This window comes from Ricinus communis, chromosome 5 (genome assembly GCF_019578655.1).
Source record: "Ricinus communis isolate WT05 ecotype wild-type chromosome 5, ASM1957865v1, whole genome shotgun sequence".
NCBI classification, from domain to species: domain Eukaryota; kingdom Viridiplantae; phylum Streptophyta; class Magnoliopsida; order Malpighiales; family Euphorbiaceae; genus Ricinus; species Ricinus communis.
Window position 1 is genome coordinate 11,343,510 of NC_063260.1, and position 139,624 is coordinate 11,483,133.

General features: G+C 31.0%; 17 protein-coding genes, 1 long non-coding RNA gene and 1 other non-coding gene across 29 annotated transcripts; 10 read left to right on the top strand and 9 right to left on the bottom strand.

The window, feature by feature from the left end:
* Positions 1–2,908: 2,908 nt before the first annotated feature.
* LOC8272305 (protein OBERON 3) lies at positions 2,909–7,854 on the top strand. 2 transcript variants are annotated; one of them, XM_015724407.3, is made up of 2 exons: positions 2,909–5,039; positions 7,029–7,854. In XM_015724407.3, the coding sequence occupies exons 1-2, from the start codon at positions 3,185–3,187 to the stop codon at positions 7,610–7,612; spliced, it is 2,439 nt and encodes an 812-aa protein (XP_015579893.2). In that variant the 5' UTR covers positions 2,909–3,184; the 3' UTR covers positions 7,613–7,854. The 2 variants fall into 2 exon arrangements, with proteins under 2 accessions (XP_015579893.2, XP_002527544.2); XM_002527498.4 differs by having other exon boundaries at positions 2,923–5,039; positions 7,023–7,854.
* An 823-nt stretch (positions 7,855–8,677) lies between these two features.
* On the bottom strand, positions 8,678–10,358 carry LOC8272306 (probable ascorbate-specific transmembrane electron transporter 1). Its single transcript, XM_002527499.4, has 4 exons — positions 9,923–10,358; positions 9,758–9,806; positions 9,430–9,629; positions 8,678–9,023 (listed from the first exon to the last, which is right to left on the bottom strand). The coding sequence occupies exons 1-4, from the start codon at positions 10,079–10,081 to the stop codon at positions 8,775–8,777; spliced, it is 657 nt and encodes a 218-aa protein (XP_002527545.1). The 5' UTR covers positions 10,082–10,358; the 3' UTR covers positions 8,678–8,774.
* Positions 10,359–16,491: 6,133 nt separating this feature from the next.
* On the bottom strand, positions 16,492–17,694 carry LOC8272307 (probable transmembrane ascorbate ferrireductase 3). The gene is made up of 4 exons (XM_002527500.4): positions 17,453–17,694; positions 17,281–17,329; positions 16,938–17,137; positions 16,492–16,858 (listed from the first exon to the last, which is right to left on the bottom strand). Exons 1-4 carry the CDS (start codon positions 17,609–17,611, stop codon positions 16,601–16,603), a joined length of 666 nt encoding a protein of 221 aa, XP_002527546.1. The 5' UTR covers positions 17,612–17,694; the 3' UTR covers positions 16,492–16,600.
* Positions 17,695–19,407: 1,713 nt separating this feature from the next.
* LOC125370171 lies at positions 19,408–20,652 on the top strand. Its single transcript, XR_007216069.1, has 3 exons — positions 19,408–19,578; positions 19,740–19,881; positions 20,098–20,652. It is a non-coding gene; the product is annotated as an uncharacterized LOC125370171 (long non-coding RNA).
* Positions 20,653–32,201: 11,549 nt separating this feature from the next.
* LOC8272308 (probable xyloglucan endotransglucosylase/hydrolase protein 28) lies at positions 32,202–35,803 on the top strand. The gene is made up of 4 exons (XM_002527501.3): positions 32,202–32,692; positions 32,791–32,891; positions 33,397–33,605; positions 34,937–35,803. Exons 1-4 carry the CDS (start codon positions 32,488–32,490, stop codon positions 35,436–35,438), a joined length of 1,017 nt encoding a protein of 338 aa, XP_002527547.1. The 5' UTR covers positions 32,202–32,487; the 3' UTR covers positions 35,439–35,803.
* A 1,945-nt stretch (positions 35,804–37,748) lies between these two features.
* LOC8272309 (anthranilate synthase beta subunit 1, chloroplastic) lies at positions 37,749–41,267 on the bottom strand. Of its 2 annotated transcripts, none has more exons than XM_002527502.4 (8): positions 40,907–41,263; positions 40,623–40,786; positions 39,533–39,603; positions 39,321–39,358; positions 39,115–39,225; positions 38,838–38,937; positions 38,249–38,384; positions 37,749–38,053 (listed from the first exon to the last, which is right to left on the bottom strand). In XM_002527502.4, exons 1-8 carry the CDS (start codon positions 41,034–41,036, stop codon positions 37,949–37,951), a joined length of 855 nt encoding a protein of 284 aa, XP_002527548.2. In that variant the 5' UTR covers positions 41,037–41,263; the 3' UTR covers positions 37,749–37,948. The 2 variants fall into 2 exon arrangements, with proteins under 2 accessions (XP_002527548.2, XP_015579882.1); XM_015724396.3 differs by having other exon boundaries at positions 37,912–38,053; positions 38,161–38,384; positions 40,907–41,267.
* A 10,594-nt stretch (positions 41,268–51,861) lies between these two features.
* Positions 51,862–57,937, top strand: LOC8272310 (RNA demethylase ALKBH10B). Its single transcript, XM_002527503.4, has 8 exons — positions 51,862–53,351; positions 54,174–54,290; positions 54,506–54,603; positions 54,732–54,849; positions 56,050–56,169; positions 56,290–56,402; positions 56,489–56,643; positions 56,878–57,937. The coding sequence occupies exons 1-8, from the start codon at positions 52,697–52,699 to the stop codon at positions 57,593–57,595; spliced, it is 2,094 nt and encodes a 697-aa protein (XP_002527549.1). The 5' UTR covers positions 51,862–52,696; the 3' UTR covers positions 57,596–57,937.
* A 1,902-nt stretch (positions 57,938–59,839) lies between these two features.
* Positions 59,840–62,877, top strand: LOC8272312. The gene is made up of 7 exons (XM_002527505.4): positions 59,840–60,101; positions 60,189–60,264; positions 60,420–60,492; positions 60,632–60,727; positions 61,002–61,052; positions 61,373–61,741; positions 62,317–62,877. The coding sequence occupies exons 1-7, from the start codon at positions 59,906–59,908 to the stop codon at positions 62,647–62,649; spliced, it is 1,194 nt and encodes a 397-aa protein (XP_002527551.2). The 5' UTR covers positions 59,840–59,905; the 3' UTR covers positions 62,650–62,877.
* Positions 62,878–62,998: 121 nt separating this feature from the next.
* On the bottom strand, positions 62,999–66,289 carry LOC8289529 (purple acid phosphatase 8). The gene is made up of 7 exons (XM_002527506.4): positions 65,811–66,289; positions 64,601–64,757; positions 64,322–64,429; positions 64,006–64,130; positions 63,759–63,887; positions 63,594–63,661; positions 62,999–63,490 (listed from the first exon to the last, which is right to left on the bottom strand). The coding sequence occupies exons 1-7, from the start codon at positions 66,003–66,005 to the stop codon at positions 63,277–63,279; spliced, it is 996 nt and encodes a 331-aa protein (XP_002527552.2). The 5' UTR covers positions 66,006–66,289; the 3' UTR covers positions 62,999–63,276.
* Positions 66,290–75,361: 9,072 nt separating this feature from the next.
* LOC125370002 lies at positions 75,362–76,581 on the bottom strand. The gene is made up of 2 exons (XM_048373557.1): positions 76,179–76,581; positions 75,362–76,086 (listed from the first exon to the last, which is right to left on the bottom strand). Exons 1-2 carry the CDS (start codon positions 76,579–76,581, stop codon positions 75,362–75,364), a joined length of 1,128 nt encoding a protein of 375 aa, XP_048229514.1.
* Positions 76,582–77,221: 640 nt separating this feature from the next.
* LOC125370239 lies at positions 77,222–77,329 on the top strand. The gene has a single exon (XR_007216211.1). It is a non-coding gene; the product is annotated as a small nucleolar RNA R71 (small nucleolar RNA).
* Positions 77,330–81,747: 4,418 nt separating this feature from the next.
* Positions 81,748–85,040, bottom strand: LOC8289530 (purple acid phosphatase 3). Its single transcript, XM_002527507.4, has 7 exons — positions 84,747–85,040; positions 83,105–83,261; positions 82,898–83,005; positions 82,672–82,799; positions 82,458–82,586; positions 82,303–82,370; positions 81,748–82,195 (listed from the first exon to the last, which is right to left on the bottom strand). The coding sequence occupies exons 1-7, from the start codon at positions 84,927–84,929 to the stop codon at positions 81,982–81,984; spliced, it is 987 nt and encodes a 328-aa protein (XP_002527553.2). The 5' UTR covers positions 84,930–85,040; the 3' UTR covers positions 81,748–81,981.
* A 5,159-nt stretch (positions 85,041–90,199) lies between these two features.
* On the bottom strand, positions 90,200–93,544 carry LOC8289531 (annexin D5). Of its 2 annotated transcripts, none has more exons than XM_048374653.1 (6): positions 93,244–93,544; positions 91,652–91,797; positions 91,342–91,560; positions 91,011–91,226; positions 90,843–90,932; positions 90,200–90,760 (listed from the first exon to the last, which is right to left on the bottom strand). In XM_048374653.1, the coding sequence occupies exons 1-6, from the start codon at positions 93,314–93,316 to the stop codon at positions 90,554–90,556; spliced, it is 951 nt and encodes a 316-aa protein (XP_048230610.1). In that variant the 5' UTR covers positions 93,317–93,544; the 3' UTR covers positions 90,200–90,553. The 2 variants fall into 2 exon arrangements, with proteins under 2 accessions (XP_048230610.1, XP_048230611.1); XM_048374654.1 differs by having other exon boundaries at positions 90,608–90,774.
* A 6,696-nt stretch (positions 93,545–100,240) lies between these two features.
* On the top strand, positions 100,241–103,621 carry LOC8268156 (type IV inositol polyphosphate 5-phosphatase 9). Of its 2 annotated transcripts, none has more exons than XM_015720972.3 (8): positions 100,241–100,369; positions 100,685–100,875; positions 101,019–101,123; positions 101,206–101,506; positions 101,839–102,023; positions 102,661–102,769; positions 102,896–103,047; positions 103,129–103,621. In XM_015720972.3, the coding sequence occupies exons 2-8, from the start codon at positions 100,688–100,690 to the stop codon at positions 103,370–103,372; spliced, it is 1,284 nt and encodes a 427-aa protein (XP_015576458.1). In that variant the 5' UTR covers positions 100,241–100,369; positions 100,685–100,687; the 3' UTR covers positions 103,373–103,621. The 2 variants fall into 2 exon arrangements, with proteins under 2 accessions (XP_015576458.1, XP_025013604.2); XM_025157836.2 differs by lacking the exon at positions 100,241–100,369 and adding an exon at positions 100,408–100,567.
* A 42-nt stretch (positions 103,622–103,663) lies between these two features.
* Positions 103,664–111,069, top strand: LOC8268155 (cyclin-J18). 4 transcript variants are annotated; one of them, XR_007215698.1, is made up of 11 exons: positions 103,664–104,381; positions 104,477–104,556; positions 105,231–105,330; positions 105,431–105,529; positions 105,609–105,626; positions 105,709–105,779; positions 106,006–106,132; positions 106,243–106,303; positions 109,550–109,672; positions 109,797–110,101; positions 110,687–111,069. XR_007215698.1 is itself a non-coding variant. In XM_015720973.3 (10 exons), the coding sequence occupies exons 1-9, from the start codon at positions 104,310–104,312 to the stop codon at positions 109,669–109,671; spliced, it is 750 nt and encodes a 249-aa protein (XP_015576459.1). In that variant the 5' UTR covers positions 103,664–104,309; the 3' UTR covers position 109,672; positions 110,687–111,069. The 4 variants fall into 4 exon arrangements, 1 of the variants encoding a protein (XP_015576459.1); XR_007215697.1 differs by having other exon boundaries at positions 109,550–110,101; XM_015720973.3 differs by lacking the exon at positions 109,797–110,101.
* Positions 111,070–116,030: 4,961 nt separating this feature from the next.
* On the top strand, positions 116,031–122,176 carry LOC8268154 (65-kDa microtubule-associated protein 6). Of its 2 annotated transcripts, none has more exons than XM_002521867.4 (12): positions 116,031–116,877; positions 117,819–118,022; positions 118,506–118,772; positions 119,169–119,384; positions 119,457–119,612; positions 119,688–119,847; positions 119,955–120,106; positions 120,481–120,568; positions 120,642–120,715; positions 120,808–120,882; positions 121,102–121,457; positions 121,728–122,176. In XM_002521867.4, the coding sequence occupies exons 1-11, from the start codon at positions 116,803–116,805 to the stop codon at positions 121,435–121,437; spliced, it is 1,803 nt and encodes a 600-aa protein (XP_002521913.1). In that variant the 5' UTR covers positions 116,031–116,802; the 3' UTR covers positions 121,438–121,457; positions 121,728–122,176. The 2 variants fall into 2 exon arrangements, with proteins under 2 accessions (XP_002521913.1, XP_048230397.1); XM_048374440.1 differs by lacking the exon at positions 116,031–116,877 and adding an exon at positions 117,569–117,717.
* A 131-nt stretch (positions 122,177–122,307) lies between these two features.
* LOC8268153 (PHD finger protein MALE STERILITY 1) lies at positions 122,308–125,299 on the bottom strand. The gene is made up of 3 exons (XM_002521866.4): positions 124,894–125,299; positions 124,163–124,445; positions 122,308–123,926 (listed from the first exon to the last, which is right to left on the bottom strand). Exons 1-3 carry the CDS (start codon positions 125,189–125,191, stop codon positions 122,549–122,551), a joined length of 1,959 nt encoding a protein of 652 aa, XP_002521912.1. The 5' UTR covers positions 125,192–125,299; the 3' UTR covers positions 122,308–122,548.
* Positions 125,300–126,484: 1,185 nt separating this feature from the next.
* Positions 126,485–132,440, top strand: LOC8268152 (IAA-alanine resistance protein 1). Of its 2 annotated transcripts, XR_007215958.1 has the most exons (12): positions 126,485–127,097; positions 127,826–127,909; positions 128,104–128,153; positions 128,544–128,595; positions 128,997–129,116; positions 130,150–130,409; positions 130,818–130,967; positions 131,108–131,215; positions 131,441–131,492; positions 131,740–131,841; positions 131,942–131,986; positions 132,067–132,440. XR_007215958.1 is itself a non-coding variant. In XM_002521865.4 (11 exons), exons 1-11 carry the CDS (start codon positions 126,767–126,769, stop codon positions 132,217–132,219), a joined length of 1,455 nt encoding a protein of 484 aa, XP_002521911.2. In that variant the 5' UTR covers positions 126,495–126,766; the 3' UTR covers positions 132,220–132,440. The 2 variants fall into 2 exon arrangements, 1 of the variants encoding a protein (XP_002521911.2); XM_002521865.4 differs by lacking the exon at positions 131,441–131,492 and having other exon boundaries at positions 126,495–127,097.
* A 713-nt stretch (positions 132,441–133,153) lies between these two features.
* On the bottom strand, positions 133,154–136,001 carry LOC8268151. Of its 2 annotated transcripts, none has more exons than XM_048374481.1 (3): positions 134,683–136,001; positions 134,154–134,369; positions 133,154–133,688 (listed from the first exon to the last, which is right to left on the bottom strand). In XM_048374481.1, the coding sequence occupies exons 2-3, from the start codon at positions 134,298–134,300 to the stop codon at positions 133,428–133,430; spliced, it is 408 nt and encodes a 135-aa protein (XP_048230438.1). In that variant the 5' UTR covers positions 134,301–134,369; positions 134,683–136,001; the 3' UTR covers positions 133,154–133,427. The 2 variants fall into 2 exon arrangements, with proteins under 2 accessions (XP_048230438.1, XP_002521910.2); XM_002521864.4 differs by lacking the exon at positions 134,683–136,001 and adding an exon at positions 134,492–134,643.
* Between the last annotated feature and the right edge of the window lie 3,623 nt (positions 136,002–139,624).

Here is a 139,624-nt window from a genome sequence, read left to right on the forward strand (position 1 = left end):
AATCAATTTAATTTAATTTTTTTTAAGGATAAGAGTTAGCTTTTGCCTGACATTTTTTTAATAATAATTAGATATGGAAATTCCGATTTTGATCAAGTAATTATTACATATTAAATATTTTATTTTTAAATGAGTGTAATTACAGGAACATTAATAAAAAAAATTATATTATAAATGTTTTATATTATTTGAATTTTATGCATAAAAAGCTTAAATATTATCATCACCTTCATAAAATAAAAATTAAATATTCTATGAGAAATTCTAATAATGATATACAAAATTAATATATTTGAAAAATATGACTTATTGAATTAAATAGAATAATATAAAATTAAAAATTTAATTTATTATTAGATATAATATTAAAAATATCATTTAAGATATTATTTTTTAAAATTAAAATTTTATATAATTATAAAACTAATTTATTAGTTAATATAATATTAAAATATACTTAATATGATATTTTTTATAATAGAATTAATATTATTATCTAATTAAAAAATTATTGATTAGTGAATATGTTATTAAAATATAATTAATATGTTATTTTTGAATATTAGAATTATGTTTAATTATAAATGTAACTTTTGAATTAAATTAATAGAGAAAGTAAAATAAAATTAATAAAATTAAAATAGATATTTTAGTGTTATAATTGACAAACTAAATTCTAATAATCTATGTAAAATTCTTAAATAAATTCTCATTAGTAAATCAATATACTCCGTAATATTAGAATATCTCTTTCAGTTTTGTTATTTTTATTTTCTTTTTTTTAAAATTTTTCTAATATTTTTTAAAATAAAATAAATTCTTTAATAAATTACAATCAAACACAGTATTATTTTATTCAAAACATATAAGATTCAAATTTACAAGTAAATTTTATAGATTTTATGAATTTTAACTAATTATAGTATAAAAATCAAATTTAATTATATAAAATTTTAATTTAAAATATATAAATTTAGATTCATAAATAAATTTTATAAATTTTAACTAAATTTAAAATAAGTTGTTTCCATTAAAAAGATTCAATATCCAACATTACATTTTCTTAACTTTTTCGTGTCCATACTAAGAAATTATTCAGCATCTTTTTCTTTTTCTTCTTTTTCCGTAAAAAAAGAAAAAGAAAAATTGTTACGCGGGTTACTAATAATCACATTTATTAATCTTACTTAATGAGCCAATCCATGCAGATTTGAACTGGTAAGAATGATAATATCTTTTTAGACCGTGTTTATTTGGATCATTGCCTCAATAAAACCAATTTTATTAACTGGATACCAATTTTTTAAAGCTAAAAAAGAATCAATCAATTTTTAGCATAATTAACGTTAATTATAATTGTAGGATTATCCCATAATTATGAACATCAATCATTATCGTGATATTTGTATATTTAGCTCTCTTTTCTATGCCTAATTCTCCCTTAATTAATAGTTGTCTTTCTTTGTGCAAAATAAACATTGAAATTCAATATTCTTTTCTAATTAATTTTCATACTAATACTTATAGGTTGAGATACAATCAACTCAAAATAAAATAAAATGTTGATCTATGATAGAAGATATGTACCATTAGATTTTTATACTTATTATTTTTTAATTTCAAACTAGGATAAAACAGTCAGGTTTAATTAAATTTTACTATATTTTTATCTATATTTAATTTAACTATTTTTTTTAGTTTTTATTATAGCGTGTCCAACTAACTTTTAAGAAAATAATTAAATATATTTAATAAATATAAAAATTAAATTTACTATAAAAGATAAAAACATCAAAAGAGCCAAACTGTAAAATTTGAAAGCTAAGTTGGATTTTATTTGTAAAATAGTTGGCTTTCTTTGTAGAAAATTCGTATTAAAATTTAATATTTTTTCTACTTAATTTTTCATATCAATTCTTAGATATCCATGTATTAAAAATAATCAGTTCTCACATAAATATTGATTTAATAAAAATCTAAATTAAACAATAAGATAGAAGATATATAACATTAAATTCTAAAATTTTCTTACTCTTAATTTTACATAAGTTTTTAATAATCAATTATTTATTTTTGTTAAACGGGTGAGATACTGATTGAGTATGAGATCGATGGCTCATATTATAAATAGGTACATAATGTTAAAAGACGATGCGTTTATGGAATATAAACTTTATTACACTTGCGAACCATTCAATTTATTTACTTAGCAAAGGTTAGACCTTTTTGATGGTTTTTTTTTTTTTTTTTTTGGAGGGAACCTATTTTTGATGTTGGAGATGGCAGCAACATTGAACAAAGATGGTTATGAATTTTGAACAGGCAACATTTGCTTGGAAGTTGCCTTGGACCAACTAGATAAGGAAAATATTGACTAGGAAGTAGGAACAACAATTTATATATAATTTTAATATTGTTAAGAAAAGACAGATTTTAGTTTCAAGTCATTTTTATTTTTATTAATTATGCTACATTTTTATAATTAATGTAAATAAATGAATTTTCTTATTACACAGTTTACGGTATTGGATGTGCCATAAATAAAATCAATTTATCATGATGGTGATGATTGAGGAGAGAAAAATATATGTCAAGAGAAATGGATGGTGAGATATATAATTATGAACATTCATATGAATGAAATAACTTTCCATTAAAATAAAAAAAATCCAAACAACCCTTTAAAGGAAGTGACCGTTAATTAAGCAGATATAAAGACTCGACCCACTTTATACGGCTTCTAAGAGATGAGCGGTCGCATTTGGTCTAATTTTTGGGCTGAGACTGAAAATTAAGTAAAACAGTGAAAAACTGGAAAAGATCAAAGTGAAGAGTTTTTTGGTTGGATATTACTAACTGTAGGACTCCAAGACCAACAAGAAGGAGGTCAATACTGTAATCTAAAACAAAAGCAAGACAAGAAAAAGTATCGCCGTTTTTTATATTTAGTTATTCGTGTAAACACTTTGAAATTGCAGCTTTGCTGTTGCATAGATAAAAAAAGGAAAAAGAAAATTAAAGGTTTCTCATTTCTTATTTTTGTTTAGTTGCACTATAGAATTGGAATCAACCCCAAAATCAATCCCACACCTTACATATAGTCTATTAGATTCTCTCAGTTTTTCTAGCTTGCCCTCCTTGCTTTCTTTTCGAGTTTTCTCTTTCCTCTCTACTTGTAAAATCCATGGTTGGAGAGAAAGATCATCATGGTGGTGAGGCAGAGAGCCCACAAAATAAAGAACACCCGGAAGTGAAAATTGGTTCATCTCAGAAGGGTCTTCATTTTTTTCGAGAATCAAAGATGGGCTTTGATGGGTTTGCATCAAAACCTCAAGAACTCACTCTTAGTTACCTTTGTGAAAATCCTAAATTGGGTTTTACCAGTACTGAAAAGGGTAAAGAAGTGATCTTTTCTTCTGAAAATTCAAATCAAGATGATGAGAAATGGGTAGAGAGAGATTTTATGAATCTCAGCGAAACCAAATCCTTTTCTTCTTCCAAAAGGGAAATCCATGAAGAAGAAGAAGAAGAAGAGGAGGAGGAGATTGAGAGAGAGAATTGTCCAAGAGAAAAGAAGCCAAAGTTAGAAAGTGCTTTAAATCTTTCTTTAGCTTTACCTGATGTGTCTCTGTCTTTAACTGCTTCAAATGCATTGCAAACTGCTGATCCTGTTATTAAGCCAAAGCCTAGTAGGAGCATGCAATCTTTAGGTGCAGCACCATCAAACAACAACACACAAACAACTTGTTCTAATGATTTCACTGCTGCTTCACTTTCTTACTCTTATTCTCATCCATTCTCACACAATCCTAGTTGCTCTTTGACGCGCAATTCCACTGAAAATTATGAGTATTCTGTAGGTAGGGATGATCAAATTTGGTGTGGAGGAGAAGGGACTAATGGATCTGTTCATAGTAGGTTTAGGCCTATTGGAGATGGGCTTGTTGCTTTGAACAACAACAATAATCATGTTGGTGGTAGTGCTAATGGAGGATTTTCTATGATGCAAAGTCATCGTGTAACAAATAAGGATTCTTGTAATAATAGTCTTTACAGGACTACTAGTTCTGAGAATCTTTCATTTTTTCCATCCGAATTGCCTGCCAGGCCACGTTTAGATGCTTATTCAGGTGATTCTAGGAGAAGGGATTCAGAGAATTTGAGAGGTTTGGAAGGTGTAGATGCAGGAGGAAAGGCAAGAAAACTCTCTAGACCAGAGAGAATTCTTCGTGAGATTGTCTCAGAGTCTATTCCTGTTATTGCTCAGATAATTCAGGAACTGACTGAAGAAACATTAGAATCAACTAAGGAGTACTTGAGAAATCTTATTGTTATGCCTGAAAAGAGAGATGAACTAGCAGGCCTTCAGAACCGACTCGGAAGAAGATCTGATCTTACTAAAGAGACTCTCTTAAAATGCCAAAAGGATCAGTTAGAGATTTTAGTTGCAGTGAAAATGGGATTGGTTAGTTTTATATCTGAGAAAGTTCGGCTTCCTGCAAGTGAATTGGTGGAAACTTTCTTGTATTTAAGGTGTAGGAATGTGAACTGCAATAGCATATTGCCCGTTGAGGATTGCGAGTGTAAGTTTTGCTCTACAAACAAGGGATTTTGCAGCTCGTGTATGTGTCCAGTTTGTATGAATTTTGACTGCGCTAACAATACTTGCAGTTGGGTTGGGTGTGATGTTTGTTCCCATTGGTGTCATGCTGCTTGTGGCATTCAAAAAAATCTCATTAGACCAGGTCCTAGCTTGAAGGGGCCAAAAGGGACTACAGAGATGCAATTTCACTGTATTGGATGTAATCATGCTTCAGAAATGTTTGGATTTGTCAAGGATGTATTTGTATTCTGTGCAAAGGATTGGGGCCTAGAGACACTGATAAAGGAACTTGACTGTGTGAAGAAGATTTTCAAGGGAAGTGAGGATATTAAAGGCAAAGAGTTGCACGTTAAGGCTGAAGAGTTGCTCTCCAGGCTTGATAGTAAAACTATCTCCATTTCCGATTCCTGTAACATCATTTTTCAGTTCTTCAACAGTATGTTTTCTAACTTTGAAATTCTGTTTTTCTTCCATGCAATATTTGTGCTATTATATTTTTCTTGTTGCTAGAGTTGCACTGGCAGTTATGGATTGGTCTATAGAATTATAATTCTTTTTGCTGAAGAAGCAAATTTTGATTTCTGAAGTTAATGTTTTCATGAACTATTTTATGATAGGTGTTTTAGTTTCACATATTATTCTTCTTGTGAAGAGAGCTGTTGCTAAATTTTTGTGTGCTTCTTTTGGTTAATGAAGGCAACTTCGCACTTCAAATATAGCAATTCTCTTTCATATGGTATAGGATAAGCATCCAAACTTGGTCAGCTAGAAAGAGATTGTAACAGTTTTTGGCGGGCATATTACTCAAGTTGCAACTGGCAAAGAAATTTGTAAGATTGATGTGAATGTTGCCTTATTATTCCCAGAATAAACTATGGAATAAATTTCAAAAGAATAACAAAACTAGTGTAAAAATTACAATAAATAAAAGAATTTGAAATGTCTGAAATGTTCAATTTAGGGTCCTTTTGCAATTAGTTCTGCTAGAACAAAAATTTTGAAAATATTCATTAAAAACTTGCATCAGTGCATTAGTTTAGCAATAGTAGCCGCCTGGGACTTTTGATGCCATTCGGTCTAGCCTGATGAGACGGTGCATATCCGAAATTTTGATTTCTTGATGATTTAATGGTTCTTGACTCCCTGTACCAAATTTTCATTCATAACTGAGCTTCATTCTGGCCATAGATTGTACCATACTAGACTAGAAAGATGATGAAAGATAGCTGAAATTTCTCTTTTGTTCATCAAGTAATCTCCTTACCAAAGAAGAAAGATAGTCTTTTGGACATGTAAATGTTGGCAAATTGAGGCCGCGGTTACTTGGAACAATCGAGAACGAAAGATATGTTTACTGCGACTGTCATTCAGTATGCTAGATAGTCATCTGAAGGACAGAACTTTGTTTTTATTTTATTTCTGTCTAATGTGTGAATAAATAGCCAAATTTGATGCCCCTGAACCTTTTCAGATGATAATAGGGACACTCATTTTGTAAAAAGGAGCCTGCGATGGGTTTCAAGTCCTTTCTTATCAATTGGAGGAGTTAGGACATGTCAATATCCCAGAAGTTATTCCAACCCTTTTTTGATATTTAGAATGTCTATAAATAGATACAGATGTAAGTAATTGGTTATGCAGTGCGCTGCTTGTATATACTATGGACCGCAGAATCACAGGCCTTTTTTATGAACACAAGCTCATGATGAGCCAAGCTTGTTTAAGCTCAAGCATAATGTGGTTAGCTTGTTCATATAAGCCTCTGAAGTTTGTGTTAGAACTTTTTCGAGAGGAGTTCAAGCATGTAGCACAATGAACTTAGGTATGATCTTATATATTTATAAAATGAACTAAACCAAAAGATATCTGCTTGGGGCTGGTTAAGAAGAGCCTCATTGTCCTAGCTTATATGGGAAGGCTTTTATGTTTCTCCTAATGGGTTTATATTGAGCTGCCCAGCCATTCTTGAGCCCATTCACAACCCTTAGGAGTTGCATCTCTAGTTTGCTTGATTATTTTCAGATGACAGAAGATAGCAACAACACTCTACGGCAGCTAGGAAATTTAAGCCTGACTGACTGCCCCCCCAGCCACCCAGCGCCAGCCACAAAAATTATATACAGATCCATTTAGAAACCCATAGCAGGTGAAGACCTCGAGGCTCTACTCTAGCAAAATTAACTGGTCTAATGATCATACTTTGGATTTTAGATCAGAGCTGAAATGGTGTGTACCAGTCTTGTCATCTTGCCAAGTTTCCTTGTGTTAGCACATTTTCAATATGTTTGTCATTAGATACATTGTTGCATCAATTTCCTATAGTATTTGTGTTCATCTCTTTGATGAATATTAAAACATTTCAATCACATTGCTTGTGGAGATCTAGTTCTTATTTCTCTTCTTCCTTTAAATTTTTAAGATGCAGACGACATTGCAGATTTGCCTGCTTCTGGTGTATCTGCAAAAGAACTAATGCCAACTGAACCTAGTCTTAGAAAAGATGTGGCCACTATACCACCAGCTACTTCTCTCCCTCCAAAATATGCCATTTACAATACAAGCTCTTCAGGTGGGAAGCGTGATTCACTATCAAATGATCTCCACCGAAATGACCTTAAAGCTGCATTCCTTAGCGACTTAAAAATTGAGGATGAGTTTCAATTTGGGAAGTTATCGAAGAAAGATGGACTTGACAGTTTAGAAAGCATTGTGCGGATTAAAGAAGCAGAAGCCAGAATGTTCCAGAGCAAGGCAGATGACGCACGGAGAGAGGCAGAAGGGTATCGACGGATGATTCGGGCCAAGTCTGAGAAGTTGGAAGAAGAGTATGCAGAAAAGCTAGCCAAACTGTGTTTGCAAGAGACCGAAGAAAGGCGGAGGAAAAAACTGGAAGAACTGAAGGTTTTGGAACATTCACATGGTGATTACTACAACATGAAGCTAAGAATGCAAGCTGAGATTGCTGGTTTGCTGGAGAGAATGGAGGCCACAAAGCAACAATGGGTGTAATCCAATCATATTCTTTTTTTTTAGCTTTTTCGGTGACAGATGCTTACAGTGTGTAATTTGCTTACGTATTTGCCATTTTGTGACTTGAGCTTGTTTCTGCAAATGCAAGAGGCATGGTTTTTCAGTTACAGACTTGAGGTTTTGCAGTTCATAGCTTCGCTGGAAAGAGCAAAAAAAAACCAAAATCTCTTTCTTGTATATTTCAATTTCCTTCAAATTATTGGATTTAAAAGGGCATCAAATATGAGCACAAATCAGTAGTAGGTGCATGATTATGGATGATACTAAAAAGTAGCAACACGCAGCCATATGTGCCATCTTGTCTTCATTCTTGCTGCTTTTGATTCCATTCAGAATCAATTTCTGTGGATTCTTGCCCCTTTGCTCATATTCTTGGACCACCCCATGTCAAAATATTATATCCTGCACTAGTTGTTACTATGAATAAAAAAAATAAAAAAAATGGATATATTCCCTTGTACAGTTTATTCTTTTCTGTTGGTTATGAAATGAAATCAAGAAGTGATAGGCATCATTGCAATTGAAGATTTTCTTCAAAAGAAAATTGTGATGGGAGAATAATAAAGGTGATTGGTGATGCAGCAGCAACTTGGTTTTGACTAGAAATTATGATCCTTAAATGCCTACAAATATAATGGTGGGTTCTTGTACCATCGGTGCTATAATGTCACCTTACTCTTTTGACATTTATGTCCTAGTGGGACTAGTGCATCAAATATTATTAAGTAATCACTTCTTAATTTAATAGAAACGACAATAAAAAAACAACCAATCAGGCCATAATAAAGTGGTTTAGAATTTGGATATGTTCTCCCATTACTCAAACTAAATGATGAGTTGATAGAATTTCAGTCCTCTCACTCTGATTATTCAAAATTTTCATTAATAACTGTATTACTTTTCTTATTAAAAGAATATATATTAGATAAAATTTTGATATTTGCGGTTACCGACCAATTAATACTATTATTAAATTTCAAAACTTTTAAATGCTGTAATTTATAAATAAATTAGTTTTATTAATAAGTAAATTAACATTGAACAAAAATGGTAACAAGAATTTCTGATTCTTCTTTTTGTTCCTAGATCGTAGAAGATATGGAATTTTACTAAAATATGAGTATATTGGACAGGAATATGATCAATAACCTCGGGGAAGAACACCACTTAGGCCAACACCAACAGCAAAAAGGACAAGCAAGAGTCCAGTGAAATTGAGCATGAGGCCTTCTTGGTTTAAGGTTTTGAACCTCTGAATTAAACCAGTCTCCGCAGTGCAAATTGCAAGAAAGAAAATAAACATCCCACCAAAAACATGCCATGGCATGTATGCTGCTCTTGATGACATTTCTGCTCCAGGGAATACGTAAGAGAAGAAACCCAACACCCACTGCAAACCAAATCATACAAATCTTTACTTGGTTACTGTGAAGTTTAACATAAAAAGTTTCTCTTTTTTTAAACAAGAATCTAATTTAATTCGTGGAACTTTCCTCACTATTGTTTAACCAGATGTCTTGATGAATTTTGGTCCATGCAATGGACTAGTCTTTTCCAAACCCTTTAAAAAACTAAAAATCTTAGAGCGATCGTGCATACATTGATTTGGAGCTTTCCATAATTACAACAAATTCAAGTGAAGTGATATATTTAAATGAAGGATGTCGTCAGTATTTAACAATCATAGCAGTTTAGAGACTACTGTCACTTTAATCAATCTATTACAACACTTTACATATAGTGACTTTGTTACAGTAATTGTGCTCAATTATAATAATGGGGTTTACAGAAATTACCTGTAAACCAAATAGGCAGATGGTACACATGCCTAGCCAAGAATGTATGGTGACCATATCTTTAGCTCCAATCTCATGTTTAAACTTAAAAGCTGCATAAACCCCCATAATTCCAGCCCCAAGTGCTGTCATGTGCAATATGAAGTGAACCGCCTTCTGCACCTTCCTGTTTGCCGGAACCGTCTTGTATGCCATTATAGCTGCCGCAGATTAAATTATTCAACAACTTATAGTCAACATTTTGGTAAATAAGAAACACATAAGAAAAGAAAAGTATATCATATATATATATATATATATATATATATATAACTATTATATTCCTTACCTTCTCCTGCTATAAGTATAAATCCTACTATCATCAGAAACGTGTGCACCTAAATTGGAGAAAATAAAAAACAAGAAACGTGAACCCGAATTAGCCAGAAAAAGAGGAGGAAAAAAAGAAGAAGAAAAGGGTGTGCTAAAATCCTTGTTCAAGAAAGTTAATGACATTCAAGATCTTGATTTTGTTGGCAGATGTATAAGAAAATCCCTCTTCGAAGTGTAGAAGCCACACAAGCACAAGGGTGGCCACAGCTATAGCAATCAAATGTGCAAGCATGGTTACTGGAGCAGCAGAGACCTGGTAGCTTCTACTTTTAGGTGGCATAATAGCAAACTCTATAGCTAATTAAACTCTGGAATTAAGAGAAAGATAGGTAGGCAGAGAGAGGACGGTGACAATGAGATAGCTGTAGGTTTACACGAACCTTGAGCTAGTTTAATGATAATTTAAGTTGTCAAGAACAAAGTGATAAAATTTGTTTCTATTAGACGGGTGTAAATAATTAAAATTTTGATCAATGCCTCCCTCCAACATTTTGTCATTGTTTTGCCCTAATGAAGGAAACAAGAAAGAAGCAATCAAAGTAGAATGGAAGAAATGATTAATCCAGCCGGCCAGCAGGCAACATATAGGTGGAGGAGATCTTCGATTTGCTAGGCACAGTTTTGTCAAACTAGTTACAAGTAGAAACTGTGCTATTTAGTATAATTTGATAATGTAATATGGCTCCAAAAGGCATTTTGTAAATGGATGCCATCCTCCCAATTACTTTTCCAATAGTATTAAGGCAATATTAACAGTTTATTATCGCTCAATGAGTTTGTTATCACTCAACGATTTCAGAAGAGTTTGATGTCCCGCTGGTACCAAACCTTGGTCACTTATATCCAATTGATATAAAATCTTTAATTTGTTTCTTTTTGGTACCACTCCTATTATTTCTGTATCTTCCGTCAGTACCAATGAAGAATCCTGCACTTATTTGCTGATGTGGCCGCCGGATTTATGGATGATAACACACCACTTGCCACATCTGTTGCTGACTCAACAAACGGTTATCCAAGTCAGCAATTAACAACATTTCAACCCCAAATAAATAACACTAAATCAGGAAAATTCCCAATTTATGAAACCTAATTTTAATTATTTCGATCGATTTACTTTCTCTAATAATCGATTATGTAGCTTCGTTGTTCTTTATCTTATTGAATAAATGGAGCAAGAAACAACTGAAAGTGTGTTTAGTGTTGGAGTTGAGCCACTGATCTATATGTGCATGTGGAATGGCAAGTGAAGCTTTGCCAAAAATAACTGAAAGTGAAGCTTCGTCTCTCGAAATGGAAGGAAACCTGGGCGCAAGTTTTGGGGATGCTCTCTTAGTTTACATTGATATGTTTTTAGTCGTAATGAAGGTTTCTTCTTGTACAGGTTCTTCATCTGTCATTTTATTAAGTTAAGAATGGACATTGGTGAATCTGACCTTACAACTGAGTTGCTGAATGAGTACAAGAATGGATTAGTTTGCTAAATTCAAAGCTGCAGAAAATGAAAGAAGAAAGAAAGAGCATAAAGTTCTTGTACAGGTTCTTCATCTGTCATTTTATTAAGTTAAGAATGGATATTAGTGAATTTGACCTTACAACTGAGCTGCTGAATGAGTACCAACAATGGATTAGTTTGCTAAATTCAAAGCTGCAGAAAATGAAAGAAGAAAGGAGCATGAAGTGCAGAATGGACCTGTCTAAGCTTGGTTGTTATGGTGTGGCTAGGATTGTTATTTAGAATATATACTTTTGTTAGCTTAACTTAAAGATGTACTTTAGATACAGTAGTATTTATAATTACTGTTACTTATGTAATTTAATGATGAATGAATGAAATGATAAATGAGTATTTGGTTTTTACAGTAATTGATTACTATTACTTCATTTGAATGTTACTGTTATAATAAATATGCACAGACATGTCATATAAAGCAACCCTGGCAATAGACAAATTGAGTGACAATGTAGTAAATAAGTGAGGTTGTAGATTACTTTAAATAATGAAATCTTTAAACAAAAAGTAAAGTGATGTAGAAATTCTGTCGACATGAACCCTACACCCAAGGCTGTCAAAAGCCATTACAAAAAAACATGGATGTGGAAATTTTGTCAAAGGACTACATGTTAGGTCCACACATATATTAACATATTAACAACAAAACAACCAAAATAAATATTATTTTTTAGGGTTTCCAATTATAATTCCTTTGTTCTTTGCATTTCCTGGAGGCACTCAAGCTCTCTTCTTTGTTGAAACACTTCCATCAATCTTTTGTTTTCCTTTGTCTGGTTTTGTTATTATGCTAACTCCTTCAGCCCCGACATCTTTGCTCAACAACCCTGGGGGTTTGAAAGTCTTTTTTCCCTTAGCTTCAGTTCCTCCTTTTTGTGTTTGTGAAAGTCTTCCAATGCCCAGATCTGGTGGCAGCTCACACAATAAATCATTAATGCTTTTAGTCTTCTTACTGGTAGCTTTTGAAGATGATGTAGTAGAGTGTAAATGTGCTTTCCATTGTGAAGCATAATCACCACAATCAACTAAATGAGTTGGTATGCCAAGCTGAACTGCAGGTTTTTCTGCTTTTTTTGCTGATGGTGTTACATTGAATAACTGTATAATAAAGTCTCAAGTTAGTATACAGTTGATATTACTGAATAAATATTAGAGGTGACATATTAGTTACTTATGACAATAGTATTAGTGGTGACAAATTATCAAATGTTGAAGCTGTGCCTGTAGGAGCTACATTATCAGGTTGGTCATCTTCATGTGTTTGAACATTCTGTGCAGTATTTTCAGCATTTGATTCCTTTTCCTCATCACCTAGTATAAGAAGGAAAGAAATTAAAGGGTTAATACCAATTGGATGTACCAGTTGGATATAAGTAACCAATATTTGGTACCAAATAGATATAAGTTACCAATGTTTAGTACCAATTTGATATAAGTGGAGGCAGAATTAAATGAGAGGAATGGCATACTTACAGGCAGTTTTTCTTCCTTTGTTGCCTTGTAGAAGCACCAGCACCATGAAACCTCTTGTTGTGGCCCTTACCACCACAAACTGTGCATGTCATCACAGAGCCCTTCTTGGTCACCTTGCCATTTCTTATCAGACCCTCCATCTCTTCTTCCTCTAACCTTCTCTTTCTAGCAGTTCTGCCTTTTCTAGGTTTGATTGGTTTAGGGGTAAGACTGGTGGGGCAATTGCCTTGGGCCAAAATTCTTTACTGGTGGTTGGGTTAATCAAATGGCTATAGCATTTTAGGTATTGTAGAAGTCATGTATATAATATTCAGGGTTCTCATTATTATACCAAATTGCACATACAACATGACAACAAGGTATTCCAGTTAGATCCCACCTCCTACATGTGCATGTAATTTCTTATTTGTCAACTACAAACTGTCCCTCTGAGCCAACCGCTTGAAATCTCTCACCTCCATACCACTCTGTTGTAAACATCCAGCAAAATTCTTTGGACTTTTCTAGTTTTTTCAAGATCTTAGGGCAGTAAGTAGATGCCACTCTTTTTATAGCATCTCTGTTCTTATATATCCTCTTCATTAATTTTGTTCTTATAACCTCATTCATAGCTATCACACCCTTGCTTCTAGCATCTAAGATAAAATTGTTAAAACACTCATATAAGTTTTTTAACAACATGTCACACTTAGCATCAATCCTAAAATGAGATCTAGACCAGTGATGAGGGGGGATGCTATTCATGTAGTTATGTCATTGATGTGATGCTGATGCAAACTTCTCCATTATCCTTTGAAATATCTAGACATAACTTGCCCTAGCAGCACCCCACACAAGTTCTTTCAACCCTAGACTATTAAATTTCTTTCTAAAATTATTATGCACATGTCTAACATAAAACCTATGTTCAGAATTAGGGAATAGTTCTTTAATGGCAGGAATAAGACCCTATTCCAAAAGAACAACACACAATTAATACCATTATGTCAAAATATATAAAGGAATAGAAAAGGAATTTGTGAAGAGTCTTTACCTTCTGCCTGTCAGTCATAAACACCCACTAATAACTGTTTGTTATCCCCAAATCTTCAGCTAGCAGCTCTAAAAACCATTTCCAGTTCTTTGTGTTTCTTTTTTCACAACACACCATGCCACTAGATAGATGCAGCCATTTGCATCTAAACCAATAGCTGTGAGAAGCTGTCCTCCAAATACTCCTTTCAGCCAACAACCATCCAAAGATGTGAAAGGCCTACAAGACTTAAATCATTCCCTCAGTGCAGCAAAGCACACATACATACTATTAAAAACACCTTCATTCAAACCAAGAACTATTGTGCTTCCTGGATTACTTCTCAAGAGTTCTAGCTTGTAATCATGAAGGCTAGAAAGTTGTTATGTCTCATCACCATTGATAAATCTCAAAGCAGCATTTCTTGCTCTCCATGCTTTCAGTCTGGACACTTTAACACCACAGTCTTCTTTCACAGCTTGTATGATCCCTTGCATTGCCCAACTAGGATCAGCTTTGAACCTTTCAACATAATGTTGAGCTATCCAATTGGCATTAACATGCCTATTGTATGCCTCTCTTGAACAATTGTGAGTGGAATTGGCTGACTTGATTTACACTGTTTGTTTGTCTGAGTTCAACAAGTAAGCTCAAATGAAAAACTGGCATCTTTCCTTGCATTTGGCCTTACATTTCTGCCTTGTATTTGGCCCAAATATAACCTGGTTTTTACTTTTTATTAATGAGCTCTTAACAACATCCTTGAATTGTTTGAAGGAACTGAAGAGCATTCCAATCTTAAAGCTAGGATTTGCCATGTCTGTCTCCTTATTAAACACAAGCCATCTCTGCTTTCTTGAATCTGCATCACTGTCTTCATATGAAGAGCATGACAACAGCTCATCTGATGGACCATATACTGTGACATCTGTTTCTTCAGATAACTCCTCAACAGATTGCCTAGCACTTCTAGAACCAGAAAGTTTGTCCCTCTCAAGCTCCTTATCAACAAACTCAGCAAACATGGCATCATCATCATCATCTTCATCCCTCAGGTCATAATCAAAGTCCACAAACTCACTGTCCTCGGAATTTCCATCACTATTCTCACTATCCTTACAACTGTCATCATCCATATTTTTTACAGCCTCATCCCTAGCTTCTGCCCCAGCTTCAAACTTATCCCTACTAAATATATGCATTAATTTAGAACCCTCTACAACTATTGCCATTTCTAAAGCATCCCTATCAGTTTCAAGGCTTCTCAACCCATCAATCATACTCTTTGTAGGATCCTTCCACAAAATAAGCTTTCTTTCAGGATTCAATCCTAGCTCTCTAGCCATTGAATCTATTTCTATCCTAGAGATCTTATCTGAACTACAAAAATCCACAGCTCATATATCCCATAGCTTAGGTTTACCTCTAGCATCAACTCCATAATCATGCCAATACAAACTGAAGTAGTCGGAATTAGGCACTGCAAAAGAAATTAATTAAACAAATATGAAACAACCACACACAAGCAGTTTTAATAAACAAACATCATCAACATTCAACTATTAAAAAGGAATTACAGAAAACCTAGCCCCCTGCATTGTTAACTTCCAAAGAAATGCAGCATGCATTACGCATTGAAAGATGCAAAATAGCTTTCAATAACAACAGAATAACTAGCGGCACGCTTGTATTTACAGTATAGTGGTGGGTCTTCAGCTTTCTCCCTTACTCGCCAGTAGAGTGTCATTATTCCACAATGTCGCAATGTGCAGGTACAAAGCAGAAGGTCAGAGACGAGAAACAAGAGATTCAGAGAGTGTTGACAATGGAGGTGGAATTCGAGCGGTTTACGTTGATTTTTGAGGTTTAGTACCAACAGTTACTTTTGTGTTAGCTTAGAGGATCAAAATAATTTGATCAATGTCTCTCAATTTTGTAGCTCAAATTAAAGATTTTTAGTTAATTGCTGACTAGGATAAAGTGAAGGAGTTAGCAACATATGTGGCAAGTGGTGTGTTATCCTTCATAAATCCGGCAGCCATATCAGCAAATAAGTGTCGAATTCCTCATTGGTACTGGCGAAAGATACATAAATAATAGAAATTATACCAAAAAGAAACAAATTAAAGGTTTGGTACCATTTGAAAAAAAGTGCGAAGGTTTGGTACCATCAGGGCATTTAACCCATTTCAGAAGCACAGATTTATTTATTTTTATGGATATTTTTTATACTCTTTATGATAATACCCTTTATGGGACTTTTGGATTTCTTTTTTCGTGATGAATTTTTAGAATTTAATTGAACTGGAATTTTAATATTGAAAAATTTCTTTTGATGTTTTTTTGCAATCTAACTCATTAAATATATAAAGATTTTAATTTTTAATTAAAAAAACTTCCTGAATGGAGTGCATAAACTGTTCAAAGGTGCAAAATAGAAAATTTCTATTACTGTGATCGCATGACACGAGCATAATTGATCAAGACTTTTCAATCAATCAATAAAGGATCTGTGATTCCATAAAAGAAAAGAAAAAATACACTGAGAGAATAGAAAACTTACTCACATGCTAAAGTTGATATAGTTTGTAAATGTGAATGTAGGGTCAACAAGTAGTCCAAGATGCGGACTCCCAGGGTCCAACTTAATAAATCGTTGCGTTTTGCAAAAAGAAAAAACAAACATCTCTGGTAATACAATATAAAAATCCGATTAGGCAAGCCATAATTCAAGTTACACCAATTAGAAAAAATAATACACAATGATCATAATATATAGAAAGAATTAATATCAAAAATAATCACACGTAACGGGCAAGAACAACGGAGATATCAACAAAAATTGCGAAAAGGAGGACAGATAATCCAGTGAAGTTCACCAAACGACCTTCACTATTACTTGTAAGCTTGAGGAAGGATGATTTGTCCATCAGCCCAGTTAGAGCTGCGCATACAGCCATGTATAGGATTATCCTTCCTCCACATATATGCCATGGTAACATTCTTTGCTTTGTGATTGAAGGTTGTGGAATTATGAATGTGAACATACCAAACAGCAACTGCATGCGAGAATTCATTAATTTGATCAGTAATTACTCGTATCACTTTAGATTATCATTGTTATTACTATTACTGTACCTGCAAGCCAAATAGGCAAATGGTGATTATTCCAATCCAGGCGTGCAGGCTGTAAACATCCTGTGAATATATAATGTCATGGAACTTGAAAGCAGCTGCTATGCCAACAATTCCAAGGCACAGGGCGATTAAGTGGAGTATCATGTGACATAATTTCTGTGCTTGGTGTGATGATGGTACGGTTTTGTACATCATCATTGCTGCATATAACAACAGCTCTTAGTTTAGAAAACTGCGGTTAATAATTCTATTTATTTCACAAGAAAATTAACTAATGATGAATATAGTTTCATTCTTCAGCAAATACTAGCTAGCAATCAAAAAGAACTGAAAAGAAATGTACCTTCACCAAAAACAAAGATGAATCCGCAGAACATCATGAATGGATGAACCTTTTAAAACAGGAAACATTATATAATGTTATATTTTTCACTAGATATAGATGGAAAATTAACTGCAGTATTAGTTGAATTTAAGAAACAAAGAAAGGGAAGGAAAAATGCTGTTATATTTACATTGAAAACACGATTAACGTCATCAGAATCGTACTCGATGCCTCCCCGAAAATGCAATAACCAAACAAGCATGAGAATAAATGCCAAGATGCCAAATAAGTGTGCTGCCACTGTCAGACGAGAGGCGGATCTCTGGTGCCGGTAGTCAACATTGTCCATTGCCGGAGAATTAAAAGGGTTGATAAGTGGTTGTAAAGTGTTCGATGATGATGATGATGATGAGCTCAATTATATGGCATTCATTTAGGTCTTGTCTATATATATATATATATATATATATATTCTTGGAAAGGTAAAAGAGAAGAGAATAAATATGCTTCTTCTTTTTTAGCTTGTTTCTTGGGTTAGGAATATGCATATATCAGTAAACTTTGTTCTTTAGAAAAGCTCACTGACAAACTAATACTAAGTTAATCCAGCTCTCACTGTACTCAGGAATATTTACTTGTGTGAATGAAAAGCAAAGCATTTCTTATGTAATACATATAGTTATAAACAAAATTCTCTGATCTCTGCTTTTCAGTTTTATTTTTGACATTAGCTCAACAATATTTAAATCTAATTCAAAGGGATATGCTCACTATCATTCAATTCAATATGCCACACCATAAACGCCTTTTTTCTAAAAATAAAAAAAAAAATGAATCTGCAAAAATATTATATACTCCTGAATGAAATTAATTTGTCTGTCTATATGGACTTGCGTATTCCCCCAGTTTGGACATACAGTTTCTCTTCTTTTTTTCTCTTAAAAAAAAAATGAAAAAGCCTAAAATTTAATTACGCAAGTGTAAGAATATAACTAAAAAGAGTGAATGATAATTCCATAAAGCTTGATACATTTAACTTTTATGTAAAACAATATATATGTTTTTCCAAGCTGTTAGGCCTGTGGGAAATCTTATTTTGGAAAGAAAGGTAGGATGTTCATGTCTAAGGCTTTGTTATGTAATTCTTTTATTTAAAATGAAGGAGTATATGATTTACTTATAATATTTAATGTACTTGTCTCTAAAACTTAGCATGTCTTCATGACTAATAATCTAACATATGGCGACATATGTAGAGTGAGCTACTAAACAAAAATTTATACGCAGATACTACATATGTTATATACTATGAGATTTCTCTTGCAGAAACAGGAATTATTAGTTCATTAATATTTGTGATAGCATCCCTCCTTCTGTTGTTAAATTCACTTTTGAGGGACGGTAATGAGGTTGCCATTACCCTTTCCAAAATAGCTCTTAATTATTTAAGTAAATCTATTTGGATCGGAAAATCATCATTTTGTTCAGACAATTATTTTTTTAAATTTATATTTTATTTACTTAAAATTTATAAAATTACTTCATATAAGTTATAATTAATTTAAAATTTAAAGTAATAAAATTTATATAAATTAGTTATAATGAAATTAAATCATAATAAAATATTTAGAATTTTCAAATAAATTCCACTTTAGTAAATTATCAAAAAAGAAAAAATTAATTTTATTTTACTTTAATTGTTTATCTATTTTTTTTAAAAATAAAATAGATTCCTCCAACTAAACATAGGATTAATGCTATTCTCTTATAATTTTAGTCCGATAAAAGAATAGACGCCCTTGGTAGCTTATGTCATTACCTCCATTGCAATTTACGCTGCAAATGTCAATGTCCTGTTTACTCTCATGCGATTACGTTTAATTGATGAATTCTCTTCTCATGTGCCACTTCTCTAATGTTAGCCTAAATTGCTGGTAAAAGTATGCTTTAGAATAATAATTGCATTGATAATAACAACAGTGTTTTGTGGTAGTGAAACAGGGTATTCAATATGAGCCCATCTTGAAACAGATTGAAGCGAGAAGCCCAATTAATAGCTAAACATATCCAGCCCAAATCAACGGACATTGTAGCACCTATAAATACAATGGAACAGCGCAAATTGTATTTCCCTTTGCATCTCACCATCGGCATACATATCAGAAAATTTGGAAAGACCATGTCAGCATTTAAATCTCTTCTTATGCTAAAAGACCAAGACATTTGATTACTAGATCATTGACTAAACGACATGCACTCTCTAGATCATATTATGTAGAGAACTTCATTGATAGTCACACAGACATGTTCAACCGAGTAAAAATTCCAATTTCAATAAGTCATCCCCAACATTTCCATTAAATGTCTATTCTTCAATATTTATTTTATATGTTTCTTTTCTACCTGCTCTTAGGATAATCTTACCTTATTACTTGACTGAGGCATGAGCTAATTTTTCTTCTTCTTTTTTTTTTCAGGAAGCCCTTGCAAATTGATGGTAAAAGCGATTGTAACCAACCTAAGAATGCAATGAAATCTTTAGCAAAATTTGTCTTGTGAAAAGCTTTCCACGAAAAGAAGAGCATTAGCATTATTTTTCTTGGCCTCCTCCGCATAAAGGTGAAGTCTTGTGATTGTAGTGATGAGTTTGCATGGAATTGGGTAGACAAAACATGACCCTATTTCTAAAGTAACTCATGTGAATGTAGAAATCTCAACAGTGATATGGATTTTACGTTTTCTGAAATATATAATTATGCCTCTTTTTTATTATTATTATTATTTTTCATATATATGCTATCTCATTTCTTACTTTCTGCATTTCAAATGAAACAGTAAGGAGTGAAGAAAAAAAGGAAGAGGAAGGGCAGGAATGAGGAAGAGAGAAAAGGGGGGTTGGCTTTTGATTGATGCTTTCTCTTGTCTATATAAAAATTATTATTATTGTTATTATTTGTCTCTGTTTTTGGTTTAAAATAAAATCTATTTGATTGTACATTCATGATTGCAAAATTTATAATTATGGGATTAGCATAGGAAATCATCGCATCATATAGTGGTTGTCAGATAAGCATTTCCTTTGTGTGTGCGTCTTTTTTTTTTTTTTTTTTCTTTCTTTTCCAGCTTTTCTAGCATAACTACTTGATGGAGACATTAGCTTCTGTATATCTTTCATATCTATATATTATATTATTTTATCTTTTATTAATACATCAATTTGTATCATTACATCCACCATAAATTTATATGCATGCTTACAGATTGATACTAAAAAAGATACTCAACTATACAGCATCATAAACTTATGCTTCAATTTAATAAACAATAAAGTAAGTTCCCTTTTCATAATCTTTATTTTAAAAAAAATAAATATTTCATTAATAAAAAATAAGAAGTACATATTGAAATAGAAAATAAAATTAAATATTAAACATCAAAAGATACATATAAAATAATTTATTTTTAATAATTTTAATTATATTAATGGAATAATAAATTGCAATTCTATAAAAAAAAAAACGTTCCATTCCTTAATATTAAGTCCCATATTGATTTTGTAGATATTTTTTGATAAATTTAAATATTAAATTGAATATTTGTTTTTTTTCTTATGTAAAGAGAATTTAATACTTCTATACTATAAGACTATAATACTTTTACAAAAAAAGAATTTATTACTCTTATCATAAAGTACCATAAAACTCTTTAATAAATCCATTGATACTTATTTAATAAAATTTATTAATATAAGATAAAATGAGAAATGCCACCCCTCCCATTTAAAAGTGATATAAAAAATAAAATTTAGAGGATTTCCTTTTAAAAGTTATAAACATATGATGCATGTACTGTCTTTTTATATTTGATAATTGTATATAATACTGGTAGCCTACACATTTATAATGGTAAGTGATTTGTGTGCATGGCTTTTCACTTGCATCGGAGTATGGAAACAATTTCCGATGATTTTGTCCACTGCAAACTAAAACTCCACATGTGAGTTACCACCGCCAAACCATTGTATCCCAATCCCATCTCTCGTTCTATATGATCCTACTTTTTTATATGTAAAAGATTTGCTAGAGCTTTGAAATTAACATATGTTGATATTAGAAGAAATCTTAAACTATAATATATGCATTATTTCGAAGTAAAAGCTTAAAAACATGCTTATTAGGTCACTGGGGTCTGGGATTATTACTCATTACCCCGTTTTCTTTTTTCTTTTGAAACATACGTTGCTTTATTGGACTAAAAAGTTTCTCAAATTATGATGCAACATAAATAAAATACAAGGCGAATTTTAATTGATGATTAGCCCTAAGAAAATAATCCAAAGTCTGGTAATTTGTCCAAAAGGTTTCTCTTTTTCAAAAAAGAAGAAAATTTAGTACTAAAGCAGGCTAAATTTGATAAATTTCATTCATCTAAAACTCATGCATGGTTATTGTCTTCATTAAAATAGACAAAATGCTTGAATTCCATTTTTGATTGAACCTCTTTAAATCTTGTATTGAATGTTGATAGGACTTAAGCTTGGATATTAGCCCCATGCCACAACAAATTTCAACCAACTAGTGACCTCTTATCCAAGATAATATCAGTATTCTAGACCCATGCTATGATCTCATCAATCTTAGAAAGTAAATCATTCCCATCATCCCAAATTATTCTCATAATAAAGTCAGTTCCAAGTTGGTGACTTGTTTTGTCACCATACTCATATTTCTATGTCCACTTTACTTCTCAATTTCAATGCCCAACTTGATTAGATTTCCATTCATCATCATTGATTACATATACACCCCCCCTTCTCCTAATTCACGCAACCAAAAAAAAAAAGAGAAAAAGAAAAGATGCCTGTAGTTATGTTGATTTAAATTGTAACTTAGGTACGTTTACATAGCATTAAAGGAAATATATTATATATACATCATATATTCATTTACTAAAAAATAACACATCTAAATTTGAAAAGATGTTTCCTTTCTTGTGATTTTTTTCTTTTTATATTATATTAAAGAGTCCGTTTTATGTATTTTATTTATTTATCCCTCTCCCTTTGATCACTAAATAACTATTAAGACATTTGTTTAAACGATATCGTTTTGATGATACATCAATCTTTATGCATCTAATGGTCCACACCAGATGTTGCTTGATTAATCTTAATCAAATACCAAAAATGAGCTTGACTAGATGATAATAGACCACACCTATATATATTCATTTAATAAAAAAAATTGAAATTAGGACTGGTATAAATATCGGAATCATTTATGGTTTATAAGTTTTTGTAGTTATCTTGAGAATTATTCCATCTGAAAAATCGAAAAATTGACTTTCGAATGAAGTTGACCATTTAATTATTTGAATTTATAGTAATTTTGGAATATTTGTTTGATTATTATTATTATTATTATTATTTTTATGTATGTAATAACATTGTACACCACATGATCATTTGATTGCTAGCCTTGTAACCATATTAATTGTAATTTGTCGTACTTTGGGCAACCTGCCCATACACCGGTTTTAGTTCATGCCAAAGGTTAGAAGAGCTGTACGTGGTTGTACCAGAAAGAGACTTGCATGCTATCCCAACAATATCAGATAACACTTTATATGCCACAAAATTATTTTTGCTATTTTCGAGGCCTTTTGCATTTTAAAATCGGAAATTGTTCTCTTTTCTTCTTCTTTTTTTTTTTTATAATAAAATTCAAATTATCCTCGTGAAAATTATGAGGTTCTTAATTATTTTCACAATGTCTTTCCCAAAATCTCGATGGATGCCATGAATTTTGATTAAGTTCTTATGCTGTTGGACTGCAATTCTCGGCCTATAATTGGAGGGGGGCGAGACCTTCTAATGAGTTTATACTCGCATCACAATCACATGTGGACTGTATATATATACTTCAAATAAGTATATATATATATATATTATTTTCGGTCATATATGGGGCGTGAAAAAAGAAATTAAGAAGAGAAACAATTGAGAATACAGAATGATGGAAAAAGGGGGAGGAGAGGCGGTGGCTATTGCTAAACTGCCTTATAGCTATGAGTGGGAATTGGTGGCCAAATCATCAATGTGCCGAGACCACTAACCAACTTATTTATCATCTCCCTTTCCCAATCACTATATACTCTTTTCTATTTCTAACTCAAATTCCCCGCATTATTATTTTTGTTTCTTTTTCAAAAGCAAAATAATCCATAATTTATCATATGATGTCTTATTGGGTCATTGCCTTTTGCCCTTTCATCGCCACTATTTAACGTGTGGGGTTGGCGGGGCACCCTTTCCTCTGTCTGTCCACGCGGATTATGACCTTCTGTGGACCCCACTTTCTTTGCTGATTCAGCACTGAGGTGTACATATTCACACGAACCAAAGCCCTTCTCCATTCCCCAACTCCTAATTGTTTCAACCATCTTGTCTATTTCTCTGACTGTGTAAAACCAAATTTGAATTTTTTATTTTTTTGCTTCTCAATTAATAGGCCCAGAGTACCCATTATTCACAAAGTGGCTATCGTTTCTTTTTCTATTAATATAGCTACGTATTTCTGTTTTAATAATTAATTCTTATTTCTTGTACCAAAAAAGATGACAAAATTCTATATAGATATTGTTACATAGCCGTTGAGAGACAGCCAAAAATATGAAAATTATAACAGATAAAGAAATATAATAATAATAATCTGCAATAAGTGGCCGTATATGTACATATACATATATAGATAAATTAGATTCCACCGAACCCAGCAGTGAAGCTAGAAATGAAGAACAACAATATAATCTTTAGCTGCAAAGTGGTGGGTTCCATCTTCCTTCTACCAACTCCAATATATGTATCTATAAATGAATATTTATTTGCTTGGAGTATTATTATATAATATATGGTTTGTTCTGGTAGGTCCATCCATATCATTTATTCCCGACATGTCAAATGCATAAGACAATTCTGTGTCATAAGCCTGCTCCTTTCTCTCCCATTCTCAATGCCGCTTACACATGCAAGAGATTATATTAAAATGGAAACTAAAGAGAAAAGAAAAAAAAAAAAAAACTTGCATTATATTATGTGTATTGCTTATGATTCAAGACATACATGAATCCTATTTCCCTAACCTTATAGTAAATGATTATTGGAGGTTAAGCTTGATTTATAAGCAATCGCATGATATTAGAACCTAAGCTTAATTAATTTCAAAATTTCGATTAAAATTAGGCGTGCAACTAAAAATGCATGTGTACTAAGGGGGATTCATTTCAACATGTAAGTAAATATAGGAAATTAGCAATATTCTTAAAGGGTTGTAAATATCAACCTAGCACCTTTTATTGTACAATCACTTGTTAAGATCATTCCACTGTAGGTCACTTGTATGTTTAATTAATGATATTTTATGTTGTGTCAATTTTCTTGCGAATTTAAATATTGATTATTTAAAAGAAATTTGACATATCAAAATTAAAAAGAAGACTGTCGCTAAGAAAATTATAGAATGGATAATGATATATAATTAAGTCGCAGAACACAATTTATTAAAAATGATAATTGAAGTGCACGAATAATTCTTTGGCCACACTAATCTTGTTATATCTATTGCCTGTTGATGACGTAATTCTAAGAATATTGTCATATTTTATTGATAAGCTAAACAACAATGCATATTAATATTCTCTTTTATGAATGAGGCTTACTTAAATTTGATGAATACACTATAAATATATATATATATATATATATATATATATATATATATATATATATATATATATATATATAAGTATTTTATATTTAGTGATAATTGACACATAATCTATTATTTAAAACTAATAAATATTTATCAATTATTTATAATATACAGATGGACGTATATATCATATTTAAATAAAAAAATTATATTAATTAAGTTATTTGCACTGTGATTTTTTTAATTTCCTTTAATCTACAGGCTATAGCTCCTTTGGCATGTGATATTATGGCAATAATTTTGTAATTCGAGTTAGAGTACTAACGAAGGTTTCTTTGCCTAACCTAGCAAAGAAACCTATTGAGGCGGAATTGTTGATACACAATAATACAATCAATATTTTAAGATTGTAGTGGTTATGTCTGGCTAGGCATATATGTTTTTAATTTGTTTATACACATAATGACATAGAAAGTAGAATCTGTCTTCATGCTCAAGTAATCCTGTGACACCGAAAGTTGTTTATTTCATTAAAAAATAATGCTAGGGTTCTGTTTATTTTTCCAAAAAAAAAGAAAGGGCTATCTAGAAATTAACAAGAAACTTTATTTGATACTGAAGTATTTTGATTTAAAAAGAAAAGATTTATATGCTGTTTAAATGTGTTAGCTATCCTGGAATCTCGATCGCTTTACAGTATATAGTAACCACTTTTTGCTAGGAGAAGCATCTATCTCTATCAATTAAGAAACTGATTTCAGTAGAATATTTAATTATTAGGCAACAAACTTAACTAAGAAACAAAAAGATATATAACAGGAAAATCAAAAAAATATATACTGTATGTGCTGTCAAGCATCAAGTGGTTAGGATAATAGCAAGCAACATTTATATTTGTTAAGATTTTCTTTTTTTCTTTCCTGTGAATTTAGAACCACATGAATGAATAATATTTGACTATTCATATACATTTCCGAAAACCATTAAGATTTGTTTCACATTGGTGAATACATAGATAAGAATTTGATAACGAAATTGCCTAATAAAAACTTATATGTATTTTGCACTGTTCTTTTTTATTATTTCTTTTCAAGTATACGGCACATCCTTCCAAACGAAGCACGTCTCATTACATAAATTGGCTAAACTTATGGTCCATTTTGCAGACTTGCCTGTAATACGAGAAGAAGAAATTCAATAGCAACTGTGAATTCCAACAACAAAAACAAGTTTTACCAAACTTTTTTCTTTCTTCCTTTCTGAGAAACGGCCATAAGGATATAATTTTAAGAAATTGATACAATCACGGGACCGTTAAATATTTCTTTTTTGCTTTTATTTATTTATTTATTGGTGTCCTTGTTTTTAGGTAAAAAAGAAAAGGATGATTTTCTTATTGCAAAAAGTCAAATAGCACAAAACTCAGCAGCCTATAGCCAGTGACAGACTAGGATTCACGAGCACTGATTTGACTCTTTGACGTCACACACCCATGTCTTGTTGGCCTCTACAATAAGAATTTAAACAATTTCTTGCTAATTGCATACTTATATAGATAAATAATTGCTTTTATTACGTATTTACTCCTTCTAACAATTGTGAACAATATAATACATAAAATAATATTTAAATGATGTTTTAAATAGTAAGGTAAATTTTAGTTGCTTATTTACCTGTGATATACGCATTTATTGCCTGTTTGAAAAAGAAATAAAATAGGTGGTAAAAGAAAGGAGAGAGAAAAAATTGGCGGGTTCAAGAAATTTTTTGCTTTTCTCGCTTTCCCATATATACAACGAAATATGTTGGTTCCCAATTGTTTTCCTTTTATATTTTTTCTCTATCCAAACAAGCCCTTTTTTTAAAGAGTTAAGTGAATGTTTATGATATTTAGTTTTAAATTTTTTGTATAAATTGATATGGGAAAACATTATAAAACTGAAAGCTCTTTCTTTTGTTGTGATTGGATTCAAAATTGTACGACAACAACTAGAGAATAAAAGGTTATAAAATTCTTTCAAATTAGAAAAGGTGGGGCAGGGCAGGCCACATATGAAGTGGATAGACCTTATTAAATCGCGATGACGCGGCAAAGACATATCTGGTTTACCAAGTCAGCACGCAAAAAATAAAAGAGAAAAAACTGTCATGGAACCTGACCCGCTTTGACGCGTGTTCAAGTATCATTTATTGGACCCCTCCTTTCTCCATTGATTTCTTAGACGGCGGGCAAACATCCCACACAACAAAAGCAAAGTTTTTTATTTTATTTTATTTTTAGTTTCAAGTTTGAAGAGCCAAACAAAGTGCCAAACCTTTTTCTCTTTTTTTTCTTGAAAAATTTGATGAACACTTTTTTCCTTTTATATATACGATTAAAATGCCCCTCCCAGTTTGTCCTTATTACCGTTTTCCCTGTCTCTGTTGATCTAAGTTTTAAAGTGTAGAAATTCTTATGTTCTAATGATTTTCTAAGATATTTATACGTCATTTTTTTAATTATTCAGCATATATAATATAATAATATAATAATTTTAAAGTATATATATATATATATATATATATATATATATATATATATATATTATAGTTTTCTAAATTGTTGATAAATTCATATATTATTGTGATTTTCTAAAATGTTGCTATAATTTTTGATATTGTGAGTAGATATGGATGTAAATGATTACATTAAATAATTACTAGTATTCTCCTAGTTAATTAAAAATAAAAATTATCAAGTTATCTCATCATTTAAATATTTATTTTATTTCAGGATCTTATTGTTGGGAATAAAAATTAAAGAAAATAAGAAGAAGAAGAAGAAGAATAAGTTACTTATTGTTAAAATTAAAAATTAAAATAAATTTATTTATCTTTCTTGAAAAGCTAAACACATAAAATGGAACAATTTTATTATAAGAAATTTACTATTTTGTCTCTGTAATTTATATAAAAAAATCTTAAAATTTCAGAATTTGTGAAAAAGTGCAAATCTTTTTTATATTCTATCGTCTATTTTCAATTTTTTCTGAGTAGAAAAAATTAATAGAGACAAGTCTAAACCGTTAACCATTTTAGTACAAAAGAAAAAAGACTTAATTTTTATTGGAAGTTTTATCGTAACAGTATAAACTTGGCACATTAAATAATTTAGTGAAAAAAAGAAAAATAAAATGCATAAAAAGAGTGGATGAATTCCCCAAGTCAAAAGATTTATTTAATGTGCCTTAAATTTTTCTAACTAACCAATCAATTTCCTGACTGCTAAACTACCACCACCTACTTTGATTTCTTGCCTTTTCCAACTATATAATACTACATGCATGCAATTCTTTTCATCTTTTATAAAGTCAACGATTTGAGCTCATGATCTTCTTTGACTGCATTTTAAGCCGTTAGATTATATCCTCTTAACCCACTTCGGTTGATAGGTTGCTCGATGAACGGATATGACTTGTTTAACATTCCTGACGTATCAGCGGATATTCATTTTTGTGTGCAATGCATTGATATTATAGCTATCTCACGTGCATCGTATCAATCTGCATCAGCATCATCCTCAATGAACATAGGGATCCAACGTCAGATCCCATGCACACCACTATTTGTTACACAGTAGCATAAACTTGCATTTATCTTCTAACGTACGCCTAGCATTTTTGTGTCCTTTCCCATGCAGGCTGCGCATTTACCCATAAAAGGGGAAAAAAAGAAAAGAAAAAGGTTAAATCCGGTGACGCCGTTTTCGACGGAAGAAATTGTGAGAGAATGGTTCGAGAGAGAGAGAGCACCGAAATGGGAAGAGAGGGTTCTAAATTAACGGGGATTTACTGAACCCATGATTAACGGCGTCAAGTTCGCGAGCATAGACTGAAACCTGTGATTGCGGTGTACGAGTGGAGTACCTTTTTATGCAAAGGGAGAAAGCAACAGAAACGGGCCCATTGTGCGCCAACGGCTAGTTGGTGATTTATGTATACAGACAGGATGCTGTGTCAGCTCTGTTATTAACCCCTATTCCTTTGGAAAAAGTCATTAATGTTTTCTAAAAACAGTATAAAGAAATATAGATCAATTCTATTTATTTCTATTTTTTATTATATTGATATTTTACAAAATTTATTATTTTATTATTATTTATATGTTTAATTTAATTTAAATAAAATGAAAAAGTTGGTCTTCGTTCTCACCTGCTTCTATTTTTATGATCATTTTTTTCTCCTATGGTATATTGAATAAATTATTAAATTTATATAATCATTTAAAAAAAATCTATAGAGAAAGTACCGTCTGCCACCACATTTAATTAATTCTCAAACTCAGAAATTTTATCTATTCTTCATTTGTGATATCAAATTTCTTCATTTTTTTCTGTCTTAGTTTTTGGAAAAACATGACATGCAATGACACACGTGATAATCAATATTATAACTACAATTTTGTTAGATTCTTAATGACGTGGATTTTATTTCAACCTACAACTTATTTGCTTATTTTTCGTCTTGTTATTTTATTTGTGTGGTTAAAGGTGGATCATATGAGGTACAAAGGACCGGATCTTCCATTTGGTGATTTTTCATTTGTTATTTTGTGTGATTGCTGTGTTTGGGAATTTAGTTTTGGAAAAAGAAAAAGAAGTGAACATGAAGAAGTAGAAAGGAGGAGGCCCACAGTGATAAAAAGATATTCGTGCCATTTACCATGACTTAGGCCGTTGATACTGATTCTCAGAGTATATAAACGGTTCGTATTTTAAGTTTAAAGAAAGTGTTCATACACTAGCAGGGGTAATTCTTTCTTTAACAAACCTGTTAATAATTATATATACAGAATTATTTACTATCTAATTTCATCTGAACTCATTTAAGCTTCCATTAATTTCTCCTGGAGTTTGTGAACAAGCTCCAAATATTCAAATATTTCACCAACTGAAGTGAATTTTAAAAATAAAATTTAGTTAATTTTTTAATTAAAACTATTCAGACGGAATACAGGTGATGACAGTTTTTTCATCTCCATTATGCTCCTACTCCTACCTAGTATTGACTATAATTGATGTAAACATATATTTAATGATAGAATTTAGAAGATCCTGTCGTCATTAAGGAGTGTGATTTGTCAAAAATAAATCTGCGGAAGAAGAAGGGTTTTATTTGGAGGGAGCATTGAACAAAAATTAACGAAAAGAAAAAGCGCCTGTATGAACAGTAGAATGTAGAAGAAGGCGCACCGTTGATTCTGGCCGCCTGCATTCACGTCTTGCTACGTGTCGCATACTTGTCAACTACCTAGGCGCCGAAATATAGACGTTGGCCCACGCGATTCTCGCTGAATTGATGGGAGCGTTTTTTCACTTTTTCTTTCTTTCTTTCTGCCTATTAATTGTCCGTCCCCTTATTCACGATTATGCCACCAGGTGACCCCATTGTGGCAAATCAGTAAAATCGTGCGCTTCTTGAGGCTATATTCGGAAACAAATTATACTTTAGAAATACCTGTTAACGGGACGGCGGTTCGGCCTTTGTCTGACCAGACGGACCCGTTTTCTTTTATTTTAAAACAAAAAAGAAAAAGATTATTTTGAATATTTAACTGGATTTGTTTGTCTTCTAAGGCTAAAAATGAATAAAGAACTTATTAAAGGGGAACCTCTTTTTGGACCCCAAAAGTCTTGATAATCATTATTTTTGCCCTAAAATGATTCATACTTTAATTGTATTGTATTGTGCTTGACATCTTTACTATTGTCCTCTACTTTTTTTTTTCTTTTATAATCTTTAATTTTTTTCATCTGCATAAATATTTTTTCTTTTGCCACTTTATCCCTCTTTCAAGAATTCAAAGTTTTTGGTCTTAGAAAGCTGATGAGTATTTTTTTAATCTTAGAAGAAGTCTTGGAGGAGGGATAAAGTGCCAAAATGATTGTAGGTAGAAAATAATTACTATTATTATTATGGTTAAGACAGCAATTTGTATAATTGGCTATAATTAATATTTTTGCTCTCTTTCAAATTTTTTGGTGGCACTTAGTCATCCTTTTGGATTTGGGTTTACCTATATGGCAATAATACCATAAAGCAAAAGGTAATTAATGGAAGACTCTCAATAAAGTTTAGAAATTTAAATGAAGTTGAGCCTACTTACTATATGTCATCAATGGAAGTTGTCCACTGTAAAATTAATGTAACCAACATTTTCAAGCTCGGCATGATTTTCATGAGAAGAAGTGTTATTATTGCTAGAAACAGCTAAGGAGGGTTATTGTTAATGATATTTTCGTACCCATTAAATATCTATCGACTCTAATGTCATTCTAAAATTAAATAAGAACATATTTTTTACTCCCTCTATCACAAAAATAAGACACTTTTACTATTTTAATAATTATTATTATTAGTTAAACAACTAAAGGTGAAATATGCTTTCATTTATTAATAAGTATTATCATCTGAATTTATATTTTTTAAATTTTCATTTCAAAATTATACATTTTTTTTTGAATTTCAATATAATAACAAAATTCTTTATTTAAATCTTAATAGTTAAAATTTATATAGTAATAATGAATAAGTTGATAAGTCCAGCAAAATTGATTTAAATAGTTAATATTTAAACGGAAGAAAGGGAGGAAAGTGAGGAAGAAACAGATGTAGAAATATACAATGAAGATATTTTAATAGAAAAAATAAAATAAATGGTATTAATTATAAAATAATTATTTTGCTTATCTATATATATTTAATATGAATTATCTTTTTGAGACTTAGGACAATAATTTGTGAATTTGTCTGGGGTTCATATTGTATTTCTCAAGTAAAAAATTGAAGTCTAACCCAACATATCCTTTAGAATCTTAAATTCATACCACTAAAAAATCTTAAAATTATTGTTTATATAACAATTGATTTATAAATTCACAAATTAATTATTTTAAAATATGATTTTTTTTTCATTTTCTATATCCACATATTTTTAAAAATAAATCGGAAAAGATTAATAATGAAATATCTACAAAAGGTCGTAATCTAAAAATTATAACCATTATCGTTGTTTCAAAATTTTCGATGATCACAAAAAAGAAAAAGAAAAAGAGTGTATAATTTAAAAATACAATTATGGAAATTAGTGAGATAATTGAAAATTGGGAAGAATACATTCAAAAAGAGAAAGAAGAAGAAAATTACATTGACAACAGCTCAATACCTCCCACTCTCCAATAAAATGACCTCCTTCTTCTCTTTCTTCCCTCACTACCCTTTTCTTAGCTCTCTCCCTCGCTCTGGCTCTCTCTCTCTCTCTCTCTCTCTCTCTCTCTCTCTCTCCATTTGTCTAGAAGGGAGATTCCTCAATACTCCATTTCTTCTTCATCATCACTCTTCTCCTTTGTTGTTATATATATATATATATCGCGCAAAAAACAGAGAGAGACATATACATATATATTAGCTTATATCAGTCTTCATACTGAAACAAAAAGATTATAAAGAACACACCTTTACATACACACAAAAGGAAAATGGTGGTTTCTTATTTGAATTCTTGTTTATTTCTTCTAAATTCCTCTCTTTTTGTTTTACTTGCTGTGTCTGTTTCTGGGTCTCAAACAACTACTTTACCTATTATACCATTTGATGAAGGGTACGCTCATCTTTTCGGTGATGATAATTTAGTCATTCATAAAGATGGGAAAACTGTCTATTTATTACTAAATGAAAGAACAGGTATATTGTTGTTGTTATTATTATTTGTTTTATAATTATTATTTTTATTACAAAGTATTTATTGTAATAAGCTTCTCGATTGAAAATTTGTGAAACAGGGTCTGGATTTGTTTCTCAGGACCTTTACTTACATGGGTACTTCAGTGCTTCTATTAAGTTGCCTGCTGATTATACTGCTGGAGTTGTTGTTGCTTTCTATGTGAGTAATCTTATTCAATTATTTTTTTTTTTTTGCAAGGTTCATGGTTATATATTAAAATTTAGTACTTTGATTGAATTTGTCAATATTATTTCTTCCCTAATTTGCAAACCCTTTTTGTTCTTTACATACTGATATTCAAAGTTTAAGAAAACAAAAGATGAGTTTGATTTAGGCAATTAGACCTAAAATAAATTTTTTCTTTAGTTTTTCAATTCTTCTTTCCCCTGTTTTAACCATGGCAGCCACCACATATTATATTATATATATATGTATACATATATTGTTCTTTTGCATGTTTGTTAGTTATCAGCTTACTTATAATTCTTGTGTAATTTGTTTATTTTGTATTATTGTTTTAAACTATCTGATAAACAATCCTTTTTCCTATAGATGTTGTCTCTTCTTCAGGGTCACTTGTAAAATCCATACTAGAAAAACAAGTTTCATATTTATTATCTCACTGCCAAGATTATTTTAACTAATAAAAAGATGACCGTAACAGATGTCGAATGGTGATATATTTGAGAAGAACCATGATGAAATTGACTTTGAATTCTTGGGTAATATAAGAGGCAAAGATTGGAGGATTCAGACTAATATTTATGGTAATGGTAGCACCAGCATTGGCAGAGAAGAAAGATACAGTCTCTGGTTTGATCCCTCTGATGATTTCCATCAGTACAGCATCCTCTGGACTGATTCACAAATTATGTAAGTAAAAACCCTCTTCTCACCATCTTTTGGAAATTCTCAATTTGTTTTTTGCGTTTTCCTCTACTTTTTTAAAAGCCTTTCTCTGATGTTATTTTGTTATAAGGACAGCTATTTAGACGCTGTACTTCACCAATTTGTCACTTAATTATCTCATGTTCTACATTATAAGATTTTACTGCTTTTTGATGGCTGATGCATCTGCTGTAGGGTATAGACATACTTTCTTCTTTTAGGTTGATCAGTACAAAAGAGTTCTCTGTTCTTTGCCTATAGTTACATGCCCCTGTTTTATCAAAACCAGTTTTCCTGTTTAAAAGGTGTTGCTATAATTTGGCTAATGCTTTGTTTGATTACTAAGAAAGGGTTGACAGAATTTAAGTTTTAATTACAATATCTTTTCTTAAGTTTTAGAATCTATTCAACAAAAACATTGATGTGATGGAGCCTGAAAAAGTTTTTACATTATTTGTTTTAGCTTCTCATTTATTTGTAAGGTCAAAAACAACAAGATTGAATTTTTCTCTTGTCAAGATTGGTTCATAGTCCTTTTTCCCTCCTTTTCCTATAAGTTCTCTTATGTTTCTTACCAGAGGGTAATGGTTTTGTAACTTACAGTAGTAGTACTTACATGACTACAATATCTATACATGTTTGATGTATTCATTGATATATCACAAATTTGAAAAGGTTATATAAAATTCTCCTTTTATATCTTTCTGACATTCTATAGCAAGAGATATTTCAATTTATCTAGAATTTTTTTAAATATTTTTGGAAATATAATGGTATCTTTAATATGTTGTTATATATCCTTGGATTTATCCACTTATAATATAGTGATAATTATTCTCCAATATGATTCATGTGCTATACACTATAATAATAATAAATACACAAAACCCAGGAAGATAAATATTATATAAACTCTAGAGATCTATAATTTTTTATTTTCATTTGCAATATAGAACTCTACAGTTACCTCAATAAAATGTAACGAACTTCTGACTTATGAAAAATTAAGGAAAAAAAAAACTGTAAAGGGAACAGAAATTAATAGTTAGTCAATACATTTCTTCCCATTAATTTACAGCATCAGTTTTCTTTCATGAAAAAAAATGCTGCAGATGTATTGTGTTTGTGCCCTTAAAAGTTTTCCATCCAAAATGACAATATATGATATGTTTCCATCGATAGAACAATATTTTCTTATTTTTAAGATGTCTACATATATCCTAGTAGTCAGTATCAATGTTAAAGACCTTTGTACTAATATAGATGATGTAGCATTCACTCTAATTCTGTTTTTCTTAATTTCATTTCTTGGCTAGATTTTATGTGGACAATGTTCCTATCAGAGAAGTGAAAAGAACAGTATCTATGGGAGGTGATTTCCCTTCGAAGCCAATGTCATTGTATGCAACGATATGGGATGGGTCTGATTGGGCTACAAATGGAGGAAAATACAGAGTAAATTACAGATACGCCCCTTATGTAACGCAGTTCTCAGACTTTGTGCTGCATGGATGTGCTGTTGATCCAATTGAACAGATCTCAAAATGTGACGCTGCACAGAGCTCTCAAGCAATCCCAACTGGTGTCACACCCTTGCAAAAAATTAAAATGGAGAACTTTAGGACTAAGTACATGACATATTCCTATTGCTACGATCGAGTTCGATACAAGAACCCTCCATCTGAGTGCCTGGTTAATCCCCAAGAGGCTGCACGTCTCAAATCATTTGATCCTGTTACATTTGGCGGAGCCAGACGCCACCGTGGAAAACGCCAACGCCGAAGCCGATCTGGCCATAATGATGCCATTTCCATATGAGAACTTGCAATGCTGCATAAAGGGGGATTATCATTGTTATCTTTGTTAAAAGCATATGCCTGATTTAGCTGGAGTCGGTTATTTTTTGTGAATAGAGAAGTAAAAGGAGCATAGAATTTTGTTAAGAGGGGGTAGTGGGGAGGAACCAAGTCATTAAATGGGTGGGAAGGTCGGTTGGTATGTGTATAGCCTTTTTCTTTTTTCTTGGAGTTGTTGCCTCATTTTTATTATCATTGATGATGTCGTCTTATTTTCTTTCTTGGCTTTTACTAATTGAATTTGGTGATGATTTTCTGTACTTGTTATTAAGCACCCTCGTGGGTTCAATAAATTTTTTTAAAAAAGAAAAGACACTTTCTAGACCAGATGGTTGGAGTTTTTACTCTCTGGGTAGCCGTTGTTTTGCACAAAAGAAATGAATGGGAATCAAGCATCTTTTGTCTTGAATTATGAAATTCATATGTTTCCATTATACTATAGTCCAAGCGGCAGCATAAGCATGCTCAGAATATGTTTCTGAAAGAAAGTCCAGAGTTTGTTTGGGGCCCTGTTAATTTTTTAAAGGTCAGAGTTGTCATGTTCAGAGGACAATTTGTCAAGGGGGGATAGTTGGAATCCAAGGTCGGTTAGATGTGACAAATTGGTGAATGCAAAATACTCGAAACATATATATATATACTGACTCAATGTTGGACTTTGTTTAGTTTACAAGTGATAGTCTGGTCTCACAGGTTCTTGTTTGAAAGTTGGCCTGTGTTTTTCCTAGCCTTGAAGAGGCCTTATGCCCGTGTTTAAACAAAGATTCTCATAGCAGGATAAAAGAAACTACATGTGAGAAATTACACGAGCATTAGTAAGTTAAAGAGGTGCATATTTGGGTCAAGATTTATGTATTAAATTGACCAACTCATTCTCATTTATTGTTTATAATTTGTTATGTCTCAAATTCGTATTCTTTCCTTGACAAGCAGGAGAAAACACAAAATAAAGACACAAAAAGGGGCAATTGGTAATGATTCATTTACACGAAGCCGAAAGAGTCGTAGGATCACTCGTCCAAAACCCAAAAAAGTAGTGCCTCAAAAGAAACTGAGAAGCTTTTACTGATTTCTCAATGCAGCGTGTGGTGGTAAATGTATAGAAATAGTTTGACAAATTTCAGATTGGGGATATGCCAGTGAACATAAAGAAACATCCTATGTGTTTTCAGTGATAATTTGGGGCATAAGTTAGGTCAAAAGTTAGGTCGAGTTGTGAGAAATATCAAAAATAGACAAAAAGCATCATGAATTGCTTTGAATCATTATTCTGAGTAATCTTTCCAATTCAAACTTCGTACCAATCATTGAAGGGAGAACACATGTCTCAAAGTTTGGTGCTTTGCAACTCAAGGATTGGCTATTTTAAAGCACAAAAAGTTGGTTAATATGTCATTCCAGGAATAATGTTCTTCTTATAACCTAACTCAAGATTAATATCAAAGAAAAAAAAAAGAAGGAAAAATATCAAAACAAAATATAAGCACTTGAAAGGAATCCAAAAAGATAGGTTAATCCAGAAAGACTAGGGGAGGGAGTCTAGATCATATTGAAGGCTAACCTGAAGCTTGATTAAGGTAAATAATATTCCTTCTGACTCTTATCAAAATGGCCAACTTCGGGCTGTGAGCGTTGCAAAACTAAATTTTTGGATAGCATTTTACCGTGTATAAGACAGCGAAAAGTATGCATTTTCACACTCTTAGCTCTCAAGAATATATTAATGAGATGTGAAATATAAAACTAGTATGATACCTATCTTGGGTTTAATCCAAGGGTACCAATTGGTTGCCTATGGAGTCTATCAATTACAAAGTACTAATTTTATGAAGCAAAGAATATACAAAGTGAGCAAAGAATACAAGTTATTCGAGAGCGGTATATTATCATAGCAACATTAAGGAATTTGAAAGCATCTCAAGAAACTCATATTCATTTGCATAGGAAAAGAAGGAAAGAAAGAAAAAAAGGGGGCCATAGTTAGCAAGATTGTCAAGAATTGAAGAATATATATACTGACTGGTTTTCTGGCAATTTCACTCTTTGCCTGATTCTAAGATTCTAAGCCTCCAATTCATACACAAAGGCCTAAAAGGCCCATCTCGAATCAATCTGTTTATAATGCAAATATAAATTTCTTCATTATCATCTCTATTAGGTCATCATCTCTGCTGCTAGTACTTCCATTATTTTTTTATATTTGTACTGCTTGACATTGTGCAATAACATTAACACTTTGAGCTAGAATTTTATGGATAAAATAAGCATCTAATGACACATAAAATGAGAACATTTTAGACTGGATAACTGAAGCAACACAGAAATTGGCTAAGGAGCAATTTCCTTGCATGTACATTTTACAAATGTAAAAGCTTTACAAGCTTCTAAAACTGGTCAAGAAAGATAAGTACCAGTTAAAACGCTACCGCTTCTTCCCTCTATCTTTCCTTTTAGTATGACATGATGTGCTTACTAATTCTGAGACTCGGCCTCTTTTCTCTCCACCAGTTTGATGAAATTCTGCACTATAGTCTTGCCCTCTGATGTTATTATGCTTTCTGGATGGAACTGAACCCCCTGCAATTTCTTTACCAATTTCAGTTTGAGCTTATGTGCCATATTTGGTTATATCACACAAGTAACCTTAAAATTTGTATGAAAAGGAGCAACATCTAATGGCTCACCAGTTGGTAATCAAGTCTTCGTAAGCCAAAGGCCATATCCCATTTCTTTCTCCACACAATATAAGTAGTCAAGAAAAGAACATCTCACCTGTAGATGCTTATACTTTTTATGACGAGCAGCCATTATCAGTCCATCTTCTGTCCATGCTGTAATCTCAAGTTCTTCAGTTGGGAAACTATCATTTTCAATCACAAGGCTGTGATATCTCCCAGCAGTGAAAGGGCTGAACAGGTGAAACATGGCAATAATTCCATCATCATATACTGACATAATAAGGTAAGATTTTAATATAAAATTAAGGCTAGTTATATAGAAGACATGTAGTAGCATCTTAAAACTTCACTAAATTGTTAATATTAACTCCTATAAAATGATTGCAGTAAAACTAGCAAGCTAATGGACTACCAGACACTATGTCTACCAATAATAGAAAAAGCTTAACTTTTGTTAAACAAGTGTATTAATAAGCATCAGGGTAAACACCGGCATGCAATCTGTTTTAAATCACTAACTGCTTGAAACTCTCCTCCTTGTATAGCTCTCTGATTTATATAGCTATTTAGTATTTCACATGGGGAAAAAAGATACAATGAACAAGCCATTTAATGCAGAAATTGGAGCATGAAATTTGCAATTTTTGGATAAAGGATTAATTTCTAAATGAAAAGCCACATACTTTGATAACCCAGAGAATAAGCCATCTTCCCCTTTCTCATCATAATATACGGGCGAACTTTTCCCATGCATGACACCATAAGGAGAACGGACAATCTTTCCTGCAATACAGCAAAGTGAATTGAATGAGGAAAGAAAGCACAAGGGCACAACTGACAGCCACCAAATTTTTTCTTAAGGAAAAACACTTGGTGCATTTAAAACTTTTCTTTCATTGTTATATATAGAAGTAACATCACAATGCTTTTGAGAGTTTTAAAATGTCTTCGAAGATTCACCTCCAAAAGCTTCTCCAATACACTGCAATCCCATACACACACCGAACAAAGGCACTAGAGGCCCAAGCTCCAAAACAGTCTCTAAAGATATTCCAGAATCTCGTGGCTCACCTGTAAAATAGAATTTATATATCTTAGTGTTTCCTTTTTTGGTCAGACTAAATGTTGAATTTGCACTATGAGAATAACACAAGCAATAAACTAACCTGGTCCTGGGGATATAAGCACCCCTCTTGGATTTTTCCTATTAAAAGCGAAAAAGAAAAATCACATGTATGATTAGTAAACACAATTGACAGCGCCTCACTTATGATTTTCTAATATAAATCTTAACCACCTAAAATGGCATCATAAGAAATGTGAGAACTAGTAAATTGCAATTGCTGCAAAAGAAGAAAAAAAAATAAATGACTCTTGCCTTTTTAACTCCTCCACAGTTAACTCATCATTCCGATAAACCTCAAAATAGCATCCCAGCTCTCCCATGTACTTCAGAACCAATACAAAATAAACATAAAAGAGTTAAAGAGAAAACACTGCAAAACAGAAGCCAGAGAAATGAGGTATAACTCTTAAATTCAATATGGTGCCGCTGGCTAATCCAGAATCACTTCAACTGTGAATGATTTGGAAAAATGAAATTTAATTCTTGACTGCAAAAGAAAAACATTTTATTCATATCCGTGATTGAAATTTAGAGAGTTTATGTGATAAACAATTTTTGCTCATGTTCAATCTTAAGGTGTCCATGCAATTTACTATGTTAAACAAACAAGTCATGCAACTAGACATGACTTCTTCTGACTTTAAGGAGCTAAAGAGTAAACCAAGCCTGGACAAGTTTTTCTTTCACAATTTGATGTGTACGGTAATAGCAGACAATGTGCTCTGGTGCAAACAAACCATCTCACGTGGTTATAAAATTAATTTTTTCATTTTACATAGTTATGAAATTAAGTTAAAGAACAATTATTACAATAAATCCATCAGCCCCTTTTTCTTGTGGATACCCATATTGTACATCAGAAGTTGTTCTTTAGATGAAATTTCTAACCAAAAACAATTTCTTTTTTAAAGGATTGCTCATGCTCATGCTCTGTGGTTAGAAATTTCATCTAATGCACAACTTCTGGAAAAGAAAACTACAAAATCTTCTTATGACCGTAACAATTTGGAAGAGATCAGGACTCTCCCTAGCTGCTTAAATTTGATCATGGTATACATAATCTGACTGTATCGCCAATGAGTTCCCTCTTCCTTTTCCACCGTTATAGAGGTTTTCAAGACAGTTCCATTAAGCCCAAAAGGCTTAATTCTAATTTGATTGCTATGGTTAATTAAACATTAAAATCTACCATATATGGTCCTAAAAATTCAAGCCACCATCACACGACATGAAAAGCAAGCAAGAACCCATTAATCAAAATAACATAACAACAGCCATTAGGCTAGAAATTTCTCATGAAACAAAATCTAAATCAAACAATGGGGAGAGAAAAGAACCAAACCTGACAAAGATTATAAGTAAAGCTATCATAATTGTCAATGACAATTATGGGATTTTTCATCTCCCTACTATTAGGACCAATAGAGGACGAAAGGATAGATTGTTTAACAGCCATCGGCCATTTTGCAACAATCCTATGTTCCTTCTTGCCCACATAACTCGATTCTTATAGAAAGCAAAGAAAAAGAAGAAACAAAATCATTAATCATATACATGCAAGAACACATCTTTAAACAAAAGAAATTAAGAAAGAAAGAAGAGATAGGTAATAGTAAAAGAGATTACTTGATGGAAGAGATAGTGTATTCGAGAGACATAGGGAAGGGTTTTGCTGGGTTTTGAAAGAAATAAAGGATTTTGATTGAATTAGAGAAGGCTGTGATAGCAGAGTTGAAGTTGCAGCCATTGTTGTCATTGACAAAGAAAGAGATTGCCTTTAGATTCTTTTTATAGTGTAATGAAAGTAGCCATGAGTTTCAGATTCTTACTGGAAAGTAGTGAGAGTTGGTTGGTTGATTTGGCTGCTAGCCTTTTCTGTTCTTCATTGTTGTGTATTTAGGTATTGGCAGCGGAGACAAATTCAGTTTCCATTTCAGTAGTTCAAATTCTTAATATGGAGCGAGTATGCCTTTGTTATTTGCTTTTTTTGGCCTTGGCTTTGCAAATATAACATATAAAAGAAAACAATTGTTTAGTTTCGTCACCCTTAAAGTTTCATTCAATTGAGTTCCTTCAATATTATGTCAATTATTGATATGATTTTATTTCCTTAATAATTTTATTCTTTTTTAGTTAAAAACTCAAAATTGTATAATTATAGACTTCCTATACATTGATCATTGAGTGGGTTTAATTAAATCGAAAGCTTATAAGTTTTAAATTCTTTTTCATACAGGAATACGAATTTTTTACTCATTTTGTTGAAAAATAATAATATCACTTGATAAATAATTAAATAAAAAATAATAATATTAAAAGAAAAAAATAAAAGATCATCACCAATTTAGAAAATATCAATGATAAAATAAGAATCTAAATTAAAATAATTATAAAAGAGAAAAGAAAATATTGCTTATAACAAGTATTATTGATAAGTGAATATAATTGGTTGATTTTACAAATAAAGAAAGTATGGATGTATTTAATATTAACCTAATTGTAAAAAGCCAAACTTTTGGAATTAATTATATAAAATTTGTAATTATCTATAAAAAAAATTTCTTATGTTACTCTTTTTTATAGTTTTATTATAATCATATAATTTAATTAAAATTTTTATTTTTAACTTTAATTGAGATTGTGGCATTATTGTTGTTTCTTTATTTTCAATTATTGTTGGAGGATTATATGTGTAATGAAGAATCTTTAGAAAAGACGTGAACTTAAAATTTCAATCACTTTAGTTAAAATTGAATATATTTAAATTTTATTTTTTATTGTTATAATTCGTTATGTTTGTGGGTGAATGTAAAGAGAATAAAAACTATATATTATCAATATTGTTGAGAAACGTAGCTTCTGATCAACAGTTCAATATATTTGCATTTGCGAAAAATTAGGGAAAATCAACTCCAACAGTTTAAATTATGTTACTTTGCAATATACCTTATTTTGGTATTTTTCATAGGAAGTTATGTATTCGACTTTTATTTAGTTATATTCTAGTAAAATTATATCAGTTTTAGGCTTGATTCTATTTTTTATATTTTATTATTTAAAAAAAAAAGTTAATACTATTAGGTTTCGACAGTTATATGATTTTCAAACATAAAATTTGATTGAATATATTTAGATGTTCAAACAATAAAAGAAATTTCTACTCATTTTGAATTTCATAGCATTATTATAATCACTTATTTTATTCATAATATACTTGATGGCTTAATTTTAAATAATTTGGTTGTTGTTTACTTTATCTTAAATGAGATTGTGATTTTGTTGCTTTTTTTTTTTTTTTTTTATCTTCAGTTATTGTTGGAGGGGTGCATGTGTATATATATAAAAGAAAATATTCTATTTTCTTTAGGTAACTAAAATTCTAATCACTCAACTAATAAATTCGATAACTTTTAAAAGGGAAATAATGATATTTTCTCATTAAATATACATCAGAAATATCACGAACTTTTTCTTTTTTTGAGTGATACGAGAACAAGAATCATAGAAACTTTAAATAAGATTGGTTGTTGAATTATTAGTGTTTTTATGTTGAATATGTATGTTACATCAAAATGATATAGAAATAAATTATATATAGTAAAATCTCATTACAATGATACTTTATATAGGAATAATTTCTAGATAATAATAAAAAATTATGGTCCTAATTTGATATAATTATAAATAAGAATAAATTTTCTATTATAATTAATTATAAATTTTTTAAGTTTAGATTTAAGAAAAGATTTTTGTATATAATAATATTTATATATAACTTTAAAAATATATGTTATGTATATTTTGTTTTGCTGTAATATTGTTTTGTCTTATTAATTTTATTTGTATAATATGATTGATGTGTCTTTTTTAGTACTCGTAAATGCAAGAACCGTTCCTACAGTAAGGGTAAGTTCACCACGAGGTCGATCTCTCAAGGAACTATGAGGTTACTTATTATAAAGGCTAATTATCAACACAAAACATTAAAAGTAAACACTCTAAATCGTATGTTTGAGAGAATAATGGTCATAAAGTAAAGTAACTAAACAATAAATATGCAATGCAAATGCAAATGCTTATGATCTAAAACTATATGCTAAAAATAGTATTTAATCTAGCCATTTACTTAGTAATCTCCTTGTTTTACTTTAAGTCTAGATCTAATGAATGAGACGGTGATGTGCCTTTTCCCTAAATCACTCAAGCTAATGATGCAGCTTAGGTTTCTTATACCAACATAGATTACAGTAAAGATGATGTTTCTAATACTTTTAAACCTAAAGATTTTCATAACAATTACTATTGCTAAATTAATATGATGGTTACCTAACAATAATAACTGAAACTAATAAAAATATGAAGGTAAAGAAATTATTTATTAATAAATAATTAACAAGGTTCATACAAAAGTAAACAGACTAAACTAAACACTTAGGAAAACTAGCCTAACATATTTAACCAAATGATCATGGTATTAAATAGAAAGACAAAAAATAAGAAAGTAAAAAGCTCCCTCAAGATCCAGAATTTTTTCAAGTAGGAAGAAGATTGGTCCTCAGTCTCCACTTTTTGAAAAACTCCTTAGATCCTAAAGAACAATGAAAACTAAAACTAAAGTGTTTATGAAGAACTGTAGAGAATTATGGAGAGAATAATAGTGGCAGGTGTAAAAAGGAGGTAGGAGAAAACTCTCCTCCTTTTTCATTTCCTCCTTTCTCACTCTTCTTTAGGGTTTTGCAGAAATTTATATAGAGGAGAGTCCTCCTCTAAATAAATCTCTATAGAGATGAGTATACTAATATAAGTCTATCTAATAGATAAAACTTTAAGTATCTTAATCTCCACCAAATACTATCTCATACATAACTCTTAATATAAATCCTAATAATTATACAAAATGACTAAAATATCTTCTGGATCTTATAATTAACAGTCCATGCATCTTAATATTAGGCCTTGACACGAATATGTTACATTAAGCTTCTTTTAGCTCCATATTTTCATCTTTTTGCTAATATTTCTGAAAATAGACAATTAAGTTTAAGTGAGGTAAAAATATATATTTTCACCATTTTATATATAGAAATATATTATTAAAGCTTTAAAATACCCTTAAATATCTATATATAATTTGGACCGATCAATGATAAGATATTTATATTTTTTACCCTTAGTTTTTATTGTTTTACTAACAATATTAAGTATTAAGTCTAAAAAAAGTTTAAAAATATTTATATTTTTTACCCTTAGTTTTTTAAAATACCCTTAAATATCTATATATAATTTGGACCGATCAATGATAAGATATTTATATTTTTTACCCTTAGTTTTTATTGTTTTACTAACAATATTAAGTATTAAGTCTAAAAAAAGTTTCAGTACTCAAATCTTTATTAAGTTATAACCTCCTCATAGTCATAAATTTAATTTGATCACAAAGTGTATAACTAAAAAGAAGTGTTACTGTATTCAAATGTCGATGCTAAATCTTATTTAATAAAAATATAAATCATATAAATACAGTCTTAATATTGTGCGTAGTTGACATCGATAAAATTTATAAAAATATATTTTATAAATTTAAAAATTAAGTTTTAATTAAAATAAAAATTAATTTAAAATTCATAAAAAGTTAGGTAAAAAAGGAAGGAAAGAAAACGCTACCATCGATTGTATTTGTATAGAAAAAGCAAAGTGTTTTGCATGTGCGCATGGTCCATCTGTTTTGACAATTAGGAAATGTTCCTACAAAAGAATTCAGTTACATAAATACATGCATGCATTTTTAAAATAATAAAAATACTTCCCCCTTTCCTTTCTATTTGACATCTTTTAAAGGAAATTTCTCACCTTACCATATCAATAAAACTGTAAATTTGTTTTCTAACTCTATCCATATTCTTATTAAATACCATTGTTTTGCATACATTAAGTGATTCAAATATTTCTTTTATGTAATACTAAATAATTTTCAACAAATTTTGTTTTTCAAATATTTTGATTGCAATCATTTCTAAAACAAAGTCGTCAAAATACCATTAAGCAATAAACGACATCAAACATAGATAATGTTTTGGCTGTAGCCAACATGTGGGCAACAAAATCTGCTTGCTGGTCACTTAGTGAAAAAGCAAAAATGAAAACATTAGGCAACTCATTAAGCAAGGCCCTATAATCAGAAATAATTAAGCTAAATAAGAATTGTCTTTTGACAGAACCACGAACAATTTGAATTACTCCTAAACAGTTAGCTTCCACCTCAACAAGATGGCAATTTTATTATGTCTACTCAGTGTGTCTTTTAAGTTATTGAAAAATTCAAACTGAGAATTTCTATTACCATTTCTAAGTTATATAATTTCTTTCAGCAAGTGCTCCAAACCTGATTCTCACTGTAAAACTTGTAACGGACGCTCTATCAAAGAGATAGCCAAAAAACGAATTAAGTTACATCTTCTATCCACTTATTGTTTTGTTTACCAAATACTGAGAAAAATAAGATTCTATTAATTTCTTTTTATTTTCCTATAAAAATATAAAAATAAATTAGGTATCGAAATGTTGATTTAATAAAAAAAAAAATAACTCTAATTATATTCTCGACTGGCTTTGCATCTCATCCTTGGAAGTTTCATCCAATTGAATTCTTACTATATTTTAGTAATATAATTCTTTTTAAGTTATAATTCCTTTCTAAACACCGATATAATTAAATTGAACGTTTACAGCTTTTAGATTCTATAATTACTTGTAGCATTTTCGGTCTTTTAACGTGCGTTAATTTACTGAGACTAGAGGTACATTTTCTCAAATGACTCAATAAATGTGATTTGATTATGGATCTGTTATATTTTGACTTCTAATCTAGGAAATTGTATGAATAGCGAAGCAATCTATGCTATTCTCAATTTTTAACTAAATTGATATAATTTTGTAAAATTACACTCAAAATTAATTAATGAGCTAAAAATTTAAATTAAGAAATTGCAATGAGTTATAAAAGCTATAACTAATGAGTTAAGAAATTAAAATGAGCTTTGAGAATTGAGCAGAAAATAAGAGCTACAGATTAATAAACTAAAGATTATGTGAGCAAAGGAATTGAAAGCATTAAATAAAAGTAATTAATTTGCTAAAAGATAAATATTGACAAAGCTTAAAGCCTTAATTGCACGAAAAGTAAATGCTTACATAAATATAAATAATCTCTAGAGATTTGAAATTAAAAGCTTGACAATTGGTAGAAAAACTCTTATCTGATTTGATTTGTTCTATTGACTTATTGTTCTTTACTCTCCAAGGGATCTTTCTGTATTTATAGAATCTATAATTTGGTGAATAGATTTGACACATTTTCTACTCTCTAATTTGATCCTCAACAAACTCCACAGCTTTGAAAATTTGTATGTGTTTGACTTTACCTTTGGCGCATTAGAATATACATATAAGTTCCACATTCAACTTCTCAACTTGTTATCCACTCTTTGACAACAATATTACATATGACTTTTCAACTGCCACACGCTACTCTTTCTTTTTTTCTCAATCTCCTTAACTTATTCTCACTTACTAAGAATATGATTTAGAAAATGTTTGGTTCAGACACTTAATGCAGCTGATAGTTGTTCTCACTGAATAGTTATATTAAAATATTTAGTAAAAACTTAAGAAATAAAAGTTGATAGCTGATTTAGTTCCAATCAGCTGATAACTGATTTAATTATTTATTTATTTGAACACTATTATCATTATTAGAACTTATTAACAATAACTTACTCTAAATTGATCTCATGTAATTAAATTCTTATATTTTGAAATAAATATTATTATTTTAAATAATTATTCTTGATACTTAAATAATTATAGTATTTAAAATTATGGTACTTGAAATTAGAAATTTTTATTAATTGAATTTAAATTTTTACTTTTAAAATAATTTTTATAAATATTTTTAATAATAAATACAATTGAGTTAAAAAATTAACCATAATTTTTTAAATTATTTTAAATTATTTTTATTAATTTATATCATTAAATATAATATAATAAAATAAAATATATTTAACGATAAATTATACATTCAATGGTTATTTAAAATACTAACAATAGCCGCTAATAAAATTTTACCAAATAGTTTAATTTACTTGCATTGATCACATAAATGAAACAGACCCTTAATATTCAAAGACTTTTGTAACTCTTCTTTTACATCTTTGTACATTTATTTATCATGAGTAATAATCATCAATAGTTATGAAATCAACTCATGGCCTATAGACCGAGAAATTAACATGACTCAAGAACTGAGTCACGAATCTAACATTTCATAAGCTTATTTAAGTTAAATAGACATTTTCATTAAGTTTGAGTAAATGACGAAGTTTAGACCAATATATAATTTAGATGTAAATAACTATTTAATGTCATACTAATAATGGAAAGATCAAACATTTTGAATTGTTTGATGATCTTATTTTATTATGTTATTTTTATAATATTAAAATAATAACATATTTAAATATAATTTTAATCGATACTTTTTGCTGTGATATTATACTTTTTTTTCATCTTTAATTATTATCAGAAGGTTACAAGTTTACAAAAGAAATTTTTTTCATGTCATTTAGACATTCAAAATATTAATCGCTCAATTAAAATTGGATATGTTTAGGTTTAATTATTTTTTCTCTTCTAACTTGATATGTTTAAGAATTTATCAAATTTAAATGTCAGGACAAATTTTCTTTTCTCTAAATATTTCGAGAAATGTGGTTTGGCATTCAGTATTCAATTTCTATATATGCAAACTAGAATTTGTTATTTCATTTTTTCTTAGTTATATAATATTTAGTTAAAATTCATAAAATTTATAAAATTTATTTGTAAAATTTATATGCTTAATGATGTGTCTAAATTAGTACTCGTAAGTGCACAAACCATTTCTATAGTAAAACAGTAAATTTACATCGAGGTCGATCTCTCAAGAGACTACGATGCCACTTATTATATATACTAATGATTGACACAAAACAATAAAAGTAAATTTAAATACTCTAAATCAACATTTTAAGAAAATAGAATATTCATAACATAAATTCAATAAACTATAAATAAATATAAATGCAAGTGCTTATGTTTTAAAACTATATGATAAAGGCAGTATTTAGCTTAGCCAATTACTTAGTAATTCTCTTGTTTTACTTTAAGCCTAGATCTAATGAATGAGGCGATAATATATTTTTTTCATCAGCTATTTAAACTAATGATGCAACTAAAGTTTCTTCTACCAACATAATTGAAACAAAGATAATGCCTCTAATACATTAAATATAAATACTTTCATAATAATTACTCTTATTAAATTAATATGATGATTAACTAACAATAAAAATTGAAACTAATAAATATATGAAGGTAAAAAAATCATTCATCAAATAAATAAATAATAATATTCATACATAAGTAAAAAGGCTAAACTAAACACTTATGGAAACTAACATAGCATATTTAATCCAATGATTATAGTATTAAATTGAAAGACATAAAAACAAGAAAATAGAAGCTCCCTTTAGATTTAGAATTTCTTCAAGATAAAAAGATTATTGGTCCTCACTCTTTACTTCTTGAAAACCTCATTACATCTTAAAAAATCAATGAAAATTAATAACTAAAACGTTTATGGAAAACGAACTATAAAAAAATAATAGCGGACAAATGTAAGTGGGAGATGTAGTAGAGAGCAGATAAGAGAATATGAGAATTTTCTTTTCTTTTTTGAAAGAAATACAATTAGAAAAATGAAATGGTTCTTCGCATGGGAACTTTATATTCTTCTAGTCGGTCTATACTTATTTAAAAATGATAATAAAAATATGATAATAAAAATGAAAATAAATTTTTATTTTTAAACGATACAATAATTCTTTTTAGCAATCAAAATAAGAGTTTATATTCAATACCTTAATTTTTAAAAAAAATAAAAGCTGTTTTATTTAGAATATATTTGAGCAAGTATTCTGATCTTCCTGGAGTTGAACATATCAATATCTTTGCTTCTCCTTGTTAAAGTAAAAGTAAAAGGACATTGCATTATGATTCCAATGGTTTTATTCTTTTATCAAATTTTATTAATTAATAAAGCTAGTCAAATAACTTAATCAATAAAAGAATAAGGATTTGTCTAGTTATTAACCTAAATAATAAGTTTCAAGTTCAGTAAATATTTGATTTTAATAATTTATTTATTAAAATCAGAGTAAGAGATTTCAATATTGGCACAATTAAATTTTAATTTTGAAAAAAATTAATTAATATTTTTAGCTTGTTGGCTCGAATTCTTTTAGCTTGTTTGAAATTTTTTCTATATTTTATTTTGACACTATTCAATCACAATGTTTAAGAATATAAATGAACAATGAAATTGATATTTTACATTGATTTTATTTTAAGTTAATATAATAATATATTTAATAATTAGTAATATTTTTAATAATTTTCCTTTTTAAAAAACATAACATAACAAATCAGTAAAAATTAAAAAATCTGAAACTCATAATTGTTGTGAAATTTTTATAAAAATAATAGATGTTAAAATATATCGAATTCATAATTAATACACAAAAAGATTAGTATGAAATTAATAATGGCAATATAAATATTTTTATGCCAGACATTTTTAATGAAATAGAAGAATATTTAAATTAAATATTGTTATTAGAATCAAAATAATTTAAAATTTCAAAAACTTGCTTTAATTTGAGAGCAAACTTGTTAAATGTGATACCCATTATTAAATTTAAGAATTAAGTTAAATTTTTTATTAATTAAGTGCTTTGACTATAGTATTAATAACGAAATTTAATGAAAGATCAAACTCATCAAGAATCTTTTAGGTTGGTTTTCAAACAAAAGGACAAAAATATCAATATAATCAAAACCCAAAAATAATCACAATAATTTGCTAGAATAGTAACTAAATAACAATATCAAATAGGCTCACAAATATTTTGAAGTACATATTTCCAGGAGGCCATTGCAAAAGAAAATATAACCTGATATCATAGTAGATTTTCTAAAATCTTAACGATAATGAACAGTTCAGTATCAATTCAATATATATATATATATATATATATAATCTTTACACATAAAATTTTTACTTTGATACATGTATTATTTTTAACATGTAGGATTCAAATTTCTGTGTAATTTTATAAATTTTTATTAATTTATTGATTAATTAGTTCCACTCTTAATTAAATACTAAATCTAATTTTAAAAAATAATATATTTATTATATTTTAATATTATATTAACTAATAAATAGTTTTCTAATTAGATAATGATACTAATTCTATTCTAAAAAATAGTATATTAATATTATATTAACTAATAAACTAGATTTTTAATTAGATAATAATTTTGATTATAGAAAATAGTATTTCAAGTTATATTGTTAATATTATATTTAATAATAAATTAATTTTTAAATTATATTATAATTTTTAAATTCTAAAAATAATAATATCAATTATAATATTAAGTTATATAATATTAAAACTAATTAATAGATATTTTAAAGATAATTTTTATATATTGCACGGATAGAATTTTAAAAAGACTTTAAAAGTTAAAAATATTAAAAATAGTTAGTTTGTTATTTTATTTTAAAAAATTATTAATTACTATCAAATAGTAAAAGTTTATTAAAATATATCTATCAACTTAATTTTATAATCGACATAACAATAACGATGGTGCAATGTACGAGTAAACGATTAATTATTACTAAATAATATGATATTAATATATAATATTTCTACTACAAAAGTGAAATTATATGCTTTTAGAAAAATGTAGATTTTGTAGTATCAGAAAGAGGAGCACATTATTAATATGCTTTTAGAAATAGATACTTTTATTTTGTAGTATTAAAAAGAGGAGTACTGGAACAAATTTGAGCAAATAAAAAAGGCCCCAAATTGTACAATAAATTGATACAAAAAAAAAAAAAAAGAGTGTTGGAATAAATAACTTTTAAAAATGTGATGGACACGATGATTTCATGCGAGATGTGAATGTGAATAATATTTATTCTTTAACCAATATTTATTTTATTTTTACCAGAATATCATTGAATGGCCTGAAATTAAAGGATATAATTCCTTGCGGTATCCCTTAGCTTTTAGAGTTCGTCATTTGGGCCTTTTTTCTGGACTAGGCTTTCTGTATGGCCTGTTTGATATATATTTTATTGTTTTTACTCTTCTTTGAAGCACGTAAATCCTTGAGAAAAATCTAATGAACATGAAAAAATAATTATCTGGAAAATAAAATTGATTTGCATATTTTGTTAACATTAATTTTTCCTAAAAATGTGGATTAAATCCAACTTCAATTAATTTCATCTATAATTAGTTAGCTAAACTCGGTTAATTAGAAAAAGAAAATCCTCATTCACTTCGGCTAAAGACTTCACTTAAAAAAAGGCCAAAAAGACATGCTTGTAGCAACTAATAAAACCCTAAACAAGGAAAACTCGTAATAATAAATACAAAACCAGTTCCGAAACAAACTTCTTCATCAGCAAAAATGACCGAAAAACCCTTATCGTCCAAAGAATATTCTCATCATAGTTCTGTTCACACTACCACTCCTACTACTACTAACTAAGCTCTCAGCTCTCAAACACCAGCTCAAAGAGAAACAAATTTACGCAGAGACATTGCAATCAGATTATTTATATATATATTTTTGATTTTTATCTCTTTTAGCCACCATTTAAGACCATTAATACATACACACACACACACACACACACACACATACATACATACATATAATGCGTACTCTATAAGCCATATTTCTCCATTCTTTTCAGGACCTTCTCTGTACACTCACTCAAACCCTAGATCTTTTTGTTTTTACTTATTAGTATTATTTTTTTAACATTACTGTTAAATTTGTACCCTTCTGGAAGATAATACACACTTAACGCTGTTTTATTTTACTTTATATTTGGGTTTTAGATTTAATTCTCTAAACTCTCTTTCCCAGATCTGCTTAATTTACTTCCTATTCACACATTATCAATTTAGTCGCTTCTAATTTCCTTAATTTTGTTGTTGTTTGGGTTGTTGGATCGCTTCAGTATTAAATACCCAGGGTTAAAATTTTACTTCTTTGTTCTTATTTAGTGGGTATTTTATTCAGAATTTTACTGCGCAAATTGTGTGATATTTATCTAAAGTTTTGTTCATTTTTTGGGTATCAATTCCACGTGATCCGGCCAAACTGATTAGGATTTTACATTTCATGTTTGGTGTAAGTGATTTATCTGATTAGATTAGATCTGGGATGTTTATCGTGATGCTTCATATGTGGTAGCTTTGGATTTCTAGTTACTGGGTTATTAAAATGGCAATGCCACCGGGTAATGTGGTCATATCAGACAAAATTCAGTTTCCTGCTGGCGGCGGCGGTGTTGGTGGTGGTAATAATGGTGGAATTGGAAATGAGATCCAGCAGCAGCAGCATCATCATCGCCACCAGTGGTTTCCTGTGGATGAGCGTGATGGGTTTATTTCATGGTTGAGGGGTGAGTTTGCTGCTGCCAATGCTATCATTGACTCACTATGTCACCATTTGCGTGCGGCTGGGGAACCTGGGGAATATGACGTAGTAATAGGGTGCATACAACAGAGGAGGTGTAATTGGAATCCTGTGCTGCATATGCAGCAGTATTTTTCTGTCGGGGAGGTGATTCTTGCATTGCAGCAGGTGGCATTAAGGAAGCAGCAACAGCACCAGCACCAGCACCAGCACCAGCAACATAGGTATTACTATGATCAGCCCAAAGTTGGAGGAAAGGATTTTAAGAGAAATTCTAGTATGGGGTTTAACAAAGGGCACAGAGGCGGTGGCGAGGTAGTGAAAGAAGTTAATTATGGTGCAGAGAGTCATGGTTTGGATGGGAATACTTCAGGGAATGAGAAATTTAATGAGATCAAATCAGGTGGTGATAGTGGGAGATTGGAGAATAAGAGTTTAGCAACTGCTGAGGATAAGAAAGGTAACTAGTTGTTTCATATTTAGTTTGCAATTCTTGCTTTTGTTATGCTTTAATGAATGCTGAACTATTAGTAGCTTGATATTGTAGGAATAAGTTTATTATAATTTGGTTCTTTTAAGAAATTTATGTTCTTATCTTGTTTGCTTTGGATGATTTTTCCATGTGAAGCTTTTGGAAAATCAACAAGTGAAGATGCTTTCTGTGTTGATTGTGAAATTAATCATCTTATGAGGCTGATTGGATAACTGTTTTATTACCTGGGGATCATTATCTTTAGATTGAATCTATCTTTCTGATTCTAACTTTTAATAAGCATTCATATTCCTCGACAGTATCTATTGCTTTTTTTGTTTTTCCAAATGTAAGCGTACCATATTAGTGTAGAAAGGCTAGGATTTATGTAACTAATTTCTTTTTCCTTTTCTTTTATTATTATTTTTGTTTCGGAAGAATATTGCTTTTCCTTATCTTTCAATCCCACCTTTGCAGAACGAAAATTGTGTTGCTGATTTGATTTTACGATGATTGTGCATTTACGCATTTCTTTTTTTACCCATCCCCCTTACTTCTTGCATAGGTAGGGGATGGCCAAGTAGTTGTGAATAGCCTGTATGTGCATGACTTGTTTCCACACATTTGGTTCTGTTTTGCCTCCTGATGAAAATTTTATGTGCTCTACTCTGCCATGTTAACATCATATAAAATGTAATAAGTCAAAAGTTCCAAATTATAAAAGATACACAAATTATCCAAACTACATTTCTTGTTCGTAAATGTCTACCAGAAAACATTGATATTCTCTCTTCATTGTTATGGGAGCAGATGCTGCTTCAAAACCCCATGTAGACAATTTGAAAAGTTCAGGAAATTCAGAAGGAAGCTTGTCTGGGAATCTTGAAACTGAAGCTGAGGCTGTGCATGAGCAATCTAGCCCTAAAGGTTATACACCATCTTTTAAACTCACGTATTTAAATTTCCTGCTGAAGACTGGGTAATTATGCATATCTGAAGTTTATTTTAAATGCCTATTGTTCGAGGATATATGTTTTGCTATAGTTTTTCTTTATACTTAGAAGATCTACCTTTCATGTAAGACTTATTTTTTTTTCTGGCATTTGCTTTTATTACTGAGACATCTTGCTATATTCTACCAGAACATGATTCGCATTTCATTCAAAACCAGATTGTGAAGCTGAACCTTACAACTACCCCGAAAACATTTGTTGGTGCAGAGATGGTTGATGGAAAGTCGGTAATGATTCTGTGGCTTTGTGGCATTTTGTTCCTTTGAATCATTAACGAACTCATAGCCTCTCTTGGAGAACTGCTTCAATCTATCCTTTTTATTCTACCTCTAAGATCTGCTTATCTTTTTCCTAGGTTAATGTGGTTGATGGGCTGAAATTGTATGAACAATTGCTTGATGATGTGGAAGTTTCAAAGCTTGTTTCCTTGGTTAATGATTTGAGAGCTGCTGGGAGAAAAGGACAATTTCAAGGCATGTTAACTATACCCTTCTTTAAATTTATAGTTAGTAAACCCTATTTTCTTTCACTTCCTTCCTTTCATGACAGTTTTTGTTGTCTGATGAAATTTAAGTGTTAGTACTTAAGAGGTGTAGGTGTTTTGTCATAAGCAACTCAAGGTAGCATGTTTCAGAAGTCTTGTATGTCTTAGAAGCTGTTAAAGTTACAGAGTCCTTACTTACTTTATTAGTGGTGCCAACTTTAGTATTACTCTGTTCATACTAATGTAAAATTCCATGTAATGTAACCAACTTATAGTAAAGTTCCGTTATAGAAGTATTAATTTCAAAAAGGAACGTTGATCTCTACTTCTTAAACCTCTACTTCCACAATGGTTGCTTATAAAATGTATACATGTGCGTCTATAATTCATGGGGATCTGTGACTCTATGCTAGTAACAAGCATGGATATTTTGTTGTTCTTTTTCTTCCCAATTTAAGGGAAGAAGTTTAAACCTATTATTTTTTGTTAAAATTGCCAAAGTAGATTCTTAATGCCCCACTTTTATGCCTCTGTGTGCCAATCTGTAATCTAAATTTCTGACTGGAAATATATTTTGGATCTGCTCTATTATTTCTATTTTCTATTTTTATTTTTTTAGCTTCTGTTATGCTAGTAGTCTTGAGTTTTGGAAATACAGCTTTTGTTTCTGTGAGAAGGACGAGAGTCCATGTTTGGTCTGAGCAAGCTGACCATGTCCTAAAGCAAACTTTGGAATTCTAAGAGGTCTGGTGTTTGGTTACTTCCACTCCTAGGAGTACCTGCTCTTCCAACTATGAAGTAGGCCCATAGATGCATAGCCTAAAAGATCAAATAGAAGCTCTTGCAATTGTATAATGATTAATCTCAATTATACTACATGCTCTTTCAATCATATAAGAGTGCTACTAATGCCATTGCCAGCAATACTGATGCTGTCCATCTTGTTACTCCTGTAGTTATTAAAGCAATGTTTCATTGGTTTTAAAAGTTTGAGAAACTTTTATTTATATGTGCTTCATGAATGCAGTGTCATGAAATATGTAATTTACATATTTCAATTAAGATAAAAAAAATTTCTCTGATGTGGTATCATGTCTTGCTTTACTCCTGTGTGTTTCATGATGGTCAAAGGTGTATGCTTTTGATGTAAATGTCAACCTCCGCTAAATTCTTGTAAGTGGAGAAGCAGGTCAGGCATATGTGGTGTCCAAGAGACCAATGAAGGGACATGGAAGAGAGATGATTCAATTGGGTCTGCCAATAGCTGATGCACCTGCTGAAGAAGAAAATGCTGCAGGGACATCTAAAGGCATGTTACACCTTACATAAAACTTCTCATGTTAAGACACAAATATATTATACTCAAAATACTTGAATTTTCTTTTCATTGTTGAAGAAATGTTTATTCTTGACTTATGTATTAATGCAGACCGGAAAATAGAATCCATCCCAACCTTGCTGCAGGAGGTTATTGAACGTTTTGTCAGCATGCAGATTATGACCATGAAGCCAGACTCCTGCATAATTGACATATATAATGAGGTCACTGATTATATTATTCTTTGTATTGGTTCTGACTAACATATATTATGCAAGCTAACCTAATCTTTTGGTGAAAAACTCTACAGGGAGATCACTCACAGCCCCACATGTGGCCTCCATGGTTTGGGAAGCCCATTTCTGTGCTTTTCCTGACAGAATGTGACCTGACTTTTGGTAGAGTAATTACAGCAGACCATCCTGGAGATTACAGAGGTTCTCTCAAGCTACCACTTGCACCTGGGTATTAATCTTTCTCCTTACCCTCCTCTCTGCAGTATTTCCATAATTATCGTTCTCAAAAAATAGCTGTATGCGGTGGTTTGATCACATTAGAACTTATGGTATACATTTTGGGAAGGTGAATTGTCAATTTCTTTTCCTGTCCATTTATATTCTTCTTGTCTTGACCATTGCTTGTGAGTGAACACTTAGAACCTAGTTTCTGATTTTTAGTGTTCCCTTATTGCAACAACAGATCCCTCCTTGTGATGCAAGGCAAAGCCACAGATTTTGCTAAGCATGCAATCCCTGCCATCCGGAAACAACGTGTACTTCTTACCTTCACCAAATCCCAACCCAAGAAATTTGTACAAAGTGATGGCCAGCGGCTAACTTCACCTGCTGCATCTCCATCTTCCCACTGGGGTCCACCACCAAGTAGATCACCAAATCATATTCGCCATCCTGTGTCCAAGCATTATGCACCAATTCCAACCACTGGTGTATTGCCAGCTCCATCGATTCGGCCGCAAATTGCCCCGCCAAATGGTGTCCAACCACTCTTTGTGACTGCCCCAGTTGCAGCTCCAATGCCCTTCCCTGCACCAGTTCCTATGCCGCCTGTTTCAACAGGATGGCCAGCAGCTCCAAGGCATCCTCCTAATCGTCTCCCTGTTCCTGTGCCTGGCACTGGTGTTTTCCTTCCTCCACCAGGTTCTGGTAATGCATCGTCTCCACAGATACCAAATGCAACTGAAATAAACTTTCCTGCAGAGACAGCATCTCTGCAAGATAAGGAAAACGGGCTAGGGAAATCTAATCATGGTACATGTGCTTCTCCAAAAGAAAAGTTGGAAGCAAAAAGTCAAAAACAAGATTGCAATGGAATCACGGATGGAAAAGCTGGGACGAAGGAAGAACATCAGCAAAGTGTTGATCATACAGCAGTGGACAAGTCAGCTGGATCAGTTTAGGGAGGGAGGGGGGAGAGAGAGAGACAGTATTTTGTCAATGGTAGGCTGCAATTGCAATGAGTTCGAAGCAAATGTAAAGAGCGGCGAGATTTGAGAATTCTACACTTGATACTAGTACCGGGGGGACAAAAAGGGAGGAAGAACTTCTCAGTTCTCTCTGCAATTCCTTACGTTTCTCTGTTCCTTTTTGTTGTCTTATCATATGAACTCTTACACTAGGTGAAAACCTCATCTTTGAGTTTAACTTTTGTTCTTACATTTTGTTTACAAGTTTTGTTATACACGTAGTTGACGTCAGCTGTTTTATTATAATCATGAAATGAAAAATAGTATTCTGTGTAAGCTTATTCGTCAAGTCAGCTGATATTATAATTGGATCAGCTGAATTTTCTTTTTCGTTGCCAAAGAAGCTTCTGCATCTAATTTATTCCCAACTATTCTCGGCCTCACTTCTTTTATTTAAAAAAAAAAAAAGGTATCCCAACCAGTATTCTCCCTTCTATTTAGGCATTTATCCAAATAAAATATATAGGCATTGTTTGGTCAACGTATTCTCATTGCTCACATGAATCTACTTCCTCATAAATGGAATTTACTTTAGTAAATTATTAATTTGGGTTTTAATCTTAAACCTCAGTCCGAGTTTATTTTGATAAATTATTAAATGAGTATCTAAGTTTACCCTTATAAATTATTTATGGGTTTTCATTTGGGTTCAAAATAATCGAAAAGTATAAAGATATACTTTGTAGTTTTACATTTGAGGAAGAAAAAGAGTACCGTATAGTTCTTCTTTTCATACTTTAATACCCTACAAATTAATATCATCATTATTTCCAGGGAATATATACTTTTACGTTGTGTTTGTTTGAAATCTATAAAATTTATAAAATTTATTTATAAATTTAAAATTTATATACTTTGAATGAAGTTAAATTTAAAATTCTAAGTAATCAAATTTATGTGGAATTAGTTATAGCTAAACTAAATTCTAATAAAATATATAAATTTTTTAAATTAATTTCATAGTAATAAATCATTGTATTATATAACACCAAAATATTTATTTTAACTTTATTATTTCAATTTTATTTTTTTTATATTTTTTTTTCAAATAAAATAAATTCTTTTATGAATTTCAACCAACCATAGCTTTTAGTAATGACATTTTCCCGTGATTTACTTTCAAACCAACTATAAGATACTCCTAGGACATTATAAATTTATTTTAATAATTACTTTTTGTTCCTAATAAAAATTATAAATAATTTATTAATTTTATTTCACAAAATTATTAGTGTTAATTTATTTATAAATCATGAGATATAAAAGCTTATATATATATAATAACTTTTTTGACATATTATTTTTTACACATAAATATTATGCAAATGTGCAAGGAATCTAAGATATAATTGGTAATGTGTAAGAAAAATAAAATTATATAGTACTGGTATATTACGAAAAGAAATATAACGCTACAAGTGCACAAAGGATTGTTTTATACTTCTGAAGATGTTAATACAGCCCATGGAGAACGATTCTAAAATATTATTACTGTTTGATTAACAAAGGGCTAAAGACCTGTCGTTTGTGTTGATATTGGCCGTTTGGCATTTCTTGAGTAATTACTATTTGCATCCCCTATCTTTTTCATATCATATTAGCTATTCCTAATATTTTAGAAATATATTTTTTAATTTTTTTATTTTATACTTAAAATTTATTCTATTAAAAAATTATTAATTAAATTTAATATTATATTATTTACCTTCTGATTTTTTATATGATATATAATTTTTTCTATTTTTATTTATTCTATTAAAATTTATTATATTTTAAGAATTGATACGACTAAAGAATTTAATTGATAAAAATATAATATAATTTTTAAATTTTTATTAAAATTATAATTTAAATATAATAAAATTAATATCTATCTTATTTTAATAATTTAAAGTTAAATTTTATTAAAATTCAATTATATTAAAAATTAAAATAATTAAAAATATTAATTAATTATTTTTATATAAATAATAAAATTTAATTTTTATATAAAAAATAAAAAATAAATAAACAATAAAAGATAATTTATATATTAGACTAGAAATGAGAAAATAAATTAATGGTTGTTTAAAGATGATTCTATGAAATAAGAATATAAAATAGTAAATTTAAAAGTTATAGTTTTTAGATATTAAAAAATAACTAATATAATATGAAACACCATAATTTTTATTTTATTTTATTGTTTTTAATAGTTTGAGAGTAACAAATCAGTTCGGAGAAAAGGAGGAAAAAGCAACAAAAATGGGCGAAGAGAAGAAGAAGCACCCACGGCTAATACTGCACGATTTCCTTTCACTGGAAGAATGCAAAGAATTAGAATTCGTACACAAAAGTAGCAGCACCGTTGGTTATAGACCAAATGTGTTCTCCACAACTCTTTCTCATCTCATTGCTACCAATTGTCCCCATTTTATTATCCCTTTTGTTCCCATCCGTGGTTCGCCAACTTTCTTTAGCTTAAAATGTTAACTTTCTTTATGTCCTTATGTAATTGGTTTCTGGTTTTCTCTGTTTTTGATGATAGAGAGATTGAAAGAGAAAGTAGAGGAGTTCTTTGGCTGTGAGTTTGAGCTTTTTGTTGAATTCACTGGTTTGATTAGGTACGTCCAATCGCAATGAGGTATTATCTTTATAGGTGTTAGTTTGAATTTTAATTCTAAGTCTAATTTCGGAACTGGGTTGTGCTTTATTAACTCCCAGGATCATACTTTATAAGAAAGTTTATTGTTTGGTCATATATAACCTTTTGAATCAGCTGGACTAGAGGAGCAAGCATTGGATGGCATAGTGACGATAATAGGCCTTATCTCAAACAAAGGGACTTCACGGTAATTAAGTGGTCACCCTTTCCGTTTATTTTATGTGTTTTATGCCTTGATTTATTGTCTCATATTTCTTTGTTATTTAATTTGTGTTATATAATTAGTTACTTCAGCTGATGTTATTTCTTGCTTCTGTTGTTAAAAGGCAGTTTGTTATTTGAATAGTTATGCCAAGGATTTCAAAGGTGGACTCTTTCACTTCCAGGAAGGAGAGCCAAGAACTGTTGTTCCCATGGCCGGGGTAAGTACACTTGCTATATTGGTTCTCGAGTGTATTCTTGTCCAATACATGACTTTGAATGCAAGGATTTGTGAAGAGCCTTTTAGCATTTATATCTAATTTTGGGTGTAATAATCTCAAATATTTTTATTTTATACAAAGTTAGAATGAAAACAAATATCGGTTATTTTACTAATGTAATGGATCAACTCTGGTGCTACTGATGGATTCTTTGTCTGACAATTTTGTTCTTTACAGTGACACTTCTTTAAAATTTGTTTCTGTATTCTATCAGAATGTTGCAATATATACAGCTGACAGCTGCAATGTTCATTCAGTTGATGAGGTAAATTCATTATTTTGGAGTTCATATCCTCTAACCACTTCCAATTTTTTCCTGCAATCATTTATGATATCCATTTTCTTTTTAATTTGCCTGGTATATTGGCATAGCCTGTGTCACTTTCTCCAGTATGTTGTCTGCAATTGAACAATAGGTAGTTTTTTTTAAAAGAAAAATGTAATCATGGTGGTTCTAGTGATCTAGATACTTAATTTCCTCATTTTTGATGGTTACTGTTAATCTAAAGTGCAGTGCTGTGGCTCTAATCATCTGTCTATTTACCCTTTTGTTTTTTGGTACTAACTTGCTAAATGCTTTAATAGATAATTGAAGGAGAAAGACTTACCCTTACGCTATGGTTTAGCCGTGATAGCACCCATGATGAGGACGCTAAACTCATCTCCCTTCTATCAGAAAAGATGTTGTATGTTGCAAACAATATGCCTGTGTTAAAGCTGCCTATTCTGGCATCCAGCAATATGTACTGGTTTTCTTTAGAACCAGCATCTGATCAACAGTCAGGATTTGATATATGCTGTGCAAGAATACACGTGCTTGGACTTGATTTTTATTCTTCTCAAGGAAAGAGCATGTTTTCAGATTTCTCAGAACTACTGATGAAGTCACTACAACTGGCATGGGATAACGAGTTGTTTGAACAGGAATTTGTCAACATTTTGCATTTACTTCAGGTAATTTGGAAAATGCTTCTTAACTTCACCAACTTGTAACATTCAGGAGACTGTATCTTTTTTTCTTGACTCAGAACCCCATAACCTTGATTATAAGATTTTCTCTCAATTATTTTGCCTCATTCTTTCTTAACATAGTAATATTTGTTCATCAACATAAAGAAATAGATACTACCTTGAGGATAAAATAATGGATTCATTCATGAAAAACAAATTTATAAGTAATTCAATATTTACTTTTATATTATGCTTATCATATGAATTGGTGGAAGCTTAGGGGTCTTCATTTGAAGTGGCATAGTACAAGGACTCGAGTATGCCATTCTTGATTTAAATTGTTGTAAAAGAAGATTTTGCCTATTGAGAAACCCTTTCTGAAATGTTGATTGCATTACTGAGGATTAAGTGCATCTACTATTATGTTCTGATCTGTGTTACTGTTTGCCATATGTAATGTTTAGCATGGGTATAAGTCCAAGTTGGAAGTACACTAGTCAAATTTTACAATTCTATTAATATGAGAACTCTAATTTTATTCCCCTGATACTCCAAATTTGTTTTTCCATTTGGAATAGGTGGTGCAATTCTACTGTTGGAAAGCTCTGGAATTGCTAAATTCTGACCTTGAAGTAAAAACTGGCAAAGTAATACAATTATCACAATCACAAAAGGAGAACATGAGTGCCATGAAATCTATCATTTTGGAGGACCATCAACTGGCAGAGATGGTCTTCAGCTGCGCTAATTGCAACAAGGATTGGCGACGATCCTTTAATTGGGCTAAATTTTCTGCTGCAGTCACCGCATGGGAAGAGTATAGACTTAAATTACATAAAGAGTTAGTAATGAGCTTACCATATTGGAGAATACAGGGATTTATATACAGTGTCCCACGTGAAGGTACTTGACAAGGAATTTTGAGCAACTTATTATGTTCATGAAGCCTCTTCAGCTGCAGCATTGGTTGACTTGGTTGCTTGCTAGCCTTTTACCCTTTGCATTTTTATATGTTTGCTCCATGTTGGGTAGAAAATATATATATTTTTTGGTATAGATTTTATGAGAACCTGAAAGTGGGTAAAGTTGCTCTATATTTTAGTGGAAACACAAAGCATCTTTGCTGCAGATTCATATCATGAACCTTTTCGACTAGTGCTCTATGCAATATATACAGCATTGCTTGGAACCCAAACAATAGGTTCATCTTCTGGAAATGGTTCAGCCGAAAGAAATGGTAAATTCATAGACGCCATAATATAATAAAACCCATTTAAACTACCAGTATCATTTTTCTTTTATGTCTGTACATCAACTTAGAAATTTCAAAGATATGGATCCACCTATTTCTTGTACATTATCTCAAATGATCTCATATCTTTTGCAAATCTAGTTGCCATGACATCAATTTGTGACGTTCTGCTCTCATAGAAGCAGTCTTACAATTGCGACAAGGCTTGCTTTGTACACTTATATATATATTATATACATCGACAGAGGCTGTATCCTCCTACTAGCTACAGTTGACTCTTGCGTTCCTACATAGCTGAATGACCCTCTTTGGAGATGCTCCATTGGTGCAAAACATTGCCAAGGACATCATAGAATGCAAAGCGAGCATTGGTGTCAATCATTTCTACTGACATGAAACCTTGGCCGTCATGATATAATTTCAATTCATCTGGATTCCACTTCCTTATATCACCTCTCCAAGCCTTTGAACCACCTCCACTCGTCAGATACTGAATTTTGCTGCATTGGAAAAAATAGTGAATGCCAAAGTTAGTCCAATGTTAAGAAACATAGATTGAACTCTTCAAGTAAGTAAACTCCTTCTATATTTCGTAGATCGTACCCATCGCTGCTACTGATGTGTTGTACGCAGTGATCGTGGCCATTAATGTAAACATCAACATTATGATTCTGAGAAAAGAAATTTTGTCACATCCTCAATTGCGTCGAATTGTTCTTTCTAGTGGAGAAAAATCATTTGTGGGGATAATATTGATTAACTGATTACCTTTAAGATTGGGACTAGGTAGTTTATCAGCTCGTTGGTGTTTCCATGATGTCCTACACTAAAGATGGCATGGTGACCGACAACAAATTTCCATTTCGCACAGGAACTTCCTAGTGCTGAATCCAAATCCTATCGCAAAGTTAAAAACAAAGCCATCATTTAGTAGGTGTGGTCTGTCATAGAGAACATAGGCACATTCTGTCCAAGTCTTTTTTGGCCATGAAACTGAAAAAGAATGATTTGTTACCTTTAGCAGATTCGTGAGGTACTTTTCTCTAGGAGCCACACCTGTCCAGTCATAGGTGTGCTCTGGGTCTATGAAGTAGTCATTCACGAATGGTGATGTGTCCACAAAGAAAAATTCCACAATTTCTACATGAAAGAGAGATAATTATCTGCATTAATGCGCTAACGGATCCCACACACATGCACAAAGAATCCATCCCAAAATCAATTTTCTCCTTCTGGGCTTTAGGGTTCATGAGAAGGTTCAAACGTGCAAGCAATTTAGCTTGATGTATATCTTTTTTTTTTTTTTTGTCTTAAAGGGAATATTAATTTACCTGCATTGACTATAAATGACCTCAAGCAAAGCCATCTGCTATCCTTTTCTGTTAGAAGGGGACTTAACTGCGCTGTAGCATTACCCCTGTAATCATGGTTTCCCAGAACTGCAAGAATCTTAGAAGTTCAAAATCCGAATTTGTTTACGAAAATGATTCAAAAACAACGTGCACATAGCACCATTTAATTACAGATTTAAGACATCAGATTATATGATAATTAGATGAGAAAATATTTGAAGAGTGAAGATTTCATATTTAAGTGGGAGCATAGCGTACCGCTAAACCATTGCTTTTGCAAGCTTGGGGCAGTATAGATATTAGTAAATGACTCATAAAATGCAGGATCATCCACTCCTGTCAAGCCATCATCATAAAAATTATCCCCAGTAGAGATGACAAAGTCTATGTTCAGGTCCTCTCCAATTACTCCCATCTGAAAATCATTTCTACCATATTAAATTTGCCTAATTAAGAAAGAGATAATTTCCTATCAACCAAAACTAAACAAGGTATACATTCGATACACGAGACTCCGACTTTAAAGGGTTAAAAAATGGAGGATTTAAGCTATTAATCTAATCAATAATTTCATTAATTTGTAAACAGAATATCATTAACATAACTATAGACTGGTGGACCTGTAATCATTCTGTTACATCAAGCTACATGTATATTTTATTGCAATACAGCCTCTCTTAATTGTCCTATTCATACTGTCAAAAGTTAAATAATTTCCTAAAAGAGGGTTTTTTAATGTTATTACAAGTTCATGTGATCATGTCGACTAGATAAAGCTTGTGGTGGTTGTAGAAATTGATGAGGATGGATGGTCCTCTTTTAGATCATTAGAACACATCAGAAATATATATGGTAGGCCAAATAGTGACTTGCAAGGAATATCTTATATCAGTTTTACAATTATAAGATCATCAGGAATAAGCAACTCTGCGCTCAATATCAGTTAATATATTAAACGTAAGTTTTTTATGTATGGAATCTTAAATATCAAACATATATAATGGTTTTTTTTTTCTTTATAAATATCAGCACAATTAATTGCCTTGATCCTAGTCAAATAAAACAAACAAAATGATTGTAAATTTGATGATCCCAAGTTCACAGGTTAAGGTTTCAAATATTAAAGCAGCTTATGGCTGCAAAAATTTGTTTTTCTTATTATATATTGATTTTATAACACCCAGAGAATCTAATGGCAGGTCCACATCTTAACTTAATAAAGTCTTATGTATTTTTTTTTATGTAAACTAAAAATGAAAAAACGTATCGAAATATGTTCAACCGTGGTTAGATGTATTCTTGAGTAACGCAAGATTTTCTTTTGCTTGTTTGTTTGTTTTTCTGACATCTATTTTCTTGGACAGCTTAACTCGACAGAAGAGAAAAATCTCAAACAAACAAGAAGGTGCAAGAATGAATATATACTAACAAAGAGGAAAGAAGAAAAAGAAAATAGAAATTCAATTACCTGCAATGCAACTTCAGATTGATTATAAAGTCCTCTTCTTCCCCAGTCTCCAATAACCAAGAAGCTAAGGGAGCCATCAGGTTTCAGCGGCTGCTCGAACCGTTGAAGCTTAGCCAATGAAGGAACTAAGAAGAACCCAAAAATGGGCACAAAAAGAAGAGGAAGAAATCTTGTATTGCTAGGTAGAAAATCCATAGTTTTTACAAAGAGAAAAGAAAAAAGAAAAAAGGAAAGATCTTTTGTATCTTAGAAGAGGAAAAGAAGTATGTGTGAAAGAAGGAGAAAGTGTTATTTTTGGTGAACAACGTTAATGGAGGTGCAAGCACAATAACCCTTTATAGCTTAGTGGTGGTAGAGGATTTGGAATCAATTAACGGCTAGAGTTGGATTGCTGTAATATAAATTGTAAGGGGCTAAAAGCAATGCTAATTTTGAAACTTCTTAGATCTTATATGTTATGCTTATGCTTATGCATTTAAGCTTTAATTATATTTAGCAATTCTGATTTATACTTTACGTTAAGAGTTATGCACATGGAAGTTATGTTTGATAATAAAGAAATTATTAATTTGTAGGAAGAAGAAAGTGACTGTAATTTAAAATTTAAGTTAAATTAATTAAGAATAGAGAGAGAGAGATATAGGAAACATTGTGGAACAAGCAACCCAAAGTTTTTCTCAATGCTATCTTATCTGTTGATGGAAGGAAAAGGAAGGAATATTATGTATAACTCACAATTTTCGGCTCAACGGATAAAAATATTAAAGAAATAATAGAATTTTTAAAATTATTATTAATCGTGATTTGGCTATCATTGATTCATATGAGTGCCATATTAGATTTTTCTTAATATTTATGTGAAAAGAACAATGAAGAGAGTTGTGTATTGAAAATTAGAATTCTGAGTTCTTTACAGGGAGATGATGATATATATACATGATTTGTTGTATTGAGAAAAATATTGTAGTTTAATGACTCTTTCCGCTAAAGGTATGGGTTGAAGTGACCTTCCTCACGCAAAGCAGGAAATGTTGCTCCTTTTACCCGAGTCACATGATGATAGGTCCGCACAAGCAACCTAGCTTGTGCAGCCTCTGAGACCTCAACTTCTTTTCCTATTTCTTCAACACTCCCCCTCAAGGTGGGTTCGAGTAAGTTTATGGAACCCATCTTGCGGAGGATCGTATGATGATTCTGCTTATCAAGAGCTTTTATGAATATGTCTGCCAGCTGGTCTTGACTTTTGATGTAGGGAGTCTCAATCTCTCCCTTTTGAACCTTTTCTCTAATGAAGTGACAATCAACTTCAATGTGCTTGGTTCGTTCGTGAAATACAGGATTTGATGCGATGTGCCGAGCAGCTTGATTATCGCAATGCATTTGCATTGGTCCTTTACTTGCAACTTTCATGTCCTTGAGGACTTGTTTTATCCAAATGAGTTCGCTTGCGGTGGAAGCCATTGCATGATATTCAGCTTCGGCGCTTGATCTGGCCACTACACTTTATTTTTTACTTTTTCATGTTACCAAGTTTCCTCTTACAAAGACACAGTAACCAGTGGTTGATTTCCTATCACAACTTCCAGCCCAATCTGCATCAGAAAAGCCAACTATGTTAGTAGTATTGTTCTTCTTCATCCATATTCCTTGTCTGGGAGTTCCCTTGAGATATCTGAGGATTCGATCTATAGCTTCTAGATGACTGGTGCGAGGGGCATGCATGAACTGGCTCACTACACTAACTGCAAATGAAATGTCAGGTCTAGTGACAGTAAGATAAATCAGTTTTCCTACCAAGCGCTGATAGTGCCATATGTTGGTTAGGAGGTCTCCATCTTCTAAGTTGAGTTTAACTTTGGTTTCCATAGGTGTGAAGGCAGGTTTGGCACCTGTTTTTCCAGTTTCTTTCAAGAGCTCGAGGGTATATTTCCTTTGGGATAGAAATAAGCCCTTGTTGGATTTTGCCATTTCTATGCCTAGAAAGTATGACAGTTGACCAAGATCTTTGATGTCGAATTCTCGTTTTAGACTTTGTTTGACATCCTCTATACTTTGATCATCATTTCCTGTTATTATAATATCATCAACATATACTAAGATAACAATGGTGAGACTAAGAGTGTTTTTGACGAACATAGATGAGTCAGATTCGCATTTGCTGAAATTAATACTTAATAAAAAACGACTGAGTTTAGCATACCATGCCCTCGGGGACTGTTTTAGGCCATAGATAGCCTTCTTTAGTTTACATACCATGGATGTGTCTGAGGTTGACTTATAACCAGGAGGAAGTCTCATGTAAACTTCTTCTTCTAAATTACCTTGTAGGAATGTATTCTTGACATCCATTTGAAATAGGCTCCAGCCCTGATTAATTGCTATTGAGAGAAGGATCCTGACCGTATTCATTTTGGCCATTGGAGCAAATGTCTCTTGATAGTCAACTCCATAAGTTTGAGTGAAGCCTCGGGCTACAAGTCTGGCCTTGTATCTCTCAATAGTTCCATTACTGTTATACTTGATCTTGTATATTCTTTTGCATCCCACAGGTTTTTTTATCTTTTGGAAGATGGACAATACTCCATGTGTCATTTTTCTCTAAGGCATGAAGTTCTTCTTCCATAGCCTTACACCATTTAGGGTCGGTGTTGGCTTCGTAGAAGTTTGTGGGTTCAGTGTGTTTTGAGATCTGACAAAGATAATTGCGATATTGGTTAGATAAGACATTGTAAGAAATGAACTTTTGAATTGGATATGTTACCGTATGAGACACATAGTCTCTAAATTTTACAGGAGGTCTGGATTGACGAGTTGATATTCTCAAGACACTTTCTTCTTCGTGAGGCTGCGTTTCTCCCCCTGAAGGAAGCGGCCTTGAGACAGACGGAGACTCCCCCTGAGGCCGATAACCTTGTTCAGAGCTGCTAAGAGAGAAGTCAGAGTTAAGCGGAAATAAAGACTGACAAGGACTAGTAGGGAAGGGAACATTGGTGGAGGGTGAGTAGTAAGGTTCGGTTTCCACAAAGGTGACATCACGAGAAACATAAGTTTTGTGGTTTAAAGGATCATAGCATTTGTACCCTTTTTGGGTGGAGAAATAGCCTAAAAAGATGGTCTTAACTGAGCTTTTATCGAGTTTGTGTGAGCGCTTGATATGAACATAACAAAGACATCCAAAAACTCGGAGGTGGCCTAGTTCTATTTTTCGATTTTTTAGAACTTCTAGAGGGCTGAAATTTTTTAAGGTGACAGTAGGGAGCCGGTTAATGAGATAGGCTGCAGTTAACAGGGCATCCGACCAAAAAATAGAAGGAACATGATTTTGAAAAAGGAGAGTGTGAGCGACATTGAGAAGATGTCGATTTTTGCGTTCAGACACTCCATTTTGCTCGGGGGCATTAACACAAGTGGTTTAATGTATGATGCCATGATGTTTAAGGAAAGTGGAGAAATTATGATTTACGTACTCCGTACCATTATCGGAGCGAAAATTTTTTAGTTTGGCATTATACTGATTTTTGATGAAATTAAAGAAATCTTGAAAACGAGAAAAAACTTCATTTTTTCCTTTTAATAAATATATCCAGGTGGTGCGAGAGTAATCATCAATAAATGTAACAAAATAACGGAAATGATTATAGGTAGTAACGGGGGCAGGTCCCCAAACATTAGAATGAATTAAATCAAATGCGTTTTCAGACACACTAGATGACAAGGAAAAAGGTAGTCGTGTGTGTTTTGAAAATTTACACACATCACAATTGCTAGAATTTAATTTTAAACACAGTAATTTATTTAAAATAATGTCAGAAGGATGCCCAAGTCTTTGATGCATTAGCATATCTTGGGAAGAATTGGCGGACACAAAATAGGCCTTTGGAGGGTTATGCAGATAATAAAGACCATGTTTTAATTGACCTTCACCAATCGTCTTCCCGAAAATTCGATCCTGAAAAATGACCGAAGATGGTGAGAAAATAACATTACAATTTAAGTCACGAGTAATTTTGCCAACAGATAAGAGATTAGATTTAAAATCGGGCAACAATAAAATATCATGAATATTTGACTGAAGTAAGTTTGTGGTGCCATATCCTTGAATTTTGACTTTGTTGCCATTAGCAATGTCACATGATGAGAATCACTGATGGAATGAATTTTTTGTAATTGGGTGGGATCCCAAGTCATGTGATCAGTGGCTCCAGAGTCAATAATCCAAGTATTATGGCATTTATTTGATGAATTTAATAGTGGTTGGATCTAACCTGACCCATCGGATGGGTTTGAGCCGAACCGGCTGGGCTGCTGGACCAGGGCCTGAAGCTGAGTCAAGATGTTAGCCATTTGGGCCTGAGAAGACTGGTGGGCCGCGTGAGTGGACTAGGCCGAAGTCTGGATGGGCTGATGTTGTCGATTCGGGTCGGGTTTGATTAAAAATACCTGACCCGACATATACACCTAACCCTACATCCCTTCTTTCTCCCATTCTTTCTTTTGTCCAACTCTCCTCTCTTCTGCCGCCGCCCCCTCTTCTTTCTCCTCTTCCCCTCCTGCGCATCGCTACTGCTTCGTCCCATCCCCGCGAAGGCTTCAAGTGCTGGTGTATATGCCAGTAGGTCTCGCGTGAGTGGCCCTGCCTTTGGCAGTGGTCACAGCGTGCGATGCTTGGCCCTCCGCGCTGTCGAGTGCCTTCGCGTCGAGCATTGTAGGCGTGATTGTCCGTGGGTTGCGGGGGGAAGGAGACGCTCATGGTGTTCCTCCACGTTTCTTCGCGCTGAACGCTGGCTATTACTTCGTCTATTTGAGGAAGCTCGGACGTGAGGAGGATCTGTGATCTCAGGCTTTCATAGCTTGAATCCAGTCCTCCAAGGTAAGTGTATACCAGATCTTGTTCGTTCCTTTTTTGGATTTCTAGAGGGTCAATTGAAGGCGGAATATAGTTCTACAACTCTTCCCATCGGGTGAGTATTTCTGTTGCATATTGCGATGAACTTTGTGTTCCCTGAGTGATTTGCGCTAACTCCTGTTTGAGTCTGAATATATGTGCAAAATTGTGTTGGTGGCCATAGAGGCTTTGCATTTTTTCCCAAATTGATTTTGATGATTCCATCAGGATGCAGAATCGGGATATTTGGGGCTCCATAGTATTTGTGAGCCAAGACATGACCAAATGGTCAGATGTCTGCCATTCCTTTATTCTGTCAATTTCTTCTTCGGTTGGGGCTTCTGGCCTTGCTGGTTTTGGCATTTGTTTTGACCCGTTGATAAAACCCAACTTTTTCCTGCCACTAGGGGCAATATACACAGTTTTAGACCATTTGAAATAGTTGGAGTTGCCTTTAAGGATTATATTGGTTAATTTTTCATTTTGAGACATGGCTGGAAGAAGGAAATTTTTTTTTTTGGTAGATGATGTTTACTGGTGGCAACCAGGCTCTGATACCATGTGAAAAGAACAATGAAGAGAGTTGTGTATTGAAAATTAGAATTCTGAGTTCTTTACAGGGAGATAATGATATATATACATGATTTGTTGTATTGAGAAAAATATTGTAACGGTTGCCTAACAACTCTTTCTGCTAAGGGTATTGGTTGAAGTGACCTTTCCTGCAAAGCAGGAAAGGTTGCTCCTTTTTACCCTAAGGTCTGTGATGATAGGTCTGCACAAGCAACCTAGCTTGTGCAGCCTCTGAGACCTCAGCTTCTTTTCCTATTTCTTCAACAATTTCATTTAAGTCTGATATATAAAAGGAAAAGAAAAAAGAAAAGCAGATTTCCATGTTAATAGTAAGAGACTCAAAATAAACAAAAGAAATATATACATATATATATATATATATATATATATATATATCAAACTATGAAAAGTAATTAAATCTCTCGATATATTATTTCAGATTGAAAAGCAATTAAAAAAGTTGTATGAAATGGAAAACTAGCTTCCTTTCTCTCTACAAATCCAAAAATCATGAAGTAAATAAAATAAAATTTTAATTAATTTAATTTAAGTTTAGTATGAAAGACGATACTAAATATTCCTATATCATCAATAACCTCATTAACTAAATAGCCAGCAAAAATTTCATGCACCATTTAGAAAATATCGTCAATTTATAAAAAGCAATTCATGAAGTACCTTATGAATACAAATTGCATAAACTACCTAGAACAAAGTATTTATTCAATAATAGAATTAACAATCTTGTTGGTCGAAATATAAGATTTTGTTGTTTTAATGTTAATTTGCTATAGCTTCGTTGCAACAAAATATAAATGTAAACTGATGTCTTTTTTAGTACTCTCAAGTGCACGAACCGTTCCTATAGTAAAGGTAGGTTCACCACGAGGTCGATCTCTCAAAGAACTATGAGGCCACTTATTATAAAGACTAATTATCAACACAAAACAATAAAAGTAAATCTAAACACTCTAAATCGTATCTTTGAGAGGATAATGGTCATAAAGTAAAGTAACTAAACAATAAATAAATATGCAATGCAAATGCAAATGCTTATGATCTAAAACTACATGCTAAGAATAGTATTTAATCTAGCCATTTACTTAGTAATCTCCTTATTTTATTTTAAGCCTAGATCTAATGAATGAGATGGTGATGTGCATTTTCCTTAAATCACTCAAGCTAATGATGCAACTTAGGTTTCTTATACCAACATATATTAAAGTAAAGATGATATTTCTAATACTTTTAAACCTAAAGATTTTCATAACAATTACTATTGCTAAATTAATATGATGGTTAACTAACAATAATAACTGAAACTAATAAAGATATGAAGGTAAAGAAATTATTCATTAAATAAATAAATAACAAGGTTCATACAAAAGTAGAAAGACTAAACTAAACACTTATGAAAACTAGCCTAACATATTTAACCAAATGATCATGGTATTAAATAGAAAGACAAAAAATAAGAAAGTAAAAAGCTCCCTCAAGATCCAGAATTTCTTCAAGTAGGAAGAAGATTGGTCCTCAGTCTCCACTTCTTGAAAATCTCCTTAGATCCTAAAAGAACAATGAAAACTAAAACTAAAGTGTTTATGAAGAACTGTAGAGAATTATGGAGAGAATAATGGTGGCAGGTGTGGAGAGCAGGTAGGAGAAAACTCTCCTCCCTCTTCCTTGCAGAGATTTATATAGAGGAGAGTCCTCCTCTAAATAAATATCTCTAGAAATGAGTATACTAATATAAGTCTATCTAATAGATAAGACTTTAAATATCTTAATCTCCACCAAATACTATCTCATAAATAACTCTTAATATAAATCCTAATAATTATACAAAATGACTAAAATATCCCTTGGGCTTCATAATTAGCAGTCCATGTATCTTAATCTTGGGCCTTAACACGAATATGTCACATTAAGCTTCTTTTAGCTCTATATTTTCCTCTTTTTGTTAATATTCTTGAAAATAGACAATTAAACTTAAGTGAGGCAAAATCACATATTTTCACCATTTTATATATAGGAATATATCATTAAAGCTTTAAAATATCTTTAAATATCTATACATAATTTGGACCGATCAAATACCCCCACACTTAAACTTTTACTTGTCCTCAAGTAAATAGCAACTGAGAATTAATTTTTGCAAAAATCATAAAAAACATCCCTACTCAGCTTAAAGATATTATTCAAAAGAATCTCACTAATACAAAGATCATGTCAACCCAAGAACATTTGAGTCATAATAATTTTTTTTTAAAATATAAACTCAATCATTGTTAATAAAAAGACTCAAGCATCCAATCCTTCACACTTGTTTCACAACAAATAGTCTAACTCATCTCAAAGGATACAACTATGATGCATAATCCAAATTATCATAACCCTATTCAAAAAGGTAAAACCTTCATTCAAAAACAAGAGATCAATAGGCATTTATTACTTGCTTTTGAAGCTCTTATACCTTTTCTTTTCTTTTCTTTATACCCCTTTTGATACTTGGGTACTTCTTTCTTTCTTGAGATGTTATGCCTTTTTACATAAATACAAACATGGGTAATAAATGCACCTGGTTACTCAACAAAACATACATCAAGATGCTTTGCATACTCATAATCTTAATTATTTTTTTACGCGAAAATCAACATTGGTCATGAAGATCCCCGATTATTAAACAACTAAAATTAGTGGACTAGAGTTATTAAACTTAGAGCTTTAAACTTGCCCATATCATATCTCACAAACTTAGGCAAGCCAATTTAATAACAAGGAAATCATAATCTAAATCATACACTTCTAATCATACCCATGTCGAATGTTACTAAACTATTCATCATGTCCATATACAAAAGATGAACACTTGATCATTTAAGTGCAAATAACTCATGAGTTCATATTTATACATGTTAAAAACTAACTCAAGAGTTCAAGAATCTTAACATAATAGCATTCTTTCATGGACTCTTATATAGAACAATAATAAAAAGCTGAGTGGAAAAATTTAAAATTTTACAAAAGATTAATCAAAGTTGCTAATTCTCATGGCATATGACGTATAAAGTTAATCGAAAAAATATTCTATTTCCCTCCTCCACACTTAAATTTGACATTGCCCTCAATGTCATTGCATATAGAAAAATAAAGAATAAAAAGAGAGGAAAAAGATATAATACTCCCCTAGAATTTTGCAATGCATAGTAAGCCATGAACTTGAATTCCAATCTCCACCATCCAAACCTTAGAAGCACACTTGAACACACATTATTGATAATTATAAAAGAAATAAAAAAATAAAATTTAAAAATAATGAAGAATTAAAAATAATAAACTATACTAGAAAGATTAAATCCTAAGATAATTAAAAGTTAGATCCTAATAAATAAATATAAATTCAAGAATAAAATTTAAAATAAAGTCCTAGATCAATGATATGACTATTTATGTGGAGGAGATAAATAAATATTTAATTTTAAAAGAGGGTATTTTAACTAAAAATAATTCATAACTAATCCTAATTTCTTGGATTTAATTATTTTAATTTTTGCTCAAAAAAAAGATTTTTTTTACACCGCCAGTTGCGTTGTTAATCCATCGTCGCGCCACACGCGGGCCGTTTCGCTGCGTGCCTATGCTGCGGGCCCATTCGTGTGCCGCCGATGTCATGCGGCGTGTTGCGCGCCTGCATGCACGCCGCCTCTCTGGCCCGTCACTCGCAGGCATGTGGCTGCGGCTCGCGGCCCGCGAGGTCGCGGCATGCCGCTGCTGGTATCGGCCTCCTCGTGATAGCACCCATGCTTGGCAAGACGTAGGCTCTGCCACGATCGGCTTCCTGCGGAGTCACTGGCCGCCGTGTGAAAATTCTTTCCGCCAACGTAGCTCGCTCATTTTTTTAAAATTTTTTTTAGCTTTAATTGCTTCTCGTGGAGACATATTACCTTTTGGGGATCAAATACAAGCCTACAAGATAAACATAAAATAAATAAGAAATAGAAAAAAATAAAAATAGAAAAAAAAACTTAAATGCATAAAAACAAAAATACAATTGCTAAGTTTATTGTCTATAGCTAGACATTCCTGATTATGCTTATGGTGGGCGTTCATCAGCGTACTCCACCTTTTCGTCATAAGCCATTCGTTTCAAGTATGGCTTCATACTATTTATGCGAACATCTAAAGTTTCATGAAAACTCTTGTCAATTAAGAATGGAATATCATCATATAATTGTTTATAAACAAGAGAATCTAAATAATTACATGAACACTTATCAATAGTAGACTTAGGAGATAAAGTTAGAGAATCAAACACTTTAAGTTCCACAGTTTCTCCTAAAACTGTCATGGTAAGTTTTCCATCATGCACATCAATCACAGTTCTTGTAGTTGCCATGAAAGGTCTACCAAGGAGTATGGTTTGCTCTTTATCCCTTGTTGGTGTATTTTTCATGTCAAGTACTACAAAATCAACTGAAATTATTAACTTACCTACTTGCACTAGCAAGTCTTCTACTATACCTCTAGGGTATTTTATCGATCTGTCTGCAAATTGTAGAGACATAATGGTAGGCTTCAACTCTCCAAAGCCAAGTAGTTCATACATCGAATACGGCATCAAGTTGATGCTTTCTCCTAAATCTAACATGACTTTTGTATCCTCTTTGGCACCTATTGTAATATTAATGGTGAAGCTACCAGGATCCTTCATCTTAAGGGGAAATTGATGTTGAAACATTATACTTGCTACTTGTACTTTTTCGTTGTTCGCATATCGCCTTTTGTTGGTGTTCAACTCTTCAAAGAATTTTGCATAAGCTGGTTCATTCCTGATAACATTCAACAAAGGCAAGTTAGTATTAACTTTAGAGAGCATCTCAATACTTTTAAAAAAAATTCATCATTTTTGCCCTCTTTGGGTTGGTTTAGAAAAGGAATAGGGGGTCTATAAGGCTGAGCTGCCTTATAAAATTCAGGTCCAGAAAATGCTTCCTTTTCTTTCTTCTCCAGCCTAAGATTAGGCTCTACTTTTTCTTCCTTTTGTATGCTTTCCTCATTGCTTTGTACTAATCCATCATTTTTAGGTGTACTTGCATAAGAAGAAAAATTCCTTTCAGTTTCCATAGCAATATTATCGACAACCTTACCTCTTTTAATAGTAGTAATGGAATTGGCTTGTTCAGGTTGATTTGATAGTTCCTCTTTATTGAGCTTTTCAACAATTTGTTCTATTTGAGCTTCTAAACGTTTTAGTGAAGCCTCAATAGAATCTGTCTTTTTCTTATTCCTCTCCATCCTATCATGAGAAGCCATCATAAATGATTAAAGTGTTTCTTCCAAACTTGCCTTCATTTGTTCATTAGATCGAAGAGTTTGTTCTTGATATTGAAAGAAAGGTTTGGAGTCCCTTTGGAATTGACAATATTGGTCTTGGCAATGAGGTTGATTTTGACTTCTCGATAATTGTGGTGGGTTTTGCTCATTATATTTCCAAGAAAAATTTAGATGGTTTCTCCAACCTGTATTATATGTGTTGGAATAAGGGTCATTCACAGGATGCATGGGTTGGTAAGAATCCATCAAATTTGTTTGGTCATACATATTTCCTCTATAATTATCAAAAGATGAACAAACATTAGCACTATGACCATAAATACCACAAATACCACATACCTCATTATCTGGTGAGTTTTTTGTTGAAGCAAGCATCGTAACTTGCTTAGTCAATTCAGCCAATTGCATGGCCATCTCACTATTAGCTACTACTTCATTTACTTCTACTCTCTTTGTCCTCACACTCTTTTGTTGAGAATTGGCTCCTAACATCTCAAAAATGTCATAAACCTCATCAGGTGTCCTTTCTAACATAGCACCCCCAGCTGCATTATCAAGCATACATGGATATTATTATGTTAACCCATCATAAAATAATTGATTGATCATTGAGAGTGGGAATCCATGGTGTGGGCATTGTAATAAAAGTGATTTGAAGTGATCCCATGCTTCATGAAAATATTCAGCATTCTCTTGATAAAAATTAGAAATCTCACCTCTTAATTCTTTGGTCTTTTGCTGTGAGTAAAATCTACTCATAAACTTTTGATAAATTTCATTCCAATTTCTCAAAGAATTAGGAGGCAAGGTCATTAACCAAGCCTTTGCTCTTTCTTTCAATGAATAAGGGAAACACCTCATTTTTAGTTAATCCTCATTAAGTCCAAATAATGGAAAAGTATGAACTATAGCATAAAATTCTCTAATGAATGTTAATGCATCCTCACTAGGCATACCATAAAATGAAGGAAGCATATTAAAATGAATGCTCTTAAGTTCATAATTCCTAGATGTATCACCTAGAACTATGCATGAAGTAGTGTTACCAATTGTAGGGAGTACATAATCTTTCATAGTCATTCGCCTTTCAGCTCCTACTTCTCTTGGTGGGTTTGCCATGATATCAACTTCTTCTGTTGATTCTTCTTCTAATTGTTTCCTGCTAAGCATATAAAACAAAAGAAAATTTCAGATTAAAAGAAAAAGCTTAAAAATAAAATTTACAAACAAATCACAAAACACAAAACAAACACAAGACACTTTTAATAATCAATCAATATAATAAATTTGGACACAGTTCCTCGGCAACGGCGCCAAAACTTAATATGTCTTTTTTAGTATTCGCAAGTACACAAACCATTCCTATAGTAAGGGTAAGTTCACCACGAGGTCGATCTCTCAAGGAACTATGAGGCCACTTACTATAAAGACTAATTATCAACACAAAACAATAAAAGTAAATCTAAACACTCTAAATCTTATGTTTGAGAGGATAATGGTCATAAAGTAAAGTAACTAAACAATAAATAAATATGCAATGCAAATGCAAATGCTTATGATCTAAAACTACATGCTAAAAATAGTATTTAATCTAGCCATTTACTTAGTAATCTTCTTGTTTTATTTTAAGCCTACATCTAATGAATGAGATGGTGATGTGCTTTTTCCCTAAATCACTCAAGCTAATGATGCAACTTAGGTTTCTTATACCAACATAGATTAAAGTAAAAATGATGTTTCTAATACTTTTAAACCTAAAGATTTTCATAACAATTACTATTGCTAAATTAATATGATGGTTAACTAACAATAATAACTGAAACTAATAAAGATATGAAGGTAAAGAAATCATTCATTAAATAAATAAATAACAAGGTTCATACAAAAGTAGAAAGACTAAACTAAACACTTATGAAAACTAGCCTAACATATTTAACCCAATGATCATGGTATTAAATAGAAAGACAAAAAATAAGAAAGTAAAAAACTCCCTCAAGATCCAGAATTTCTTCAAGTAGGAAGAAGATTGGTTCTCAGTCTCCATTTCTTGAAAAGCTCCTTAGATCCTAAAAGAACAATGAAAATTAAAACTAAAGTGTTTATGAAGAACTATAGAAAATTATGGAGAGAATAATGGTAGCAGGTGTAGAGAGCAGGTAGGAGAAAACTCCCCTCCCTCTTCCTTGTAGAGATTTATATAAAGGAGAGTCATCCTCTAAATAAATATCTCTAGAGATGAGTATACTAATATAAGTTTATCTAATAGATAAGACTTTAAGTATCTTAATCTCCACCAAATACTATCTCATAAATAACTCTTAATATAAATCCTAATAATTATACAAAATGACTAAAATATCCCTTGTGCCTCGTAATTAGCAGTCCATGCATCTTAATCTTGGGCCTTGACACGAATATGTCCCATTAAGCTTCTTTTAGCCCCATATTTTTCTTTTTTTGCTAATATTCCAGAAAATAGACAATTAAGCTTAAGTGAGATAAAATCACATATTTTCACCATTTTTTATATAAAAATATATCCTTAAAGCTTTAAAATACCCTTAAATATCTATACATAATTTGGACCGACCATAAACCTTCATTACAGATGTAAATAGCTTTACATTACTTTCCAAAACTTAGGAAATAACTTCTGTAATCTAAGAAGAGGGAGGACTAAAGTGTAATTTATGCAAATAGGGTTGATTATTTATGTCATTGTTAACTTTATTAAATAGATCTAACTATGAGTTCAATTCTGAATTTTATACTTTTTAATAAATTTATGCTACTGTTTTAAAATTTTAATATAAATATTTATTTTTTATTTTATTTAAAAAAAATTTCTCGATGACAATTTCTAAAATTTCATAATAAAAGAATGATACGAAAAGTTGATTGTGCTTACGAAAAGAATAATAATTATTAATCAACAAAAATAATTTATCCTAAATTTAATCATATAATTATTAAAAATCTCATACATGTGCATTTTTTTACATGTTTTATATTTAAATACAATAAATTTTTTACTGACCGATTAATTTTTATGTTATTAAATAAGAATTAACTTGTCACACTATTTTTCATTGTAAAATTTAAATTTTATTGTCAAATAATATTTTTTAAAATAAACTGAAAGTATATATATTTATTTTAAAATTGTAAAATAATAAAAATAAGTATATAATAGTATGTCTTTTGGAGAGCTATATGGTTGCTTTATTATTTATGAGTATTTAGTTCTTTTTATGGGATTTATAATCCATGTGTTAGAGCTCTCTTTTTATAAAAATAGTAAAGATGACGAAAAGACTAAATTTAAATTTAAATAATTGCATTCATTAAAAGCATTTTCGATGGAGACGCAACATAAAACTGATGGATTATGTGTTAAAATACTTCCCTTTTCCTTCTCTTTTTCTTTTTCTCTTGTTTTCAATGGTAATGTTACATGTATATATTTTTATCTTTTTTCTGAGTTTGATTGAAATTTATTTATGTTTTAAATAAAATTAAAATTAATCTGAAATTTTATATATTTAAATTTGTACAAAATTAGTTATATTTAAACTAAGTTTCTAATAAAATAGATAAATCTTTTAAATAAATTCACATTACATCAAAAAATCTCTTTTTACTTAATTATTTCTATATTTTTTTTAAATAAAATAAATTTTTTATAAATTTCAACTAAATATTATATATTACAAGTATTAATTCTGAAAAAATAAAATTAATTTACCGAACGATATTTTAAAATTAAAATCACTTGATCTTGAATATAATATATTTTTTTTTTAGTATACTAATTATTTTAAATTAATATAATGAAAAACAAAAAAATTAGTTTTATTTTTATACTTAGTTTCAAAACAAGTTCCAACACATTCTGACTAGAAAAAAGAGTTAGTTTATTTTTTTATTATATACTTTATACTCATTAAATCAACAGACATCAAGCAATATGTGTATAATTGACCATTTACCGAATATCCAAGGAATCATGCAAGCGGAATAAGCAGAATATCCAAAGGAATCAATTAAAAGTGAAGAAGCATCTTATTTTATAAATGTGAGACAAAGCTGTCAATATTGACATGGAGATGGAGGGTAAATAATTGGTGTCATAATAATTTTTTTATTAAAAATTTATATAATTGGTAAAATAAGATATAAATAATACTGAACTTTTATACTTATATTATATGTTATCATTAAAAAAGTAATTTATTATTTTATTAATATATTTTTCATCTAACGGCTATGATTAAATTTAACTAATCTAATTATTTAAAATATATATGATACCGGTATCATGCAACACTAAATCAATTGTCGGATATGGATATATGACACAATTTTACAAATAGACTAGGGGGTGACGATGGTGTATGAACTACTTGTTCTATGTTTATAATTTTATAATTTTTGGGACCGATCGGTTTACAGATTAATGACTTTTAGAATCGATTAGTTCTAGTTTATAGTTTCACAATTTGATCAATTTTAAAAAATATAATTAAGAAAATAATTTTTTATAAGAAATTATTTTTTAATTATAATTTTTTAAGAAATAATTTCTTATAAAAATTTATTGTAGATTAGAATCGGAGCCGTCAGTTACGATTCAAAATTCGCTTTGACTTGGTTTACTATAGTTCTAGAACGGTTTGAGCCTGATTTCAAATGTAACTGATTCTATGCCAATTCTGATTGATCTAAATCAAACTGAAACCGGTCCATGGCCACTCCTTAATAAGGTTGAGTAGAGAATTAAAATCTTATAATTCTTTTAAAAAATTATCGATATAAATATATAAATTATTTTGTAGGTCTATTATTGACTATTGATATGACTAATACTGTTAGACTTTTTATTTATCAATCGAGTCTAACTTATAAACAAAAAAGATTTTGAGTTTCAAATAACACGATATTTAAAAGAAATTTGCCATTGAAGTTTTTAGGCTTAGTTGAGGCTGTGGTTTTACCATTGAAGTTTTGAGACTTAGTTGAGATTGTTGTTAAGTATTTGAAAAGTAAGTTTAGACTTTTAAATTATATATTTCTTATATTATTAAGAAAGAGAGATTGTTATATATATATATATATATAATTATTTTTGAATCAATCATAAATGAATTCGTATAAATACCCAATTGAATAAGAATGGTTAATTTTAATAAGTTACAGAATACATTTTCAAAAAGAAAAAGCTACCATTTAATACCACAAAACTACATGCACTATTAGTACTTAAAAGAAATAAAATAAAACTACCATTCCATGCATTTTGCAGCATATAAGAATTATGACATATAAATATATCAATTGCTTCTACGAACCCAATGCGCCACTTCCATCGAATAAACTTGTCTAAACAACAGAGTAAAGGTGTTTAGTTCTGCCCCATTTGTGCAACACTTTGCCAAAAGCATCATAGAACACAACATCCACTTGAGTTTGAGTGATGTGGACAGACATGAAACCTTGTCCATCGTAATAGAACTTCATTTCCATTGGATTCCACCAATCCACGTCACCTCTCCATGCCTTCGACCCACCTCCACTTGTCAAGAATTGTAGTGGGCTGCATTTACACGCATAGTCAATTAGTTAAATACTAACAATACAATCAATCACTCAACTTCTACATATTACTATTGTAGGATTGAACAAGTTTCGAGTTACTTTTACCTTTCATTGCTACTTATTTGCTCCAAGCAATGATCGTGCCCGTTTATATAAAGATCCACATTATTTTCCTAAAATTTACCAAGTTCAATTAATGCTCAGTAACTGTATATAAATAATATATGTCAATTGAAAGATATACACCAGAGAAGAATTACCATAAGAATAGGAAGGATTAGTGAGTTGAGTTCCTGGGTGCTTCCGTGGTGTCCAGCACTTCTGATTGTATGGTGACCCACCACAAGCTTCCACTGAGCTGTGGATTCTTTTAAGGCCAATTCCAAATCCTAAATATAGAATCATCAGTAATTGTGACTCAGTTTTGAGACTAAGCATAATATATTAATCGTGTTAAATCAAAAATTAGGTCACCTTTAGAATATTAGAAAGGTAGCTCTGTCGGTCAGGTAAAAGGCCTCTCCAGTCATAATTATGCTCTTTTTCCACGAAGTATTTGTCAACAAATGGAGTGGTGTCAATGAAGAAAAATTCAGCTATTTCTGCAACAAATAGTAAAATAATAATAATAATTAATTCCTTGAAATTCATTAATTTCTAAACTAAAGATGTAAGTTAAGATTTTTTTTTTTTTCCGCACCACTGTTAACGATAAAAGATCTCAAGCAAAGCCATTTGCTATCCATTTCTCTTAGGACTGGACTCAGCTGTGCCTCAACATCACCCCTATAGTCATGGTTACCCAAAACTGCAGGATAATCCAAACAAAAAAAGAAGAAAAAGGAAATTAAGTAAAAGAAATGTTCTATAACTATCAAATTAAAGGGTTCAGAGAGATATTACGTACCATTATACCATTGCTTTTGCAAGCTGGGAGCAGTGTAGATTCCGGTGAATGATTCGTAAAATGCAGGATCATCTATGCCGGTCAATCCATTATCATAAAAATTATCACCGGTCGAAATTATAAAATCTATATCCAATTTCTCTCCAACTATTCCCATCTGAAAATTTTTATATTTGTATTTATATCAATAACTAAACAAATTATGTGATAATTCGTCTAATTTAATCAGGAAGGTAGAAATTAATCACTTTTCTTACATCTTATATGTTGGTTATGATTTCAGAATTATGGAACAAATAATAGAATCACTTTATACTGTATATTTATAGATAGACTAACATCACAATCAGTACCACATAAAGTGGTGTTCCCTAACATGATTACACTAATATCAAATTAAGGTCTACCACATTCTCCGTGGAGAGTATAAACAGACTTATTATTTAGTTGAATCAAGAGCCATTAACTGAAAAATTGTTGTATAGATAAAATACACACCAAATCAATAAATAATGTTACACTTATGAGATAAAAGAATATAATGCTAAAAAAGAAAAAGATGAAGAAATAGCAGAATATTTTTAAAGGGGATTGGCCATCTCATCTCAAACTAAAGTTATGGATCCACCTCATGTCCAAGCACTACATTTCAAAAATGGTGATGATTGAAAAGAATATAAACAAAAAGAGGGGTCCAATGAATACTTCTCCACTCTAGTGGCAGAAACTGATTGGTTGAAGATAACACAAAGCTGACCTGGCAGTTTCCTTTTTATTATAAGGTAAAGACATTTCCAACTTTGCGTGAATGGACTGGCCTTGAGGCCTAGACATAATTTAACTTGTCCTAATGTCAATAATGTAGTTATGTTTCTTTATCATATATTCCTCTACTAAACTCAACTTGAGAGATGGAATATGGAATCCAAATGGAATTATACCATTATCAAGCATCAATGGGAAGTTTTCTCAAGAAAAAGACTGAAAAGGAATGAAATGGCTGAGGTGGAATTTTTTAAATATTATTGGCACTTGTCCATATTAATCATTGGCTCTAACCTCTAGCAATTTATGTATTTATTTTATTGAAACTGGAACCTTTATTTTGGCTTTGGCCTCGCTGCAGCTGCTGGGAAGTTTCCCCTAGATGGCAATTTATGGGCTAATACCAAAAAAGCATAGCTGGGAGAGTCTCTGGTTCGATTTCATATCCAAATGCATGAGATAGTAGGACTTGAATCAAATATTTTATATTTTGAAACAAGGAACCGAATATTAATTTAATGATACATTATTAGGTAAAAGAACATCTGTCAGTAAGGGTCTATCATTAACTTTCATATTCGTCTGCATATCTCAATATTTCATAGGATAGGATCCAATCTCATTATATAAATTGAAGAAAATATTCAATAAGGTTCCAAGATATGAGCAGTTTTAGCATCTCTGACTAACACATATACCCTTAAGTGCTTTATTCTGGTCTAACAAGGTAATATTATATTATATTTTTCTCCATTAAAGATTAAATAATTATTCTCATTTTAAGAAAACTTTATTTTAATATATCTTTCTTTAAAGCATATGATTGAAGAAAATGAAAAACAATGGCTAACAGTAGATAAAAGTAGGGATTAATGACCTGAAGAGCAACTTCAGATTGGTTATAATCTCCTTTTCTTCCCCAGTCACCAACAACCAAAAGGCTAAGAGACCCATCAGCCTTGGCTGCATGATCAAATCGCTGAAGCTCTGCCGTCGAGAGAATGATGTTAAAGCTTAAAAAAACAGACAGAATAATGGTTAAAAGGATTAGCTTACACATGGCTATATGGAGAGAAGAAAATGGAGTAGACAAGAGCAAATAGTGAGTTGTGGTTATGTTTCTTTTTTCAAAATGAATCTTTTTATAAGGTTTTGGTAGAGAAATGAACAAGAAAGCTACTGGGGATGAATTGTGTAGGGTGGTGGTGAGAATGACGAGGCATTTAACTATTATGAAAAAGAAATTCTTCCCAGGTCATCCTTAGAAAAATAAAAATTAATGTAAATATATAACTTATTTACCAAGTATAATATTAACATTGATTAAAGTATTATATCATTAGTTATTAATAATTAATAATTAAAAATTATAATATAATAATTAAATGTAATTCCTCATAAAAATAACAATTAGTACTCCGAGATTGATTAAAGATATCTATATACACATATATGGCAGTATTTATGTTCTTTTTGGATTAATATTTATTGTTTAATAAAACTAACTTTCTCTTTTTCTTTTCTTTTTTCTCATTAAACAATATAAAGTAGTTATTTTTTGACATTTAATTATAAGATAAAACTCATTTAATGTGAAGAAAATAATTAAAATTTAAGATTTTTTTACTTTCAATAATAAATATTTTTTGTAACTTAATTTAAATTTTGAGTATAAGAAAAACTAATTTTCTTAATATATGAATAAATAAAAAGGGGATTATCTTGTTTGGACCCAGCGAGCATATATAATTAGAAGGGCGTGTAGATTAATCACACAACATAAGTCCTAATATTTTATCGGAAGGTACTTTTCTTCCATAGTTAAATAAACTAAACCATTTTGTGTGCTGTAGAACCGCTTTATTATTTTGATTTTATCTGTTATTATTATTTTGTTAACAAAATCAATTTGATAAATATAATTTATTAAAAATTTTAATATTTAATATTAATTAATTAATTCTAGTATTATATGAATTAGACTATCAATATAATTGATATTACTATTTTTTAAATTAAAAATTTGTTATATAATAAAAAATAATTTATTATTGAATATAATATTAAAAATATTATTTTAGATATTATTTTCTAGAATTAGAATTATTATCCAATTAGAAAACTAATTTATTTGCTAATATAATAATAAAATATAATTAATATGTTATTTCTTAGGATAAAATTAGTATGATTATCTGATTAAAAAATTATTTATTAATTAATATAAAATTAAAATATAATTAATATTTTATTTTTTAGAATTAGAGTCACTATTTAATTAGAAATATAACTAATTAATCAATAAGTTAATAGAAAAAGACTATAAAATCACAGCTTAAATCTCATATGTCAAAAATAAATACACATGTCAAAATAAAAATTATGTATATCAAAAATTAAATACACATGTCAAAAAATTTAGATCTTAGTATATATATATATATATAGATTAGTCATTCGTCCACACGACCAATGGTTGTTACTATTTTATAAATAAATATTTTAATTTAAAAAATTTAAATTAGATTTATTATTTAAAAATTTATATATTTACAATTTGATTATATAAATAATAAAATTTTAATAAAAGCTATAACTGACAAAATATTATATAAAATGAGAAAATATTGTGAATTTATTAATTATATGCTATTTTTGTAGGTTTAGAATTATAATTTAAATAGAAAAATAATATATTAGTTAATGTGCGTATACTAGAGGATTCAATTCAGTGGTTAGTTAATGTGTAAATAGGAGAGGGTTAGTCTCAACTTATCAAAGTTGAGACTTCAAAAAAATGGAGTGATAGATATTAGGTTCAATTCTATTAACTCTAAAAAGAGGATATTCTGTTTCTTTTGTCAACTAAAAGTTTGAATTTCTTACAAGGACTCTGAGAATTTGTTCTTGAATGAACATACATAGTCTCCTTTAACATGCAAAATTGACCCAAATATACCCTTACCATTTGAAGAGAAAAATTAAAAGATTGAATGCAAAAGTAGTTGGAGCAAGTTTAAAAGTTGTAGTCTTAATATTTTAAAATCAAATTTACTGGAGTTAATTATGAAAACAATTCGGGAATCAGAAAAACAAAAGACTAATTTGCCATAATTACCTGAAATAGGAAGGACAGTGAATGCAGCTCTGCATGAAAAAATAGATGACATGAAAACGACCAAGGTGCTTGGAGCCCACAAAAGATTGCTTCCCATCCTATCTTATGACCAACCAGTTTGCTTCTCCACCATTTTCCTATCCAATTGCAACATGACAGTTTTGCACTAGCCATTAAAATAAAATAAAAAAGCATATTCACATCCGTAACAGAAAAAATATATATATATATATGAGTGTTTATATTTTATTTAAAATAATATAATTTATATCAATCATTTATAAATTTAATATATAAATTAACTAAAACTGAAAAATATATCATTCACAAAGAACAATAAATATAATACTAGTAACATGCAAAGGCGATGATTTCTCTACTAGAATATATAAACACTTCACGAGCAATGTCGCCCTTTGAGCAGCCATTAGGATATATGTTTTGCATGATTAACCACTTCTAATTTAAAAATAAAATAAAAGATTCTCTCTGTAAAAGTCGGTGGTGCTGTTTGAGAAATATATTTGTGTTAAATCCTTAAATTAGGCCAACGAAATGTTTCATTATTTTTCTTTTTAAGGCAAGCAGGTTATTCTTCTTTTTTTTTTTTTTTTACATTGGAGAGGCCAACTAATGAAAACTTAAAAAGAAAAATTTATAGGAAAAAGATCACAGCTAGACACAGGAAATTACAATGACACAGAATGGGTGGATTTGACGCTCCTACTTTTATCCTCTTTCTTTTTCATCATTTTCGTGAAAAGAGCAGCAATTTAACACTGCTCTTCATTATTAATGCTTGTAATCTGTGTTGATTTGGGAAAGTTAAGCTAATAATTATCTGTTAAAACTTTGGTTGGTTGAAAAATGATCCGGAGGAATTTGGGTTCAAAATATGCATATGTTTTTAGATTTGCTAATCAAGGATCTTGCCCAACTAGAAGTATATGTTCATTTGTTATCTATTTTGGCCGCACACTTCAAGAGGGAATGGAGAGTACATAAAGGTTATAGCAAGGCAATAAAAGTCAGTTAAATTGGCTGTATAATTCAACTATAACACTGGTTTTCCCACCTCCCTGTGGGCACCTAAATGTTGCATAGCCAAAGCCAGACCATGTATCTTCGAACAAACAAGAAAGGGTAATTATTTTTGGAAACTTCTTGGATTCATACGACTGCCTTTTATTTCTTTTCAATTTGATTTATTGGAACACATTATATATATTGATGAGATTTAAACTGCACTTACAAATCTAACATCAATAAACAAATATATGTTAATTTAAATAAAAATTAAAGTTGGACAATCCTCAATTCTAATCTAACGGAATTAGGTGGATGGTACAGGTTATAAGCTAATATTTTAATAATATAAAATTTAAGTTATAAACTTAAAAAGAAAAAAAATTAAAAAACGCATAAATAAAATGGTAAGAATCTCTTTTTAGATTAACTAAGATTTTGAGTTCGAACACTGGCTATCCAACTGCGTTAAAACTCTATCTTATCATCTATAAGAATTTTAACCGGCATGTTCTAAATTAATTTTAAATATATGTATATAAGAGAAAAAAGACCACCGATGACTCGTACCTTTTTATATAAAATAATCTCAATTCTTCTTATCAGATGACAAGAGAGTCTTGCACCACAAAAATAATGATATAATAATGACTATGCCGGCGGGAGCATGTGTTCTTCAAAGAGATGTGATATAACGAAACTAATAAATTCATGAACACCCCTTTCTATCTAATTATCCATTCTCAGTGGACAAAATTCTCACAAGATTGGCTTCTTCTTTTAAGAGAGATCCCTTTGCCCACCCAAATCGATTATGAATATCCAGTGGACACTCACTATATCCACAAATGAGAGATAGCAAATCGTCACTGCCACATTATGAACTTAGGCCAATAAGCGAAAAAGGTTCAAATAATTGTCCGCCTGGGTTGCCATCTCATTTTCTAAATATTTCCAGATTCCATCATTTGGTGCCACCAAGAAAATTCTACAAGAATGCTTTTGATTACAATTGGAAGAAGACACTACTGCTTATTCTAGTGAATAGGTGGATCCATTTGTTCTTATTCCAAAAGGCCATAGATCCAACATAAGAAAAGAATGCATATTTAAATTTATCAAGAAATAATAAAAATTATTATAAAAATTATAATAAAAAATATAATCAACTTATTGAAGGGTGTGCATGTATGAATATTTTATACTTTGATATTGGATGATTGACACATATTTTATCATTTAAAATTAATAAATATATATCAATCATTTATCGAATTGATATATAGACAGAAACATACACCAGGTCTAAACAATATTTTTTCATATGATGCTTTTACATCTACCATTTTCATTGGAAGTTGAAAAAATAGAAGACAGGTTTGGATGCGATTGTCGAATGTCTTATCCTATGCAGGTACATGTTCAATGAGCAAAGATGTTTCATTGCCATATTTCAGGAACGTAAATTCCAGGAAGTTTCAGAATATATATTGTGTTCTTGTCCAAAGTGGAGTACATTTTGTCCCGTGTTCGATGGCTCTTGTCTCCACGGAGTCTTGATGGGATAAACACAGAAAATCTCGTAATTTCCCTGTCAATTAAAACTCTGTTTAACATAGCTTTTTACGGTAGAGATGATGCTCTTTAAATTTTGTTTTATAATTAGTTGAAAAGAAAAAGTATTTATAATTCTGAAAATGACTTTGAGAAAAAAAAAAAAAACTGGACTTTTGAACGACTTCTAGAAGTTGGATTTAAAAAAGCGATTTATGAAAAACTTTTAGGAAAGCTAAAAGCTCATTTAAAAAAGTTATGTCAAAGTTAGCCTAATAAGAAATTGTCAGGTCGGTGCAAGATTAGTCATTAATTTAGTCTTATACCTTAATATTTTTTGGTCCATCTTTGTATCATTCCCAAATTGTCACGCATTGTCAAATTATTTTTTCGAAAAGCTATGAACTCCATAAGAAAAAAGTCTTGGTTTTATTTAGATACTTCTTTTCTTTTTTCGTAATGTACCTTTTTATGACAAAGAGGAAAAAAATGAAGTAGTTGAGATTAAATGAATAACCAAAAAGTGTTTTAACTTGAGTAGTTATTTAGTAAGAATGTGTGCACACTCGATCAAATTATCGAATATTACTAAATCAGTGTTCTTGAACTTTCTTGCAAGTAAGCTCCAGCAATCACCCAACAACCAAATATTAAATATATCAGCAGAATTTGTTATGATGACAGTACAATTCTCAAAAACAGACATTTGATGCGGTGGTAAATTGCAGCAGGAAAATATCTAAATAGAGGAACATCTCAAACGGTATATCACCATTTGGTTCGGCTTACTTAATGCTGCATTCTGTTGGCATGATCAGCCACAAAGAAAGTTATTGCTGGTTAAGCAAATAGCTTGCCGAGCTTTCAAATCATACTCAACGTACAACAGGCTTGATTCTATTTGCAGTCAGTTCTCAGTGTAAAGAATCTGGTAGTTTATAATAAAATTTATGTTACAAAGGATTTTCCACATTAGATTGCAAAGACTAGTGATCAGTAGAGCCTAAAAGTGAAAGAAGAAAGGTCCTATAATGGCCTGATGTCTCAGAGTGAACAGCATCTGTTAGTGATTTCTTATACAGCTTGTTGTATTCTTCCTTTATTTTCTGCATATCTAGCTCAGCCCTTGTAACTACTATCCTGATTAATGTAGTGTCTTTCGTTCCTAAACCCTTCATCGCCTTCCGCAGTACCTGCGTATCAAGTACTATAAATCACTATCGACTAAAGTTCTTGAACTTCAGATGATTTTATCAGAGAGTCGCAGGACAATACCATAGCGAAATACTTAGCAGGATTATTGGCGCATTGCAAAATTGTTAACAGGGCAAACTTGAAATTTCCTGTTGTTCCTTTCTTGATTGCCTGCAATCAATTTGTGAATCCATAGAAGAACTTCTAAGATAGCTAAAGCAATATAATGTTTTTGAGACATATACGTACCCTTCTCAGTTCCTTCCCATACAATTTTTGATAAGTGGAAGCAAGAGCCACCAAATGTGATCTGCTTCTTTCACTAAAAATCTGTATCAAAATCTTATCATCCATTCCAAATTTTTTCTCTCCAAGTTTATGCATAGTTTTAGCATCATTCTCTACCAGCACTCTATCCATTTCTGGTCCTTCGTACCGGGACACATTTATATATGCCAGCAGTAACTGCCATAACAATAATAATAATGTGATGATCAATGATTAAATCAACCTACTTAAACTACATTTCTTTTTCTATTTTCTTACAGTTGAGCAACATGTGGAAGTAATAAAATCAGACCTCTTTATGATTGCCAGATGTATGAGCTTGAATATCATACTCGAGGTGAGTACCGTGAGCGGAAGTATAAGCCTGTTTAATTTGTCGAATCTGGGATGATGCCCGGGAACATATTATTTCCGTTGCAGCTTTAAGTTCAATAATAGGTCCTGTTAAAGCCTGCCTGAGTGTAGTAACATGTCGGTCCAACGAATTTTGCATCCAGAGCATCACTGCTTTCTGATCATACGAGGAAAAAAAAACTATCAGGAGTGTCGTAAATTTGACTAGCAAGAAAAAAATAGAAAAGGTTCCCGAAGTCTCGATATACCTTAAGATGGCCATGAAGCTCTGAAGATAGCTCTTTCTTAAGGTCATATGAGTACATGGTTTCAAATTCTTGTTGAATGTCATCGCGCTGCGTTGCATCCCTGTGCGCAAGAATGCTGACAACTACTCCAGTATCACATCCTATTCCTGCTTTAATAACGTAACAGAGCTTGAATTACAAGTAACTTTATAATGAAGAACAATAACAGATGATTTTAATTTATTTTATTTTTTAAAATTGAACATGTGCATCACCTCCAATTTCTAGAAGCTAATCACTTTGCTGAAAAATAAACAGACAAGTCAAACAAAATCAGAATCAACTTCTAGTATGCCTATTAAACAAGATGATCCAAATATTGCTACTAAATTTAATGAAGATAGCGTTACATACTCTTTTGTTAAATGAATCCATGTATACTTTTTCTCAATAAATGATGTCATTTGTTTTCCATTTCAAACATTTTCGCACTCTCATAATCCATTGGAGTGTTACATGCAGAATGGTGTCAAATCAAGCCTCTAATAATTTATTTGTATAGGTAGCAGTCAGCCTCTAAAATTTCCAAAATCCCCTTAAGAAGAATTTATATTTTCAATAATGCTCCCCGAGAATTTAAGTTTATGGCCCTTTATTCTTTAAGTCTTTCAAAATTTATCTTGTAATTCCTTACATTTAATTTTGATCCCTAAGAACTTACTTCTATTATTCTTCTAATCATTAAAAAAGAAAAAACTTTAAAATTTTCCTCATATTTACTTCACATTTTAAGTTTAATTAGTTTAGAAATTTTGATTATATATATTTTTCTTACATTCCTCGTGAAGCTTACTCTAGCCCCCTAAACTCAATAGTCCTCAAAATGACATGTTACAGAGCTGCAATTGAATAATTTATGAAATTAGATATTCCAATTATGATTAAAGAAGACATATGCCATCATCCCAACATTGAGTTTTTACAAATAATTTATCGAATTATGTTGTTCCCAAGATATTGATGACAAATTGAGAACTTGTCTAAACAAAAACATAACATTTTTCACAATGTCAATTCCAAGATCTCCATGTCTTTTTGGTGCATCACAAAGTGAATAATTTGGTGACATGAGATTGGGTTAGGAGTCATTTAGCAAATAGTACTAAAAAGAAAAAAAATAATAAAAAAGAGATTCTCACTGCATCTATCATCATTGGTTGAATTCTGAAAACAAACGCATAATAAATGTCTCTGTCTACATTTTAAACGACAGGACATAACTATGCTCAAAATTGGATTTGGTAAGAAGCCAAAATGTTTCTTTTTTATTTCCCAGAAATTGGAACCCACATTAAATCTATTTAAAACAGAATGAAAATGCCTCTACCAACAATCAATATTAGAGCAAGATGGTGATCTCAATCTATATATTTCCCTCCCTTTTTTTTTTTTTTTTTTCGTTTTTGGCTTTATTGCGAGATAAATATCAAGAAATCGTAAATATGACATGAAACGAGATAAAAGTTTTAAAGCAATCAATAAAAGAACATCAAACAGTAATGGCAAAATGAATGCAAAGAGAACCTAAAAGAAAAAAGAGAGAAATCAAGAACCTTTGAAAGCCCGATGTAGTTGGGTAGCATCATCACGAGGAGAAGTTGCTGAAGGTATTGTTAAAGTCGACATATCTATCTATTCATTTATCCATCGCCAGAAGAAATAAATAAAATAAAAAATAAAAACTTTTGATGAATGAAAATACTGTTTCATCAATGAAAATATCAACAGAAAATTTACAAACAAAAGTGAATTAATGAAAATGAGAGGAAGAGAGGGAGAATCTCAAGGACAACAAGTTACCCTCTCACCGCATTTTCTGTCCACCACTAACCCTATTCGCTAAATTTTCACCGTTACAACCAGTTCTTCACTAATTAATTATTTTCTTAAAGATTTTTTAAATCTTTTTTTGGTAGATATTAATAAGAATTAATATTTAAATGGATATTCTTGCAATACAAAAAAAAAAATATAAATGTTTAGTTTTTGTATGTTGAGAAGAACAAATAAAAATATATGGCAGTTGAAAAATCTCCATTTTTAAATTATAACTTTCTAACTATTCAAATTATGTAACTACTTTGATAACATTCCATTAATTAGTCAGTTTAACTAGTTTGATGCTTCTGAATTTATATCGATTAACTAATTTAACATTTTAATTTTCGATTTAATTTAATCAACATTTAAATTTTATTTTTTTAATATCTAAATACCTATAATATCTAAACAAATGCATACCATAATTCTTATTTTTTGATAATATTTAAATATTTATATACAATACATAGTTGATATATTGAACGAAAACTCATGTCAAAAAGTATAAAAATATTATATTTATTAGGTTAAAATAAAAGTTAAAAAATTAGACTGACTAAATATAATATGTATTTGGCTTATACTTAATTTATAATAATAATAATAAAAGAAACAAACGAACCAACATTAATTATTAAAAGAAATGAGCTAATGGTCACCTCCGTGTCGATAGAATGCGTTATAACAGTTACATCTGGCAATGTAAATATATAGCATAGTAAAGGACCATATGTAACATAACTTGTCAAAGTCACATAGATAGATGAATGACCAATGATCTTTAACCGGAGGCAATATTTTTTGATATAGGGATCAACTGATCCATAATAATATGGATCATGATAGGATCTCAAAGTAAATGACCTTACATCCACCATAATAAAATTTTATTCTTACTATTAATGAATTGATCTAATTATCTTTATATTACTTTTAATTTTAATTTTTACTATAATGTAAAATGAATTATAATTTAATTTTTTATTATAAATTATTAATTAATTAGTTCTAGATAAATTTATGTTTAGTGTTGCTTATTATATTATTATTTATTATTATGATATTTTTTTTGAGATGCAAGTCAATGAAATTGATTTCACTCTTTATAAAAAATTGTAAGTTGAAATAAAAAATAATTGTCTAATTAGATTCTTTTCAATTAATATTGCTCATAATGCACGTAAACTATTATTGTAAAAATTATAATATAAATTATTTAATAAACTAATACATAATATAATGTTTATTAAATATATTTAACTATTTTATGAGTATTTTTTTATCATATAGTAGGAAATAATATGTTATCATATATTTTACAAATTTAATGAATAGTTAGACTTCAAAAAATTTATGTATCATAAAACATTTAAATTTTCTCTTTATTTTGATTTAATTACTTATTATTAATACTAAAATTTACATATTTATATTATCCAATTATATTTTTATTAAAATTATTATTTATTAGAAAATAGTTTTTTTAATTGAATAAGTAATTTTATTTATTTTCTTAATATATTATAATTATATTATTCCAATAATTATCTATTCCAAAATATTGACATAAAATCTCTATTTTAATACAAAGAAATAAAAAATAATTGCTGATTTTACAAAGAAAATAAAATAAAAAAATAAGGAACAAACTATGAATTTTATAAAAATATATGATTAAAATGAAAATTTTCTTTTATACCCTCGACAAAGGAACTATATATATATATACATACTAATTTCTAAAATATAATTTTGTTTTGACGTATCTGCTTAATTTTTTATACAATTTTTTTTTATTTTGACATGTGTACTTATTTTTGACACATGAGATTCAAGCTGATGTATGATTTTATAGTTTAATTTATTGATTAATATGTTACATTCCTAATTAAATATCAACTCTAATTCTAAACAATAAAATATTAATTATATTAAAATATAATAGTAATTAATAATTTATTTTCCAATCAGATAATGATGTTAATTCTATCCTAAAAAATAGTATATTAATTATATTTTAATATACATCCTTAATATTCCATCAATATAAAATTATAATATGATTATAGTGGAATTATAATAATTATTAATTAATTCTATTAGTATTATAGAATTAAATTAATTAAAATAAAATTAGTATTATATAAACTAAAAATATATTATATTATATATTTAATATTAATATATTTTTATTCTCTTAAAAGAATGATATTTACAAATATAATAAAGAAAAATATCGTTAAATTTATTATAGAACAATTTTTGTATCATAATTATTTTAGATCAAATTGGTTGCTCAAATTATTATCATTGTTTTCATTTCACTATCATATTTCTCCTTTACGTGGTGTACTTGGTTTTTTCTTCTTTTTCTTTCTTTTATTAACTTCATTAGAGTACTTATAAAAAAATAATTAAAATTTATTTTTACTCGTAAAAATTTATGAATTAATATAAATAATCAATTGTTTAATAATTTTTTTCTATTCTATTTTAATTTAGTTTTAATATATTTTTATTCTTAAGATAATGCCATTTACAAATATAATCAAGGAAAAGTTTATTCAAGTACTCCTCAAAATTGTAAAATAAACTATATCTTAATGAAATTAAACTTATAAAATGGATAATTGTATCAAATTTTACTAAAATATTAAAATCTTTTTATCATACAATAGAAATAAAATAACCTTTTAAAAATATCATTTTTAAATAATTATCGTTACATGCTTAATGCAAGAACATCATAAATCAATAAATGACGTCATTTTGATAGATATCAAGAAATAACACCATGAATGAATTGTTTCGGATATAATGGGAAGGAGCATGAAAATGAACATGCAACCGAAGAAAATGAAAGCACTTGATTTAATTCTCTCCATATAATTGCATTACCTTTCTAAATAGTTTTTCATTCAGAATATTATCAAACTTTTATATTAATATGAAACTAGATTTTTATTCGCTTATTACTTGGGTACATAATTAATATATGATATTTGAAGACTTGAATATTTTTATAGTAACTTTGTTTTTGTTAAAAGTATTATTTTTCTAAAATATTACCATATATATATTAAAATGAATCTATCTATACTAATGAACTTACTTATACATAGTATTAGATCAATAAGTAATGGTAATATAAATTTTGAAAACCCTTCCTTAAATTTCAGGCAGTAGGCGGGTTATTGAAAAAATAATAAAGGGCAATGAGGAGGTGCACTGTGGATGAATAAATTAACTTTATAAGATTTATTTACTGCGAGTTTAATTTGTTAATTGTAGCCATCTAGGTTGATTCCTTTTAATTACTGCGAGTTTAATTTCTTAATCTGCATGGAATCCTCAGTTTGTTAATTAAGGTTCTATTTCTATTTGGAAACCAATAACCACTGTTTCTACTTTTTAGAAAATTTTAAACACTCAATTATTGGATTATTAGTCAAATGATTAAATATATATATCCATTAGTTGGAATTTCTAGTTCACAACAGTATGCCATTTGACATCATAGGAAGACTTCCTTCAGTCACCGTTCGATTGTGTGAGAAATTTAATAAATTTCATGGATTTTTAGTCAAATTTATTATTTGACTAAAACAGGGTCATAAAATCCATGAATTTTAACAAATTCATCCTCCTACTTTTGAAAGTTTTGATTTTCTATCTAGAAGATAAGAAAAGTTAAAAAAATTCGCCATTTCTTAAGGAATAATTAATTGTTTTGATATTTTTTAATTCAGTGTTATTTTATTAATCAATAAATTTTATTTACAATCTAAATAGCGGTGAAATTTTATATTTTATATTCATATAATTTGATTAAGTCTATAAATTTAAAAATCCTTTAGAGAATAAAATTGCCATTATATAACTTCGTCATTTATATGAATCTCTATGCAACTTCAGCTAAGCTAAATATTTTCATCCGAGTTAAATCTGATATTAGATAATTTTTTTTAAAAAGTCATTATTAAACTAGAATGACGGAAGATAATTGTTGATTGCATGAGACTGTTAATATATTATTTTGATTCTATTCAAAGTTTTATGTGAATAAAACTGATAAAGTTTTATGCAATAAAACCCAATTTTTAAATAAAATATTAAAATTCATAATACCTTAATAAGTAAATATTTAATAAATAAAAACTTGACCTCAATAATAAGAAACTTCAGTCCTGAGCCGTGTAATGGAGTAAATTAATGATGTTGCTAGATGTATAGGATAATAATTTTAGAAAAGAAAAAGAAAATATCTTAATGCTTGATAAAAATATAAATTAATAGTCACTCCTACAGTAAGAGTTACCTCCTCGACCTTATCTCTCCCTAATTTCAACTTTCATGATTCATGCAAATGGAATTTATGATATTTAATATTTTTTTAACGTTTTTAAACTTTTTTACACAATTATAGAAAAATTAGCCGGTTATTAAAAAATGGTTGATTGGATAGTTCGTATAAGTTCAGTTGATCACATTCAAATTAATTTGGTTGAATCAATTAATAACCACTCCAATAATATTAATTTATAGAAACTTTACTGTAAATAATAATTAAGAAATGCCGGGTCATTATCCAAAAATTGAGGACCACTCCATTGGTGACTTAATTGCTATTGCTAGAATCAACTATCTTATAAGATAATTCCAAACCCACTTGATTTTAATAAAATTATCGTCCACACAGAAAAGAAATAAATAAACCAACTTGTAGAATTATTTGAATTATTCTTACAGTATATAAAAAAAAAGGGTGAGAATGCACGCGTCCTGTCTGCATTGGATAGTCTCATTAACAATAAAGTACTTGCACTTGTTGATAGCAAATTGAATATTTTTTATATTGCTAGTGTGGGGCAGCATTTATACATATTTGCACATTCAGATATTAAAAATATTAAACAAATTCTTTAATATATTATTATTATTATTTCTCTTTAGGGTTAGGTTAGATACTATTCTAAAGTCACGATACTCTTAATTTTGAGTAAAATAATACAAGAAATGATCATACAAAAATTGCAGCAAATTGATTAATGATTTAATTTTTGTTCTTGTCAAGAGGAACAAATACGAAACACTGCCGGCATCCATGGCTCTATGCTCTCACTCTCAATGCTCTCGTGGATTGCTCCAATTTTTGTAGATAGAATTCTTTTTAAAGATTAAGAAGATTTGGCACACAGCCCACTCCAATTTATGTTTGATTTTTCTAAAAAAGATTCGTGAAAATGTAATAAAATGCGGAATATATAAAAAGAATAATCATTCTTTAATATTTGTCATAAATATAATAATTGACTTAATATTAAAAAAAAAAAAAGAACTTTACAAAATAATGAAAGAAATGAAATGGAAAAGATAGAAAAATAATAAAATCAAAATAAGATGAAAAGGATAATAGATAGAGTCAAAACACTTGGTAAAGAACTAGAATTAGATTGATTATAAAGCATTACGAAGACGTTTAGAGATATTAAATCTCAACTATTTTACAAATTGATTTTAATATGTCACGTGCATAAGCGCAATTGACACTTATGTGTCCATCTTGAAATCCCTTGCATTACAAGAATAAGAAAATAAAAGTAAAAAGTGCAACAAATAAAAATAAAATGCACTACAAGTGAAAAAAAAAAATGTCATAGAGGTTATGAAAATAACTTTTACGAATAAAACTTTCTTTTCTTCATCTTCTTTTTGAGTAATATTAATATTTTCATGATCGATACATAGCTATTAATATTAAAATAATAACGCATGGTAATTATTCTATATTTAAATATAAAATACTTATATTGTATATATCAATAACCTATTTATTAAGGTGTATATATTTAATGTAAATAAATTTTATCTTGTCAAAATGGTGAAATTATAAATTCAAAAGCAAAATAATAAGTAAATATATGAACAATTTGATTAATTAATGGGGGATATATACAGAAAAATTAAATGGTAACAATAAACTGATGGTTAATTAGAAAGGAAAAAGAAAAGGGGAGCATCAATTAATAATTAAATATACACTGCTTGTACATTATAATAATAATAATAATAATGATAAAATAAATTATCTTTGCAATAATTCTGGAGAGTTGCAAGTATTTGCATGGAGTGGTAGATGTAATAGATGCAAGAAGCCAAGAACTGTAGAAGAAGGGAGGCCAAAAAATGCCATTTTGTTATTAGTATTATTTTCTTAAATGAGAAAGTGAAGAGCACGTAGAATGTAGTGGATTCAGCCATCATCATCATTGGATCATCATCTACAGCCTCTATTGCTCTTTTTTTATTATTTCTTTTTGAAGAAACACACGCAAATGAAAATTGAGAAAAAAGAAAGAAAACTAATTTCTTCATGCTGCAATTGCAAGAAACTAATTGGATGGAAATGAATTCTCCAACCAAAAGAAAGGACAAGAAATCAAAATTGTCCATTAAATAGTAATACAACAAACAATATCTAAATACCATGTCAGCATAAGCACCAATTACTTTTCTTTCTTTTTTCCTTCTTCTCCTTTGGGTTTCAACATTTATATGCATATGAAATTGTTGATTTGGCCAGTAGCTATAGCTCTCCCTTTCCCACTTGCATTTTTCTTCCCATCATAAACAAATCTCCAAAATGCTCATGAGATATCCTTCAAATCAAAATCAGCTAGCTCAACAACAATAATCATATAAATTTTATATACCTGCAACCTCCCCCCCAATAAAACTATTATATATATATATATATATATTAGAGACCAAGGTTCTCTGCTCTCTCTTTCTTGGTTTATACATGGTTGCTGTTATAATAAATCAAGAAAACCAAGAAACATCATCATCCACGTCACAGTAAGTGCTTCTTGTTTCCAACTTGCAGAGGTCTCTCTCATTTCTCAGCATGCCATGATCTCTATCTTTCTGCCATTTCTTTCTTTTTATCTCTTTCGGCATTCTCTATCTGACCCCTTTATCTCCTCTCTAATCCTTCCTTTCTCTCCTCTGGCTGTGTCATGTGCATGTCTCATCATGCCAGGAAATGAAGGAGAAGTACTCAGCTTTATGGCCCTTATTTACTTTCTTCTCAGCTAGCAGCTTATATATGTACATATGGTTAATTATGGATTACCAAATTTTGATGCAAGTCTTAATTTCTTGTTATGTAAGGTTATGTGGCCAAGATTGGTAGCAAGCAAGATCTTGAGAAAGAGACTGGGAAGCAACAACTTCGTAGCAGATTTTCCGCACAATGGTACTACAGAAGGTAGTTTGCTCGATATTCCAAACTTCGGTCAACCATCTTTGAGCGCTGACACCATCTTTGATCATCGCCACAAGGTCGACACACACAACTATAAGTAAGCAAGCTAGCAACACCTGTTTGTGTATGTAAATTAATATTTCTTTATTCATGTACCTAAAATATATATATAACATAAAAATTTCTATTTCTTGGTTTTCCAATTTCAATTAATTCCGCCAATCATTCTTCTTGCAAAAGGATTTTTGTTAGTACGTGGAATGTTGGTGGGATTGCACCAAGTGAAGACTTGGATATGGAGGATTGGCTTGACACGCCCAACAATTGCGACATATATGTTCTTGGGTATATTTCATATTTCCCACTTTTACTATAAGTATAAGCTTAAAATTAAAATTTGATTAAAGATATATATAATTCAATACAGATTTCAAGAGATTGTGCCACTTAGAGCATCAAATGTTCTAGGTTCTGAGAAAAGCAGGATTTCCATGAAATGGAATTCTTTGATTAGGCGAGCATTGAACAAGAAGATCAATCACTACTATTCTAATGGCGAAAAGGAAATCGAAAACAGCAATATTCTTCCAGGTTTCAGGTGTGTTATTAGCAAACAGATGGTTGGAATATTGATATCAGTTTGGGTTCGAAGCCATCTTCGTCCTTATATCAGACATCCTAGTGTCTCATGTGTTGGCTGCGGCATCATGAGTTGCCTTGGAAATAAGGTACATGGACTATAAATTTTAGTTTATAAAACTAATAAGCTAAATTGCACTCACAAATCACAACCAAAATCTTTATCATATGTGAGTACATGCATGCTAACGAGATGAATATTTACGTAATTGAAGAAACAAAGATTAACAGTTCTTCTGATAACCACCTTTTCAACTTTATATCTCTATACATATGCATTTATATATGTACTTTTTATCATTTCCAGTACATTAGAGAAAAAAAAGAAAGACAGCATTACTTGATTAATTGTATTCGATAATTAATTTATTATGTCTCCATGTCTGTAAACGGGTAATTACAATTTTGATTTAATTTGCAGGGTTCTGTATCAGTTAGATTTCAGCTGCATGAAACAAGTTTCTGCTTTATATGCAGTCATCTAGCATCAGGAGGTAGAGAAGGAGATGAAAAACACAGAAACTCTGATGTAGCTGAGATCTTGTTGCGAACAAGTTTCCCTAGAGGCCCTTCACTTGATTTGCCAAGAAAGATTCTAGATCACGAGTATGTGAAAATTATTATAACTAATATTGGCAGTATTATTAATTTGTTATTATGAGTAGTAGAATCATATGATTAATTCTGTTGAAAGTTGAAACCGTCCAAAACCAATTTGTTATTATGTTAATATACCTTCTTAATCAATGATTATTCAACACTTAGTCTCGCTACTAACCATGAGTATAAGACATTGCTCAGATAATAAAGTAGGAGCTTAAACACCAATTATTATTGCTAATTTTAACTTTGAAGTTGTCGCTTGAGGCCGTCAAAACAAAAATATATATATAATTATCAAATTATTAAGCAAATGACTTTCTAAAATATTGTATAAAAGAATTATAGGGTGGTTGTTGAAAGAATTGAAAATGAGGTGGGCTCATTGAAATAGTGGGTAGTAGCTAAACCGCCTGAAAGGGATGATTTCTATGCCAGTAAACCATAAAAGTAGAAAATAAATTTAAAATCCTTTTCTTATAGCAACTTGCACTTTATTAAGTTTATTATTTCTGTAAGCTCGTGTCTGTATATATATATATATATATACATGTATGGCATCAATATTTGCATCTTTTTATTTAGAAAGAAAAACAAACAATCACATCTTGGTTATGTCAGCTAATTTCTTGATTTAGTGCAGTCGGGTAATTTTGCTTGGAGATTTGAATTATAGAATTTCACTTCCAGAAGCAACAACTCGATTATTGGTGGATAAAAAAGAATGGAATTCCTTATTAGAAAATGATCAGGTATTTAATTAATTGCAATAAGGAATCATCATCATGTTAATTAATTACAAAACGTTATCATTCATACTATTAATCATCACTTCAATTAATTACTTTTTCCCCTTTTTCTCTGATATGGAAATGAAGCTGAGAATGGAGCTATTGAGCGGTCAAACATTTGAAGGTTGGCATGAAGGAACAATCAAATTTGCTCCAACTTACAAATACTGCCCAAATTCTAATGTATACTTTGGATGCGTTGAAGGCAAAAAAGGCGAAAAATGGCGTGCCCCTGCATGGTAAATGTACTTAGTTTTTAAAATCAGATATAGCTTGGATGCAATATACACTGACCTTTTCACTTGGGTGCTCAAACACAGGTGTGATCGGATTGTTTGGTACGGAGAAGGATTAAAGCAACATTTATACACGAGAGGTGAAGCAAATTTTTCTGATCATAGACCAGTTAAGGCAATATTTTCAGCTGAAGTTGAGGTTCTACAAACACTGAAAGGACTTCAGCAATTCTTCCTATCAGAGAGGTTTGATCAAATAACAGACAAATTTGAGATGCCCCCCTCCGAAAATCTTCTCTGTAATGGCAGATTAAGCTTCAAAATATAACAGCACATAAAGACAGCCTAATTAAATATTCATCAAGTCATGTAATGTATAATACTAAAGAGAGGATAGAGAAATATATATATTATTTCTGAAAAGCTTCTATAGTATATAGTTGCTTGAATATGAGCTGATGAGTGTACAAAATATAGTGTTGGTTTTTCTTGTTCTCCATGTTTTTATTAGGGGAGAGGAAGCTGTCCTACTCATCCTTTCATTTTCAATGAATTATATAATTAAGGTCAATTTTAATTACTGTTTTATATTAAGCTTTATTTCTGGTCTAATCGCTATCTTCCAAAAAACTTAATTGCGTCCAATTAGGGAGTTGTATGCTAACCCCCAAGCATGAATCTGGCTGCCTTCTTTAATTAAGTTCATCATCCAATGATTAGGGCAGTTTAAGAATCAGTTTTGATATTCTAATTAATCTCAACTGTTTGAAGTCTACTTAAGCAAACAAACAATGCTTAACGGTCGGTCATCTAAATCTTTTTTAACGAAAAATTTGTGTTAGATTTTTTTTTTTTTTAACTTATCGCACATCCATTAACAACTCCAAAATGAATTTAATAATTTAGTACCATTTGTTTATGAAGTTGCTTGGTTGTTGAACATGTATCTTATTATTACCACCTGCTTTTTATTCTTTTTCAGATAAATTTAAATATCTCATTTTTTTCATATTGTGAGGCAGAAGTCCATTCATAGGATTCAATTAGAAACTATAGAAAAATATTATTAATTTAAAAATATTTCTAAAAGTTCCCAATAGTTTTTGAGCCCAATAACAAGGTTTTTTGTTTGGCAACGTGGCAGCAAAAGATCATAGAAGATCGCGTTAGAACTTGGAAGTCTTATGTATAACCCGCTTTTGATTTCGGATGGAGCCATTTTCTAAATTCAAAAAACTCCCGCGTAAATCCATACCGAAAAAAGGATGAGGAGAAATTACTGTCTTTCTTCTGATCTCCGTCTTCGAGCTGTGGAGTTCTTAATCGAATCTGCTCATGTAAGTATGTTATATACATTTGGTTAATTATTTTCTTTTATTAGTGCAGTAGGTGTTTTTTTAGAAAATCTTTTGATGGATTACATGAATCATAGGAACTTGAAGAAGTTAGTCCAATCGTGAAATACACTGCGTTGTCTCTCTTTGCTGATCGATTCTATCCTTCTCTGTCCAGGTAAGTGTAGTAATTCCGTCTTTCATAACTTATTTCTTTTAATTTGATTGAACATTGGATATACCTTGGAAATGAAATTGTATATATTCTTTTATAGGAATTCTAGTTTGAAAATTATTTTTGAGGTACACAAATAAAATTTGATCATTTAGCTATAATTTAAGATATATACCAAAAGAATTGAATCTTAATTAAAGAACAAGATTCCTTCGCAATTCCAAAACGTACGAATGTAGTAGGGATCCGTTTGATTTAAAATCTAGAATGAAAATAAAAATAATTTTATTTCATATATTATTTGATTTAGTATGGAATTTATACCAATAATTATAGTTAATTATAATTAAAAATAATAATATATTTAATATATAATTATTATATGTAATAAATATTTATAGACAATGCCTATATAAATAATAAAGTGTTATTTTATTTATTTTATGATTGATTTAACTTCATTTTTACGAAAATAAATCTTTCATTTTTTAAGAAAAAAAAAAGGTGATAATTATTGATTAGATAATCACATTCCTATTTTGGAATGATTTTTGATGAACTAAAGACCGACCATGGGAATCACTCGTTCTCGTTCCCATTTCCATCATATTTCTTCACCAACCAAACGACTGTTAAGAGTGTTTGATGCTTTGTTGTCCGTTTTATTTTTATTAAAGGTTTGTCGGACAACAAAATAAGGGAAGCTGGCTTTTGCAGTCCATGACAGAGAGCAATTTGCAGTTGTTTGCACTTATTTCTCTGTGGGTTTCCAGCAAAGTAAGTTGATCATGATTTAATCCAAGTTGATCATGGTTTAGTTCCATCCTATGACTTTTGAGTCTTGCACATTGGTAACTGTATATATGAATGTGATTAGATACATGATTCTCGTCCGCTATCTGTCAAAAGTTTGAAGATTTTTAGCGATAAGACCATCAAAGAACAGCATTTTACAGCTCGAGATTTCTTGGAAGCAGTAAGCTAATTATCTTATACTAAGCTTTTCAGAAAAATGGTTTGCCATTTACTCTAGCAGTTAACCATACCTTCTATAGGAAGTGGTCTTTTTGCAGGTAAATCTTAAAGAATTATTATTGGGGTTTGGCACGCTACTTTGTTTCAATTCAGATGGTTAAGATATTGATCTTTTTTAAGGTATTGAATTATGAGATCGGTGCCGGAAATATTGCTTTTATTTTCCTTGAAGAGCTTCTGAGTCAGTTCAGGTACAGTAAGAAATTGCGGAAATATTTTATTTATTAACTCATAGCTTTAGATAGTTGTGCAGTGTAAATAATAGTTGGACACCTTAAGTCAGTTGTACTTAGTATAAATATTTTGTAGCCGTTTCTCATTAATATAAGCGATCATTTGCACAACATTACTTTCTGTATTTGATAAAGTTGAGGATTTTAGACCAAGTGTATGGTTTTGCTGTACCTTTGAATTCAGGGAAGTGGCAAAAGTTGGGGACTTCTTGAATTCTGAGGCATGCATGGATATCATGGATCTTCTCTATGAAAAGGAGGAGACATCGGTGCTCTATAGTTCTCCTCGTTCTCTTGCTGCATCCACCTTGGCATGTTCTCCTATCTTGTTGTAACTTTTTTATTTTCTGGTAGAACAAATATCCCATATATGTTTTACTTGTTCCTTTGGCTAGATGTAATAGATTTCAATCTCTTCCAGGTTGCTTCATATGTTATTACAGTCCCGGAACAAAGGTGGAAGTTTCCTGTTCTTTCGTGGGGTAAGATTCATTCATACATTTTTCCTGTGTTTTTAAAATTGAATATGTCAAATTGCAAATTTAGTCCTCAAGTTGTTCCCTTCTCTTCACGGGATATCTTTCTCATTGAAAACTGTCTTTGAAGTGAATGCCTATAGGCAGTATGGCAGCCTCTTGGCATAAGTGCATTGAAAAATGTTTACGATATTGGAATTGGATTGAGAAAGTAGGAGGTGAATAGGGGTAGAATTTAGATATCATTAATAATATAAAAAGAGATTGGAATTTATTAAGTTTGTGTACAACCATAATCAGAATGACTAGAATTGGTGACTTACAATATTTTGTATGCTTTACACATGGGATATTCTAACAAATAGGTTTGGATTCCCATCTTACTAACGTATCAGTTATAATCCTTTCTGTTCTGATATTTAATGATCATTGGTTCTGTGTCTTGCACTAGGAATAGTTTTATTTTTTTAGAATTTGTTTTAATAATTCCTTGGGAATTAATATACTGTTCTAACGTCATGGCACGAGGTCGACTTTGAGTTGGGAATTTAACGATTCACACACGGACAGCAACTACCCTTCCCCGGGCTGGGGCATATTGATTTAAATGAACTATGTTTTCATTATGTTGCTCCCTTTCATTTCTATCTTCCTTTTCCTCGTTTTTTGAATTAGACATGCTGGTCCTTATAGCTCTTTAGATCCTACATAAATCACCTTCAGCGAATTATGTTGCCAAATGAAGTACAGTAATGTGAATAATGTTCAACTATTTTGAAGATGCCTTGGTGCTGGATAATGTCCAACGCTTTTTCCTGATCGGGCTTGAAATGAGTTCTTTTCTTAAGCCTTCATATTGTTAGCCAGGCCCATTATTATATTGTCCGGCGTTTCTTCTACACATGCATCCTTCTTTGTATTTTTTTCTCTCATGGATGATCATAAAATTTGTGCTGCTGTCACTGAACCGCTTGTGGACCTTCGCCGTGTCTTATACTTTCGAAATCTTGCGTGAGAAGTGTAAACCACGTTCTAGTCTCTTTTTCCCCCGGTAAATTGCAGGGTACAATCATTTTTTAGCTTAGAGGCAGCAAAGGTTGACGACTGACCACAGCCTTTCTGGCATATCAGTCATCGATTTGGTGGTCCACCACAGGTTATAACACTTGTGGACTGGACTGTGGTCCATGGCATGTACATGATCCAAAGTATCAATTATCAGACGTCACCGATATAGAAGCTAATTGTCACTATTAAGTTGCAACAGACCAATTCCGTGCCTTTCCTTTTCTTTTTTCTTTTTAGATCCCCAGGTTTGGTTACTCCCACTGTGGATTACAAGCTGTATTTGCAGACCACAATACTTCAACTATGAGCCCCAGTTCTTTTTATTCTTTTATTTGAGTTGGCCTCTCCCCTTCTTTATACTTCAACTATATATCCAATCTTCTATGCCATGAAGTCTGTGGTAACCATATGGCATATAATTCCCATGCAAAGAGTCTTTGACGAGAAAATTACAAAATGGAGGTCTGCACATTTCGCATGTGATTGGGGAGAACTGCGACTAATTATGTCAATAGCCTGTTACTGTGTCATGCTGTAGGGGGTCACTGTCACATTTTAAAAGAACTTATATCCTTGTTGAGATTTTAAATGATCAAATTTTGGATCGTTTATTTGATGTTTTGATCACATTTTAGAAGACAATGTATTCAAGGCTCCAGCCTCATAAGGTTGACCTCTTTCATTTTTGAAGGTTAGTAGAAAACAAATTTAGTGCTTCACTCATGAGCGTTGAACCAGTATATTTTATTTAATTAAATGGATGATATCCATTCACGTGTGAGAATGTATATACAAAGTCATTTAGATCGCTTTATGTGACTTTGAATGTCTTTATCTCTACATCTGTCTCAACCATGCTTCACTAAAGATGAAATATATTTCTTGTCTTCACTGACTTGCATATGATGAGTTCTATATTGCTTAAGATACACTCGCCGAAGGAATTCGTCAATGAGACTATAATTCACTAGTTCTTAGCTAATAATGGTCCCATTTATTTTGGACTAGTCATCTCCTTCCTTACTGGATTTGTCTTTGATTTAATGGGTAGGTAAAATTTTTGGCTGTTTCTGCCAGATGTCCCTTCACTAGTATCCAGTAGTTAACATATGATACAAGAGGTGTCTTGTGTAAAACAGCCAGCCTGTATAAGTTCCATGGAAAAGGAAACCAAAGGGTGGTAAAAGATAACCAAACGAACTATGTCTAATGGAAAAGGGCATGTGTGAAAATACCAAGAATTAGACGGTATAACTTTTATAATTAAGGTGGGTATGGGGATTCCTTCAACAGGCTGTCTATGACTCTTGTGTGTATTGGTTTTTATCCAATGCAAACTTTATATTAGATAATTGATGCTAGCAGAATGATCATGATAGAAGTGGCTCCACTTGGACCCGGTGGCAGCCCATTTTTAGCTATTTTACTTTTAGGGAAATTTGATGCTAATTCTTGCAACAGTTCCTACCCCAGACAGTTGTTGGGTCCTTGTGTATGACTACTTTAAATAATGGTTAATCATTTGTCTGTAATCTCTGGCACTGTTATCATATTTATGTTAATCATGCAACTACTGCCTGGGCTTCTTAGTTCTTTGATCCCTATATAGCTTCTAGCCTTCTGCTACTAATGAGTTGACCAAATTTCTTATTTGACTTGTTAATTTATTCGATTTTGAACCTTTTGCCTCTCTCCAGGTTTACATAGCTACCTATCTATATGCACATGCACAATGCTTATATATATAGATATGCCTGTCGACATTATACTTGAATTAAACAATGATCAGTAATTAGGTCAATCATGGGTTATAATGCCTAACTAATGAACCTGTGTTTACTAGACCTCTATTAAAGAAAAAAAGCTTTCTACTAAGGTATGATTATTCGTGGTCAATCAAGAGGTTACTACTAGATTGAATTAATGTCTTTAACTACATTGGCTGGGTTCCCCCACCATGAAAGTCTTGAACAATTTTTTGCCTCGTCCATCTCTCAACCACAAGAAGTACTTTATGTGCTACCCCCCACATGTAGAAACTTCTATTTATCTGTTAATAGTAGTCACCAAGTATGATAGCATGTGAAGTCCTTTAAATTTGACTGATTTTTGCATAAGACATTTGGCGGATTCTCCAACGGAGATTCCAAACATTAATGCTGAGAATTTTATTGTTGGATGCAGTAAAATTTGCAACCTCATTCAAAGAAGAGGATATTGTTGATATTGTCAGAGACATTCTTAAGCATGTGTTTGAGGCTCTTGATAGCAAATGCAATACCTTGGAGGAAAAGGAATTTCTTTGAGGTACATTTCTCCTACTCTATCAAAAATGGATAAGTTTGTACATCGGTCTTAACCTTTTGCAAGAGTTTATTTGATGAAGCTGGACACTAGCTATCAAAGTTTCCTGATTTGCATTGCTATAAAGGTTTATCTGTATTATAAAAGAAGGACAATAAAGGCTAAATTTGTGGAAAAGATGACGAGACTTTGATGATTAAAGCCGGAATTTACTTTCCAACACATCTGTGATATGTGATCTGTGGCCTTTGGGGGTCTACCACACGGCCAACTATACTCCAGTAGGTGATAAAAAGTATACACATTTTTCCTTGAGCTTTTCTTTGTAGTGGGTTCCATTAGGAAAATGTGAAATACAGATACATAACTTGCCTTTTGGGTTTCAACTTCATGTGCCCCTACCTTTACTTGCAAGCCGGCATTTCTCAACAGGTACTTGTTTTAAAAAATTTATTATCATGTTGGCTAATGTCTATTAGAGCATAGAAAATTCGGGCAAAAATATGCTTTAGAAACTAGTGATTTGACAGATGATGATTCTGTATCTTTGGATAATCTGATTATAGAGGGCCAGATTCATAATTGAGCACACAATGTAACGAAAAAGAGCGTAGTAGAGTCAACTTATGCGAAGCCATCAGACCTGGTTGTATTTCAGCATTATTAGTATATCATTTCTGCAAATGTAAGAAAAGGCATAAGGTGATTGCTAATTTACAATGTTAGAATGATAACATCAACTGTTTGTCCCCTAATAATGCAAGTAGAATTTCAAACTATATTTATTATCTAAACTTAATATACAGAGTTCAATAAATAGGAGAGTGACACTTATATAAAAATATTTTATATTATATTTTAGTATCAGATGATTGACGTATATTCTATAATAAATATGTTTTAATCATCTATCGATATAGTTTATAGGTGAAAATATACAAAAATTTAAATAAAATTTTATTATTATTATTTATTATTATCATTTTTTTTTTAATCAGACTTATTGAATTGGGACAGGATGAGTCACGGCCAGCCGATGGAGATTAGAAACCAACAAGGGCATTCGATGGGGTTCATGATTTGCTCAACCCTGATATTGCAGTAGAAGCTCTCTATTAGTTAAAAGAGTATAATTCTTTTTCGTTTTATGCACACGTATAAAATCGCAGGCACAAATTTCTAAGAACATGTGTGCTTTTACAAGGTCCACTACATTCTTCCCTAATATCATGTAAGATAAAGAAATTTTGTTTCTGTTGCCAAAATTACATAGTCCGAGCTGCCAAAATGGTTTTATTTCAAGTGGGATGTGCAATGCTCATATCAAACACTGCCCAATTGATTTGTCCTGCCTACACCTGCCTGAAATAAAGATCCAAGTCCAATGTCTGAAGATTTTCTTTCCTTTTTTCTTTTTCTTTTTCGCTGTCGAAATTGTCTTTAACAAAATGGTGTGGAAGTGTGTCTATTACTAACTAGGCAATACATGTAGTGATGTACTACTAAACTAAATCCATGGGTCAAAGGTGCTACGGATTTTAAGGTTCTAATATTGAATCCTGCAAACATTCTCTATATTTAAAGGGAATATATTATATACGGAAATCACACAAAAGTTATTTAGAATTATTTTTTTACTTGAGTATTAATTTTACATTAGCAGTATTGCTAATCTATTTTTTTTCTGGATAAGTACTGAGGGTACACTTAACCACCCTAAACAAGTCAATTATCAGATAATCACACATTTGATTGTGTACATATTTAGGTTGCAGTAGCTATGCGTAGGACAACTTAAGTTGGTTACAATGTGATGTTTGCTTGTCTTCCAAATTCACTAATCATCATATTTAAGGTAGGTTAATTAACATTTAAACAAAAACAAGGAAACCTGCCAATGGTTCTTCTTATTAAAGGCCAAATTATCATTATGTCGGCTAATACTTCTTTAATTAATAAAACCAACCCCACATCCACTTGGTGCAAATATATTATCCTGCTTTATCTTCTCCAACCAACGACCCTTGCCCCCTCTTCTTTTAGTGGCAATGGTTGGTGCTTGGGTTATTTACTTACTTCTCGGAGACAATGTATCTGCAGTAGAAATGTTTTGTCAAGTATTATTCTTTCCACATCCCTCTCGCTATTCCTATAATTGAGATGTCTAATTAAGGTGCTTAGACCAATTATTGGTAATTAGGGATCGCTAGCTATATGGAAAATAATCATAACATAACCTCCATTAAATCATCTGTGGGTCTCTATATATTTAATCATATTGGGTAATTCATTAGACAAGTAATCTAATTGTCTGAATGACTATATATTTTAATTAAGGTGTATTTGAAGAATGACTATATGTTGTTATTGATGTACCAAAAACAAAAAAAGAAAAAGTAACTATTGCAAATGTAGGAGAATGTTTTTTTTACTTGCATTTTACTTGAATATAAAGGGAACTATACTCAATGTTCTGTGGCTGGATGCTGGATTTGTACATTTCATGACTTGGGAAACAAAATTGCTCTTTTGGTTTGGTTGATGAATTCTACTGCTACCTACCCAATGATAAAGTACTAAATGGGTTGCATTAAAATTGACAATATGGAGTCTCTGGGCTATATCTATTTAATCCAAAACATTACGATTTAGAAGCATATATCATATATTACTACATTGGCAGTTATGAGTTATGATGTAGGTGGACTGCCCTTGACCTTACGAACCAAACAAAGAAGGCTTTATCTTATTCTCTTTAATTAACATATGATTTACAGGTGATACGTACGTCAAGGAATCAATGCATTTTTGTCATTGATCGTTCTTTAATATTGAGTGCTTTGAAATTACTTTAGATAATAAATATCAACAGTATGTCCATTACCATAAGATTCCTATGTGCCCACATATTGCTTTTCTTCATTCTTTATTAAGTTTTACCATATCTGAAATATAGAAGTAGTTGATTTTATTGCATTGATGCATATCTGCTCTTTTTATTATGTTCTAAGATAAAATTAGGGGGTGAGTATTAAGAATAGTCATCAAGTGTGTTAGCTACTTAATACTGTATTTTCTTTTATTGTTATTATTTTAAAAAAGTTATTCTCTTTCTATAACAGTCATAAATTTAATCAGATTCGAAATTTGTTTATTTATAATTTAAATAGTGATATGGATATAAGAATTGGGGACCATACGAAATTTTACTTGGCAGTGATCTAATCAAATCAAGATAGCATCTTCTTCCCATTTATGATTGTTATGATTAAAATTGATAACATTAATTGTTGGGTCCATTCCATTGCCAACTGTTAATGAACTCTGTCTAGTTCCTTTGTCTTTGTCTTGCCCCGTAGTTACCTATACAACTCTCTCTCCCCATGCAAAATGAATAGTTATCAAGTAAGAATCATACTGCTGAGTTTCTTTTTCAGCATTATTGATCAATAATAAATAATAAATTTGTGACCTAATCCACCTATCCAATCATTATTATCTCATTAATTATATCATTAAGATAATGTTATTGATGCTGGTAGATCATACGTCAATCAGCAATAACATGTGAGATATGGATGTTCTATTTGTTGGTTTCTTTCCTTCTTCTTTTTTTTTTTTCTTTTCTAACTTTTGGATTTGTCTCTGGTAAATTCGAGGGCTGTAAATGCTTGATCGTGCAATATGAGCACTTTTTCAGTGCCATTCTCACCTGAACACATTTAAATTTTGGAATTTTCTTAGATTTATGCTTTGGTAATAGGCCATGCATGGCCATCAACTGACCTTTTTTTATTCCTTTTTAATCAAGTAATATTTTGGAACCGAATAGATATTTGAACCTACAACTATGCAACGTATGATCTATAAGCATTATATTACTGATGTGTAATTTATTAGTTAATTATATTATAATTTAATAATACATGTTGTTTTTCTAATAGTAATTCTAATTCTAATTCTAAAAACAATAAATAATTAGTACGTAAATTAATAATTACTTTACTAATCAAATAATAATACCTGAAAATTAGTATATTTATCATATTTTAGTATTGATTTATAAAAATATAATTAATATTTAATTAAATATTAATAAAAAAATTTATTTTCAATGACGTATTATTAATATCAATTTAATAGTCAAAATTTTATACGTATAAATATTTTTCTTAAATAAAACTTCAATTAAAATTTTATGAATTAAAAATAAGTTATAGTCAAAGTAAAGTTTGCATTTAAATAGAAATATTTTAATTGATTCTTTATAATTTGTCCCCAAATTGATTATTGTTATTTTTAATGGTTGATTGTGGTAGTTATATGTCCTATCTAGATTTAAAAAAGAAAAAGTGAAGCATTAACTTGGAGAATGTTATGCAATTCTTGCTCTCAGTTCCTATTAAAAGAAAAATGATTTTTCAGCTCGGAAAAAGGGAAAAGAAAACCAACAAAAAGAGTATATATTTGAATTGAAGTGAATGTGAAAAAGAATACTAATAGTAAATAATGATTACATCCCATTAACTTGGAGGGGACCTGCACATCCTATTTCACTAGTAAGAGAATTACTCACATTACCCTAATTTCAGGTATCTAATTAATGAATAATGGGGCCTGCCGTTTTCATATTGGCTTTCTCAAAAAATTATGATTACCAGAGCTTCCAGCCTTCTTCTGCTTTGATGGTTGTGATTGCTTAATTACTGGTCACTGTTAATAAAAATAATGACCAATCTTCTGAACACACACACGAGGAATACTACTGTTAACTTGATTTATAAGTTATTTTCTGGCATCATCTTTATTTATCTATTAGTTTTCAGAATAAAAAGTAATAAATTCATATATAAATTTAAAGGTTTTCAATACAGAGGTAAATTCTAATGCGATCAGATAGCTGAATTGGGAAACCAAAATTACTGCAGGTGATAAAAAGAAATTTACTGATATATGTAATAAACAAAAGCAATAAGTGCAACATTTATATTTTGGAGGTATACAAATAAGTGTCTACATTAAATTGAAAAAAAAGAAAGAAAGAAAGAAGAACAATCCTGGGTGAAGATGAAATTAAGGTGGATGAGAGTGAAAGAAGATCTTCCCACAAATATCACTTTGCAATATTAAGAAAACAAATCCTATGTGGAATTGCAGTTGGTCCCACTTTACCAACAATTTGCTTCATCCAGTATTTGATGAATGCAAATGTTAAAGCAAAACCAGTTATTTTCTTTTTCACATAAATAATAAAAGATTTTTTTTTAACTTTTTATATAATTGTGTCAAAATCTTTAAATTAATATTTTATTATCTTATTCAATACATTCTGACTTAGTCAAACTATATATATATATAAATGTTCATTTATCTTATTTGTCATGCAAAATTCCTCCATTCATTGACAAAAAAGAAAATAAAATGAAAGGATATCTATTAAAAGATGAGGGCTTTTTTTTTTTTTTTTTGTGGAATACAGGGCTAATGGGTAAATAGATGCTGACTTTTTGCCTCGTTAATTTTAGTCAAATGCACAAAAAGATATGATTAATTTGATGCAATCATTTTGGCATCAATATCTTTTTCAACTTTTATATTCTTTTATTAATAAATTTGTATTTAAATATATATTCTTAAAGTGAACTCATATTACTACATTACTACTAGACTAAAATACTATATACATTATATCAATTTTTATAATATAATAAAAAAAATTATTTAATATTTTTGACTAATTAGTTATAAGTCAATTATATTAGTCTAATTTGTATAATTTATAGAACATCATATCTCATTCTTTGACTCCTAAGGGTAAAAGTTAAATCGAAAAAAGAATGAGAAAAAAAAAAATATATGTTCATTTCCAAACTACAACCTTTAGTACAACTTACAAGTAGTCATCTATCATCTTAGGATTATAATTTAGCCAATTAAATCTAAAAAGGATAAAAAGAAAGAAAAAAAATATCATAATTACTATGTTATTTTGTTTTACTTATATTTTATCATAAAATCATGATTCTACTTCATTATTCATCATAAGAAAAATGATGAATATTATTAAACTAAAATTAACTCTAAAATTTATCCTCATTATTATATTTAGAGTGAAGCATTTCCCTATTCTCCTCCGACATCAAGACAGCTACTTGAGTCAGTCTATAACCAAAAAAGAGTAACCTTTCACCAGTCTTCAACTCAGGCGTGAAGCAAACACTCACCCGCTATTGGAACGTGTAATCACGTGAAATTAAGATTTGTCTTGTTAAACAATTATACTTAAAAGAAAGAGAGAAACAAATATAATTTTGTATTATTTTACACTGTCTTACTATACTATACTAACTTCACTCTTCACTCTTATTATACAGAGAGAGAAGAAAGAAAAAGAAAAACAGAAAGAGAGAGAAACCCTAGAAAAGAAAGTTTGGATCTTTTTTCATGTGTCAGTTACCAGATAAATTTTGTTTCTTTGGCGCATTTTAGCTTTTATTAACTTGTAGAAGATCAAATTATTACACTTCCTTCCACTTTGTGTTGTGTTTAGAGGGTCCTCTTACTTTCTTTCTTTTTCTTGTGTGCTCTTTTAAAGCTTAAATCAAGAGCCTTTTCTTTTTTATAATTTTAATTGCCAATCATTATCTTTTCTTTTTTGGAATATAACTTTTCCCACTTGAGATCTTTTGAGCTTTTTTCTTTAATCTTTTTGTTTTTTCCTTTAAAATTCTAATTTTAGAAACAAAAACAAAATAAAGAGAGAGAGAGGCGTTGGTTGGTGATATTTGAAGTTCAGATCTGAAGAAGCTAAGGTTGTTTCAAGAAATGTCTCTTAGTTAGTTCTTTAGTTCTTTTTGACTTTTTAGTAACAACCCATTTGCTTCTTTCTCTTCTTCATGTTTCGTCTTCTTTAAAATTTTAAGTTTTTTCTTGGAACTATTATTATTGTCTTTGCTTTGTGGGTTTTGTGCGTTTTTGGGTTCTTGACTCTTGTTGGAGCTTTTGCTTTCAAGAAAAGGTTTAATTTTTCTTGCTTTGAGAGGCAAAAAAGAAAAAGAAAAACTAGCTTTCACTTTGCATTTCTTGCTTAATTTCTTTTCCCTCTTAGAGAGAGAGAGAGAGAGAGTTGGGAGATGCTGGCTATTGGGAGCCCAACAATCAGTGTGCGTACAAGCACCAGCTGCAATGCGTTACTCAGAGAACTTCAGGTATTCGTCTTTTCTCTTTCTTGCTTTTCTTTTTCTTTTTGTTTTTTTTTTCCCTTGCTGCTAGCAAAGTCTGATGTTTGGTGGGAAAGAAAATACGTTGATTTCTTTTTTCTCTTCTTGGAAATTTGCTTTGACACTAGTAATGATGGAATTTTGGGAAAGTTTATTGTTTTGCTCTGTTAAAGATAGAGCATTGATTGTTTCTTTAATATATATCATAGTGGGTCTATAAGAGCTATCAACTAGGTCTATTTTGTTCTCTTTTAGTATTAATAGTGATCTACAAATTAAAACCTCATCTCTTACTGTTCTTAAAAATTTAATTTGTGGAAACAAATTACTGTTTTTTGGGGCTTAATTTTAAAAACAAGCTGCTCAAATTTCTTTCTTTATTTATATATTTGTTGTCAATTTCCAATTTTTTTCTCCTATTGGTTTAGTGTTTTGGGCTGGTGTGCATTTCCTATCTCGTTTGTGGTTTAGTTTGTGTTTGAGTTAGTGGTTTGTTGAAGTGAATTGGTTATATTCTAAATCTGTTGCATATAGGACAATCTGATTGTTTCAGCAATTTTTATGGGTTACAAATGAAAACAAAAGCATTTTGGAGTTGTGGAAGTCTGGATTAATTCTTTCTTCTTTCTTTATGGTTTTATGTATCGTTTTATGCTCCAGATTTTCTTACTTCTTTCTTTTCTGAATTTTTGTTATTCTTTGATTAAGCTACTGCTTAATCTATCTATATGTCTTTTAGGATTCAGCATTAATTGGATCAACTGATTGTCATATTGTAATAAAATCAAATATTTGAGATAACCTTTCCTGTCAGCTTCATTCAAAAAAGTAATAGTTCTCTATATTTAATTAGTTTCCTTATTTCCGTCAATTTAGAGAAGACTTGTAGTTTATCTTTGTAATGGGACCTTTTATTATTCTGAGAGCAGCAAATTTGGAATGACATTGGTGAGACTGAAGCAGAAAAAGACAGAATGCTATTGGAGTTGGAGAGGGAATGCTTGGAGGTTTATCGGAGAAAGGTTGAGGAAGCTGCCAATGCCAAAGCACGACTTCATCAGTCTGTTGCAGCAAAAGAAGCTGAACTCGCGACACTGATGGCTGCACTTGGGGAACTCAGTATTCACTCACCTGTAAGTTTAATAAGCAATTGGTATTATAACACTTTTTTGTTGTGATTTTGTTCCTGTATTTTAATTGTTCTGATTCTTTTTTTTTTTGTTTGATTGCTTTTACCTCACTTAAATCCTTCCTTTTTTGTGTTTAATTCACTTTAATCTCTGCTTAGTTTTATAAACTGGGTGCTGTTAACAAGTGCTAGTCGTGTGCTTGATAATCCTCATCAAATAATAAACATTGAAAATGATAGTTTTCGGTTGTGGGATGCCAAGTGTGCAATAGGATTTTTTTATCTTGTTACTTATCTCATTTTTTCCATATTGACTTGGTTGTCCCTTGGTTATTATAAAGGCTGTCAGTGGCTATACTACACATTAAAACTACGTCTTTTGACACATTCTCTAAGTAGTTGCATATTCAGTTGATTTACTGTTTAGCATGAATCACATTTTTTCTTTTTTTGTTTTCACTTGCTCACCATTGCCATTAATTTTCAGACTCAAACAGAGAAAAGGGCATCATCATTGAAACAAAAACTTGCATCTGTTACACCACTGGTGGAAGATCTGAGGACAAAGAAAGAGGAGCGGATGAAGCAATTTGCTGATATAAAGGCACAGATTGAAAAGATCAGTGGGGAAATTTCTGGATACAACAATCTTAACAGTTCTTTGATAAGTTCCTTCTCTTTGGAGGACCAGGATTTGTCACTAAGAAAGCTTAACGAATATCAAACACATCTTCGCACCCTTCAAAAGGAGAAGGTATGCCAATTTGTGATATAACTTCAAGATGAAGTTCTTAGTGGATGGTAGCAAAAACTAAATTGTATTACATCTTGTACTGTTGGAAATCACAAAATAATCTGTCTAAAAAATTTTGGAAGTGTCATGAAAGCCTCATCACTAATTTGATTGTTTAATTGTATTGTAAATTTAATATCAGTACTGAATGTTTGCATGCATTTGGATATGTATTGGAAATCTTAGATATGTAGGAAATATTTGCATGCACTTGGATAAATGATGATGTCATTTGCATGCGGTTTTTACTGCTTCTTTGGTATCTTAATCTTTGACTTGCTATAAGATACATTTTGAAATTTAATTTCATTAATATTGTGCTCTGACTTATAATGAGCATGCTATTTTGTGATGCAGTCTGATCGCCTACATAAGGTTTTTGAATTTATCAATGAAGTCCATTCTCTTTGTGGTGTGCTTGGGTTGGATTTTGGCCAGACTGTTAGTGATGTACATCCAAGCTTACATGGCGTAAACCAAGAACAATCCACAAATATAAGCAATAGTACTTTGGAAGGTTTAGAACAGGCCATTGTCAAGTTGAAATTGGAAAGAAAAGCTCGAATCCAGAAGGTAATGCATAACCCCTGTGCTTTGGCATTGATTGTCCTTTGCCATGATCACTAACATGAAGTTTGAATCCAGCTGAAAGATATTGTGTCATCATTATTTGAGCTCTGGAATTTGATGGACTCGCCAAAAGAAGACAAAAATAGCTTTTCAAGAATAACATCTATCCTTGGGTCATCGGAATCTGAAATCATTGAACCAGGTGTCCTCTCAATAGAGATAATTGAACAGGTTCGCATGCACCCTGAACGTGTCATCTTTTTGAGGAATTAAATAATAGCTTATGTTTAGTTGTCTTTCTGACAGGCATCAGCAGAAGTGGAGAGGCTTATGAAATTGAAAGCAAGCAGAATGAAAGAACTTGTTATGAAAAGGAGATCAGAGTTGGAGGATATATGCAGAATGACCCATATTGAACCTGATACAAGTACAGCTGCTGAGAAATCCAATGCATTGATAGATTCTGGTACTGCTTTCTTGTTTTTCATTACTCTGTCTCTTGTCAGTTGCTTTTTTTTTTTTGGAAATACTAAAACCAATTATTGAATACTAAATCTTGCCTTTGTTGAGCAGGTTTTGTGGATCCTTCTGAACTTTTGGCAAGCATTGAAGCCCAGATAGTCAGAGCTAAAGAGGAAGCTATGAGCCGAAAAGAAGTCATGGACAGGATTGACCGGTGGCTTTCAGCTTGTGAGGAGGAAAATTGGCTAGAAGAGTACAACCAAGTAAGCTAGAAACTATCTGCTACATGGCCTAGCAACATTTGCCGATAGGATTGGCTGCATTAGGATTTTCAGTTTTTTCTCCCTTCATTCTATTGCTCTCTGTGCATGAGTGTCCAAGTTTTTATGTCAGCATCTGACATGGCTATGTATTTGATGTTAATGCAGATAATGGACTAGTTATTTTGAATCTTGTAGCAAGTTATTTTCAATTGGGTAGTATTGTATTCTATTTCTATTTGGTTAAGTGCTGAGCATAATAAGAAGTTAAATTTATACAATTAATGCACCACAATAAGTAAATTATAATATAAGCCACTGATTATTTCCATAGCATCGAGCTTTTCTTCCTTAAAAGATTTCTTCTTTAATTTCAGGACAGCACCCGGTACAGTGCTGGAAGGGGTGCACACATTAACCTTAAACGTGCAGAAAGAGCTCGAATTACTGTTAGCAAAATTCCAGGTATTTTTACTTCTATGGTGTTATTCTTTAATGTACTCTACGTTTCAAAGCTAATATAATGCACTCCTTCCAGCCATGGTTGACAATCTAATAAGCAAAACTCTTGCATGGGAAGAAGAAAACAAGACATTATTCCTCTATGATGGGGTGAGCTGTTTATTTCAGTGTAGAGTGCTTTGCGGACATAATATCTGTTGCTTTAGTTTTAGCATAAATTTGTATCTTAATATTATTTGCAGGTAAGGTTGGTGACAATTTTGGATGATTACAAACTGGCCAGACACCAGAGAGAAGAGGAGAAAAAGAGATACAGGGTAAATAAGAAGACTAAGTTTCTCTTACGATAATTTTGTAGTTTTGGAATTCATTGGTGTTTCACATGCTAGATGGTCTTGCAAACAGAAAAGACTGAGAACTAGATTTTTCTTTTTTAACTTCAACCTCTCAGACAATAGTGTATTATATTCTTATGTCATCTTGATACAAAAGTGACTGCTGCTGTTTGTTACAGCTAATTTTGTGGTTCTTTGCAGGACCAGAAGAAACTCCAAGATCTGCTGCTTACGGAGAAGGAATTAATGTATGGCTCTAAACCCAGTCCAAGAAAAACTAACAGCTTTAGAAAATCGAACGGTTATCGCGCAAATGGAAATGGTTCCATGACTCCAACACCCCGTCGGAACTCAGTTGGCGGTGCAACTCCTGAGCTTCTCACACCCCGATCTTATTCTGGACGTCAAAATGGATACTTCAAGGAAATGAGAAGGTTGTCTACAGCACCACTAAACTTTGTGGCAATATCAAAAGAAGAAACAATGTCATTTGCTTCTGTTTGTGGTTCTGAGCCAGGCTCTCCTCCACAAGGCTAAGTTTAGAAAAAATATGAATGGTATGTCTGGCTGAATGTTGACTTTCTTTTTATTCCTGTTCTACTGTTCTTCCTCCGTGGCAAGTGATAAAGTAAAACAAAAAGAAAGAACACTATGCATTTTCTTTTTCCAGAAAACATGAAGGATGGCACACGCACAAATATGCTCTCTTGCTTTCAAATATATGCTACGGAATTTCATGTTGGCTCCAATCAAAAACCTTATAAAAGTTTGGTTTTGTTAGACTTCTGATTGTACTAAAAATTGATAATGTCTACGTGCTGCAACAGGTGGCATTATAGAAATTCAGTAACTCAACACTTCAACTTAAAGCAGTGGAAGCTTGTGAATATCAAACAGATGTACACTAATGTATGATTGTGATGTCTTAGAAGAACATGGAGAATAGCTACTGACACATGCAGTTGGGATGCTATTTGCTTTGAAGAATATGAGCTTCTGAAAGGAGGTCAAAACACTGGTAGATAATAGTTTGGAAGTACCTGTTAACCTCAAGTCTTGTTTCCCAGTATAGAGGATACCAATATGGTAGTCTGTAGTAGTAGTACACTGACCATGTCTTTTTGTGGATTTTGCTTGTGTTTTGCCTTTCTTTGTATATAGTGAACTCCAGCGTGTTGGGCTATCATTTGATTTAGAAGCTTGTTATATTTGGAGATGCATATTGTAGGATCTTTGTGATGCCATACTTAACATGAAATAAATGTCTTTCAATCTATGCAGCTAGTGATGGATGAAACTGCTCTTAACAAAAAATTTCCATAGTGCCCATGTCTAAAATTTCTGACTGAAGTTTATTAGGTAATTCTGGTTTTCAATTTTTGAAGCTTGTCGTCTGATTGGCAGTGAATGAGCTCGTGGTACTGGAGTAATGTAATTTGCCAAAAGAAAGGCGCACTATTAAAGAGAAGTTTGTATGTTGTTTGAGTAAAGTAGTTGCTAAAGCAGTGATGTATTATATATCAGCTGCTGGATAAAATTGATGCCTGATTATGCACATTTCTGTTACCACTTCAACTTTCTTTCTAATATGCTTCAACAATATGGTTAAAGAACTAAAAGGAATAGGAAAACGAAAAACTGAGTGTTGCTATGGTAGAGAAGGTGAGATTGTGATTTCGTGTTCACACCGACTGCAGAGAAATATATGAGGGATTTCTTGATGGTTTGGGATCCGAACACATCTGGTATGCTGCCAAACCTCACAAATATCACATGATACCATCCTTTCACCATCATCATCTTTGGTTCCACAAGGGCAATCGAAAATTTTGCTATTAAGACCACTTTCATATATCAACTGATTAATCATCCCTCTCTCATTATTGCTACCTTCGACCACGATTTTCTGACCCATTTCAACTTGTCCAAATACTAGATCGCTGCCATTTGTATTCAGGTTCAGTATCGACTCTGCAATGAAGCTTCTCAATCCCCAGTATAGCTCACTGAAATGCTTTTCCACTTCTTGCTTAAGCTCATCAAAAGTAGCATTAGCTTTCATTGTGATACGTTCAAATGGTGGCATTGCCTTGTTGATACCTTCACTGGTTTCTTCATCGTTTCTTAAAACGACTGTGCAGTAGAGTTTCAGTTTCCCTCCTAGTCCTAAGTCAATTCTAGAAGGCAATTCTATATGATAATCTTTGGCAAGAAATTTAGTGTCAAGAATTATCCTTGCAGCAGCTTGTATTGCAGTAAAAATTCCCAAGTTGAGAGTCTGCTTTTGGTCTTTAAGGATATATTTATAAAAGTAGTAGATATCCCTAATCACTTGAGATTTGGTTATCTTGTATCTACCCTTCACTTTAGAATTGTTAATGCTCAAGCTTTCTTGGGCAGGAAATACATTTGAAACATCTTCCAAGCAGTATTCCAAAACCTTTGTAACTGGATTCAAGCTCCTGCGAACTAAATAGTTTCCCACTATACGATTTCCAAGTGACTTGAGCACAAAGTCTAGTAACCCTGTGTCACCAATATATGCACGAGCAGCATCCCTTACTTCTTGCCTTGAAACCCACCTAAAGTCAGCTCTTTTCAGGGCTTCAATGATTACTCGAGTTGCCATTTCGATTCGCTTGGGAGACCATCTACAAGTAGGTTCCATGGCAATCCCTGTGCTATAGGAATCAATACACTTTTCTTCAGGAAGTCGAGCTTTAAGCTCGAACATGAAGTGGAGAAGGTCACCCAGTGTGGCCAATGAATAGTCTGATAGTGTTTGGTACCTAGACATAATGCCTGGAAGATCATGATTAGAATTGGCAAGATAATGTAGTAGTATAGATAAGTGCATGCCTTGAATAGATTCTATGGCCTTTTGGTAGATTGGTTGAGTGACACCAAAGTTTCCTCGCTCAAATTTGTAACCCCACTGTCCAAACCAAGGCTCCCCATATGCAATGCCATGGAGTAGCCTCAGTTCCATGCTTCTCTTTTGTGAAATATCATTCAAACTCACTTTCCTGCAAATTGAGTGAATAAGCATGATGTTCTTAGCTTCTCATTCATGAAACATTCAAAAGATTCTAAGCAATATTAGCCTAGATACTTGGCATTGAGGTTGAAATATTGCTTTTTGGAAAAGCACTCTTCAGAGTTCTTATAACTAAGACATGTCAAATTTTCCCTTTAAATTACTTTTTAATAGCCTTCCAGTAGACATGATTCATAGGAAGTGATAGAGCTGTGAATGGCTAACCTTGCTTGTAATCCAGTGCATAAACGATCCCAGAATTCCATGATCTGCCGTCCGGCCAAGTTGGAACCAGCTTCCATTCCATTAACACATAGCAAATGTCCAAATCCATTAGAATGAAATACACCGTGCAAGATATGGCCTTGTAAATCCACCATATTGATCTTACTCCTCACTGAAATTGTATCATCAAAGTTGCCTTCACAGTTCAGGAAAGCAATGACTGTGTCCTTGGATGGCAGCACAAAATGATACTTTTTGTTGCAAATCAGATGGTGCCCCCAGCCTGAACTACAAAGACATGTATTAATATATTTTTACGATGAATTGCAATTTAATGAAATTACAGTGCACCAACAGCCTACCTACCAAGTAAGTCTTCAATGCAAAAAAAAAAAAGTTGGATCTAAACGGCAGGAACATATTATGAAATTACGTTTGTGTATACACACATAAATCGTTAAAAGGGCATTAATGGGGAGAATGTCCGCACTACTTATGCCCAAAATCTTTTAGTTGGTGGATGAAAATTTATATCTGCCTAGACCGCATAGACCTCTCTTATAATTCGATCTATGAGTATTATATGAATTTCTTTTAGTTACCATAAGTTCTAGATTGGTATTATAATCCAAAGTATTGTCATCTTTACTCTTATACCTAACGCAGTCAAATTATTCAAGTTTGTTGAAGAAAATGAATGCATGGAAACAAAAAGAAAATCAGGACTTCACCAACATAAAGGCAATGCTTGCAGTGGTGATCAAGAGAAGCATCAATTGGCTCTTCAATGACAAATAACAAGATATGGAAAGGAGGGTGGCAGCTAACTTCAAGCTGAAAAGACCAACTTGGAATTCCACTACAGATATTACTCTCAGAATAACCAAATTCGAGAAGTGCTTGAACATTTTGTCTAAATGATCCATCAAACTCAACTGGATACCCATGTTCACCAAATGTCTTGAATCTGAACACCTTCTCCCCTCGTTTTCTTTTCTTGCAGCTGGTTACAAGTTCCAAATGTGACATAATAGGCCTCTAGAAAATTGAAAGATTTCCAACACAAGGAAAGAAAGGAAGGAAGAAAGAAAGGAAGAGCATGAAGAAATTAATTAGAGAGAGGTGACACTATAGGACATGCAATTGCTTATGGTCTTATACTTAGCATCAGTACTGCTGGATCACACAGTTAGTGCCTAGAAATAAAATTGGAGACGACACAAAAGAGCATATAAGGTTAATCAAATTCAGCTATGGACTGCTCACTATCTGCATGATTTTCTTTAAAATTGAGCTCCATGCAAATCTATCGGGGTGCAGTATCCTTCTTTGAACTAAACAAATCGTAGCATGCTTTTTATCATGCAATTTTCTGACCACTAGAATTGCTTTCTGTTCCGGCAAATTCTTTGGTCAGCTGGGAAATGTTGATCTTATTATCAGTTTCAAAGGGGACAAACATTTATATATAAATAAATGCAACATTTCTTGCTCAACTACTCCTGCAAAGTTGCTTTTATCTACTCCATAAGAGCAGAACTTTCTTCAACATATTATGAAGATAGGAGAAATTAAAATTGAAATTACGTAGTCATGACAATATTATTGGTAAATAACTAAATATAAGGTGCAAGTATACCTCATTTATGGCTTCTAACACTTGTTCTGTTTTACTTGATACATATATTTTTCTTGCTTAGCTCATTCTAATTCTAAAATTAGACCAACTCTGAATTTTATTTAGATCACCTTGAAAATTATGATTCCTTAAAAGTCATCCAGATTAATTAATATATATATATATATATATTATCGTTTAAGTCACCATAAATCCCTCTAAATCAAAACCTTGAATTTAGTTTACTTATAAGAAATTAGGGATCCATAAAAGAAAAGAGGCTCAGCCTAGTGGTTAAGAGTTGAAATTGTGAATTCTTGAGATTGATTTCAGGGATCAAATTGGAAAAAATGATATGAATTTGTCTACTAATATAATTCTAAATTGGACATTAAATATTCTAAAAAAAAAAAAAAGACAAAAGAATTAGATGAAAGTTCATGAAATTATAAGCCCAATTCAGCAAATTATTTCTAAATAACTACACAATATTTAATAAAACAGAATTTCATTTGCCTTTTCAGGTTCCTTTTACCTTAGTGAACAAATATTTTAGTAACCTTATGCGTGAGACTCACAGCACAGCGGTTAATACCACACAGGCTGAAACGACATCGTACTCCGCATCATCGTCAAGCACAACAGAGGTCACGCGCACTTCACAGTTTTCTTTCTTTTGTAATTGTAGTAAGTGCCCACTGCTCAGTGCAGGTACTACTTTTAGGATTTCGAGAAAAAGAAAATAAAAAGAAAAGAAAAAAGAAAAAGGAAAATGTTTTTGATTATTTAAAGGAAAAAAAAAAAAAAAAGAGAAAAAGGATGGATGTATTAACGTTTGGAATCATAATGGGGATAATCGTACTCTTCTTATGTGCGGTTTGTTACATAACCATTGAAGGCACTTGCAAGCGCCGCCATTCTTAATTGTCTTTTTCAAAACCCTAATATTTACCAATTTTTCTTTCTTTTCTTTCTTGTCTTCAAAAATGGAGTTTCGTGAAAAACAGAAACAGATTTTATTTTGTTTTTTATTACTGGTTTTACTCTTTTTTATCGATCTATGTTTTGCTTCTACTGGACAATGTATATCACCGGCGCATCATGATTCCCATGGACACGACCATCATCACCACCACCATCATGATCATGATCATGATAATCACCGGATTGAGTCCAAGCTTCCAGAGGAATTGGCGGAGGAAGAGGATATGAAGCTTTATGGATTTAGTAACTACCATCATCATCACCATGATCATGATCATGATCATGGTCACAGTCACAGTCCTTACCACCATGATTTGAAGCTCACTGGTCTAGGTAATTCTTTTTTGTTTCGTTAACTTGGTTTCTTATTAATAGTAGTTGTTTAGGTGAAGAAATGGTCTTTTTTTTTTAATTGGTCATTTTTAGAGGCCTGCAATTTTAATTTGATCACGTTAAGCGTGTAAAGTTGTGCCAATTCTAAATGATAGGCTCACCAAATGAAACTTTGGTAATTGTTGCATCATGATCCGGCAAAAAGGCTCTGCCTTTTTTAATTGTTAATCTTAGCTACTTCTCTTGGACGACTTTCCGACATAGCTTCTTATCCCTACTCCGTCCAGCAAATTGGAGTCCTTTTCTATTGTTATGTTGAATTCAGATTAACTGAAGAAAATTGGGATCTACTTTTTCATGGGTTTGCGTAGGAGGACCATTTTTTCATACTTGAGAAAATGAAATGAGCTTGTTCAGTTGAAGCAAATGCTAATTGGATGAGAGTTGTTGTTAAAACATAGACTGGTTAATTGAATTTCTTTCGTACGTGAGGCTGAAATTCTTGTATATTAACCAAAAATTTCCTTTTTATCCATAAGAACTCTTGCAATATACTAATCTCCGTTCTCACCGATTACTTTATATAAAAAATTTAACATTTAGTATTTTTAGTCTTTGAATAAAGTAAGTGATCCCAAATGCTTCTCTCTCATCTTTGTTCCTAGCTGAATCCTAATGCATGTTTTGAGTACATGATTTGATAATTCTGATTGGTATTTTCTTCACAGCTCTTTGGTCACATGCATTAGGTTGCTCACTTTTGGTGAGCTTGGCTTCACTTATCTGTCTGATTATCTTGCCAGTCATATTCAGTAAGTAACTTCAATTTGAGTACATACTTATGTTTCAATTTCTGGAGTTCGCTGTGATTCTTATGATATTTTTTCTTTGCAAGTAATTATCTCTCAATTAGGTGTTGGTTTCTTGCACCAATTAAAATTTTTAAGCCTTCAATACTCTAGTTTATGTGGATAATATCTGAACATGTTTTCTACTTCTGTTGCAGTACAAGGAAAACCATCAAAGGCAGTTGTTGATTCATTGGCTTTATTCGGGGTCAGTTTTTTCAGTCACGCTATTTTGGTTTACATACCTTACATTGTTGATATTTATTGAGTTCCTGGACAAATTTGTAGTATAAATATCCTAGATTGAAAAGAAAAGGACTACCATCTTTCTGAGCTGTAATTTTAATTTAGAATTTTGTTCATGTATCTTAGATACCTTTTCATCTTTTAATCTTTTGATGTGATCTCTTTCTCTCTTATCATTGACTATGCTGCTTTTGTCCACCGGTCTCATCAGGGGTGCTTTTTGATTGTATATCATGGATAATTACATAACTTTAATATTGGTTTCTTCAAATATGTGGATGTTCCTTTCTTTTTTAGGGCAATCATATGTGAGACCCTTAATTTTGATCAATTGTTCCTTTTCCATTTACAGGCAGGAGCTATGTTAGGGGATGCTTTCCTTCATCAATTACCACATGCATTTGGTATGTTTTTCATCAAGTGTTGTTCTTTCTTTACTTTGCAATTACCCGTAGCTGTTACTACAACTGATTTTGATTTTCTACTTCTGCCTTGATTTCATTATAAATCCGAACACTTCTGTTATAAACTTAAAACTCCTTGCCATCTGCTAGCAGCTAGACATCTGAAGCTGAAATTTCAATATTTAGTACTTCATGACATTACATCTCTTTTGAAAGTTGGCTTCATAGAAGGAGTTTAAAAATATGGGACAAATGGAGTCTTAGTTTTATTGACTTATATTCTTTAAAGTTGTGTAAACCTTACAGAAATTGACAGGAAAAAGCAATACAACATGTTCCTAGGTGTCAGGGTTCTGTTACATTATTAATTGAGTAATTTCTTACTAAATAAGGTTTTGCAGGTGGTGACCACTCCCACTCTCATGATCACGGTGCAGACCATTCTCATCATGCCCATGCTGAACATGGGCATTCACATGCCCATTCTTTGAAAGATCTCTCTGTTGGATTATCAGTCTTAGGTAAGGATTAGATACTTAAAATGCAATTTTGTTGGCTAGTCCCAGTCTTCTCCTGTTTAAATGCACATGCACACTGACTAATAAATTCAGCATAGAGAAGACACTTTAAATTTCCTGTATCTTAGATTGTAAGCAAACATTCTCCTTCTCATTGTTCTTACCAGTTACCATGTTTTGGGTGACTTGGAAGGAGAGAAATATGAGGGCTTTTGAAGGAGAAGGTTTTTATTGAACATTTAAATAGATGATTCAAAGTCGTGTATCTTTGGTGTAACTTTTCAAAATATTTTTCTGAGAAACTGGGATTAATATGTACATTCACTCTCACATGTCTAATCTTCTTCTGTATGTCTATTGGTTTCCCATTTAATTCTTTTGCAAAAATATTTAAGTTTCACTACCTGGGCCTAGCTAGGATGGTTATACACGGTAAAGGGATACCTAAATGATGTTGCAGCCAAGAATTCAACAATCTGTCGCAATTATTAAATAATTAATATGTGAAGGGGTTTCCATATATTTTGATGATGGAATCAGCCGTGAGCTTAAAAAATGAGGCAGTGGATGGCCTCATCTGAATCTTCAGGGTATGCAGATTTTGTGATCATTCTCTGCTTGTCAAACTCTATTTGTATTGCTGTTTATTTAATTGCCATGAGAGCCAAACTTGCACTGGAATATGATCTTGCAACAGATTATGTTAATGCCTGAGATACTGTTCTTACTCTTGTAAGAAAATTGACTACATTGTGGAATGTGCAACTACTGCATAAAATGCAACATTTGTTTTCTGCTATGTGGTTCCATGGCTTCAATGAAATCGTTGTTTACTGATGAGAACCTTGGTAGCTATCTACTGAAATATGGAACTGTTAATATTTGTATTTTGGAGATTTACAGTCTAATCTTTTCATTTACTGTGATAGCTGTTAGGTTTTGTTGATCCTGTATTTTATTATCATCAGGGCTTTTGCAGATTGGCTTACAAGTTAGAAGATCTTGAATTCTTATTGTGGTATACTGGTTGTTGCAGCTGGCATTGTACTTTTTCTTATTGTGGAGAAGGTGGTTAGATATGTTGAAGGTAACTCTACTGGAGCTTATGCATGGAATCATGGTCATCACCACCACCATCGTAAGAGCAGCAAGAAGTTGAAAGATGATGATGATGCTAATGATGTGATTCCATCTCAACCTCTGAAAGAAATTGAAGGAAAAGGGTCAGATGAAATTTCAGACAACTCCTTGAATGGGGATAGTAATTCAACAGAACAGGAATCTCTTCTTCGGAAGGTAGGCTGAGAATTAACAAATCATTATTTGTTCTGCAACTTTAAGCAGTAGAAGATCAACTCTCTGGTAAAATTGCTGCCAGAAAGAGGCCCACATGCTTTGGTTCAGTTTAAACCCAAAAAGCTTTGAGGCCAGAGAGGGTCAAGAGTTATAATCGGGTCTATGCACAATGCATAAGAGATAAACAGACAAATAAAAGCTCTTGTATTTTATTTGCTTTGCATAATGCAGTAGCCAAAACTTTGACAATGGCTTATCTCAATGTGATAAAAATTACTGATATGGAAAAGAGCATGAATCCTTAAATGATTTATCCTCTCAGAAAATGTTTAACTCCAAATCAAGTAATTCCTGTAATTAACCCAATGCATTTCTGCCGACTTGAATTGATGTATTTATATCCTGCAGAGAAAGACTACCATTGATGGCAAAAAAGATATATCAGATATCGATGGTACAGATGGCTCTACTACTAATAAATCATTGATTGAGAAGGAAACTGCTCAGGCACCATCGAATTTGGTGTTTGGTTATCTAAATCTTTTTTCTGATGGTGTTGTAAGTATGTGTTCCTTTCTTTCTTTGTTGAGCTTTAGTTTACTTGTCCCTGAAAAACTCTGTTTATTTAACCTGTCGTCTCAAAATCACAAAACAATAAATATGCTTTTGAATTTATGTTATGCATGTTGACCTTGCAGCACAACTTTACTGATGGAATGGCTTTAGGAAGTGCATTTCTGCTCTATGGATCTGTTGGTGGATGGTCTAGGACTCTATTTTTGCTTGCGCATGAGCTTCCACAGGAGGTTTGAACTTATTCTTCTTTTCACCAATCAATGTAGTTTTTGAAGGATCCGCCATTTGCAATCTTATTTATATGTGGGCGTCCTTTTCAGGCATGTAACAGTTATATTTTCTTTTTTATTCTTTTTTTCTTCTTTTTTTCTCCATTTTCAAATTTAAATAACTAGAAAGCAGCCTTTATTTAGTGCTATTATTATATTTGAATATGTTTTGCTGTTACTCCTTAGAAACTCATCCAACAAGGGCATAATGGCAGAAATTTTGGTCGTCTTTCAAGAAGTATGTGCCTTTTACCTCTGTAGGAAACCATGTAATTGAGACACTGAACTGTTTATATTTCATCTTTTACAGCAAGTTACAAGAATGTAGCATGAACCTTTATTATCTTACTTGCACCAATAGATTTCAATAGAGCATGAACCTGTATTTGATGAGATTCTGTTTCCACTGGACTCGGCTTATTTCCTCAGTATTCTATACATCTAGGCTTCTGAGATTTTGTAACTGGGTGTATTCTTCTGTGCAGATAGGAGATTTTGGTATTTTGGTTAGGTCTGGTTTTAGCGTGTCTAAAGCCCTCTTTTTCAACTTCCTCTCAGCATTGGTGGCTCTAGCAGGAACTGCATTGGTGAGTACCTTCTTCATAGTACATCTTCTCTGATTTCAAATGAGGAAAATAGGGGAAGAGAAAAAGAAAAGAAAATGAAAAGTTACTTTTGTTGTTATAGGCTTTGCTCTGGGGACAAGATCCAGGACAGTCATCTTTGATTGAGGTGAGGCTCCCTTTATATTGCCTAACTTCATTTTGACTGTAACTATTCAGGCTAATGCAGTTTTTTCATCTTGCCTACAGGGATTTACAGCAGGTGGATTCATATACATTTCTGTTGCTGGAGTGCTTGCAGAAATGAACAATAGCAGCTCAACGTTTAGAAGTTCTGCTGTCCACATAACTTCAATGGTACTAGGCATGGCGGTTGCCCTCTGTATCTCGCTTGCAGAATGAAGCTGTACTTTAGATCTATGCAACGCTAGCCCAAAATTTCAACTAAAAACGTACAGGGATCAGAGGCTCATGTCCGTTTATAACCTTATAGATGATCTCGTTTTCTTTGGTACTAGGAATTCATGGTGTCCCTTGTACAATGAAAGTGCACAGTTAAACTCTGTAATTGTAGGCAAATTGAAATGCAGCAATATAAAAGATCTTGAAATGTCATTTTTCCATATCTATTTTATTTGCAATATGGAAGCTGGCGATGCTGGAAAGTAACAAATTCTTTCAAGGATACAATGTCATGGGGAAGATTTTTGTTTAAACTATAATTCATGAAGGACTATCTCACGTGGGACATACAAATGATGGGATTCATAATCATATGCAACGTCTATCACGACCAATTTCCCTGAAAGATATATTATCATAGGATAGGAATGTAGATAAATGTGATCCTTTTGAAAATGATTCTTATGTTGTATGCTTGTTTCTCCTGTCTATTTTTGGTCTACAATTTCGTTCTCGAAGAAACGAGGTGAAATCATGATGTCTTCCTCTCTAAATACAATCCTTAACTTTTTTTTAAGTGTGAGAAACTGTCTGTGCTACAGATATTACCCAAGTAAATGATTGGTGAGGCTTTCTTTTTCTTCTTTTTATAAAGTGAAAATGCTTTTGGTTCGTGCTGTGTAGATTTTCTTTGAAATATTTGACATCTCTTTCGGCTCATGACAATAACGGCCTGTAGTATTGCACCCGAGTTTGAATATTGCTTCTACCCATAAATGAACTCATAACTGGTCGTTGTTGGATGAACATCAAATGTAAATACACATTCTATTATTTCATTAGTCCAGTGATTTCATATTTGCATGTATCTGGAAATGATTGTCATAGACGAGTTTATCTAAAATTTATGAATTTCTGTTAACTACCAAAAAAATGAAAAGAAAGATAGCTATAACTAGATTGGCTGATTTTATACATAAACATATTCCAAAAGCAAAATGCTAGTACAATATGGAAGTCCTGCTACCTTTAAGATTTTTGTTTCTCTATTGAAGCTACATAACTTTGATCAAGAAAACTTTCTCATCACTCCTAAATGGAGTGAGAATAGCATAAAGTAAGATAGATGAGAAATATGCATGGAATTCAATATTTTATTTCAGTTTATCTTAAATATTATATAAATATATATATATATATATACCTTGCTAGCACTCAAACTCATCTAACTGTTGAAGCATATGGAAGATAGTGACATTCTGGCTTGGTAGAGGAGGAAGGGAAGGCATTCTTGTCAAAGGTGTTATAATATGATCGCCATGAGTAAGAGTATGGTGCCTTTTACGCACCGCTTGAAATGGAGGAGGCCCTGTAGCCACAATCACAATGCCTTCTTCGTTCACTATTGTTGGTAGCTCTGCTCTCTTCCTTAAGCTTTCAGTATATTTTTCCTCGCGCACCCTTCCATCCTGCAATAGTAGTTTCATTAGCTCCAATGCTCAAGTTATTTGATTTTGAGTAAACTGTTGAATGCCGTATGCGGTTCTTTCTTTTTCTCTCTTTTTGTGAAATTTCAGGTATCAAATTCAAACCCCAAAACCACAGTTAACCAAAAAATAAATATATAGCAAAGATCTGGCCATCCATATATAGAAGGAGAAAGTCCTCAGAGAAAGTAAGATCTGAGGCTTGTAGTCTTCTACAATATATATGCAGGGTTATGATATATACGTGTGTGTGTCTTTCTTTAGACGTTTCTTGGTTTGATAATGTAGTTCTCCCATATGGTAGACATTTACAGAGAAAAGGGGAAGTGGAATTAAAAAAAAAAAAAAACAGAAGAAGAATTTTTCAGGCAATCTCTGTTCCAAGTATAAGTATGATCAAATGAACATGATCAAGTTATGCAAACAAAAGCATATTTAAATCCTTACATTGATAACAGAAGAGGTTGGTATTGGACATTTGACAGGGCGATCTTCGTCCTGTGGCTCCATTGGGTGTTCAACTGGCCAGAACTCGACATCGAATTCAACTGCATGATGAGGATGATAGTGGTGGTGATGAGAGTGTATATCCATGTTCAAAGACCTCTGTCTGCTGCTCTCTCTGGTCTCATCTATTAATGGAACTTCACTTTCTCTCTTATCCTGAAAAAGAAAACCTAGACTAATTAGCACAATATTTAGACTCAAATTGCGCTGATCCACTTGGCAGCTCACCAAGTTCATAAAAAAGAGAGAAGAGAAAAGGAGAGAGGAGACAGACTTACGAAATCATGCTCCCCACATGACAAACCCATAGAGAATTGAGAAAATACTCATAAGCTTATGCCAGAAGAAAACACAGAAAATCTAATCTAATCTATATGTGCAAGAAAGAGATAGAGACAGGGAGAGCAAAAAGATCACTAAAATATTTATTCAAGGAAAAAGAAAAAGAGAGCATGAAAAGGAGCAGTACTGAGTCAGAGGTGGCGAGGTGGGATCACCTGTACAGTGAAAGATGAAGAAAAAGATTCCACACCCACACCACCATTTCCTTCTTTCTTTACTTGCTTTATTTTTTTTTCATTAACCTTTTCCTTTCTTTCTTTCTTTCTTTCTTTCTTTCTTTATTGGTTCTCCAATGCCAAAGCCATATCTTTGTTCTCTTCTCTCTATGGAGGAGAGACAAATATATCTTTTTATGCTTTTCTTGCTTTTTTAAAACAGTACTCTATAGCTATATAGCAGTTGTATAGTATAGTTGAAAATCTTAACAATCTCCTCCACTTTTCTTTTTTGCTTTTCTTGGATTTGTAGCAGAAGCTGAGAAATAAATAAATTGAGAACATGCATGAGCTGTTCTTGAGCCAAGATAACTTACTGTTTAAAAGCTTAAAAAGAAAGAAACCTGAGGATATTGCTAGCTAAGAGAACGGAAAGTATATTAGCTATCACCAGCCTGCCTTTGGACACTTTTTACTAGCTGTTTATTTGTTCATTTCAATGTAATGATTTACATTTGCTTTAGAGTATATATTTACAGACATGAATTGGCTTATACCAGCAAGAACCTTGCACCTTTTGATGCATTCTTAGCCTTTTTTTTTCTTTTCTTTTTGCTTGTTTTTTGTAATCTCTCAAAAATTGGTCTGCAAAATCCAAAACATATACTATTTTTTTCTTTCCCCTTTTATATGTGTATGCTCTAATTTGATGCTTATTTAGATACATAAATTCTAGATGACTCGAGTGAAATAAAAATAAAATAATGATAATAATTGCGGACAAAGAAAAATCAACATTACGTTGTGCAGAGTGCAGAGTCCAAACTTCAGAATTATAAAACTTGCATTTGCAGCATCACGGAATCGGTAATTCTTGAAAATGATAAAGCTTATGTTATGGCACTTTAAAGAAAAAAAGAAAAAGGAAAAATTTTACAATTCAATTACTCCAAAACTATTCAAATTTGAATCCTGAAAATATATCTCGCTTTGCATAATATATGTTTATTTTCAGAACCATGGATAACGAGGCTCAAACCAGCGAAAAACATACAAGGTTTCTGATAACAGAATCTGACAACCATGATTTGAACAAGTCAAATAACATGGGATGATAAACGAGCGCCGCCGCATATGGCCCTTCCGGTTGCCTCAGCCACCATGAAACCTCAGGGACAATATGACATTAAGCATGAGGTACAAATGTGTTAATATTATATGAATAAATAATTACACACGAGAAGTATGAATCAATACTCTCGGACCATTTCCTAACAAAGACAAAATGCATGCAAACAAATAGGTGATGTAACGCTGTCTCAGTCTGCTAGAAATTGCCTCACTGGATCTTGACATCTGCTCCAAGAAGCACCAACACTAAGTCAATAATTAAAGCAAAGATTTGATCACTAACCCCAACACGAAAAGCAAAGCATCAGTTTCCAGTGAAAGGAAATTGCTACGAGCACTTATTGCATTTTATGTGTACCTGCTATATATATTATAGATAACAGTCAGAAAAAGGAGCTAGCTTGAGCGCCCAATTCAAAATATACCTCCTTTAATCCTTATCATAATACCATCTCTAATCACATTCCCAGACGAGAGCACCACTAGTTTTGCGCCATATTCAGATGGACCTGCAATTCTTGGAAAGTGCCATCACATTACCAGCATGAAACCTGTCTTTCAACAATTTTAATCCTTGCATCATAACTTTTTTGGCTAACTTTCAACAGTACATGGGTCCATATTGAATCCTGGTCTTGGAGACTAATTGTAAAACGGAAGGTCTTGAATTTGTTTGGCATCTAGCATTTATGTCTGCAAATACATTACCATTGATATACATATGCCGCCACCATTTTATATCTTTGAAATAAATAAATAAGCCAGTTCAGATATGAAGTCTACAGAGACAGATTTCAATGCCGGCAATATAATGTCCACTTCCCCACAAATTGCAGATATACCAAGACATCCAAAATAGGGTGAAAATAGGCTTCAAATAAAAAAATGATACTCTGGTAGTATATATATATATATATATATATATGTCCCCACACTATTGCCAATAAAAGTTAAATAAAAAGTAAAGAGAAGTAATAGTATATGCATAAAAAGAATAAAAAAAAGAAATCTAAGAATTAAATTCTCCAATTGCAATTACAACAAAATTAAATTTCAAATAATGGGTACTACATAAATCTTCTCAATACAACGAATGTTGATATATAATGATAAGGGTCAAAAGTTTTTGGACAGAAGTTGGAAGCTTCTTGGTGAAAGAATTGAGAACAAGGTTTGAATAGTTTGTGCCTATGGTTGAGAGAGGATTGACTGGCATGGTTCTTATTTATAGTCAAACTCTAGGGATGTTAGGTCAGGCTCATAAATATTTAACCATATATTTGATATATTACAACCAGACTTGGTGTTGCCACCTACCAAAACAAACTATACAATGGAGAAAATTAAGCAATATGATATTGGTGTTTATGGAAATTAATAAATAATTGATTATATATATATTCTCATCACGATACATTCGTGAATTATTATTATTATTATAAAGTTATAATATAAAAATATTTAATATAATATTTATTAAATATATTTAATTATTTTATAAATATTTTTCTTAACGTATTGGAAGAATTTATATGTTATTATATATTTTATAAATAATAAATAATTATATTTTAGATAAATTCGTATAAAATTATAAAATAATTAAATATTTTTTACTTATTGATGACTCATTATCAATATAGAGTTTTATATATTTTTATTTAATTATATATTTTATTAAAAATATTATTTATTAAAATACTCTATTTTAATTGAATAATTATACTTATTTATTTTTTAAAGTAATTAATTATATTATTTTATTAATTATTAATAAAAATAATGAAATAAGATTTTTATATTAATAAAGAAATAATATGAAAAAATTTAATATTATATTTTTATTAACAGTAATAATATGTCAAAACTAAACATATGTATTAAAATTATTGATATATACGAATAAATAAAGAAGTATATATGTATATATATTTTTATATAGGGAAACATCTTTTTATATAGAAGGTATGTTGTATTTATTACATGCTCTATTTTTTTTATAAATGATGTTATAGAGAAAAATTAAAAATTAGAAATTATTATTTAATTGAGAAAGTAATTTATTAAAATGTTATATATTTTAATATATTAATATAAGAATTCAAATAAGAAAATATTAAATGAAATGAAGGACTATATACCAGTATAGTGTCCATATAATAAAGATAATTACGTATGCAGAAACTCTTCTCCTACATATAATATCTATATATAAATTGATAACAATCATTCTTTTAGATGTCTCTTTTGGGTAAACTATTATCAAGTCTTCAGCCACGTTAACTACACAAGGCCGCAGTGGGAAAACAATAGGGTAATATCATTAATATTACATTTTTACGTTTAAGATTTTCCTTTTTGCAAAAACATGTTTCTTTAACAAAGCCATCCACCTATAAAATTAAATTAAATTAATAAAAATTAAAGATAATTTTCTATTTATAAAAAAATAACCAAATATAAACTATACATATCTTAACATCAATTAAATATCAACAAAATTGTAATATCTTGAATTTTTTTATATTATTTAAATGCTCTATTTCTAATATTATTTTGATAATTTATCAATATTCTTTAAAGTATTAAATGTTTCAAAATATTTTTGAGCATATTAATTTATTTTTACTAATTTAATAAAAATTAAAAGACTTCAAAAGAAAAAAATGTATATATATATATATATATATATATATATATATATATATATATATATATCAATAGAAAAATCAAAATAATTTTTTATACAGTCAAATTTCTTTATAGTCATACTGTTGAGACCAATTAAAATTAGACTATGAATATGTTATAACTTAATAGAGGTTTAAATTTTTTAAAATTAATATTTAATTATATTAAATAAAACAATAGCCACTAGAAATAAAATATGTTAATATATTTTCATATTATATAAATAAAATTAATAAGATAGAATACTAATATAATAAAATAAAATATAGCATAATTAATATTTTTAAAATATAGCATAACTAATATTTTTAAAAGATATATATAAATATTACTATATAAAAAATATTTTTTTAAAATGAAATATAAAATTTTTTCACTTGTTATAATATAAAATTTATTTATATTTATAATCACAATCATCCCAAATTGAAATCGAAATTTTTTATGACTATACAGAAATTATTGCTATATAAAGTATCATTATATAGATATTTTGCTTTACAAAGTCTGAAAAAATTTAAAATTTTTATGGAGAACAAAATCTTACAAATTTTAAACAATTTCAAGCATGATAATATTTATTCTTTGATCATAAAAAGGAAAAGAACTGAAATGAGAGATAATAGAAAAAAAAAAAGGTTGAAATCTAAAAGAAAGAAGAAAAGTTCAATGAAAATAATTAAAAATAATTCTTCATAAATATAAATCATTATTTATTTTAAAATAAATAAAAATTAATAAAATATTAATAAAATTATTAAATTAAAAAAGATAAATTGACGGAATACAAATTAAATATACTATTATCCTTAAACTTGTCCTTAAACTGGACAAAGAGAACTCAGTTTAACTAAAAATAAAACTGCAAATGAATCATGTAATTGTTGAAAAGGAATATTTATCTCCCTTGATTGTTGTTCTCAAGACATTATTACAATTATGAGACACGTCAAAAAAAAAAAAAAGTCGCAGCTCTCTTTTGATTATATCCCTCAATTTCTTTTGCCTACAAAGTATAATAGCTATAAACAATATAAGAAAAAGAAAATCAAAATCTTCGAAACAAAAGACCCTAATGTTCTTCACACTTAA

What these genes read in the sequence shown, in the direction of transcription:
- LOC8272305 (XM_002527498.4), top strand. Translation starts at nt 3,185, where the DNA reads ATGGTTGGAGAGAAAGATCATCATGGTGGTGAGGCAGAGAGCCCACAA. An exon ending in CATTTTTCAGTTCTTCAACA is followed by an intron (nt 5,040 to 7,022) that starts GTATGTTTTCTA and finishes TAAATTTTTAAG; the next exon opens with ATGCAGACGACATTGCAGAT.
- LOC8272306 (XM_002527499.4), bottom strand. Translation starts at nt 10,081, where the DNA reads ATGCCACCTAAAAGTAGAAGCTACCAGGTCTCTGCTGCTCCAGTAACC. An exon ending in ACAAAATCAAGATCTTGAAT is followed by an intron (nt 9,807 to 9,922) that starts GTCATTAACTTT and finishes TCTCCAATTTAG; the next exon opens with GTGCACACGTTTCTGATGAT. An exon ending in TCTGCCTATTTGGTTTACAG is followed by an intron (nt 9,024 to 9,429) that starts GTAATTTCTGTA and finishes TTTGGTTTGCAG; the next exon opens with TGGGTGTTGGGTTTCTTCTC.
- LOC8272307 (XM_002527500.4), bottom strand. Translation starts at nt 17,611, where the DNA reads ATGGACAATGTTGACTACCGGCACCAGAGATCCGCCTCTCGTCTGACA. An exon ending in ACGTTAATCGTGTTTTCAAT is followed by an intron (nt 17,330 to 17,452) that starts GTAAATATAACA and finishes CTGTTTTAAAAG; the next exon opens with GTTCATCCATTCATGATGTT. An exon ending in TTTGCCTATTTGGCTTGCAG is followed by an intron (nt 16,859 to 16,937) that starts GTACAGTAATAG and finishes TCTCGCATGCAG; the next exon opens with TTGCTGTTTGGTATGTTCAC.
- LOC8272308 (XM_002527501.3), top strand. Translation starts at nt 32,488, where the DNA reads ATGGTGGTTTCTTATTTGAATTCTTGTTTATTTCTTCTAAATTCCTCT. An exon ending in GAGTTGTTGTTGCTTTCTAT is followed by an intron (nt 32,892 to 33,396) that starts GTGAGTAATCTT and finishes TGACCGTAACAG; the next exon opens with ATGTCGAATGGTGATATATT. An exon ending in TGGACTGATTCACAAATTAT is followed by an intron (nt 33,606 to 34,936) that starts GTAAGTAAAAAC and finishes TTTCTTGGCTAG; the next exon opens with ATTTTATGTGGACAATGTTC.
- LOC8272309 (XM_002527502.4), bottom strand. Translation starts at nt 41,036, where the DNA reads ATGACAACAATGGCTGCAACTTCAACTCTGCTATCACAGCCTTCTCTA. An exon ending in TACACTATCTCTTCCATCAA is followed by an intron (nt 40,787 to 40,906) that starts GTAATCTCTTTT and finishes GCTTTCTATAAG; the next exon opens with AATCGAGTTATGTGGGCAAG. An exon ending in TTATTCTCTGGGTTATCAAA is followed by an intron (nt 38,385 to 38,837) that starts GTATGTGGCTTT and finishes TCACCTGTTCAG; the next exon opens with CCCTTTCACTGCTGGGAGAT.
- LOC8272310 (XM_002527503.4), top strand. Translation starts at nt 52,697, where the DNA reads ATGGCAATGCCACCGGGTAATGTGGTCATATCAGACAAAATTCAGTTT. An exon ending in TGCTGCAGGGACATCTAAAG is followed by an intron (nt 56,170 to 56,289) that starts GCATGTTACACC and finishes GTATTAATGCAG; the next exon opens with ACCGGAAAATAGAATCCATC. An exon ending in TAATTGACATATATAATGAG is followed by an intron (nt 56,403 to 56,488) that starts GTCACTGATTAT and finishes AAAACTCTACAG; the next exon opens with GGAGATCACTCACAGCCCCA.
- LOC8272312 (XM_002527505.4), top strand. Translation starts at nt 59,906, where the DNA reads ATGGGCGAAGAGAAGAAGAAGCACCCACGGCTAATACTGCACGATTTC. An exon ending in CCCTTTTGTTCCCATCCGTG is followed by an intron (nt 60,102 to 60,188) that starts GTTCGCCAACTT and finishes TTTTGATGATAG; the next exon opens with AGAGATTGAAAGAGAAAGTA. An exon ending in TCAAACAAAGGGACTTCACG is followed by an intron (nt 60,493 to 60,631) that starts GTAATTAAGTGG and finishes TGTTGTTAAAAG; the next exon opens with GCAGTTTGTTATTTGAATAG.
- LOC8289529 (XM_002527506.4), bottom strand. Translation starts at nt 66,005, where the DNA reads ATGGATTTTCTACCTAGCAATACAAGATTTCTTCCTCTTCTTTTTGTG. An exon ending in ACCTCACGAATCTGCTAAAG is followed by an intron (nt 63,888 to 64,005) that starts GTAACAAATCAT and finishes ACTTTGCGATAG; the next exon opens with GATTTGGATTCAGCACTAGG. An exon ending in ACCTAGTCCCAATCTTAAAG is followed by an intron (nt 63,662 to 63,758) that starts GTAATCAGTTAA and finishes TTCTTTTCTCAG; the next exon opens with AATCATAATGTTGATGTTTA.
- LOC125370002 (XM_048373557.1), bottom strand. Translation starts at nt 76,581, where the DNA reads ATGGCTTCTCATGATAGGATGGAGAGGAATAAGAAAAAGACAGATTCT. An exon ending in TCTAAACCAACCCAAAGAGG is followed by an intron (nt 76,087 to 76,178) that starts GCAAAAATGATG and finishes GGAATGAACCAG; the next exon opens with CTTATGCAAAATTCTTTGAA.
- LOC8289530 (XM_002527507.4), bottom strand. Translation starts at nt 84,929, where the DNA reads ATGTGTAAGCTAATCCTTTTAACCATTATTCTGTCTGTTTTTTTAAGC. An exon ending in GCAAAAGCAATGGTATAATG is followed by an intron (nt 83,006 to 83,104) that starts GTACGTAATATC and finishes ATTATCCTGCAG; the next exon opens with TTTTGGGTAACCATGACTAT. An exon ending in ATCTTTTATCGTTAACAGTG is followed by an intron (nt 82,800 to 82,897) that starts GTGCGGAAAAAA and finishes TATTTGTTGCAG; the next exon opens with AAATAGCTGAATTTTTCTTC.
- LOC8289531 (XM_048374653.1), bottom strand. Translation starts at nt 93,316, where the DNA reads ATGTCGACTTTAACAATACCTTCAGCAACTTCTCCTCGTGATGATGCT. An exon ending in CATCTGGCAATCATAAAGAG is followed by an intron (nt 91,227 to 91,341) that starts GTCTGATTTTAT and finishes TTGTTATGGCAG; the next exon opens with TTACTGCTGGCATATATAAA. An exon ending in ATGGGAAGGAACTGAGAAGG is followed by an intron (nt 90,933 to 91,010) that starts GTACGTATATGT and finishes AATTGATTGCAG; the next exon opens with GCAATCAAGAAAGGAACAAC.
- LOC8268156 (XM_025157836.2), top strand. Translation starts at nt 100,424, where the DNA reads ATGATCTCTATCTTTCTGCCATTTCTTTCTTTTTATCTCTTTCGGCAT. An exon ending in TGAGTTGCCTTGGAAATAAG is followed by an intron (nt 101,507 to 101,838) that starts GTACATGGACTA and finishes TTTAATTTGCAG; the next exon opens with GGTTCTGTATCAGTTAGATT. An exon ending in CCTTATTAGAAAATGATCAG is followed by an intron (nt 102,770 to 102,895) that starts GTATTTAATTAA and finishes ATGGAAATGAAG; the next exon opens with CTGAGAATGGAGCTATTGAG.
- LOC8268155 (XM_015720973.3), top strand. Translation starts at nt 104,310, where the DNA reads ATGAGGAGAAATTACTGTCTTTCTTCTGATCTCCGTCTTCGAGCTGTG. An exon ending in TTCTATCCTTCTCTGTCCAG is followed by an intron (nt 104,557 to 105,230) that starts GTAAGTGTAGTA and finishes TTTTTATTAAAG; the next exon opens with GTTTGTCGGACAACAAAATA. An exon ending in CTCTGTGGGTTTCCAGCAAA is followed by an intron (nt 105,331 to 105,430) that starts GTAAGTTGATCA and finishes GAATGTGATTAG; the next exon opens with ATACATGATTCTCGTCCGCT.
- LOC8268154 (XM_002521867.4), top strand. Translation starts at nt 116,803, where the DNA reads ATGCTGGCTATTGGGAGCCCAACAATCAGTGTGCGTACAAGCACCAGC. An exon ending in GCACCCTTCAAAAGGAGAAG is followed by an intron (nt 118,773 to 119,168) that starts GTATGCCAATTT and finishes TTTGTGATGCAG; the next exon opens with TCTGATCGCCTACATAAGGT. An exon ending in CATTATTCCTCTATGATGGG is followed by an intron (nt 120,716 to 120,807) that starts GTGAGCTGTTTA and finishes TATTATTTGCAG; the next exon opens with GTAAGGTTGGTGACAATTTT.
- LOC8268153 (XM_002521866.4), bottom strand. Translation starts at nt 125,191, where the DNA reads ATGTCACATTTGGAACTTGTAACCAGCTGCAAGAAAAGAAAACGAGGG. An exon ending in CAAGCATTGCCTTTATGTTG is followed by an intron (nt 124,446 to 124,893) that starts GTGAAGTCCTGA and finishes TTTGTAGTTCAG; the next exon opens with GCTGGGGGCACCATCTGATT. An exon ending in TGCACTGGATTACAAGCAAG is followed by an intron (nt 123,927 to 124,162) that starts GTTAGCCATTCA and finishes CTCAATTTGCAG; the next exon opens with GAAAGTGAGTTTGAATGATA.
- LOC8268152 (XM_002521865.4), top strand. Translation starts at nt 126,767, where the DNA reads ATGGAGTTTCGTGAAAAACAGAAACAGATTTTATTTTGTTTTTTATTA. An exon ending in TTTGAAGCTCACTGGTCTAG is followed by an intron (nt 127,098 to 127,825) that starts GTAATTCTTTTT and finishes TTTTCTTCACAG; the next exon opens with CTCTTTGGTCACATGCATTA. An exon ending in CGCATGAGCTTCCACAGGAG is followed by an intron (nt 131,216 to 131,739) that starts GTTTGAACTTAT and finishes TCTTCTGTGCAG; the next exon opens with ATAGGAGATTTTGGTATTTT.
- LOC8268151 (XM_002521864.4), bottom strand. Translation starts at nt 134,521, where the DNA reads ATGGGTTTGTCATGTGGGGAGCATGATTTC. An exon ending in CATGTGGGGAGCATGATTTC is followed by an intron (nt 134,370 to 134,491) that starts GTAAGTCTGTCT and finishes TTTCTTTTTCAG; the next exon opens with GATAAGAGAGAAAGTGAAGT. An exon ending in CAACCTCTTCTGTTATCAAT is followed by an intron (nt 133,689 to 134,153) that starts GTAAGGATTTAA and finishes CTACTATTGCAG; the next exon opens with GATGGAAGGGTGCGCGAGGA.